Genomic DNA, 122236 nt, shown 5'->3' with positions numbered 1-122236 from the left:
TTCCAAGTCAAAACATTACCTACCCTTGCCATTAATAAAAAAAAAATCTCCTCCTCCTCTGAAGACTGCTGCTTTCATCACCATTCCCCTTCATTAAAAAATAAAAGTTATTAGAGCTTTTTGTCTGGGCAATGTGGGCTTGAATCCATTTTTATAAAATGAGGAAAGAGAAAGAATGACTTGGTATTTGAGTTTCATTCTCTTGAATTTAGATCCAAAGCAGTGGTAGCTTACTGCTAGTGGGTCACACAAAGCTGTCATGCTCCATTTAATTCAGATTACTAAAGGTCTAATCTTCACTCTCTGCCTTAAAAATACCCATAAAATAATGAGGGTAGAAACAGCACAAAAGACATTCAGAATGAACTATTTCCACCACCAATGATCGCTCTCCTTTGAAACAGTTTCTGTGAAGATTTGTAAGCAGGTATATATGGATGATAGAGGTCAGTTTCTTTTACAGGAGCAACTGAATTACATGGTGTTCAAGTCCTTGCACACAGAATAAAAATACATCACTAACACAGCTATTAATTGTAATTGGCAGACCCATGAGATTCTAATAATACCTGATAGTGTTTGAAATGAGAAATGTGCATGGTATGAGGACATTGCAGCCCTTTCAGGGAGTCCAACAATATTTTCTTCTGAGGCTATTTTGATATTTTCCTAATGATACAATTTGGTGCATTTCAAAAGAGGAAACTAGACAAAACATCACTCTTCAGATGTATCTTTATGAGCCAGATATAGAAGTCTTCACAGACAAGGACATGATATTGTCAACTCCAAGCATTCTTTCTTTAAAAAGGACACAGGGAATTATAGACCATTCAGCCTAAATTGGATACCTGGAAAAATACTGGAACAAATTATTAAACAATCAATTTGTATGCACCTAGAGGATAAGGATTAGCCAGCATGGATCTGTCAAGAACAAATCATGCCAACCAACCCAATTTCCTTCTTTGAGTGTTATTGGCCTAGTGAATGGGGCCATCAAAGACATTTTAAAATGAACACATCTATGAAATCAACATGTTAAATAGTAGGCAGTAATGTCAGTCTCTTTCTCAGTCTAATTTTTCTATGCTCAAGTTGCATTGTATTTAGCACAGGCAAACCCAACGTGCGTAGTGCATCCCAGCTAGCTAGCTGGAATGTGATTAGCACTGGGTTTATAGGCAAGTTACCAGCTGGGTGGCGGGACTGACAATGGAGAATAAATAGGGGACCATACAGAGCCTAGCAGGAACAAACTCTCCCCCATTAAAAAGACATTCTGGTTCATTTTCCCCATGGTGGGCAACAAGAATCCCAAATAGTAAAGGAGAATCTGAAAAATGCTTCTTTGATGGACACACATCATCAATAAGAAAGCATTGAAGGGGGAAGAGCCTAATTTTTCTAGCACATCTTACAGAACACATCTGCTGTGCCAGTGGTTCTCAACCAGGGGTACGTGTAACCCTGGGGATGCGCAGAGGTCTTCCGGTACATCAACTCATCTAGCTATTTGCTTAGTTTTACAAGAGGTTACATAAAAAGCACCAGAGAAGCCAGTACAAACTAAAATTTTATACAAGGATTTGCTTATACTGCTCTATACACTGAAATATAAGTACAGTGTTTATATTCCAATTTATTTATTTTATAATTCTATGGTAAAAATGAGAAAGTAAGCAATTGTTCAGTAATAATGTGGTGTGACACTTTTGTCTTTTTATGTCTGATTTTGTAAACAAGTAGTTTTTAAATGAGATGAAATTTGGGGGTACGCAAGAGAAATCAGACTCCTGAAAGGGGTACAGTTGTCTGGAAAGGTTGAGAGCCAGTGTCCTCTTATTGAATGTAAATGATATATCCAGCAGAAATGAGTCTAGACGATTAAAGGGCTGATAATGGGAAACAGACTCTCTCTCTTACAGCTGATGTTTTGGCAAATTAGAAACTAAAGTTAGCACCAGCTCAGGGGCTGGTCAGTGGCTGACATGGTAGATGTTGGTGGGTCTGAATCTAGTTTCTAATGGATACACATCCACATCACAAAATCCCCATTCACAACTGACACTCTTGCTGGCAGTCCCAATGGAGGAGAAAGAATTGAATGACCAAGGCTGTCAAGTTTCCCAGTCAGCCTATAGGTCAGTGGTTCTCAACTCACAGCATGAAGGCCGCTTGCAGTCCAATCAGCACACAGCTGCAGCCCAAGTGATATTCTCAGGGCCATAGAAGTAATGTATGTACTCTGTGGGTCTGGCCCACACAACAGAGAGCTGCATATGCTGCCCACAATGGTAAATAGGTTGAGAACCACTGCTATAGGGGAGTCCCTCCAGGTCAGGATAGCATCAGATTGGTGGGGCACTGCACGGGGGCAACTTGCACTGCCTTGAGGTGTCTGCGAACTCTCTAGCTTTGAGATCACAGCTTGACTGAAAGATGAACACACGCACATGCGCGCACACACACGCACGCACGCACACAGAAATAAAAGACACTGTAGTGAGATTAATAATATCAATTTTTTTGGTATGTTTTTTGTTTTTTTAAAGAAAAATATTCCTCTTTAAACACAGAGCATGAACTAAAAACTCCTGGGGACAGATTTCCCCGCAGCAGGAGCGCAATGTAACTCAACAGTTAGAGCCCAAAACAAGCATACAGATAACATAAAACATTTCTTTAGTAGGAGATGAGGTTTAGGACTCCTCTTTACCATTCTCTGTGGGGCCCCCCCCCATATACCCCAAGACCCTCCCCACCCATCCAAGGACACAGTGTGTTTTGATAGTGACTTCTGGAGGCAGTGTTTGGGGAAACAGCCTCCTTGCACCGCCCAAATAGGTGTTTTCTGACCTTCTTACAGACATCTGGGATAGAGGTTAAGACTGAGATTTCCAGGAATGGTGGCTGGGAAATATAGCAGCATCCAGAGATATCCAGAGGCAGCAAAGGCTCCCAGCTGCATCACTTTAGAGACCCCCAACTGGTTCAGCTACGTTTCACAATGTTGCCATCCCCCAGGAATTGGGAGTGGGATTTGGACAGTCTCAGGCCAAAATTTGCCACTGACTAAGCGGCATATGCCAGGAATGCTCATTTCTAGGATAGGATATGACAACTTGTCCTCCCAACTCTCTCCACTTGCTTAACAATATACATCACCCCTATTGATACTGCCACATTCGGGAAAAGTAGCATTTGGAATCCAAGATACTCTTAATTCAGAACCAACAATCATAGGAAGACTCTCCATGGTCTTGGGACATGCATAATAAACCTGGGCACAGAGAGAAAGGATGTATGCATCTTTAAGGGAGAGCTGGGATGAGAGAGAATGAGCATTCAGCAGCAGGGCTGAGGTTACTTTTGCTAAGAGTTCATTTATATCCCACCTCTAAACCAACCTTGACCTTATTTAAATAAAACTCAAATCTTGTTTAATGTACAGAACGTTTACATCCATTCCCATCTCCCCACCGCCAAAGAATTTTACAGCAAAAACATTTATAAAAATAAAATTCCATCCCTGAACAATATTGGATGAAGACCAATGCCACCAGCAATTCATGCACAAGTATTTTGATTGAGGAACCAGATCCCCCCCCCGATTCCTCCAAACCAGCATTATATAGAAACAGCAGCAGCAGCAAGATGGACACAGTGGCCGGTAGCTGGATTAAGGCTGACAATATAGTGACAAACAGGCTCAGATCTTTCAAAATGAAACTCTTCAAACATTTATATACACATGTACACACACACACGCACACTAACAACAGTGAAGGCTTTGCATCAACAATAGCACCACTCCTGAATTGTTCTAGCACCAGATTGAAAGGGCTTATTTTCCTCTTAAGTGAGAGCATCCAGAAAGTCTTAAAACAGATTCAGCTAAATGCTTGGCAAACTGGCAGCAGATTCAGAAATGGAATTAAGGAGTTCCCGAAACAAGAAATGTGCTAGAGGGAGAAAGAATGGAGTGGGAGGCTACAGAGCCATGGGTGCTGGGAACAAAGGAGAAATGCTGGAAAGGGGCAAATCCAGCATTGGAGTTTGGTGGGGACAAATAAAAGCCACGTTAAGTGGGGCCGTGTGCTAGATGTGGCAGTGGGTAAGTACGGCAGATTGTGAGTTGAGTAGTGAAATGCATTTCGTGGCATAAGCAAAGTCACAGTGCACATCTATCATAAGACACACAAGGCCACCGTCCTCTACAGCATGCAAGTCTCTGCTTAGGAGCATGTGGACATGGGGCCTTGACCAAGATACATGTTGTTGCAGGTCCAGAGTGAGTGACAGTGGCACAGCTGTGTGGAGAAGCTTGTAGAATGCCCTCCAGTTCAGGCACTACCAGTTTTTTTGCCTGTATAACACTAAATACAACCCAAAGAAATTTAAACGGGACACAAATTTCAACACAGTGAGATTTGGACTAGCCCAACATGTGAAACGGTTAATGCAAGTTATGGAGTTACTAATCAGCAGTGACATGGCCCACTATTTCTCATGCAGTGGCTAATCTGAATTTAGGCCTTGGTGAAGGAGTTGCCTGATATACCTAGGCCAGAACAAAGGAGAGTCAAGACAAAGCTGCAGAGTCAGACATCACACTTCCACAATCTCTTGGTAAGAGTATGTGGCAGTCAGTCAGTCTCCTGCCAGTGGTGTACGGAGGGTCTCCGGCTCAGGGGCCAAGCCTTAATTTGTGCCCCCTGCCTCACACCCACATACGGCAGGAAGGGTCCTGATGCCGCACCCCAGCTGCCGCAGGGAGGGAGGTCTGTACCTTGGGGGGAGGAGGAGGGGAGGCGAGGCGCAAGGGGGCTCAAATGCAGGCTTGGCTCTGTCGCGTGCCCCCCTCCCCGCAGGTGGCGCCTCTCCTGCTGCAGCCCCGCAGCCCAGTGCCAGTTTGGATGGGAGCGGCCTGACTCCCCACCCCGGCCTGGGGACGGGGGCTGGGCCAGCCCTTCACAACTGGCAGAGAATGAGTGGTGCAGGAGACTGAGGGGCGGCTGCTCCCACTCCTGTGTTTCCCCCCCAGCGTGTCATGAAGGGCCTGTCCGGCCCGCCCCCAGCCAGAGGGTGAGGCTGCCCCATCTGAGCTGGCGCAGGGCTGGAGTGATGGCTAAGTGCACTCTGGGCCAAACCTTCACGGAGCGTGCAGGAGGCTCTGCACTGCTCAGCACCTCCTGTGCTCCCTGCCCATCATGAAGGGCCAGCCTGGTGACCCCTGCAGGCCAGCGCCTGGGGGCCTGCCCCCCCCGTCTCCCGCTTGGTACGCCACTGTCTCCTGCACGTAACGAGAGAGAGGAGAAAGCAGCACAAGGGCTTTGCTGAGCAGCGAATGTCAGTATAATGACTGGAAGTGGGCTGCTAAGATAATGCAGGAATAGGTGCAAGAGACACAGGGAGAGTTGGTTTCCACACCCAAGTCACCAGCAATAAAGGCCACGCACCTGGATCTGCAGCACACAGTCTAGAGTATAAGATTATCATTTTGTTTGTCCTAGAAGAGGGTGTGATAGCTCAATAAGCAACATGAAGGAAAAACACATTCTTAAAGAACCTGATCTCCACTATGAGGTGAGAGTTTCAGATTACTGGGCAAATCACCCACAGCCTCCCATGTGTGTGTGTGTCTGTGTGTAGGAGGAAGAGGAATGCCCAAAGCAGACAGTAGCAGGGCATGCAGAGGGCAAGAGACATGGCAAGCACAATTCAGTAGTTCAAGAACAGAAGATGGGGAGAGGTAAGATAATTTATGACCAAAAGGAGAACAGGAAGGTTCTTGGCCGAGTCCTGTCATGCTTCAGAGGCCACATCCTTATCATTAGCCAGAACTCCCTTTGTGCCATGTGCTTGGGATGTAGGAATTTAGACACTAGGGTCACAATTTTTAGACATACTTAGTGATTTTGGGTGCCCAACTTCAAACCTTAAAGTGGCCCAACTTCCAGGAAGTGCTGAGCACTCACCCTCTGGAAAAAATTAACCTAGCTTCTCTTTAAGGCATCTCAAGTTGGGCACCCAAAAATGGAGACTCCCAAAATCAGAAACTATTTTTTGAAAGTCTTGGGTGAGCACCCCGGATTTTAAGGGACACCCTGGATGCTTAGCTAATCTGGTGCAGGTCTGGCATCTCTAGCTGAGAGAGACTTGCAGTTTAGCCAAGCAGGCAAGAGAGACCTCAGACAGCAGCCCAGGTGGAAGTGTACATATGTATGCACGCAGGTATACACACGAATCACAGAGCAGCTACGGTTCCCCCCAAAGGGCTCCGGCAATCTTAAGGAGGACATAAAACCATTCATACAGAACTAATAGGAGAAAGGGGGAGGGAGAGAGAATAGGAGTCAACAAGGAAATGAGGCTGTTTCAATTAACGAAGCCCAGGTCCTGCCTCGTCTCCAGCTTATTTGTTCTAATTCTTATTCCATCACCACCATCCGTCCGAGGTTGGTTAATATATCAGGTAGAGGGGATGAGACAAAGCCAACCAGGTCATTTACACCTTCTCTGGTTCATGCCACAGTCCAATTATTTAGAAAGAAAGAAGGTGCAAGGGACATTAGCTGACCTCTCACCGGCTATTGCTAGGAGTCCCGCTGGCCACCTCCAGCACCACCACAACTCTTCGATACGTTCTGCTCAGAGGTGGCAGCAGCAGCAGTTCTTTGTCTGGTTCTTTGTCACTGCAGCCTGGCAGGCAGTGGTTGATAAGCAGCATGCACCAGTGACACGGCCATAAGACCCCAAAGCTGTGGTTGAATTCTTCTCATCAGAGTCTCTTGGGAAGTGGGTGGGGCCACGAAGAGGGGCAGGGCGGGTCAGCGCAGGCTCTGATAGAGGTAGGCTGATGTGAAGATAGCATTGGCTGTCAGGCTCATGGCAAGAAGACCTCGGATAATAGAGTTACCGAAACGACCTTTGCAGAGGGGTGGGAGGTGGGGGGGAAAAAAAGATGTCAGAAAGAGCTGTTCTGGAACCTGATGTAATAATGATAAAACACAAGTCTTCCTTCTCATGCCCAACATTTTTATTCATATGAGAAGTTGGTGAACCATGTTTCCAGCCACAATCCAGGCAGGAAAGATTCTGATGTACTTCTCCATTCAATTCTTTCCCATTCCCTTCTAATCTCACCCACCATTTCCTTACCCAGTATAACACTGGAGAGCTCCGTGTTTCTCAGATGGTCTGAGGAATAACGAGAGCCTTGTAGTGAAGACACAGGACCAGGAGGCAAGAGATCTGCCTTCTACCCCTGGCTCTGCCACTGATTTTTGTTTGATTATGGCCAAGTCACTTGGACACAAAGAACAGTTCTCGATCTCTCTCTCTCTCTCTCACACGCACACGCACACGCACACAGAGCCTTGCACCCACCTCTCCAGCCTGCTGGGTCGTCTCCTTTGGTGGTTGTATCCACCACACAGGTGGATGAATGGGATGAATTATCCTCTTTTTTGATGGAATTATCGCTGCAGATACTCCCTTTTTCCATGACTGACCTCGTATCTATGAGAAGAGAGGAAGAGGCACCATCAGAAAACAGATGCAATGGAAATCATAAGCTTGTTGCCAGAAGTGGATGGTGAAACATTGCAGAGCAACATTGCACAAGAGATTAGGACTGGAAGCGAAGACAGCCAAATTCAGGAGCAATTTGGCATAAATCATCAGTGTGAAACAAATAATCATACCATAACTGGAATGGATGGATGAATTTAGAAAGTCAGAATTAATTATTTAAGCTAGAATGTGGCCAAGACAATTGGGCTAACACCCTTAATCATGTGAGAGCACCTATGATAATTAAAATATTAAAATAAATAATAATAATTATGGGATCTCAAATGACAAATGGAAAGGATCTTAGTTCCACCTTTAATCTGAAAGACAGGATCTCTAGCACAGGGATTCTCCACCAGGGGTACACGTGTACCCCTAGGGGTACTCACAGGTCTTCCAGGGGTATATCAACTCATTTAGATATTTTCCTAGTTTTACAACAGGCTACATAAAAAGCGCTAGCAAGGTCAGTACAAACTAAAATGTCATACAATGACTTGTTTGTACTGCTCTATAGATTATATTATACAGTAACAGAACGTGCATATATGCACTGTATTCGACCTGCGTTTTAGGTCATTTACTGATTCAAGCAAGCACATTAATGATGAGGTTGAAGTTGACATGGTGTGTATGCAGCGGTGATATAAAAATGGATAGGTTTTTAAAATGAGGAGCTGGAAGCACAGTAGTGGGGACAGTGAAAATTTTCAGTAATTGAAAATGACCCAAACCCCTTCCCCCAATCATTAGTTCTGCGAGGAATATATTGGTTTTGGATTCACCACTCCAAATAGCAATCCACCTCAAGCTTTGTGTTTCCTTTGCAGAGAAACTATCAAACAACAGCATGAAGCTGGTTCATTTGCAACGACATTTGAAGACAAAAAAATCACCCTGTGCATGCAGGGTAAGCCAGTAACACTTTTTCAAAGACAGCTTTGTGTTCCAGACTTGCCAGCTTAAAATGAAAAAAAAACTTTCGTAAGCACTATTCCAACTGCAAGTCATTTTTAAGTGAGGTGGAACTTGGGGTACAAACCAGACTCCTGAAAGGGATACACTAGTCTGGAAAGGTTGAGAACCACTGCTCTAGTCATACAGTGGCCCTCTAATATCAAAGGGCCATTGGATCCAATATGTACTCTCAGCTACTGAGCCAACAGCACCAGTTGGGTTTTCCTTGATGGTCTCCCCTCCATTTGCCAACCGCCTAGCTTGCAAGCTGACCTGCTGTGACCTAGCTAGACTCTGGGGGAAGAGATCAGGAACGTACCATGCATTCCCCGCTCGCTGAGGTTCTTCTTGGGGAACGGGGACAGCTCAGCAGCGAAGACATTGCTGTCGGAGTGGGTGAGCTCATCCAAGCTGGTTGGCGTGTGCAGGGTGTCGCTCTGGGATGGAAAAAGCAGCAGCTTCTGCCCTTTCAGGTTCAGGCGTGCAGGGCTGATGAGGGGCCGGCGGTAACGTAAGGAGCCTGTGCTGGAGGTGACAGATCCAGCCACCGAAGGTGCTGGGGATGGGATAGGGGATGGGGCACAGCTTCCAGACAGCAGGGAGTAGTTCTCTGAAATTGAGATGCGCCGGAGCAGAGACAGAGGATTAGGGCTGGGAAATATGGGGGTGTGTTCTCCCATCACTCTGCCAGAACAGAGTGTGTGCGTGTCCCTGTTCATTTTAAAAAGTCCTTGCCATGCTACGAGTGACAGGAGCACCTCCTATACCACAGTTCTTTACTCATTTATTTTGAGTGCAACACATTGGAAGGTGCGGGGTAGGAAGGGGGTGAAGGGTTCCAAAGTAATTCCTTTTTCCAGCATCTCTGCAATTCCCTAGGTCCAGAGCCCAAAACTTCTTATCTTTGCAAAGGAACCTGGGTAACAGGGCTCAGCATAGCAGTCCTCAGTTAACTCCATTAAGGCTCTGTCTACACACGAGAATTGCACCAGTTTAACTAAGTTGATTTATAAACTGATTAAATATAAAAGTTGCACAGATCTAACTAAATAAGGCCCAAGACTTTGCTCCATTTAAATGGAGATGGTTTAAATTTACCTTTGCCCAACAGAACAGGAGGTTAGAAGGTCAACTCTCCTTTCACTGAACTTTTCACCTCATGCAACCCAGGTTCAACTCACTCAAATACCCTCATTCTTAATAGCCCTGCAGCCTGCTTCAGGACCAAGCTTCAACCCCCTAGTTCAAACCAGACCCACAGCAGGGTGGGTTATCTGTTCCACTCCAGGGAACTTTCCAGGCTCTCCTCCCCCATTCCCAGCTGCTTTGGAGAATACATGCAAAAGTTCATGAGATTCTTCCAGCATACTGTCTGCCCCCGCCAACCAACCAGGCTAATCAGGGCAATTCAGCACAAACACTACTAGAATCTTACCCTTTCCATGCTTTAAGGTTCCCCAAGCCATAGATCAGCTACTTCTATTGCACCATCACACTAGCATCTACCATGGAACTCAATGGAAGAGACTCAGCTGGGATTTCTGGTACTGTAATTGTGATGTCCCATCATGGTTCATGCTGGTGCATCACAATGGGAGAACTTTGGAGGGGAGGAGAGAACAACACTTAGAACAGGGGAGAAAAGGTAAGTTTTTAATGGGCGGAGACACACTTTGGGTCTGGTCACTGGAATTTACATTTTACATACAGCTTACTTTAAAATGAGTGATTTTGGCAGGTACTTTAAGGTCGTTTGTTTGAAGAGCGCACCAGGAAAGTGGGGAGTGGGCAAGGAGTTAATAACTCAGACTGCAGCTGGCGTTTTTATTGTTACAACACAGGGCAAGGCAAGGGATCCAGACGGGGGCCAGAAGTTCCGTCTGGGGTCAGAAGTGCAACAGACAGGTCACCGGTATGACATGGCAGCAAACAGGCACAGCCGACAAAAAAGTTTAATAGTCAGTTCCTTGGACAGCAAAAAAACTGAAGGGGGAAAGAGCTGCATATGGTAAGCTTGAAATCACCGAAAAGTGATCTCAGCTTTTAAATGTTTTCCACTGTTTTTGCAGCTAAGGAAAGAAAGGGAAGCATGGGGATATCACACTGTAGCTTTTCCTCTTCAGTTCTTCCTCCTCTTCCCATGCCTGACCCATCATGGCAAGGTCAGGTCCAAATTCAAGGCAGGCTGGTCTTGTGTTTAAAGTACCAAGCTGGACACAAGAGATCTGGGTTCAGTTCTTGACTCTGCTGTAGCTCATTGCATAAGCCACATGACCGCTCCAGGCCCAATCTACACAACGGGGACAGTAATCCCTCCTATGTCTGTCTGGTCTACTTAATTGTAAATTCTTCCAGGTATGGACTGCCTTAGTGTGTGGAAGTACAGCACTAGCTAGTCTTAGTTCAGGCTACCAGGCACTACTGCAATCTTACTACCTATTACACTGACCTTTCACTGGAAAGTGGGCAAGAGGGAGGAGACGGGGAAGAAATAGGGTTGAACGTCTGTTATGTTTTAGCAAGCCATTTCAAAGCCTGGGAGAGTCAACACTACACTACATGTTCTTGCCCCTTACCTGATAAAGGTGAGTCCTTGGACTGGGATGTCTGGGATGCCGGGCGGCTTCCACTGAACAAATAGCCAGAATCTAAAAGGCAAATCAAAGAAACTTAGCACAGATGCTAGATATTGTTGCAAGCACAAAGAAAAGTACCTGCGTTGCCCTGCCTCGCTCACCCAGGCGACAAGCCGAGGCTGCAGTAGTGGGTTAAAGGCAACAGCTTCGGCAGTCAGCCTCCCAGGACTGCCGTGTGCGCTGCTAAAAGGGGCTCTTGATAACCCCAAGCTGTCACGCTGCAGCTAAGGGGCTTGAGTGTCCAGTAATCCAGACCACCCCTCTTTCTACAGAGCTGGCTTCCCCCGGGTCCGAGGGGGACCAGTGGGAATGCTGCTGAAGACAAACTCAACTTACTCACCTGGACCAGGCAGCAGGGTGGCATTCAGTCACAGCTGGCGCCTTCCCCTTGCTGAGGGCCCCCCAAAAAAGCTGCACGGACTAAGGCTAATCCACTTCTAGCTCTCGTCCCATAATCAGCGGGATCCTGTCCCCATTTGTTGCTTCTTCTCCGCGCCTCCTTTCTTCCCCTCCCTTAAATCCTCATTAAACCCCCTCATGACTGGCTCCCACAGCACCCACCAGATGTGGCGCAGACCAAAAGCCCTGCCCAGTTAAGACCCTGTGAAGTGTCACCCCAGCACCCTGCCAAAAGTGCCCTCCAGTTTCAATTTAAAGTTATCCCTTCTCATTCCCTGCCCTGCAGGGTAGTGTTGAACAACTGTCACCTTTCTCCCTAGAAGTGGCTGCATTTCATTGACTGGCCAAACTAGGGTTAAACTATTGGGGATGAGGAGAGAGAGAAACATATAGGGTGCTGAGCTCAGCACGCGCCTTTGTTCTATAGCTATGGACAAATCTGTGACCCTTGGTGCTTCCCCAAGAGGATCTTTATCCTTGTTTGAGTTGCTCTGTACATTAAATGAACTGTGAAGCTGCTGGCCTGACAAGGAGCTGGGGAGAGGGCATGAGAAGGCAGCAGGAAGAGGAAAAAGAATGAAGCAGGCAAGGGGACTTGTGGCTTACCTGACACCAGAAGAAGATTCTACCACTCTGTGCTGCACAGCACCATTTTTCAGTAACTTACAGGGCTTTATTTTGGTGCCCCTTCCTTTCAGGACCCCACCTCTGCTCAAGAGATCCTTCTGGTTCTCTAGGATTGCAAAGGATCGACCAAGCAAGGATCTTTAGGTTCTAATTCCTATGCTTGGAGAGTCCCCCGATTTGGCATTTTGATGGGTCTGGCCCCCATAGCACCTGAAATGCATGGCTGGCACAGTGCTATTTTAGAAAACATCAGGACCATCCCCCAGCAACCGCTTGCATGTAGTTCCCTCACCACCTTTCCAGAGAGCCAAGGGCCATTAGGCCCAGATTTCCTGCCGTGCCACTGCAGCACAGGGTGACTTGTCAAGATCTTAAAGGATGGAAGGTACAGACAAGATTGTACCCTCTCCCTTCAGATTCCCATTCTAGTGACAGAATCACATGAATTTCTGTCTCCGTCTCAGGCAGGAAACTATGAGAACGGGATAGCGAAGATCAGAGAAAGCTACTAGAGCCAGGAGAGCCAAGTGTTATAACCAAAACCTCAGTCCTTACATTGCCCTTTGTGACAAAGCTACTTAAAATAAATATCCTTCGAGGTGCCAAATGGCTTTGGAGACCAAAAACCTTCTTATGCGCAGAAGAGACGCAGCTCGGACAGGGCAGGCTTTTACACTCTGCCCGGCCCCTGTGCCTCAACCTGGAGCTGCAAAGCCACCCAGAAGCATGGACCACACAAGGATGGTGGAGCGGGCCGGGGGAAATCACAGCTGCATGGCAGATTTGCACCTGTTGTTCCCAGGTGGATCCTGATGGATCCAGGAGAGCTGCTGGTAGCATGAGCCAAAGAAACGCGGGACAAACTAAACAAAAGCGCTCGGCTGCTCTTACCGCTGTGGTGTAATTCTAGAACCCATCAGTGGTTTGGCCTCCGACGCTTTGGTAATCAGTCACTGGCAGGGCAGGGCAGAGCTTTCCTTGGCTGGAGAGTGGCATGTGCTTGCTGGTTTCAAGAACATTTTAGGGCGGGGGTTTAATGCACTGGTAAGAGAGAATCTTTCATTAGCCTTATAAATCTTCTCTGCATCACACAGCCCCTTGTCAGAGGCCCTCCCAGCCAAGCGGGACAATGCAGGGTGAGTGGGGGATTGTCGAGTTGCTGCTACAGCTGTGTTTATGCACATAAAACCAGACTTAGGAGACGGGCCAATCCTCTGCCCCATCAATCTGTAGTGAGAAAAAGCAGCCTACCTCAAGCAGTTGTACACCAGTGAGAAACTGATAAATCAGGGCTAGTTTAACACAACAAGTTACTGCTAGCAATGGCCGTAGATTACTGTAGATTCATGCCCGGCTTGCCATCCAGTAACAAGTTTCTCGGTCTCAGACTAGGAGAAACTAATGTAGTGATTTAGGCCCTTTTTGTTCAGTAACTTTAAAGACAAAGACAGCCCTATTCTTCCTTCCACAATCACTGTCATAATTAGTGCTGCCTGGCTCTTCTGCACATGACAGACACACACAGACAGACTCTCTCTCTGAAAACGCAGGTGTGTTGGAAGTGGTACATTTAAATCGAGACAGACCCGGATCTCAACAGTGAAATGGAGACCACAGGCTGGTGCACTTGTTAAAGTGTTTAAAAGCGCTCAGGGACTCTCAGAATACTACCAGAGTGCATCTGGCTCTGGAACACAAGACCCTGCTGATTGCTGTAAGTTTCCCAAGACTCCTCTGGCTCCAGTTACAGCACAATGGCCCAGATGACAGATTTGAGCACTGTGTTTTTCACTTCTGTTGCTGAGGAGGACAGGAATGCCCCAGTCTAAAGGGTTTGACTTTTAATAAGCTTCTTCCCTCCCCCTCTGCAAAAAAACCCAATACATCAACTACTTGGGGGGTGAAATATTTGTTTTCTCCCCTCAACCCCCAAACAAAGGCAATTTGATTTCCCACAACAGCTCCACTGGAACAGGGTTCCCAGTGAGGGCAAGGACCCACACTAAATTGATTGCCACTCGGCTCCTGAAGAAGTTCCCTCTCCTCACAGCATGGAGGCTAAGATTTTCCAAGCTATCCTAAGAGACATTAACTAGGAATTGGAGACCAGAGTGTCCTAGGAGGCTTTGAAAATCTAGGTCCTGACAGTGTTAATGGGAGCTATATGCCCCCATTGAGAAGGGACTCAGACCATCACCCCCTCGCGCGTGCAAATGTTGAGGAGGACAAGATTTAGCCCCACTCAGACATTCTGAGGCAGTGTTTCTCTCAGAGCACTATGCATTAGAGCGGGTTGGGGAGAGAGGTTAGCAAGCTGGTTATTTCCTGCTTTACAACAAACATTGTATTTCATGGAGATCCATCTTAAGGAGTTCTGCCAGGAGCTCTGAATGGACAGGTGAGCGCACGAGAGTCCAGGGTGATCTTCTAAATACCTGGAGTTCTGAAAGGGCAGGCAAGACTGAGCCCTGGTCTACTTTAGGAAATTGGGTTTACACTAGGAAATCCACACCCCTGAGCAACGCAGTTAAATTGACCTAACCCCTGGTGTAGACAGCGCTAGGTTGACGAGAGAATTCTCCTGTTGACTGAGCTATTGCCTCTTGGAGAAGTGGATTACCTATGCTGACGGGAGAACCCATAGTGCAAGCTGTGCCATGACAGCATTTTTAGTATAGACGCGCCCTGAGTCAGAGAAAACTGAAGCTTTAAAAACCAGGAGATTGTTAAGCAAGAACCACTTTTCAAAAACAGACTCAAGCTGACAGTTGATAAATGAACATTGCACTTCGCAGCCTGCCTCTAGTACCCTATGGAGGAATGGGCTTAATGGTCTAATTATTAGATCTGTGATAAACACAACTCCCTGGGTCCACAGGTTCAAATCCCCAAAAGGATGACTCTGCCACACTGCCTTTGCTCTTGGCATGTTGCTGAGACAGACACTGGCTATAAAGGGAGGTTATTTTGTGTGCACATGTCTTTCAAATTAAGACCTTCAATTCTAGTCTCTCTTTTTATAATAGAAATAAGGGGCTAAAATTTCCCTTTGTCATCCCTGTTGCATAGCATCCTGTGGACTTGTAGGCTGTTGCCTGCCATCCTGGAGATGGCTTGAGTGAGCATATAGACTTTTTAAAATACTTTGGGATACTGCAGGCTGGAAGTTGCCTTATGGTAAATGTCACACACCAAACGCATCCTCACACAAATCCACACACAGGAGCAGACTTCTCTGCCCACTCAGAGGATTGGCATTTTAAACTTTGTAAATGAAGATGGGTGGGAAAGTCAAGGAGTTACGAAATGTCGCCAGAACTACACCACCTTGTTAGTACCTGTCCTATTGCTTCATTAAGAGTTTCAACTCAATCCCTGCCCCGAGAGCAAAGAAGAATTGTTACTTCCTGCGATACAATAGAGGATGCTGACCTCTCACTGGGTAGAGTCATTGCTTGAATGTAAAGACACAGCATCGGCCTGTTAACTAGAAACATGTCTCATGTGACAGACAGCTAACAACAGGATAAGACATGCTGATCATGGAGAGCATGAGGAACAGAAAAGCTCGGAGACAGATCAGAACTTGCCTAATGTTCAAAGGTGGTTGGATTCAGTGTCCTAAGCCCAGCCCAGGCTCTTGGGAGTTTTCAAACAGGAAGTCAAAAGTTGATGAAAATGGATCCAATCGAAATCAAGGATAAAAGCTAATGCTCCCCAGGTCCAAACCAGAGAATTCTTCTCCATAGGAGAAAAGCAGAGAAAAGCCACATTTTCTGGCTCCCACTCAGAAAGGGCTGCTTTTCTTCTTCACTGCAGCCCATGGGGGAAGGAGATTCCCTTGAGTGGAAATGCCAGCAGCCATTCTGAAGACGTGTAATGCCAGATGTTGGATACACAGGAATTGCCAGGCTGAATCAGACCCATTGTCCATCTAATCCAGTATTGTCTCTCAGACAGTGGCCAGCACCAGTTTCAGAGAAAGGTGCAAGAAACCTTGCAGAAGGCAAATGTAGGGTCATCCGTCCCCGCCAAAAAAAGTTTCATCCTAACCTCCGATAGAGATTGACTTGAACTCTGAAACATGAAGTTTTATTTCCCTTCCAATACTCTGTTAGTTTTAACTATAACAACTTTGGATTTTCTTGTTATCCATATGAAATGTCCAACATCCCTCTCTGATCTTCCCAAGTTCTTGGCCCGGGTGACATGCTGTGGCAGTGAATTCCACCGTTTAAGGATGCGCATTATGTGAAAGAACATTTCCTTTTATCCATTTGTAATAGTTTTAATTCCCCAACTTAAGATGCTGTTGAGACATGCAGTATCTTTGGGGGCGGCTGTATTAAATTTATGAACGGTTTACGTATGATTGTGTTCTATTTCATGGGGAAAGGTTACCACAGCTCCTCCAGGAACTAAAAGGAATGGGGGGTGGAGGTGATGAAAGTGAGTCACAGACTAAACAACTCTAGAGATGTATCTCCCCTGGAAGAGGTTTGCAAACACTGGTTCAAACTGGGTTTTCCAGAGAGACGACAAAGGCTGAGTTTAAACACCACAGGGCCTTCTGTCCCAGGGAGGGTCCCAGCCCTTGCGGAAGAATTGGAAAGACACAAGACTGATGGGTGACTCCTGGTATGTTTAAATTTATTGTTTACATTGTGTTTTCTCTGTAATTCTTTTCCTTTAAGAACAAGTATGTTTGCTTAGAAGAGCAATTTAGATTACTGGTAAATCACACCTGTCATAGCCTTCGGAGAGAAAGCCAAGTATAGGTGCCGGCCGGTAGGCAGACTGGCTTGCTGGTGGTATATCAGTGTAAGGCACGGAGCAATGCAGCCTTAAAACCCCTACTCAGAAGGCAGTGAGAAAAGGGTTGCTACCCAGAGACAGGTGATGGCAGGAGTTCTGAGTCCCAACTGGGCGCTCCTGGAGTGGAGCAAAGGAGAGAGGAACCCAGGTGGAGTTACCCCTGATATTGTTACAGCCGTGACGTGTGGCTGAGGCATTCCAACAGCAGCCTTTCATTTCAGCAATGGGCAAAGTAACCCTGTGTGTGTAGCTCGTGAAGTGCTCTGCGTTGAAAGGCTCTCAAGGAAACACAGCGACACTTTTGAAAATACAAATCTGAGTGACTAATCCTCTCCTCACATTTTTGTGTTTACAGCTGCTGAGAACCAATTACTTTCAATCTAGTCCACTGCTGGGAGATGGAACTATATTGAAAACACAAAGAGAACCTCTAAACGGAAACACTGAGCAGGTTAATCAGTGGAGAAAGTGGTCTTTATTCCTACTTCCCAGCTCCATGGCCACCACTCACAGCTACTAATCTACCCAGTTAAGAGCTGCACAAGAAGTTTCCTCAGACCCTGTGCTCCCTCACGGACATCCTGGACAAAGAGTTCTCAATAGCGACTCACGTCTTTGGATGGCCAGCTTGAAACCACCTGAAGTGGCCTTTTTTCAATGGCTGGCTGTTCAGCACTTTCGGAGTCAAGCCCCTTTGAAGTGCATCAGGTTAGGCACCCTAAAATCACCAGTCACTTTTGACAAATCTTGCCCTGGGGCTTTGGTTTTTTTGGCACCACATCATGTTCACATTCTTCTACCTCACCTTTGAGGCTCCTCATGATTTTTTTCCCCCACCCACATATCTGATCCCATTTCCTCGTACGCGCCCACTGTCGATCCCTCCCACTGCCCTTGCCTCACTGTTCCTTTTATCTCTCTTCCCCACACATGGTTTTGCAGCTTATTTCATGATGCCTCCAATGCCTGAAACCTCCTCTTTTCACAAAGCCTTGAAAATTAGGGTCCACGAAACCTTCCCACTCCCATCTCCTTTGACACCTTCTGCCTGTGTCCGTTCCCTAAACACCATCATTGGCTGCAATACATTCAGAAAGTGCATGCAAAGCCCAGGCTTCTTTGCTCTACCAAGCTGGTGATGACACCAAAGTTAGTTGCCTAGTGTTAAAATCAATTGCTTGAGCATCAGCCATGACAGACCATTGGATGGTAGTCTTCTGCACCACAGGGACTGCAACCACACCAGGATCATTTAGAAGCATTTACACATAATCCTGATCAACAGCTGCCACATAGGCTCTAAGAATTAATTTATATCAGTGGCTTTTCACCTGTGGTCCGCAGGCTTTGTCTAAGATATGCAAAGGGGTTCGCACTCCCATTTGAAAGAGTTTTTAGGGTTCCTCAAATGAAAGAAACACTGTCTCATGTGCATGAGCACTAACTTACAGGCTCTCTGTTGCCTTTAAAGAATCGGTTACACCAAACTGGCAGGCTGAACACCTTCCAGGTGAGAACTATGCTATCAATGCTGTGCCTATAGAATTTATGAGATACCTCATGTAAGACCTGCCTGGAGAGACGGTGCATGCCCAATTCATTACTGCCCACCAGCATGCAGTTATTTTTTCCAGCTAGGTATTATTTATCACTCCCTTTGCTCTGGTACAAGCAACATCATAAGGTGCAGGACAAAAGCCTCTAGTTAGACCTACTAACCTATTAGGCAATAGGCCAGTCACGTTATCGTGGAGAAGGTTCCACGACCCACTCCCAGTTGAGTTTTAACACAGATACACTTTCGCTCCATCGGGTCTAGAAGCGCGGTGCCCGCCTTACCTGTCCTGGCAAGGGAAGGGATGGTGCCCAGCGAGAGGGCCCTGTTCAGACGTCCAGGGAGTGAGGAAGAGGAAGCCCTGCGGGGGGATCTGAAGAACTGCCGGTTCGTCAGCTGGAGGATGCGGGTGGGCGTCGGCATAAAACCAGACGGCGAAGCAGCGGCGTAAGGGAAGCTGATCCCGGAGCCATTGGGGAACAGAGCAACCGGATCCCCAGAAAGATACCTGTAAATGACATGCATGACAGATATTCAGCAAGGCATAAACTACAGCATCAACTCCTCACTGAGCTTGGACAGGTGCACCAGGAGCGCAAAGCGACATAAATCTCCATGCGCTCAGCTGTGCAGCGGAGTGTGGGTTAGCATGCCTGGCAGGGACGAGAGCGTTGTGCCAATGCCTAATCAGTCTACACAAGAGAGACAGCACCAAATTAATCAGAAGCTGGCACCCAGCAGCACCAATGTGAACAAGTGCATCCCACAGACATTCTAGTCCAGCAATGCAGAGAAAACCATCACGTCCACGTGCCTCCAGTCAGTGCAGGGGCTGGCTACAAACCATTTAAAGGAGTTCACACAAAGTAAGGTGCTAGGCCTGATCTCCATGAGTCAGTTGCACCGGTTTAACTAAAGGTGCGATTTTAAACTGGTTTACTTAAAACCAGTGCAAATGCCTGTGTGGACACTTTTAGCCTAAATTAATTAGGAACTGATTCAAGCGACACCAAAATAAGCCACGCTTAAGCTGAAAGACGTGTCCACCACAGAAGTCTGTACTGGTTTTAAGCAAGCTAGTTTAATTAACGGTGCAATTTTAAACAGGTTCAACTGACTGACATATGTACATAAGGTCTTACTCTATAGGAAAAGATCTCATGGTAAAGCAACACTGTTGCCCACTTCAACAGTGTCCCATCACCTTTGTCCTTCAACTCTCTCCCTTGACTCTCAGCACGGATCATAGCACTCGTAGTAGGTTAAGTTAGAGAGCCGCCAATTTGCTCCGCTTGTATTTAGAAGTATTGCTTTTTGCTGCTGTTAAACGCAGCAGTAGCCAATGTGATTAACTACTTTATTTAGGCCATTGCAATATACGCACAGGCCTAGGACTATAAGGTTAACTGTTGCTGATTAGCAAGGGAACTCAGACTTTTCTTGGTTCCAGGAAACCGACATGAGGGGTACACATTTTTAGTACATCTACTAACTGATCCATTATCACGTCTCTATCAATACTTGAGTATTCTCAGTGTCAAAATGGAAGATCTAAAAGACAAGTTGATGTTTAGACTCAGTGGAATATTCCCTCGGGGGATTCCATCAATTTACATTGTAGCATGGGGCTCAAAGGAGTTGGTAAGCCGGATTCTCAGCTGGTATAAATTGGTGCAACTCCGTTGGTTTAATGATCAGCTAAGAATCTGACCAGATGTTGACAGCTGGAATGACTTATGAAGTGCATAAAGATACAGTACCAACTGCGTATGCTTGGGGTTGCGAGGATGTTCATGGGAGCGAGGTGGTGAATACACTCTCTTCCATCTCTAGTGATCAAAGTTAAAACCTTACCTCCGGTCATACAAATATCCTGACCATTAATGCGGTGGGCTCTTGTTCACTAGTAGCTAGGGTCTCTAGCTAGCTCCAGCCAAGTTACTTTTATGGCCCCAACTACTGTAGTATCTGAACACCTTACAACCCTCAACATATTAGCCTCACAATACCCCTGTGAGGCAGAGAAGTGCAGGTGACCTCATTGTACAGATATGGCAGTGAGGCACAAACAGACTAAGGTACTCTATGGAGGAACAGGGACTTGAACCCAGATTTCCCAAGTCCTAGGCTAGTGCCTCAACCATCCTTCCTCCATTCCTTCTCTAGGTGTTGCAGTTCATGACTGATGTGCACTAGCAGAGCCATGCGGGGGGAATTGTGTTCCCTGGTTTTGCACGTTGTTTGATTGGCTCACATTGCTTTATTTTATACACACACACACACACACACACACACACACACACACACACACACACACACACACACACACACACACACACACACACACACACACACACACACCGAGGACAGGGCTCCAGGCCTACGAACACAAGAGGAGATGCAGATTTACAGTTACAAACAGGTATACCAAAAATACCGATGTCAGATATTGTAAACTAAAGCTCTTACAGCTATATGGAATAGGAACCTGTCATAGCTGGGACAGCCATGCCATAGGGTTGTGTTTCGTTTTTGTTAACAAATGTAAGACAAGACAACATTCCGAGCACTTTTACCCACAGGATTATGCTTTACAAATAAACTATGCAATTGGCAGAGCTGCCTCAGATGTCACAATTCTACCACCTACCTTTGCATTGATTCATAGCCCTCTAAATCAACTTAACAAACAACAACAAGGTTACTCCCGTTTCTGCCTTCTTCAATTTCTCCTGGCAATTTTGAAGTGCCCATGGTCATCAGAACCCCAGGATGTGTACACATAGCTCGGGTGATCTATGTAGCATCAGACACACAGGGTTGACTATGGAGCGCACACAGTTCTGTTCTAATAACACTACAAAAAAAAGTAATATACCAGAATCACAGGACATGCACAAACTTAGTTTCCTGGGACTTTTAAAAATTGTATTTTTGAAAGATGTCACAAGAAAAAAAAAAAAAAAAAAAAAACTTACTTTCTTGAACTCTGACACAAGATATCCCCAGGCTCTCCTGCAGGGTTGGTAAACAAAACTGTTAAAAACTACAGGAGAGAAGAATGAGGGGTGGCGAGAAGCTAATTGCCAATACCATTCGGAATAATGGGCTAGAGAGTGCCAGGATGTGACATCAGCGCAATCTATTTGCATACGGCAGTCCCATTGGCTAGAATGTCAGAAGTCTAGGGATTCTCCGATTTTAAAGAGAGCGAGTTCAGAGCAGGGTGATGTAGTCCTCTAGTTACATAGAAAGAGCATCAACTTGTTAGATAAATATTTTACTTTTTTATAGTGCCTGCTAGCAGAGGACCCCAAAACATCACAACAACTAATTTAGTCTCAACACCCCTGTTGGGGTACACTGGAACCCACAGAAATGAGAAGTATCTTGCCCAAGGTCATACAGGAAGCAGAACGGAGTAGATACCAGAATTCCCTGATTCTGTGCTCTGATGTATGGGGATTTATGCTATATACCTTTTAAATCCATTGAGAAACATACCATTCTCTCTCACGAATAATGGGGTGATACAGCGACACTATACAGCAACAAGACAAATTTGTCTAAAACAAACAGGTTAATTCTAAAAGATCATTGCATTTTAAAGGATAGAGTCATCAGCTGAAATTTTCCTCTCTTTTTAAAAGCCATCTGCAAGTATGGGACAAATGCTCAGCTATCCAACTAGTTTCACTTATCAGGCTAAACAAGATCTGCATCAGTCAACATGATAGTAAATGTTCTCAGGCTGGACATGTCTTAGGAGAGGCAAGCCAGCTTATCAGTGACCAGAAATCTTCCCTCTGCTTAGATTCCAGAGGGCTTAGAACAAGATGCTGTGCGTATCAAGTCTACCGTTACCCTTTAATGCTTGCACACTTACACCCAACCAAAGCATCCAGATCCAAGCTCCATCTGTGGAGCTGATGCAGACGTACCCAGCTGGACGGGGATAGAAATGAAACAAGACGACACGTCAGTGGAACTCACCCATCCCAGAGAAATACCCACCACACACAAAGCGTCCAGAGCAACAAAGAACAAAGCCAAGTCATCCACATGTGGTCGGTTGGATTGCTTTTTCCTACTGCCACATCTTGCTATGGTTTGGGGGCAAAGGGTTTGATTGTGGACAGCTCCTCTCTGTGCCTGAACGCTGTGTCCAGCTCATTGACTTTTGGAACTTTCTCACTGGAGAACTTGGAAGATTCTACAGTCGTTCATCACTTTCAGAGTCATCCAATCTCGAGCCCAGGACTGGGATTTAAGCTACCGTTTGGGTTAGCTCTCCCCCTCATTTTCTTCTTGTAGACCTTGCAGCGCTGGAGCCTCACTGCCCCCTACACCTCGCCCAGGCAGAGGGCCCCAATCTCCCAGACAGTGGAAGCAGTGAGAGAAATTATTTCCCTTCCCCCATATTGATATGAGAGATTTATTGTCAGTAAGGACAAGAGCGGCCACATAATGAGTCCAGCACATGAGCGCCTCAGGTCTCCGCACTGACCGAGGGGAGGAGAGTGCAGAAGAAGGGCTCTTGGTTTGACTGTGAATAAAGTCCAGTCTTCTGACTGTTTTAAGTCAGCTAGCATTGTTAGCGTATGCAAAATCCTGCCCCTTCTACGGCACTCATCTCCGTGGCCCGTCCAGTGGTGCAGTCTGCCCCTCAGCTATAGAGTCAGGAGTGAGTGGGAATTCATCTAAGCAGATGGGAAGGAAGAGGAGAAAGAACATCATTGTGCAGGAAGCAGCCACGTCAGCATCTAAACACAGCAAGGACAGGACAGAGCTGTGACCTCTTCTCTCCGCCTCCCCAGGGGGTTAAGAACAGGCTCTGAACCGTGCTGCTCCATGTGCATAGTGAGCATGGCTATAAATACTCAAGCAGCAGTGGCGAAGTGATAAAAAAAGGCTTTGGAGTCAAACTGGTGTTGGAAAGAGTCAGGGCCTTGAGGCCGTTTATTTTAAAACTTGGTGTCACGCACAATAATCTAGTATCTTGAGTAGTGTTTACAGTGATTCTAACATTACTAGACAACCCACCACAATTCCACGGTACAAATACTTTTTAAATATATCGGTTAAATAAAACATTGCTGGATGTGGGACAGTATGCAGGACTGGAAGAGCTGCCTCCCACCAGCAGGAGCTACTCTAGACCAAAGCCGTGCAGACCAAGCCCCACAAAGGGCTAATTTTTGACCCCATCTAAGGGAACTGCATAGGGACCACTGTCAGCCCCAGGATGGAGAGGGAGATAGGAGCAGTCAGTGCTGGATGCACTAATAGGGGCACATATGGAGCCATTCCAGTAACTGGACAAGCATGGAGCGTGGGGGAGGAAGGGGGGGAAAACAAGGCAACATGCAGTCAAGACCAGATAATCTGATTTTTCCCACATGTGCCTGCTCTGCCCCCTGGAAAAAGCTATACACAGCCAGTTTTCGGGCTCCATCCACCCCGGCGTAAGTGATCCCTACACATTTCACATTGCATCAAGATCCACCTATGAGGATGCCTGTCTCCCTGAAATCACCCTGCTTTAGGGGACGAGGGGGCAGCCTGAATAGGGGAGAACGAGCATGGCCAGAAAGCCTCCTGCCCCATGTTCATTCACTACCCCTCCTGAGCACGGAGAATTTAGCTTCCAACTGACCAGCGGCACTGGCTGTTTTAAAGGGCGTGCGTCAGACCTAGCGAGTGAGCATGTGTGTTCACCCCGCCCATATCCACAAAACCCAGACAAGCTGGAATGGCACCTTTGGGGAGGGTTGGTCCAGGTGACCTTGCCATCGGACACTCAATTGCTGCTCCGTATGGGGGCAGTTTAAAGCACACTTCAGAACTGAATACTGTCCTGTTAGAGAACATCCACTACTACCACAAAAGCCTCAGGCGTTAAGCTGCGGGTTTCAAACCAGCTGTGCGCGCGTTGGATGCTGGACAGTCACAAGCAGCGCTTATAATTAAAGCCACCCACCCCACCCCACCCCACCCCACCCTTTTACAGACAGAGTGAAACAAGCCGGAGCACTGGCACCAGCTATTATGTTACTATATTTTTATATTAAGAGCATAAATAATTCCTCTACATTACATCCACACATATATATATCTGCTGCTGTGTCTAACATGATTATTAGCGTCACACCATTTCAGCTTGCTTAAAAGTAAGAAGAGCACAAGTTAAAAGAAACACTGCAACAAAAAAAAGGTTATATGTCCCTCCTTTCCCCATTCAGCTGGCACACCCAGCTCATGCACAACACAGACTTGTACCAGGAAGGGAAAGGAAGAGTTAATAGCAAGGGAAAGATGTGATCTAAATATGTCGCAGTAAAAACCGCAAGGGGGTCAATTTTACATGCAGAGCCTCAAAGGTTTCCAGAAAGAGGTGGGCTTCCCTACTGCAAGTCCTTTGCTTTCCCGCGTCCCCTGCCAGGGTCTGCAAAGCACCTTGGAAATATAAAGCACCATCCAAATATCCTCTCATCCCCAGCCAGCCTCATTGGTAGGTAACAGAACAGAAGCACTAGCCCAGCTGAAGCATGAGCTCTCTGTCCTCCTGAACGCTAAAGTCCCAACTGAGGCAGAGCCATTTAGTGTTGTAGAAGTTAGTGTGTTCAGGGAAAGGCGTGTCTCTGCCCCTTATCAGTCCGCTTCTAACACCGAAGCGATTGTTTCTCCTGCACAGGCTGTGAAGCTGCCTCCCTCAGCCTTGGAATGGAGGAAACCAGCACTGTAAAAGGAGCAGAGTTCACAGACGAGGTTGGCAGAGGCAGGCCAGGCTTAGACTGATGCACAAAGCCGGCCACCATTTCTCACCCCCCCCACCACCACAGCAGGTTTGTAGCATCATGCGAATAAGGCAGCGTCCTTCCCGGCCCCGGTTTGCAGTCCTGTGGTTGGATCTGCTGACGTGCCTCAGCTCTGATCCAGATACTGAGACGAGGACAGTGGGAGCAAGGAGCACTTGCGGCAGGAGGTTTTTAATTTGGGAATCTCTACGCTGCCGGACACAGGCACACAGTCACAGTCGTGCGCACAGGACTGCAAAACTTTGGGAATCTTCAGGCAACAGCCCTGCTTCGGCGGCTGATAAAAAACAAAACAGACCACAAGCTTCCTTGCTGCCGGACAGCAAGGGAAAGACGGGATCTAAATATGTTGCAGTAAAAACTGCAAAGGGATCAGTTTACATGCCAAGACTCAAAGGTTTCAGAAGGAGAGGGGCAGCAGCCGGGTGCGTTTCCCTGCTGCAAATCCTTTGTTCTCCCTCTTCCCCTGCCAGGGTCTGGGCAAAGCACCTTGGAAATATAAAGCACCATCCAAGTACCCTCTCATCCCCAGCCAGAGACTCAGAGGAGACAGCAGGAAGGTTAGAGGAGTAAAGCACCGTAATTCCTGGTCTGACCCAGTGTTGTGAACCACCCAGGTGGTATTCTGACTTGGGTGTTTCAAGAACAACCCTAAGAAAAAGCAGTGGGGAGGTTGATTTATTAGCTCTGGTGACTGCAGTTCCAGACAGCCCAAACACCTGCAAGCAGCCCCACTGCAGCAAGAGATTGACAACGGCCAGAGAGCCCTCCCACCCAGATCAAACCGCAACCAACGCCCCAGTATCACTGAGACAGCAGCGATGCTAACAGTTTCTGGATCACCCGGCTCTGGAAACAAGCACCCTACATCTGAGAGCTGCAGTGAGTTAGGCAAGATTGGCACAAAGAGGACAGGACAGATTAATTATCAGTCTTCCAGTGAGTCCATCACTGCAAGTTTGATTTCACCGCATTGTGTGATCTGAGTTAGTGTTATTTCGACCGATTATCTCTAGCCCCGCACTGCTGAGGCACCCAGGAGCATGAAAATAATTGGATAGTGTGTTGAAACAGCCTCTGACGCTCATATAAAAAAAAACTGTTTCCAGTATTTTCAGAAGCTGGTCTTGCCTTTGGAAATTTTGATTTGAAACCTTTTAGGGATCCAAAAAATACCTCCTGACACACCAAGATGTGAAATTGCCACGGAATGTGTATTTCACACTTCCCCTGCCTTGTAGTCACTAACTCCAGCGTGAGCTCAGGCTTGCCAGCTAGCAGTAAGTCACATACTATCCAGATGAAGGGATTCTGGCCACTCACAGTTTAAAAGTAGATTATTCTCTCGGTTGCTCATTCCTGGTGTCTAACTTTCCCTGCGCCCCCCCCGTCTGCCACAGCAAAGTATCGGAGGAAAGAACGGAGCTAGAGATCAAGCACACTGGATCCCGGGTGACATGACACGGCCAGCAAGCTGGCATAAGTTCCTTTAGAAAAGGTGCCAGACCCAGTGGCTGGAGGCAGGTCACATCTAAAATAGAAACCAGGGAAGCGAGAGGGGGCAGTTCAAGGCAAGAAGCTTCCCACGTGACCGAGGACCAAGCAAAGCCTTGGCTGGACCCCACCGCCAAACCTCTGGGCACCAGGAAGGGAACGGGTCACAGCATTCTCAGAGAGATTTCTGCTTTCGCTGCCGTTGAGCATTTTCTTGCTAGCTGGGGTGTCAGCAAGGCTGGTCCTTCGAGTGAGACCTTCAGGGACGCGGCGCTGGTAAGAACAGCCTCAGCCACGGTCCCTGCTCCGACTGGCAGGGCTGGCAGGCTCCTGGACCAAGGAGGAGCCCAAAGTGTTTTAGAGCAGCAGCAGCACTGGAGAAGACAGCTCCTCTGCGGGTGGGGGGGACAGGCACGGACGGGTGAGCAGGAGAACTGCAAGCAGCAGTGTGAGATGGATCACGGCAGCACTGAAGAGGCCTTTGCCCTACAGTGCTGGGCTCAGCAGTAGGTTTGATTGGCATCGCAACCTTGGGACAGGCTCAACATGGGAAAGACTCATCCTGTCCAGCTCCTTACCAGCCCTTCTCTGGTGTATCATTAGCCACTGAGCCCTTCCGCTCACATGGGGCTAGTGTGAGCTCCCACAAAGACTTTCTTAGCTCTTCAACTGCGCACCTGGGGGAGAACTCACTGCCCTATTTCCTGGAATGGAATTGACCTGTGACCTTGGCATGAAGTTCCCCACATCACAGCCTTTCGCCCAGCATTCATGCTTCCTCCAGCCCTCTTTGGACAGCCAGACATCTGCAACGCACAGCGAGCCTCTGGGATTGTGCTGGGAGCTCGATGATGCTGGGGAGAGAGACAATCAAGTGGCTGTGCAGTCACAGCCAGTGTGTTTGGGAAAACCACAAAGGGGATCAGTTCCACACCAGGCCCCCATGGACACTAAGGCGAAGCCTAGCTGGGTGCAGCATGGTACCTCGAGGAGTCAGCAGAACCCCCCCCCCCCCCCAACACACACACACACGAGTGGAGCCCTGACCTGCCAACCCTCCGTAATCCCAGAAAGGGCCACCTACTCTCACCAGTGATGGGGCCCTGGTTCACTGTGGAGGATAAGGAGGAACAGGGAAAGGCTGGTCACAGCAAGTGAGCAGGTGGGATTAGCCCTTTACCCTGGCAGCTACACGCTTTCCTCGCTGATCACCTTGTTTGGCACCTCTCTCAAAGGTTCCGACCCCTTGCCCTGTTCCCCTCTGCTCACATCCATGTTGGCTACCCACTATGCGGGCCTCCCCTCAGCTACAGACTTTACCAGGATAAAGGGCAGGCCACACTCAGCTCTGCCCATTCAGCCAATCCCACCTCTACCATAAGCAACAGTATCTTAATGCCAATACCCTGTGCTCGTTTGGGCATGGAGCACCCCTTATTCACTAGCCCTGACCAAGGTGTTCAGATGCAGGTGTTCAGATGAGCTGGAGGCTGCAGACAGCTGGAGACAAGAGAGCCAGGGCCACCTCTGATGCCACTTTTGCAAAGAGCTCACAGATGGACACCTGGCAAATCTACCAAAACTCACTAGTGGCATCAGAAATCCAGATGTGGCCATGAGATCAGACATTAGCGATGAAGAGGGGAGATTATTCCCTTGGCAGCTTGTTCAAGAGGAAATGTTCCATCTGAGAACCGGAAGGTCCTCTGGCTGAGGGTGGCCTCACAAGAAGAGATGAGCAAGGCTAGAAGGAACCTTTCGGCAAAGCAAGGACAGAGGCCGTGGGCGTGGGTCTCTAGCCAGCTAAGATGACAACGCAGCAGAGTGAAAACTTGGGTCTCTTGGTGTACAGACTTTGTTGAAGACTGAAAAACTTCCCAGTAGGGAAAAGAAAAAGCAAAACACTAGATATCCTGTTTAACAGGACATGGATTTTTTACGCAGTTTATCTGTGGACTGAGTGAACCAGTCAGATTTGACTTGAGTGCCAGTTAATTGATTATGTGGTTTTGCCCAAGACTGTTCTACAGTGACCAATAAATTTGCAAGCATTTATTAGACAACCAGTTGACCAGACATTGGCACTGATTGACAAGGACCATTCCTTCGGTCTCCACATCAAAGGCTAGGTACCGCATGGCATTCATAAAGGACGTGTGAGCAGACGTGGGGCCAGTTCCGTTTCTTCGATCAAATTCCCTCCCACTGAGATTCCATTTTAGAAGGAGAAGAGAAATCATGATGCCTCTGGGAATCTCCACCCTGATGGGGTGATACAAGATGGTGTGCTGTGGGCAAGCTTCTTCATGCCTTTCTTCCCCTGGCAGGACCGGTGTGATTCTTGCAGCATTTGCTTTTAAGAAGAAGCCCTTTAATAACAAAGGGTTGTGTCTCCATCACAACTGAAACCCTGTCTGGCAATCTCAGAAGGCCCAAGAATCAAACAGGGAATGGAAAATGGGGCCCTCACCCTGGCAGGTGGCCCTCTAGGTCGGGGTTGATCAAAGCTGGCAGAGCAGCAGGGAGAAGCTGGACTTTGCAAATGCTGGAGCCACTCTGTGGATAAGTAGGTCTTCAGTCTCTAGGGCAGCACCTTTCACAAGCACCGAAGCTTTGTGTGTGTTGTGGAAAGAATTTGTTTAAGGGCAGAGAAGGGATTTGGATAGTAAAATTACCTGAAAGCACCAAAAATTCTGAACAAGAAACATCGTAGGGCAAAGCTACGTGGTCAGGCTTTGTGCGCCTGCTTCCTGTAACCGTTGCCGGATACGGTTACAGGAGCTGCTGAGACACAGCCGCACTGCTGTTCCTATAGGAAAGAGGATGGATGTACATCCCAGGCTGCAGCCAGCTGACTTGGTTTGTCCTGACTGGATCCCCCTGGACAGTTCATCGGACCAGCTCATCATACAACTCTGCTGTCTTGGTGAACAGTGGTTACAAGAGAAACTGCAGTGAACAGTTAAATAGACATGAAAAGTTGTTTTACAGAAAACCCCTAGCTTTCAGATAGAGAAAATGATGAAAGCAGGGACTGAGTAGCACCATGGACTGCCTCGGCAGGAGATGTAGATTCTTTCTAGCAGGAGCTCCGTTCTGATGTAGAGAATAGCAAACAAATGCACAGTAAAAGCAGACGACCTTCTAATCAAGATGGCAGCGCCCCGTGCCATTTCATAAATAAAATGCAAAAGAATAAAGAAGCAGAATCTTCGATAATGTTGCAGTTTCCCTTCTAGAGCCCACCTTCCGCTGCAAGGTCTGGGTCCAGGCTATCACATTACCAAATGCAGGGGAGCCCAGACCCGACCATCTAACCCAGTGTGTGCCCAAATGCTTCCTCATGCAAACTCAGCCAAGAGAAAGATCCTCCCCTTCCCAATGCTGCTCAGCATTTGGTTCCCAAGATTTCATTGCGATCCCCCTGGAAAAAATGCAGCATATCACAGTTTGTGGGCTCCTTTTTTTTTTGTTGACGTCATTACCCCCTCCTCCGCCCCCCAGCTGTCACAACTCCAAGAAACTTAAGCCCTTTCTTCTAGGTAAGGCCATCTAATCCAATTCTGTTCATGAAGTTCCTTCCAATTAGCAACCACCCACCCGGATTCCACCTGCCCTACTTCCTCCCGCCTGACTTTCTGAATTAGGATGTCCTGTATACAAAAAAAGACACTGAATGGGGTAAGGCTTATGGTTATGCATGCTGGAAGACTGACTGTTCAGCACAGCACCGCCTAGCTGTGATCTGTGGCCTAGCATGTCCTCTGCCACTGCTAAGGCTCCAGGAGCACAGAAGAATTGTTTTTAAAAATTTTTTTTAAAAATTGTGCTTCCATTTAGATTTTCCTTGAAAAAAAGAACCACAGGAATTTGAAGATAAATTTTAAAAACAGCTGAAGATTTTGCACCAGTCAAGATACCCTGAGCTTTAAAAACAAAAAACAAACAAAAAAACCTCCTTTAAAAGCACCTCTGTTTTTCAAGTTATTAATAGTTGCAGTAAAAGCACCCAAGGAGGAGTTCTTCCTATTCAGAGTAGAAGCCACAGCACGGCAAAAGGACATGCGGTTAAGTGAGGCTACACAATGGAGGGTGAGTGGAAGCAGGTTATTTAACAAGCGTGTCTCATCCCCCTTCCCCATTAAGGATCAGCCATGCAGCGTTACTACAGAGAGGTTAAAATGAATCCAGGAGTGCATTCCTGTCAGTGTAAACTAAAAAATGATCAGCACCATTAGGAGACAGGAGGCTCAGGGCAGAGTATCCCTCCGTGACTAACTAGGGAGGGACACGCAGTGAGCGGAGCCGGAAGGAGAGAAGCAGCCAGAATCTCTTTGGCTGGAGGAGTAGAATGGGGATGAGGCTGCATTTATGGAGCAGTCTGTGAAGCAGCTGGTGGAAGATTTGGCTCTGGGGTTGTGCAGGGGTTGGTGTTTGCACCACTGGCGGAGGTTTCAGGAAGAGGGAGAATGGAGGCGGCAGAAGCGGCTTCCTTGGCTAACAGAGGCGGGCGGCAGAAACGCTATGAGCGGCTGGCTTGGTGGGAAGCGAGAGTGGAAAAAGGAGGAAAAGTCTTCACTGTGTTTCTAGGGGGAAAAAAAGAAAGAAAAAGAGGGGGGAAAAATAAAGAGGAGAGAGAAGCACCAGTCGCACAGAGTTCGCACAGCTTTTTTCCTCCTTCCCCCAGTGTCACTGCTCTGGCTCTGACCTTCGGGGCCGGTATCTCCGTTGGCCCGTTGATTTCCGCGTGGCCACAGCCGCAGTGAAGCCCACCAGGCAGCACAGGGACGTGATGCCAAATTTGGCCATGTCCAGCCAGCTGGGCGTGTCCACCTTCAGGTACTTCTCAGCCAAGTGGAGGCCCATCACCAGGAGCCACAGGACCGAGGCGAAGGCATCGATTCGCCGCAGCCTGGAATGCCAAAAAACGAGGCAGCGCGTCAGAGCCAACACGCCTGCAAAACAGCCACCAAAAGGCAAGCCACGCGTGGTCTCGGAGGGAGGTGCTGAGTAGGGATGAAGAGACTGAAGCAGGCTATAGGCCACCTCCCAGTAAGGTCTGTCGTCTGCAGGGCCTCCCCACCTGCCCTGATAAATCACTGCTCCATTGATTAGACTACAGGGCAACCAAGAGATTTGCGCACCCTTGGTCATTCAGGCCACAGTTACAATGGGATTACCTCACAACTTCCCCTCTTGCCCACAACCTCCATCTTCCAGAGGGTCCTTTGCGACCTCGATAACACCCCCTAGAAACCTCTCCCACAAGCCGAGCACTGAATGGGAGACCGCCACCACTCAAACAGCAACACACATAGGGCTTTTAATCAGGCAGGTATCGCTGTAGGCACAGAGAGGCTCACTTGGTGCCCTAGACAGAGGCAGGAATAGCCAGGTCTCCCGATTCAGCTGGCTTGGGGGATGGCTCGCGAGCACTGCAAGGGGATAGTGCTGTCAACTGCCACATTCCCAGCCCTATGCTGAGCCAAGGATCAAGATGGCAGAACAAAACCAGGGCCCCCGGCCTGGAGAGTACAGAGAATCAGCCCCAGTTTGGATCTCCAGAAGCCCCCCAGATGGACACAGAAAGCAGATGGGAGACTCACCTGATCCGTCCGGCCAGGAGCATGGCTAACAGACATGTGAGCAGGCCGAGGACGACGACCGCAAGCTGGTGGTTCCTCCCGTAGGTCCAAGCGACGCTCAAATTCTTCACCATTTGCTCCGGCAGCAGGTGGAGAAGCTCCCACCAGCTGGTAACTCCCACTATCGTGCGGTTCTCCGCAGCCGCAGCTGGGCGCCCCCCAGTCCCATTCCCGATGGCCATCGGGCTGGATGTGAGAGGAGCAGGGGCCGTGGCTTTGAGGGAGAAGGGGTCACCTGACCCATATGAGCCCATCAGGACAAGGAACGCACAGCTGAGGAAGGTCAGGAACCGCAGAATTATCACCTGAGTCGGGGTGGTCATGGAGGAAGAGGAGCAGCAAAAGCTCTGCACAGAGGAAGGAGAAATATCTCTGGTCACAAGCAAAATGAGCTGAGGCACTGGGGGAAATGTCAGACGGGTGCTAACCAAACATTTCTACACTGTATTGACCTACTGGACAACTTGGCATAACTGCCTCAATCCCACACTTGCTTCCCTATACTTCACAGTTCCATGTGGCAGGGCGCATTTGTTCTTCCTACCTCTCCTCCACTTTCCTCTTCTCTTTCCTCCCTCAGGTCTTCAGACTTCCTCATCTGTATCCCTCTTGCTATTTTCCTACCCCTCTTGTGCCACCACTGCTTCCCCTCTCCTTCCAGTTAGAGGACGCCCTTCAGACGGGGTGCCAAACGAGTCCAGTAAGATGCAAGCCTCACACAGTGAGGGGTATTCCAATCCCCCAGCCTGGCACAAATGGGGTTATGCTTCCCCCAGCCTTTCACAAGCACCCAATGCCAAAAATTAGAGACCAGCTCATCAGGGCCCAAGAGGGAGAATTATACTGAGACAGATCTGGGCAGACATCTAGGGCATCATGGGTTGGACAGATAAGCTGGCAGAGGAGTCTCATCACGGAAGACAAAGCTGACTCTCAGTTATTCACCCCTCTTGCTTTATTTACGTCTGCAACATCAAATCTCACCCAAGATCAGATGTTAGACCCCTGCCCAACTTAAACCAGATGGGATATTTCAGCTCCAGGCCCGTCACCCCACTCAGTTAAAGGCACGAAAGCTGGTCCCCATCACAGACATCCAGGCAGACACAATTATTTCCAGCCCCACTCCTGGGGCTACCGCCAACGTACCTGGTTCACTGCACTTCCCCCCCACCCCGCACCTCATCGCCACTCACCCTGCCCCCCCACTGCCACGTACCTGCATATAGGTCTTGTCAGTCTCCCGGCGTTTGAAGTGGTGGGTGAGCAGCAGCGCCCGGAGCTGTCGGTTCTGGTGCTTGATGTAGTATTCCACGGCAGCCTGGCACGGGCGGCACAGCTTGTAGGTCTGCTCCAAGTGGTGCTTATACACCTCGATCTCCTCGTTGTATTTACCCTTGAGAGAGAACAGGGAAGTAGATCAGAACCCAGCCGTCAAGAGAAGGCACCTTCGCTCTTCTATCCATGCACAGATCCCAGTCTCCATGCTCTTGAGCACCCTGGTGCCAGGCCTGAGTTCTAGGTCAGCTGAGACCCAAGCCCCACACAATGCAGGTAGCACATGGGCAATGCCTTTCAGCCCCACGCAGCCTGGGAGCGACAGATGCTGCAGGTCGTGGAGGACCAAGCCACAGCAGCCTTTGGTGGTTGATGGGATGGAACACCATCAGCCACGACCTAGCCGATTTTATCAGCTGAGGGCCACACAACATCGCTCTGACACCTTGGGGGAGAGATGTCCCGTATCTACCTGCAGAGATTTCCACCCAGCCCAGGAAAGCTGGCCAGACAAGCTGCTTTCCCCCTCCATCCCGGCTGGTGCAAACACCCAGCTTAGATCTGCTCAATAAATCATCATCAACGGTTGTCAAAACGGCCTGCGTGAAGGGCGCATTTATCACTGTCACGGGAGCGGAGATGTCGCTCATCATGGCAGGTCCCAGGGGCTCTTTCAACACCATCTCCGCTCCCAGGCTGCTCTGGTCTCCTTGCCCCGACCGCAGCATTGGAACGGAAGGTCATTCTTCTCCCAAGCTTGGCTCCTGTTTCACCAGAGGGGAGGCAGGATGGGCCAGCCCCTCCCCTGCACACACGCCATAATGGGTCTTGCAGGCAGGGCTCCTATCTCAACCCGACAGCTCAGAAGCAGCTCAGCTGGCGGGGCAGCGCAGGGGAAGTCGTACCCTGACCCTGCTCTAAGAACAAACAGGAGCATCCATTCCCCAGGGCTGGCTGCCAGTCCTCTTCCCTTTGCCCCAGGTGGCTCAGAACTCCTGCTTCACTTCTGATGAAATGGGGGTGGCCCTGAACACCGCACGATCAGAGCCCCCCGACGCCACAGCCCAAGAGCCTCACAACTGCAGCTCCAGTGCACGTGGGGAGCAGCACATGGACGTCCTGCTGATTTTGGTCTCGGCAGCCAAAGGGACAGAACCTGAGCTTTTGACAGCACCCAGCCTAGGCACCATCGCCCACTGGACCCCTGGGGCAACAGCTCTTTGGAAAACAATACGGCCCAGGGCAACGTGCCCACCCCAGCCTGTCCCTTTCTCCCCTCAGCCCCCGATCTGTCCCCACTCCCAGCATGGATCTGCAGAGAGGTCTCAAGGATGGGTGTGTGTGTGCGCGACTTTGCATGGAGGCAGCTGAGCTCTTCATCTACTGTGGGGGGAGGGCAATCCAGGCACAAGGGTCACCTCTGCGTGCAGGTCTTATTTTGGAAGGGGTGGAGGAGGAGAGGAGGAGGCAGGAACAGGGTCAAAGGCAAAGTGACTTGCTCATGTCAAACAGCACGGCAGACCCAGCTTCTAGAGTGCCCCTGGATTTGTCCGGGGGAGATGGGGACCTTTCGTCCAAATGGTCGCCAGACACTGGGAAGGCAGCCGCAGGCTGTCTAGGAAAGTCAGTTTTGGGGCTGGCTACTCCTGACAGTGGCCCATGGCAACGGGGGCGGGGAGGGACGTGAAGGGCAGAACTGGAGGGGACGATGCTACTATTGCTTTGTAACCGGGTAGCACGTAAGCATAGAATGGCAGGACTGGAAGGGACCCCGCGAGGTCATCTAGTGCAGTCCCCTGGCGTCCTGGCAGGACCAAGCATTAGCTAGGGCATGTTCACAAGCGAGGTACAGTCCAGGCACAGAGCAGCTCCCAGCTCCAACGCTGCTCCCAAAAAGTTCTGCCTCACTAATGTCTTCAGCAAAGACAGGAAACCTTCCCGATGCCTCCCTACCCCGGTCTGACGGCACAGCTGCTCTAGCACTAGAAACCCAAGCACACCAAGTGCCCTGCAGACTTTGCTGGAAGCGGCCTATAGCCAGAATGAGGCAGTGTGGCGTGTCTAATGCTCCTTGTTCGCAGAGCAGGGAGGTTGCCGGCTGCTGCAGTTCACTGCACAGTCAAGTCAGAGCCCGGGTGTTTATTACTGCACTGGACACAAGCAGCTTTATCTTGGGGGTAAAGGTGCATCTCCCTGCAGTTATGTACCATGGGTCTCTGGTGCCTGGAGGCCAAGTCCCCCGCGCCTCACCCGCCCCCCATGCAGGGCAGGAGGAGTCCCAGCGCCACCTCCCAGCTGCCCCGGGGAGGGGGCAGGTCTGTACCTGCGCCGGGGGGGAAAGGGGGCACGAGCATAAATGCAGGCTTGGCTCCACTGCCCCCCACCCCCCTGCACTTACCCGCTGCGCAGCACCCGCCTCTTCCAGTCCAGCCCTGCAGCCAGGCGCCAGCTCAGATGGGGTGGCTGGGCCAGCCCTTCACAACACACAGTGGGGAGGGGACTGGGGGGCCTGAGCAGCCGCCCCTCAGCATCCTGTGGCGCCCCCTGCCCATCTTGAAGAGCCAACCTGGCGCCCTGCACTTAGCGCCGGGCTGCAGGGCTGGCGCGGCGGGTGGCTTGGACAGGGCACCCTCACCCCGGCCAGGGGTGGGGGTGCCCTTCAAGACGCATAGGGGGTGCTAGAGGGGCTGGCGCCTCCCGTCCTCAGCATGTTGTTAAGGGCCAGCCCGGCATCCCCCCCCACAAGCCAGTGCCCGGGGGCCTGGCCCCCTTCCTCCCACCCCCGGTACGCCACTGTCTCGCTGGGTGTCTACAGCACTCAATGGAGCGCTGCGTCAAGAGCTCCCTTGACTGGCGCACAGCTAGAATTCTATGAGATGAGTGTGCTTGGACAGAGGGGAACCCAAGGGACAAAGCCGGGAATTTGGCAGCCACCCTTGAACCCCTCCCTGCCTCTCTTCTCTAGGCTGGAGAGGAAAAGTGTTTTGGAAGAGAGGCAAAGCACAAGCGTGCAGGAACTGTAGGTGGTGCTGAGGATTTGGCCGTCAGGCTGTAGGACGTCAGAAAACTCTGCAGCTCACAATGTTACTACGTGGTTAGAACCCTTGGGAGACCCCAAGTCACCAGGCATCGCTCTAAGCAGAAGACAGCTCTGTCTCAAAGGACAGAGATTCATACAGGGAGCCAGGAAACCCAAGTTCTCTCCTTGCCTCTACCACTAACCCGCTACTTGGCCTCAGACAAGTCACTTCCCCTCTCTGTCTAAAAGACGGGCGGTAACGATAACTCCATGGCCTTCGTACAGCCATTTGCAGTTGCTGGATGAAAAAACGCTAGGGAACTGCCATGCATTACCACGAGGGGTCACAACCTTCTGCCCGGAGAGGCCAGGGGCTCCCACCAAGAGACATTCTGAGAAGCTGCCCAGCTGCAGCAGGTTCATTGCATTACTGTCCAGCCCCCCTCTGCTGGGAAGAGGCACGGCCTGCACCGGAATAAAGATTGAGCCAGCAGTTTATATGCCGAGCCCGCATGTCTGGCTGGCGTGGAAGCAGTGAACTGACAGGCAGAGGTGAATCAACCACAGAGGAAGCGAAAACTGCTGTTTCAGGAGCAAGTGGTCAGAATCAGCGTGAGACAGAGACACAAGAGAAACCCAAACGCCGTGAGACTGCCAGAAGACATCCTCATTAATCACCAGCCAGGGGTTTAAATCTGCTCCCCGGGAGAGATCCTGATTAACCAGGTTCCAATTACATGAAGTAGATTAGATAAAAAAAGCCTACAGAGTAAAAACTAACCCACTAGATTCTGGGGCCCAGAACTTCTGTGCTGTAAGAAGAAGGGGCTGATAGCGTGGAAGAGAATGAGACCCGCTGCCCTAGATACTTGGCAGGAACAGAGTTAAAATAAGAAGCTACGGGAGGGAAAAGCCCACAGCAATGTTGACCATCACCCTACCCCCCATGCACAGCGCTCCGCTGGAGTAGACAGCGCTGATGTCAATCAGCAGCAGAGCTTCCAAGAGCTACATGGGCTGCAGCCTCCTTTTCCTATGCAGGCACGAAGATGAACTTGTTTCTCCCCCGAGTACTATCAGCTGGACTGCACTGTTCTTTATAACCTCAGTAGCAGGATCAGAGCAGCTCAGCTGAGGCACGTTAGACAAGCACACTGGCCTTCAGAACTACCACTGTGTTGTTCTGCCCATCACATCCCACCGACTAAGCAGGGCCAGGTCCGGACAGTATCTGGATGGGAAACCTCCAAAGAAACCCAATCTATTTGCAAGAAGTTAGGTTGGCTGTTCAGTAGGTGGCGCTCTTGCCTCCGTGCTGTTTTGCGGGTTGGACTAAATACTGAACTCCTAATTACGCTCGCAAACCCACAGCGATCTTTGCAAGGTTAGGGGGAGTTGGCTCCAGTTTCCTGGCCGTATTCTAACGCTGCTAATTAAATTCTTCCTGTCTACAATCCCCCTCGCCAATTCCAATCAGGATGGAGGTTCTTCTTCACCCCCTTCCCCCCTCAAACCGCTTGCACGACATCACTGCGCAGCATTGGACAAATGCAGCTTTCCACTCTCCAGCTGAGCGAAGAATCCCCCTCCTCCCCCATACCAACTTCCCAAGGCACCGTGTCATTTGTAAAGCCTTACATGAAAGGCTACTAGGGCAAAAGGATTAAATGGAGGGAGTTCAAAGAGCTGCAGAAATAATTGGGAGGCTGGAGAGATTCACTCAAGGCTAGAATACACCATTTGGCTAAGTGGCAGCTTACGATGCGGGAAGAGACGTAACCAGCCTAGTCACATGTGCTGAGAAGGGAGAGGAACTGGGAGTAACGAACAGGGAGTATAAACTGGGGGTAACGGGCTAAAATTCAGAGAATCTGGCTGAAGATTGGGGGGAAAATAAAGAAGCCACACCCACCCATCTGTAAATAGTGAAATCTATTAGGCCTACAGGTTGCAAACAAACTGTCCTTCATATGGCTAATTGGGTTGGTGGGGTTCTGGTCCTGGAAAGGGTTAGAACCACTGTCCTGAGCAGCAGCAGATTTTCCATAGGGAAGCGATAGAAGTTTCATGCCTTGCCTCCTTTCAAACCAAAACAGGACAATACCCTACAAAACGGGCAATAGGGAACCACGCTGTATTTGCACCGAGCGTCTAGAGGGGACTTAATGGCTTTTCCACCTCGGGACTCTGAGTAACAAGGCAGGCGAAGGTATAAAGTGGGGCAGAATGTAACTGTAAGCTATAACCTCTGAGAAACTCCTCCCCAAGACACACCCTGAGGGCTGCATTACCCAGGGTTCATCCAGGATTCAGCCATCAGAAGGAGCAACTCCGTTTTCTCAAGATCCTGGACAAAAAGCTCTTTGTGTATGTGGGACAGAGTGTAATTCCCTGTCTGCATCATCACAGTTACCATGGCATCCCAAATAAGTGGAGCAGGCACTTCACACACAGACCCTGGGGGTTGCGCTCACGGTTAGAATGAGCAGAGGATGAGCAACTTGCAGGGCATGGACGGGACAAGAAACAGCCCTGCTGCCTGGAGGATGCAATCCAGGGAGGAGGAATCCAAGGCAGGGACAGCAGGAGGGCGACTTGGAGGCTGCTCCAGTAGAATTGCTGAATGCCCCACTGAGAGATCAAATCAACAGACACTAAGCCCTCCAGAAATGAGGCACACATCACTCCCTCGAGACACAGGAGGGGGCTGGGAGGGCAGACAGAGAGGGTCTGGGTAGTTCAATCATTTTAAAACTGCCCAGAGCTCATTAAAACAGTAGGTCAGAATTAAAAAGGCTGTTCTCCTTCCATTGAAGTAGCGTGGAGACATAAGATGCATTCGTGGACAGACCTGGGGACACCCGGATGTTATCTCGTCCCTACGGGGAAGGGAGGGAGGGTCCGCCCAAGCCGGCACCTACCTCCTCCCTGGGCGCGAAGGATGCCAGCTGCTTGATCTTCGTGGTCTGGTGGTTGTTGCACTTCTTGCACAGCAAGATCTGGCTGCTCACCCACTGCTGCGGCTTGGTGGGGTCGCAGAAGGTGGTGGTGCCTGAGACGACGTGGTTTAGGTGTTCCATGTACTGGGCAGGGATGGGCTTGTTGTAGTCCCCGTTCTGCCAAGCAGCAAAGAAAAGCATGAGCTCACGAGTCCAGCTGCAGGGCCCACCCTCTGCAGGAGTTCCACCTTCAGTGCCCTGCCCCACACAACCAAGAAGAAATAAAAGCAGAGTAAGATGCATTGCTCCTCCCCCCTCTTCTGTACGCGCCCCCACAGCTGGTCATACATGCTCTGTGCCATGGATTGTCTCGCGTTCACACCACCAAGGGGTTCCAAATCAACACCGCACCCCACATTTCACTCAACTGCCCAGCAGCTGCTGCAGAGGGCAGAAGGGCCCTTTAAAAAATATCCTTAAGCAGCTAAAGGTTACAGAGCCCCCACCAAAACCACCAAAAATATTGCTCTACAGGTGCCACTACATATCCTGTGACAAATGGATTAGCCCAGCACCTCTCTCCCTTCCCGTCTATCGCAGCCCATCATCCACCAACCCCCAGCTGCAAACGTCAGTGGCAAACAACAAGGTTCAATCCAGAAGACGAGTCTCCCAAAGCAGAGAACAGTGTCAGGTATAGCCCAGCAGGCAGATGTGCAGGCCACAGACTAACATCTGGGCAGGGTTTCTACCAAGATTTTAAGGCCATTCAACATATAGCCATGTGTGCACCCCAAAAGTGGGAAAGGTTTGGAAGGAGAATAGGATGCAGCAGAAATGGCTTCTATTGCCATTAGAGTGGAATGAGCGAATTGTGGGGAAAAGGCTGTCAGGGAAAGAACGCATGGAAGGGCAGGAAGGGAGTGAAACTGAATCAAGGTCAGACTTTGAGGAAATCCTTGCTGAGGACAAAGCGAGGGGCAGCATGGTCGCATGATTAGAAGCAAAGGACTGGAAACCAGGCACCTGGGGTTCTATTTGTGGCTTTGTCAAAGACACACCACATGACCTTGAGCAAACCTGCTGGACCTCAGTTTCCCCACCTGCAAACTGGGCATAACACTATCGACAGGGTTGCAGTGAGGTTTCCTCTCTCTCAGTAAAGCACTTTAAGAGTCTTGGCTAGAAGGCCCTATGTTACAGGGGGAGCAAGCAGCACCGCCTACCGTTAAGGCCATGATAAGGCCATTTTCTGCTGCTTATAACTCCAGGTATGACTACACAGCCGCGGGGAGGTGCAATTCCCAGTGCAGGTTGAGTTAGCGCCTAAAAACTGCAGCATGGCCATAGCAGCACAGGCAGTGGCTTGGGCAGCCGCCCACATTCAATCCTGCCCAACCCCGGGGGTACATACTTGAGCAACAGCTCCAGCCGCGGCAGCCACACTGCCATTTTTAGCATGCTAGAGCGGAGCTAGCACGTGTGTGTTTACCAGAACTGGGACTTACACCTCCCAGCTCCTGGGCAGACGCACCCTCTGGCAAATTAACTGTTCGGGCTGAGGTTTCCCACACTGGGTGCCTGGCCCCAGGCTGAATTTACTTATTTATCATGTTTCAGCTGGAATGGTTCATGTTAAAAATATTCTTACAGCCGTTTTGTTGAGAAAAATCTAGTGCCTCTGTGCTTTGGATCAAGGACTTGGAATTTGATGGGGTCTCCATTTTGCTGGGCCCACAAAATTCACTCAAACTTGACCAAATCATAAATTGTTGACGAATCTCAGTGTGTGTGTGCTAACTAACACTTGTTAGTATTTGGCAGCTAAATTCTCTCAAGATTTCGTCTGCACTGAGCATGCTGTGTCAAGTCCTAAGCAGGAATTTCCCTGTAATTGCTGCTCCCACAGAGCACCCCCATTTCCCCCAGAAGTCTTCTGTTCAGGCAGTCCCCACGGTACCTCTTGGAAGCCATTGTACTGTTCACAGTTGGGGCAGTCCCAGCAGTTGCGATTCCCATACGGCACTACCGTGTCCTGGTTACAGAACCAACAATTCACAGTCATATGTGTGGGCTTCTTCCTGTTAGAAATAGAAACAGAAGGGCATCAAACTGAGCTGAGCCAACAAGCTAGAAGGAAACAGCAGCCTATTCGCTCAAATGGAAAAGCATGCGTGTGTTTTATGTACAAGTGAGAATAGTAACCAAGATTTCCCATCCCATGGAGCCTCAAAGTAACACTAGCATTTGAATGATCCTTCTTAGGAGGGGGCAGAAGACTTGATAAATGAGTAAAGCCAGTTCCTGCACCGGCCTGGCTATCATTACGGGTGCTTGCACAAGGAAAGTGCCAACAACAATGGCTTTGCCTGGAATCTCGCTCTGCTCTTTCTGCACCACCAGAACTGCCTCTCCGGCTCCATCCCCAGTGCGGCTAGCATCAATGCAGTTGGAGGGTGGATGGCAGTACTTGCTTTGGGCTAGAGTGTTTGAGTTTGTGCTACAGCTTCCATGGGAAAAGGGAAGCCTGAGTGGGATTGGAAGCTGTGGTGATCATTCCATTCCATCGGGCCATGTGTGAAAACAGCGGAAATATGACTGGCTAATAATCGCTGTATGCCCAAACTGTTCAGTGCACCTCACATTAAAAGGACACAGGTAGGTCAGATTTAGTCCCAAGGTCAGCCATTGTAAACGGAAGCTTTTTACACACAGCACTGGCAAATGGATCGTCAAGGAGAAGGACTGAAGCATTAATGGGTCTCTTCTAACTCCCACGCAATGTTTCCATGAACTTAAAACAAAAGCCAGAGAAGGCAATTTTTGCTCAAACACAAATATTTTTCAGATCTCTGTATTTGCAATCCAAACCCACCGCACTGGGCCAGTGCAGGAGAATCCGAGAGACCAAACAGAATGAAACTGACCAGTCTCCTGTCACTGTGGAAGCCCAGAGCTGCAGCAAGGAATTCATCATCATAAACAACAAACAGCTAAGCAGACTGTCAGGCAAAGCGCTGGACGAACAGCCCCGGAGACTAAAATCATCCACCCACAAGACAGATACAAAGCACTGGGCGAGGGTCTTCTGCCAATAAAGCTGCAGTAGAGATTTTTTGAGACACGGATCCCTGCTCACTGGGAACAAGACTGAGATTCATGTCACATAAGCCACTTAGCGTCAGAAGGAAACAGCTTCCAATCCCCATCTTTCTGTGCCTGGGTTTGAACCATCAGCCTAGAGATGGCAGGTTCTGCATCCCCATCACCAATCCCTTGAGCCTTCCAGTCTCCCTATTTTAAAACAATCCTGATAAAACAGGAACCTCAACACCATCAGCCTCCTTCATGATACAGCCCGATTGGAGGAGACCATAACAAAAGTTTTGCTTAAAGACTCAGCATTTGGAGTTCTCTGGCAATATCTGCTGATCTGGTCTTCGACCAGGAACGGAGCCAAGAAGGAAGTTACACTGTAGTTCAAAGCACAGAGTTAATCTATTGGGGTTTATTAAAACCAGCCAACCCCATCTGGGAGAGGAGAGCCAGCTGTTCAAGCCAACAGCCAATCAATGACTCTGTGCAGCAGCAGTCTAGAGCGACAGGGCCAGCTGCTACCCAATCAAGAATATCAGTCTCGAGTTATGCCAGGCAATGTACTGTGTTGCCAATGGACAGTGCCTTGGCAAAAGCTCCCCATTCCGTGCTGCAATCAACACTTGTTGACAGGTGAGAGGTTGCCACGAGTTGACCCTGCGGGACAAATTAAGACTCCAAGCACAGGCGATCTGTATCCAGGGATGCGGAGGGGTGGAGCTCTCCTCTGACGTTTGTCCAACATGTCCGCAGCAGTGGGGCATGTAAGCACATCACGCATTTGGAACTCAGAAAAAACCCAGAAGCTCCCGCTGCTACAGGAAACTTCCCACCCCCCTGCTGCGTAGAGTCTGCTCTCTGCCTCCAGTCTCTGTCCTTTTCGGTATTTTATCAGTAGGATTGCAGTGCTTCCCAAGCCTACGTAAGAGTCCTGGTGTCCAGTGGGTACTCAAATCTGCTTCCTGAGTTACACAGACGCCTGGCCCTGCCTAGAAATATTATCCGGGTGCTTATATCTCACTCAGCATCACAGTATCTGTGCAGCTACAGCTAGACAAAGCCTGCAGGACAGGAGCTTGAATTATTAAACTCAAGAAACGTTCACTGGCCATTGGGACCATAAAGCAATGTGAAGTACCTACCTGGTCCTGCCCTTCAGTGGAAATGCTACTGGAAGTAAGTAGAGGGGAAAGGCTTCTCGCCGCTCTGTGCGTACCCAGCGCCACTCTCTGCATCACAACCTCATTGCAAGAGATACAGCTGCCTTAGGGCCCCCCAGGAAAAGACGCTTTAAAGATGAAGCTGAAAAATCTGTCCCGGTTCCCCGCACAGCCACCTTCCACAGTCTGTCAACTGACCACAAAGGCCCCTTTGAACTACAGCTGTTGTTAGCACATGAGCAAAAATGCCCAGCTGCAGAGCACAGCTGCTGGTATCTCATTCACACAAACCCTGGGGACGGAGGCAGAAGCCAGCCCACCCAGAGCAATGGCTCCCGTTGATCAGTGGATCGTGGCCAGCTCTGCTGGGACCCATGCGGCTGCTGCCTTTGAGTCCTGAATTATCCAGCAGCCCCTGACGAGGGATCATGCCAACAGCTGCAACGCAGAGAACCAGCACATAGCATGCTTATAAACCCTCCCAGTGCCCCAGTGTGGGGTCTGTGCCAGGAGATCAGAGCTGAGAAAGGTTCTCTGCGGATACCAAGTAGGTCCAGCTGGCAAGGCAGGGGGCTTTCCTCTCTCGTGTCCCTTTTCCAACCTCCTTCGGCCCCCAGTCCTGGGACTCCTGTCCAGCTTCTCCCCCCACTTCTCGCTCACTGCCTCCAAGAGTGCTTTCCCTACTCTGCCTAAGACACTTCATGGCCAGGGATCATTCACAGCAAAGAACTCTCTGCTGCCCACCCTGGCCTTGTGTCAGAGGAAGAGTTGCTGGCTACAGACCTCGTTCCATTGAAGATCTTCTGTACATTTTCTGTTGACAGGGAACTGTTCCCTCCAAAATTCACAAAGGACTCTGCTGCAGGGGAAGCTACTGACTGAGGGACTTGTGCAAATCTCAGCAAATCAGTGAGGAGGAAGCAGTTACCACTACCACCAGTGATGAGATTCAAAATGTCAGGATACAGGATTCTAGCTAGAAGGCAGGCGATACAGGGAGCTTGGTAGGGACATGGATACATCCACTAATGCAAGACATTATTTGAGGTTGGCAGGACCATGTATAAAAGGCTCAGCTTCAGCTTTTACTTGAGTTTTATTCTCCCATCCCCAACTTCTCTCTACCACTGAAGTTGAGGATGGTTTGGAAAGTCCTGCTGCTGTGGTAGAAATGCTGCCCGACACCAGAATACCCATCCCCATAGTGGGGTGTATGGCAGGCAACAGAGTGGGTGGGGGAGGAGAAGAAAGCGAGGAGAAAAACAGAAAGGGATATTGAAATCAACAGGCTATTGGTTAACAAGTGTGGATGAGGGAGCCCTAGAGATTTGGGGCCAGAAAAAGATTGTCATCTTCATCAGCGAGTAGCCCAGCATTCTGGCTCAGACTGTTAACCCCAAGTGTTACAGAAACCAGGGGTACTCTGTGTGTCTTCTCGTTTCTGAGCCTTTAGGCTGTACACTCAGGTCATATTTTCAAGCTTTTCTTTGCCATCACGAGGGCTAGAATGTTTAAGATGAAAACAGATTTTCATGTAATCACAAACTTCCAGGGACTGCAACATTAAGAAATGCACCAAATCTCATGAAATGCGTACTAAAATTGGAAGAGCTGGCAACCTGGGAGACCGTAAACAGACCAATATTTGCTGCAAAAGTTATAACTAAGTTGTCTCAGCCCAGCTCCCAGGTGCACACATCTCAAAACCACCAGCACAACAACCTCAACAAAGCACACAAGGAGTAAGTGGGCATGAGACTTCGATCCCTAACAGGTGGCCTCTTTACCACAACATTAAAACCTTCGTGAGGAAGCTTGCCCAGCTGCTGTTGCGCTTTAGCTGTTTTGTGGTTAAAATGTGGTCAAGATGTGGTCACTGGTCCCCAGGGCTGAGAACGGAGCACGAATATCACTCACACTCGGGGGATTCTTCACTACGAAAAAAAGGTGTGTTCCTAAATCCAGCGGCAATCCTAGTGAAGAAGAGGCAGTTTGTACTCTCCTTACCAATTAGCAGGTCCAGTTAAAGACTACGAGGGAGCCTCAGGTTTACACGGACCTGCTAACTTGTGTGAAAATTATGCACGGTCTTGTCTTCCTTAGGATTTTAGCTCATGTTGGTTAACGCTAGTTAAGAATGCACCTTCCCCCACCCCCCTGTGAAGACAAAACCACACAGAGAAAATCTTCAGAGGTTAGGAGACCCATAGGAAAGAGAGGCCCCTCCCTCCATCCCCCTTGAGAGAGTCCTAAGGCAATGAGATAAATATTTACAACAAAAATTAAATGCCCAACATGCTCAATAAAGAATGACATTTAAAGAACACTATTAAAATGGGGGAGGGGAAGGACACCCTTCATTTAGATTAGGTGGCCAATTCAAGTCAGTCACAGGCTACTGTCAATTCACCTTTCAGCAGCCAAGCCGACCACCACACAGGAGACTGAAGTATGCCATAAATGGACCTATGGCATTGGAGCTACACCTCAGCCTTTTAAGGGGGAGGATGCCACAAGCACAGGAGAGGGGTGGGGTCTAGTGGGCTTGCCTTTGGATGGGACAGGGAGCTTGTGATGACAGCACTTCTCATCTAGTTTTTCATCCAGAGGCTTGCGGGTATCAGAGTCTACACAGGAGAACTGTACTGACACGTACATGAACACTTCCTACTGTGGGAAGAGTCTGGAAGTTCCCATTCCCACAAACATGCTTGTGTTTCTGACCTCCAGATTCTGCATCTTTATCAAGGTGGAGGAACAGCAACAAAGATTAAAATATCAACCCTTCCTTCACACAAAGAGGCAGGATTTCTCCAGCTCCTCCTGCTTATTCAGGAAAAGAAGCAATAATCCCCCTTGCCTGATCCTGTAATCTGTTGCCATGGAAATGAATTTAAAAAAATCAGAAGATCCCAACCTCCTGTTTGGAAGAGGGGAAGATGGTTTGTGACAAGAGCATGTGGGTGGGCTATTACCCACCTCACTGCAGAGCAGGAGTGAGGGAGGAAAGCATGGGAGCAGAGAGAGATCTCCCTATGCTGGACTCCAAAGGAACTGTTCTAGAATGACACGCACAAAGTTGGATCAAATTTTAAAATGCATCATTGAACAAATTTACCCTTTTTTTGGTTAAATCTTCCCTAGAGGCAGCCACACCCCTGTAATCAGAGGGTCAATGCTACATCTTAAATCAGTGTTTCCCACCCCCCAGTAGAGCCTCTCTGAGTGCCTCTCCCAAGTGAGGTGAGGATTGAAATTGCCTGAAAAATTAACATTGCAAGTGTGGACATCGCCTAGCGACCCGAGTGTAACCTATGCAATAACACAGGTCTGCAGACATTATGTAATAGGTGCTAACTACCCCATTCATCTCAGTGGGGTGGGGGTCACTCAAACCCAGGATGCTATGGGGTGGCCCCATTAGCAGCAGGGGTTTCAGAGTTAACAACCCATTAATCTGTATGGGACAATTCACACTTTTTCCCAGATACTGCTCCAGGTCCCTGCAACAGTAGAGAATTCTTCAGGGAGGCACTGCTGCCACCTCATCGTGCTGAGCCTGTTAGCAAAGCCACCCATCCAACCTCTGCCAAAGCAGATTATTTCACATCTGCCTACTTCTTGCACCTCTGTCTGGCCAGCAGCAGATAATTCACCTTTGGCGACTGGCCTAGATGGACCAAGGAGTTGATCCAATCTAACAATTCCTAGGATTCCTCTGCTTGGGTGGGTGTCAGCTTATTCCATCTCCAAGACAGATCTCAGCTCAACTCCCAGAAGTGGGGATCAGAGAGGAAAGGGGGGAAAACATGAAGCCCAGCAGACCTTCTTCCACAGCTACTTCTGTCCCAAGCAGAGGCACAGTTGGGGAGACCACCAACATGGGGGTGGGGGCATGTCTAAGCCCCAGTATCTAAGCCAGTATCTCAAAGTCAGAAGGGATCCTTGTAACATCAATAGGGATGTAGAGAATCCCCAGGAACTGGAGACAGTGGCTACAGTGTAGGTACAATAAGGGAATGTGCCAAAAACATAATAGATTTAGGAGTCAAGCCAAGCTCAGTGACTCACAGACTTCCAATTAGAGCCAACCAAGTACAGCAACTTCTGTGGCAGCGATGTGACCTTAAAGACATATCCTCAACATATTGGGGGTTCCCATTCTGATCCCAAACCCAAGTATCACAAAAGTGTCTAAGAAATCATCTTGAGAATTCCCTTATATAAGGCCTGATTTAGACACAGATTTTTGTACTGATATAGCTGTCTGATCAGGTTTTTTTTTTAAACTGAAGTAGTTATACCACTACAACAGCGGGAATATGCCTACATTAGAAAGACCATGCTGTAGCACAGACACTTACACTGCAGTAACGGAAGTGGTAGATACTACAGAGATCTCTCCTGTCTACACCAGGGCTTAGGTTGGATTAATAACATCACACAGGGTATATAGACCAGGCCACAGTGTGGTTGCAATTATACTAGAGTAAAGGTGCCTTCCGTCTTGCCCACATATGGAGCTACTCCTGAATTGCACTTTAAATTCATACTCTGCCTTAATCTGAATTAATTGTCAAGTGTAGACAAACTCTTATTCTGGTATATTTTATTCTCCTTCCTATATGGGAATCAGTGTAAGGCAGCTGTATACCAACAAAACTGTGTCCGTACTGGTGGTGGGGGTGGGATGTACCATTTTAACTACAGCGGTATAGTTAAAGAAGTATGTTTGTGTTTAGACAAGCCCGAACACAGTTGTCCTCACTGGTACTTTTTACAAAAATTAATAAATAAAAGCAAAGTATATGAGACTGGGAGCAGTTTTTAACAGTACTTTGCCCTGACAGTGCTCAGCACAGCTATGTTAACCCCAAACAGTTATCAAGACCAGTTCCCGAAAACCTTTTCAAAACATGGGTAATTTCCCAGTACAGAAGACACTAAAAAAAAAATCTAAGATTTTCTGGATTCCAGACACATTCCACCTGAGGCACTTGGCAAAGCAAATTCAATCCAGGGCCTCAAAGGGCACTTTGGCTCAATCAGCACCAAGAATGGTCATGGAAGTACCGCCTGCTTCATGGAAGCTAGCAAGAGGCCATCAGTTTCTTAGCTACCCTGAATATAAAATGGAAATGTCAGATCCTGTACACCTGGAATAACATTCATTGTTGTCCTACTTGCTCATCTATATAAAGTCTAAGTGTTTTAGAATAAACCTGAACTATTCTGCTGTAGATGATTTATTTCTGTTTGAAACTGCAAACTTTAAATGAACCTTACACTGGTCCTAGGGACTGCCTCCTACTCCAGTGAATGTCTCTATGGAATGATAGGACTGCCAAAGCGTGTTCTGTTACACAGAGTGTGTCTTGTCAAAATGCATATATCAAAACATTGGTTTCAAGTGATGCTAGTTCTAAGCTTCTCAAATTCAACTCAGGTCCCTCTGTGCAATACAAATCCTGACTCCTCCCAGATACACAAGGTAATAAAAAACGTTTGCAAGGAATGAGCCTTTAAAAAGGGGAAAAGATAATAAATAGAAGCTTGTATAAGCTTTTAAAGTTTCTTTAAGCCAGTACAACTCCATTCAATTCACTAGAAATCACCAAAAATAACTAAAGCCTAAATAACATTAACCCCTATTTATCTTTTTATATTGCACCACTGCATCAGTGTGTAACCAGCGTATTGCTTTCCCTATTGGAATCCTCTTTCATTGCACTTGCGCAACTCTCCCCCCCCCAAAGTCAACCAAATAAAAGTTTGCAAATCAAGCAAACATCTCTCCTTCCCCATCATAATGTATGGTTCTTCATTTCCCTTTTTGTGTTTGTTTGTTTTTTAAAAAGCAAAATTAATGTTGGAGCAGGAAAGAAAATCTCAGAGCCTGAGGCCAAGTCTACACTACAAACAGACTTTGGTATAATTACATTGCTATGGGGATGTGAAAACCCCACACCCCTGAGCAATGTAGTTACACTGACCTCACCCCCAGTGCAGACAGCACTATCACGATGGGAGAACATCTCCCATTGATATAGCTACCACCTCTCCCAGAGGTGGATTAACTACGCCGGGAGCTCTCCCATGCATAGTAGCCTCTTCGCTATGGCCAGGTCTCCACTACCACTTAATTCAGAAGATGTTACGTTGCTCAGGAGTGTGAATAAGCCATACCCCATGAGCAACGCAAGTTACACCGACCTAAGTGCCATGTGGACAGTGCAATGCTGGTGGGAGAGCTTCTCTTGCACATAGCTACCACCTCTCATGGAGGTCGATTTATTATGCCTACGGGAGAGCTCTCTTCTGTCGACAGAGCAGTGGTCCCCAAACTTTTTACATCGTGCCCTCCCGTACTCCTGTCTGGGCCCCGCCCCCAGCTGGGGCTGGGAGCAGTTAGGGAGCTGAGGCTGACAGTGAGGGCCAAGGCGTGCTGCAGCTAGGGGCCAGATCAGGAGCTGAGCCGGGAGACCCGGTGCCACGATGGCCGGAACGGGGGGCCGGCGGCGGCGGCAGGTGCTGAGGCTGGCGCCACGGCCAGGGGTATAGGACCGGAGCAGAGCTCTGGGCAGAGCAGGACTGGGTGGCGCATCCTCTCTGCCCTGTATGGGGTCTTCACCAGACACGATACAGCGGCGCAGCTGCCACAGTGCAGATGTAGCGCTCCTAGTGTAGACTAGCCCAAAGCACTATGCAGGTGCGCTGCTGCAGCTTTAAGTGTAGCCCTGCCCTGAGACTTGGGTAAATAACTTATTGCAATAGAGTTAACAAAAAAGGCCAGCTACTAAAATATCTCCTGAAGGAAGGGAAGACACTTGACAATAGCCAAGTGCCTGGTGTTCAGTGATGGAACATAAAGAAAATAGTTTTGAGGATGGAGAAAAATTTATCTGGCTATCCCCCTACAAATAACTGCTCCCACACGGCTCAAATTTTGGCCCATTTTTGACTTTTGTTTCCTAGACACTACAGTTACAGAGAAAATCAACAGAGACAGAAATGCCATTGTCAGCTGCACTCTTATGACAGTTCTACCTATTTTATCATATGCAATTTTACCGTAACACCGAAAGTCCGGATAGCGACGGACGCACCATGGTGCTTGGCGCTGACCAATTGTATAAAGACACAGTGTTTGCCACAAAGAGCTTGTAACTAGGCTTGAAAGAATTTGATTTATTTATAGTAGAATTTTGACAGACACCCATTTAAGTATTTTTTTAAATTTCTTTTTATCAATTTAAATGTTCACAGTTGTGGGAAAGTAATGGGGGGGGGGGAAGGGGATGGTCAGACAATAAATTTACTCCATTTCAAAGAGTTATAAAGCTTTATAATTTAAAACCCAGATCATCAGCATCACCTGTCCAACACATACAAAGCAAGTTGCCTTAAATCAGACTAAGAAGTGCAGAAACAGCACTTTTCTTAGCTGTAAATGTTGATAATCAAGGGAAATCTCTCTCAACGTCTAGCCGTGGACGGTGAAACTGACTTTACAGACATTTGCTGATAAAAATCGGATTTCCAAGCCCACCTAGAACCTAAAAAAACCCACGGGATCACGCCGGGCCAGGGCACCCAACATAGGTTGATGGACTTCCTGCTCTGGATGGTCCACAGCCGGCGCCCTGTCTTCAGCTTGGCCAGCCCTCTCTGCCCTTCCTACTTCCACCCGTGTCTGTCCCAAAGGGACGCGATCTTTTCTGAATGGTGCTTTACTCCCCTCGGCTGCTTGTGCTTTTTGGACGCCCGTGACAAGCCACCTCTTGTTTCGCAGAGGGCGCCCTGGGCTTCCTATCCTTTTATTCTCTCGTTCTCCTGCAGGTACCCGAGCTCCACCCCACTATGGAGTCAGCACGCGGCAAGCACACTCCCCGGGCCGCCCGGCCTCCCCGTGTCCCCCTCCTGGCAGCGTCAATGGCCACAGCAAAACGCCCTTCCCAGGCCAGCGCCCCAGAGAGCACCGCGAGCGGCAGCAGCTGGGATCCGATCCGACCCAAGTCCCCCCCCCCCGTTTCCCTCGCCAAGGGATTCCCCTTCGACCGCAGCCGCCCTTCTACACCAGCGTGCGTCCCCGAAGCGAGTCGGACCCAGGCACCCATCGCCGTCTTCCGTACAAAGGGACGGGAGCCCCACGCGGGGAGGCGAGGAAGCAGAGAAAGTCCCGCTCCCAGGCTGAGCGCGCCTGGTGGAGGAGCCCGGCGGCAGCTGGCCGGCGCGGTTCCGGTTCCCGCTCCCCGAGCGCATGCGGCAGAGAGGAACTGAGGCCGCTCCTTACCTCCGCGCGATCTTGTAGAGGAGCAGCCCGGCGGCGGCGCAGACGGTCACCCCCAGTCCCCCAGCCAGGCCGGCGGCCGGGCAGCCGGCGAGCAGCGCGTTGACCGCCTCCATGCCGGAGCGGGGCTCGGCGGCTGCCCGTGGAACGCTCAGTAGCCGCCCGTGGAACGCTGGTCCGTCCGCGCCGAACGCGGAGTAGCCGCGCGTAGAACGTCCGGCTCGGCTCGGCCGGCCCCGGGCCCACAGCACGCGCTTCTTAGCAGCCCAGCCTCTCCCCCCACCCCGCCTGTGACCTTAGCCGCGCGCTTTGTAAGCGCCGCCGGGCCGCCCCTAGACACCGCCGCTCACTCGCCGTTCCGCCAATCAGCAGCGGGCCGAGGGGGCGGGTGGGGATCTCGGAGGCTTGGCGGAGGGGGGAGGCGTGTAAGTGACTCGTGCTTCGGGGGAGGAGGCCCCCGGCTTCTGCGTCTGCAGCAGCAGCGGCTGGCCGGGCTGGCGAAGCGCGGAGGTGGTGGGCGTAGGAGTGGAGCGTGAAAGGCCAATATCGTGCTGGGAAGGGGGGGGAGCGGGCGTGTGTGATTCAAGCGCGGAGCGGCTGGCGGGGCAGGGGGAAGAGGCTGCCCGCGGTCACGGAGCGGCACGGATTGGTCATTCCGCGCGGGGGGGGCTGGGTAAATTGAAAGAGGCTGGTTGTGAAATGTGAAGATCGTGCGGCTGCGAGCAAGGGAGGGGGCGGAGAACGTCGCTGACTGTTCGTGGGGGGGCGGGGGGGACACACGCACCAGTCCCCTCCCCCCCGCCCCATTGCAAATTCTAGGCGAGTCAACGCCAGCCCGTGTGTGCGGCTCGCCCCGGCTAAGGCTTGGAGCCGCGCGAGCCCTGGCTGCTCCCTCGCTCCGAGAAATGGGGCCGCTCGGCGGCCAGCCTGGAGCGTGTGGCCGTGGGGGGAGGGGCAGGTCAACTCGCTTTTCCGGCACCTTCCTAGCCTCGGGGAGGAAAAGGGGCGCGAACCGGCGGGAGCGTCGCTTGACAAAGGCCGGGGAGTTCTCGGCCTCCCCTGCCGCCGCCAGGCCGCGTGTGGAGCGTCGCTTGTTTGTCGGGAGGAGGGAACGGGGGGGGCTGGGCCGGGCCCTCTCCCGCCTCTGCTCAAGGCCGCCGGCAGCGCGGAGCCGCTTTCGGCGCTTTTCAGGTAAAACGCCTGGTGCAGCTGATTTAAAATATTCCTTCCACCCCCCCCGTACAGCGCCGCGCCCCCTGTCCTGGAGAGCCCGCAGCGCCAGTCCCCAGACAAGCCGAGCAGAGCGGCCTCTCTTTATACCTTCCGCTGCCTGCCTGGGCCTTTTGTCCCGGGAGCCGCTCAGTTCCCCTCGGCCCAGCGCTCAGTGACCGAGTCTGCTCTGCCGGACTGGATGAGCGCTGCGCCGAGCACCACGCTGTGCCCAGCCCTCGTTCACGCCCCTCCCCCCGCACCTGACAGACGAGTCTCCTTTCCCGCCCGCCCTTCGTGGAGGTGCCACCCTGGGGGAGCCTGTGTCTATCCCGCCAGTGCGGATCTGTGTCACCCCCCCTTGTGGGTCTGCTCATTCTCCCCCCACCGACATCACAGGGGGTGGGGGGAGATACAGCTCAGTCTCAGCCCACGAGTCTTCAGGCCCTGGGCACCCTGGGGAATTGCTTCCCTGATTCTCCCCATTTGCATCTGGCGGTGGACCCAGGTTACTCCCTTTATCTCCCTGATCACTCCGAGCCTCGGGTTTTCCCAGCCATACCTGGGTTGCTTCTCCTGGGGGTTGTGTGGTAGGGGACTCCGTGGTCTCTTGAGGTCTACTAAGAAGTTTGGGCTTTCTGTACCCCCATACGGCCTTTCTGAATTCCTATCCCCATACCTTTGATTTCCTGGGGCCATCTCCTTTCCTTCCAACTTCAGCTTTGTCCTCTAGAAGCTTCTACTGCTTCTCTTTCCAGCTCATTTTCTTCTTTCCCTGCTGGGTTCCTTTTCCCCCACTGGGGATTCATTATACCACCTGGTTTCCTTATTGGGAACAGGCTCCAGTCAGTGCCCCACCCAACTGGATGGAGTAGGCCCTCCATTATCCTGACCTGTTTCCAACAAAACCTCCCCCCAACTTCCAGGGGCACCTGGGCCATAGGGCAGCATCTCTTGTCCCCCTGATCACCCTGTGTTCAGAGTTTTGTTCCTAGAATTATTTAGTGAAGCTTCACCAGCTCCTTCCAGACCAGAGAGCAAGCTGAGTCCGTACCCAGAAGGCCCCTCCCGAGTTTCCTCATCCACCATGACTGAAATGATGGATGGTTTCTGATCATTTCTTCTCTCTAGTGCTGGCCTGGCCACAAAACTCCCCAAAAACCACATTCCACGTACAGGCACTGCCTGTGTGTCCCTGTCACCTGCACTGCTAACATGCTGGAACTCCTCAGGTTCTTCCTCTCTATTCCCCTTCCTGCTGTAGGTTCTCTGGTCTTCCTCTGAAACTCCAGACCCCTCTATGCTTGTCTCTCTCTCCCGGGAAAGTCTGCCTCTGTGTATTCCTCAGTCAGTTTCACGGTGGCAGCCACTGTATCTGGTAGATGCTGCCTGACACATATACTGAGGTTCTCGGGGAGGCCCTGAAGAAACCGTTCTACCACCACAACATCCATTATTTCCCCCACCATTTGGGTATCTGGTCTCAGGCAGTGGGTGGTCCATTGACTTTTGGGTGAATGCCTGGAGCCATAAACCCCAGCCCACCTGGCGGAGCAGAACTCGTGGACAGACCTACCTGCTGCAGGATGACTCAGTGGACAGACCCACCTGCTGCAGGATGGCTACCCTCGCTGCCTTGTAAATCATGGCCTGCTCCTCACTGAGAGCCAGATAGGGTAACCTGGGCCCTGAGGCTGGCTCCCTATCACAACCTGCACCCAGTTACCCTCTCAGAAGTGCCCTGGACTGCATCAGTCATCAGCAGGGCCCATCTTGCATAGACATAGGGCCTGTTTCTGGTTGCCATTCCCCATCACGTGACTCACCACTTTCTGTAGGAGCTGCTGCTGCACACCCCAAGCTGGCTGTGTGACTTGCAGCCAGTTCATGTCAGAACCGTGCCTAGACATCAGCTGTACACACTCGTACTCCACACATTCCATTTCCCCAACCTCGTGTCCTGCCCTGACACTAAGTGGCAGGACCTCCTTCCTCCTGTTGAGGGGGAGGAGCCCCAGTGGGGCAGCCTGTATTCCATCTTGGTCCCACGGCCTGCCAGGGAGATCAGATGGTGGCTTCTCCACAGAGCCATGAGCACAGGTGTGTACCTGGCATGGTTTACCCCTCTGACACCTACTCATTGTGGCAGAGACCTGGCACACTTCTACCTTGAGTGCACCAGGTTGCAGCTTCTTTTCCAGTTGCTCCAGAACCACTTTCTTAGATTCTGGCTGCACACCTCCTGATATACGCACACCCTGTCTGCAAGGCCTCCTCCTCAACCTCCTGCTGGCGCTGGCCATGGTTGCCATCTAGAATATCAGGAGGTGGATGCTGGACGGGGAGGTGCTCTGTGACTTGGGGAACTATTTCTGTTCCTCCCTTCTATCATGCATCCAGGCAGCATTCCTCTGGGCTGTATCCATTGGCTCCCTACACACCTTTGAGGAGCAGCAGGCGTTGTCTAGGGTTCTCTGCTTGGTGTCCCCTCTGGATCCCTGATTTTGAACCCGACCCTTGGACCCATTTCCATTTTATCATTTGTTATCTCCTGCTTTCATCTGAACTCTGGGTCTGGTAGCTCCTCACCTTAGGCTGGAGGAGGGCTTTCAAGCCCACCCATGCACCCCTGGGATTCAAGAGGTGCTGTTGCCCAGCACATGTCACAGTACCTAAGCCCACTTTACAGCTGTAAAAGGGAAGTGGCACGTAGGCTGCTGCTTCTGGCTGGCTGCATGTGAGGCAACTCTTTGGCTAAACAAACACTGCGTCTTTGACTATAAAGAGGGTTAGTTCAAGAGAGAGGTGCAGCCTGGGACAGACAAGAAGGGGTGCTTTTAAGAAACCAACATTAGGTTTGTGTACATCAACTTCTGGATACCCGTATTCGGCCTAATTTTTTGGAGGTGCTGAGTAAGTACCCACAGCTCCCACTGACATCAGATGAAATTCCCAGTGTAAGCAATTTTGAAAACCAAGACCAAGTTGTTTAAAAACTGGGCACCCCAAAACCAATGGATACTCAGAAAATTTGTCTGACACACCTGTATTCTAATCCCGGTTCTGACAGACGCTCTCTACTGGCATTGGTCAAGTCGCTTGTAATTTCTGCCTCCTTTTCCTCCACTTGTGCAATAGATACATAGCTGCTTTATAATTATGAATTAAGGTTGCTTCCATACAAGTACTTAACTACAAATGAAGCAGGACCACAGAGACAATGGAAGACAGTGGGGGAGGGGGCAGAACAGGGATAAAAGGGGAATAGAAAATTGAGTAAAAAATAAAACTTCAAAGTTGGAGGGAATAGGCCACTTTTCAGAGGAAGAAAAAATGACAAATGAAGACCCTATTATGTGGTTAGATAGAATGGACCAGACAGAGAAGGAGAGAAACAGGTGCTAAAACCAAAAGAGGACAGCCATAAGTAAGGGGTAAACCTCAATGAGTGGAATTTATTTGTGCCTCTTTATTTTAATGCATTTCCCTGGCAGAAATCCTCCCTAGTCTACATCTGCAAGGAAAGGGATGATTATGTCAAACATTTGTTACAATAGTATTGCTGACTAACCTTTGGTGAGTGGCTGTCAGATCAAACTTGTTTGGAAACTGCTGCTTGGGAAAATTAATGCTTGCAGCTCTCCAGACCCCAGCACCAGCTGATGGGCTTCAATGCTCATGCAGCATAGGAGGCTGGTGGTTGTATGAAGATGCTCTCCATGCCCCTGCTTTTATGTAAGGATAATGAGGGAGGGTGATAAACCTCCATCCTCCCCAAATCATCTGACAGACCCCTCCCAAAACCTTATAGCTGCTTCAAGGGTGAATCGTGTGATCATGATGGAGTTATTTAAAGTTTAGAGGGGCGCCACACCAATTATTTCATGCTCACACTTTAAAATGCTAAGACTGACTAATGTTTAAATCCAGCCAAAAGCAAACCTTTTCATGGACACAGACATTTACAAAAATGTTTCCAGTAATAGTAGGTTGTTATTTTTAAATCCTTCATTTTTGGGTCTGAACTTCCTATTTCCATTTCTGCAAACTGAAATTCCATCTGCACCGAGCCTTGCACAAGTGGACTTGAATCTTGGTTAGGGCCTGTAGGCACTCAGAAAGTCAAAGTTTGCCCTGAGCCCCAGACAACTTATCAGTCTGCTGCAATTTAAGGCCTGGGTGTCAGTTTCTGATATGCAAGGGAGTGATGTGGTTAACATCACTTCTACCCACACCTTTCACTTCCCTAACCCTATGGATGAGGTATCCATTTTGCAGCTGGCTGAACTACAGCAGCTTTTCAACAGAGATCTATTGAGACCTGAACCTACCACCTCTAAGATTGTAGGCAAGAACCTTACCACTTCCTCAAGGCATTATCATAACATAAGTATCACAATAACCACTCATGCCAAGAGCCTTGAGAGAGGCCAAAACAATAAATCAGATCTATCCTCAGACTCATAGACTCTAAGGTCCATTATGATCATCTAGTCTGGCCTCCTGCACAACGCAGGCCACAGAACCTCACCCACCCACTCCTGTAATAGACCCCTAACCTATGACTGAGTTATTGAAGTCCTCAAATGATTTAAAGACTTCAAGGTACAGAGAATTCACCAGCAAGTGACCCCGTGCCCCATGCTACAGAGGAAGGAGAAAAACTCCCAGGGCCTCTGCTCTCACCTATAGCTGGACCCTCCCCCAGATCCCAAGGGTTAGCATCCCTATCTGAAAGTTCCATCAGGGCTGCCCCAAAACGTAAGACTTAGAGAAACAGGTGTCCTGAACCCCTGCACAGCTTGTTTTAACCATTCTCCTACAACGGGTGAAATTGAAGTCAGTGGACGTTTTGCCAGGGACTTTAATAGGGCCAGGATTGTATCTAGTATTTGCAACATTTTGCTAGGAAGCAAGAACCTGGCAGTGAAACTGCGCAGGAGAGCTAAACACAAGTGACATTGACTAGTATATTTTCATTGCAGGAATAGAATGAAATTTAAAAAGACAAGACCTCACCGGTTGGAAAAAAACATGGTAAATATCTCAGCATAAAAAGGAAACCCCTGCCTTTTCGGGCTATTTTAACATGGATGTCCCTTGAACTATTTCCAGTCCTCCCCTCTGACAATGGAGTTAACACCCAGTTTTACTTACTGAAGCAGACTTCAGCGAGAAACTACTCACAAAGCATGAAGTTAAATGTGTGTAAGTCTTTTCAGGATTAGGACCTTAGAATTTTATTGAACCTTTTGGATTTTAGTGTAAGGGGAGGGAATTGATTAAACCTAAATTCATGTTAAGTATCTTCCACCAGTTGTCAATATAGAATCATAGAAGATTAGGGTTGGAAGGGACCTCAGGAGGTCATTTAGTCCATCCGCCTGCTCGAAGCAGGACTAACCCCAACTGAATCATCCCAGCCAGGGCTTTGTCAAGCCACACCTTAAAAACCTCTAAGGACGGGGAGTCCACCACCTGCCTAGGTAAGTATACAGTACATTCAGTCCCCCTCAAATTATTTGCCATGGTCATTAGTTAAAAAAACAAAATCCAAAACACCTTATTGAATAGTCTCAGATGTTTAAAAAAATTCCTTTTTGTAATCTCAAGTTTTGAGCCCTTCAGGCAAACCACTAATTTCCCTTTTTCTAAAAGGGAAGCACCAGCAACACAAACACTTGACCAATGCTGTAAATGGGAGACAATGTGCACAGAGGAACACAGTTTAAAAAAGCAGGTCTCAGATTCAAGTTTTCAAGTAAGAAGCAGCAAAAATCTTCCAATTTTCAAAACTAGAAACAGTGTTGCAGGGCAGTTTTGATTCCCACAAAGGAAAGAGACAAGCAGCACAATTTAAAGTCATTCCACAATTTCTAGTTTATTCAACTTTCAATTTTTTTTTATTTTAAATTCAAATCAACTGTTACATTGTCTCCTTTCCAATGAACCACTGCAGGAATTAGTAATTTATTTTCTAGGTACATTGTGCTTCATCTGTAGGTACGTATGCTTCATTTTCCTCCCACTCTCTGCAATTGTCCTCCATGGGGGCTTAACTGTTTGTTAGCTTCCAGACTAGCATTTTATTAGAGTGGGTCAGTAATCAAATTTCTAACCTTCATGGTTATTCTCCTTAGCTTTTTAGAAGCAGACTGGATTCTAGAGCCCTAGCTTCACCCATTGGCTTTTTCTTAACCATTTGCAACACCCTCCCAAGTCTGGGTTTGCTTCTTGGTGAAGTTAGAGATGTAAACACATATATGCCCAAGAATCCAATGCCTCCTGAAGTTATGAGCAGCTCAATTATTCAGTTCAGCTGCTGAAAAGACAGAAGATGATCTCTCTTGCACTGTAACATTTGTCTCAGCTGTCAAAGCAAATGACAGCAATGGGTACAGGAACACAGTGTGGCCAATCAGAAAGGTAAAACCAAATTTAATCCTTTAAGTCCCCCCAAAATTATCCGGAAACACCCAGCAGTTATCTCTGGACAGTGATATCTAGGCCACTGCGTGCTACTACAGTATAAAATGACTAATTATAAGCACATTTTAATAGCCCCATGAAAGGATCAATCAATATGAGTTATGCAGGACATGTGATTTAGAATTGAGAGGCAGGAGCTATGTCATGGACTAGTGAGGAAAGATGACCAAAGTGGCAGGGGAGGAACCATTCAATGTAATCTCTTTGGAGCACACAAGAGATTACTGAACCAACATGAAGTGGGTGAGAACAGTCCAATAGGTTGTACTGGAGTAGCAGATCTGTCTCTCTCCATTTTTAACTTTATAAATTATTTCCTTAAGTCTCATTACATAGTTTTTACTTATCCCAGTGAGGTAGCAAGGGTTATCAGGAGGCAAGATGTGCATGATTTCATTCTAACCACCAAGTTGCTAGGAGCAAGATTGATCATGATCAATACTTATTGTTAATCAAAACTGTTTAGCTCTTGGATATTGCACCAGAAAGTGGAGCTCTAAAATTGACTTCATATCCTAAAGAATTTTTGTGCTGGTTCCCCCATGCCACTCAGAAAAGAAGCAGCCACCATTGGAGATGAGGAAAGTAATAGATGTGAGAAGACTTAAATGATGCAAACATTAATTAGATGCCCTCCCAAGTATGGTTTTAGTTTATCTCAGGGAAGCAATTCTGCTTAACCTTTACAGGACTATTTTCCTATGCAGTGGCTCATCCAGGAGATTCAGGCATGAACAGCTATGTGTTACAAAGCTGCCTCACTGCTCAGTGTAGCATTTTGAAAGCTGACTTAGGTGATGAATATTATACCCCATGAATAATCCACAAAGCACACTGAAAGTTCTCAGAGGCACCAGGCCTCAATATTTCTGGTAAATGATATTTGTGACATCAGTAGTAGGAAGCCTCAGTTTCAGACTCCAAACCAGTTCTTCTGTCACTTTAATAGTTTTAATGACTATCATCTCAAGAGCAGATACATTCCTTGACCACATACACCTGTGCTTAAAGAAGAGGACGAACAAAGTACATGTAAATTAAATAGCATGATTTAATTTAGTAGCAGTTTAATTCTGAATCATATCTCCTTAAGTTAAAAAGTTATAATTAACTATTAACGTTAATGAGTTGAAACCTTCCAGAAAGCATGAATCCAAAAGGAAAAGTGTCCAACAGGTGATCAGAGACTCACAGCTATTCTCCATCTTCATCACCTGTATCAGTCTCTTAAATGGCTATTTGCTCAATGTCAGTTTTTATTTTCCAGAGGATGTTTCCCTGGCCCTGCTACTTAGTGCGGTCTTCTAACAGGTACACAATTAGCTCATAGGTGGACAACACAATGGCTGTGTTTGGTATCTGCCTGATGAGCTGGGCAAAGAGTCCTCTGTAGAAGGCGAGGTAGCCTTCCTCACGTGCTACCAGACGAGCCGTCTGAAAGAAAGTCTTGTATTTTGTGCCTTCCTCTCGCAGTCTTGTCCGTATGACCTCTGGGGGGAAGGAAACAAAAGAGAGCACTAGGTTAGAGTCTTCAGCCCAGAAACATGTACGTTAGGAAAGAGCCTGCATAACTCAGGGTAACCAGAACCTCACACTGGACAAGCGTGATGCCTGGTGGATAAACCGCTCTCCTACACTTACGAACGCTGGAGTCTGCCAAGGGAAGGCAGGACATTAACATTGGTTTTCCACTTCCATGTGAACACCAAGCTGCAGAATAAATGGAGGATTTGCTCACGAGGGCCGCTACTCAGCTGACTACCTGCTCTGTGTCTGCTCACATTCCCCACACTGTGCTTTGGAAAGAGGGTGCACAGTTAAGTAGGTCTATGCTCACCTCAAATTGGAGTATGGGGCGAGCTGTGGCTTGGTGGCATTTACCATGAAACAGAGGGAGGCCACTATTGACTTGGCACAGCTATTTTGTTGGTCCAGGCCAGAGCTGCGATCCAACTGATTTAGCAAGAGGCAGCCATTGCTTTCTGTGAGGGGCCCACAACTCTGAAACAAGCTTCTGCCTCTGCTCCAAAACAGCTGGAATCCATTCAACTTCAGAGCAGGCTGCAAGGTGCATCAATTTTTGTAGGCTGCCGTGGTGGGTGGTTCTGGAGAGGCATCAGAGTTGTACGGGGATCTGCAGGGTGTGTGGGCTGTTTAACATTATGTGCTTTGGAGCTCTATGGCAGGGGCACCTACCGCCTTAGACAGGAGTCATTTTTTTTGTATAAATCAAAACAAGCCTTCTTCAAGAGGCTCTTTGGGCACGTCACCCTAGAGGTTTTTCTTACCCTGACTCGTGCATATAAATTTATATATTGTTTATGTATAATGGAAGTTAAAAAAACAAGTCTCTGTACAGCTGCAATGAAAATCTGACCTCATCTAAACTGTCTGGAGGGCTCTGGTAGAGAATGGTATCTTATAGATTCAAAGCATTGATGGGAACATGGAATCTAGCTGTAGCTACATCCATTAAACAAGGTACTGAGGACATTTTAAAAAGCAAGAGGAAGGTCTGGAATAGTTTTAGTTGGAAACTAATTTATTCTAAGTCAATAGCTTTGATGAATTGGGTTTCTTGGTCTTTTCTCCCCCAACTCCCTCCCATTTGTGATATGATCCGGTGCCTAAAAGTTAGTGTGGAGAATAGGAGGTAAAAGGCCAGTGGGGCATTTTAGTGGTAAATTCAGGCCATGTTAACAGCTGGTATCTAGGGCTTTGATTTTAAAAAGGAAAGAAAGAAGTTGGCCCAGAGAGATGTGCAGGGAATCAGATTGTTTTTCCCATAAAGCACAGCATGCAGTGGAGTAAAAAAATACCGCAGGATTAGGAAGAGAGAATCAATGGCATGTTTAGAGCTAGCCTCAGTGCCCTGGTTCCATCTCTTATTTCAGCAGCTTTTTCCATGCTACCCCTTCTGTGTGGAACACTCAAATCTTCATTGGCCAACCCATCACCCTCGCCTCATGCAAATTCCTGCTAAACCTCTCTGCTGAGCTGCCTACAAGAAGTAGGATCATTCTGGGGGGATGGGATACCTATTTAACCACAATGACGCGCATAATCCAAAATGCAGCAACCTTGTCTTTCCTCAGCCCTTTCTCCCTCTCCTTGTTAGTCTCACTTGGTGCATCATGTCTGAAATCAGACTGTAGGCTCTTCAGGACAGAAACAATAGTCTATTTATTCTGTAAAGCACTTAGCTCACTTTTCGAGTGCTGCATAAATGGCTGGAGGTAATAAAACAAACACACTCATGCTCCTTTGAGGAACTGGATGAGGCTACTAGTGAGAAATGGGGAAGGGAAAGAGAAGAGTTAATTTCCTGTAGCAAATCTCCTTCAGGAAGTCCCAGCAATTAGCCATTTAGCTAGCCAAGGGTAATGGGAACAATGAGATGTTGGTACACACAGTCACTACAGTAACAGGGCATCTGTAGACATCCAGATTAATAAGAATGTTACAGCACTGTTGGCCATATATTGTTACAGACTAGGAGCAACAGCTGTTCTACTGCACTGGTAAATGGAGAGTTTAACATACCATGCGGATAAGCAATACAGGAGGCACAACCCTTAGAAACAGCAGCAGCAAACATCAGTCCAAAAAAGTTTGTGGAGTTCCTCTCGGTCCCATTAGTAGGGGAAGGGGACAGCTGGACATCCTTCAGGTGCTTCTTTAAACTTTCATAAATAGCAAAGCAGATAATGGTCTCCGAAATTCCAGCATAGGAGGCTGTCAAACCTCTGTAAAAACCACGGACACCTTCTGTCTGGTAAACGTATCTAGCACACTGCAAAGCATTCATCGGCTTTGAATCCTTGACTCTAAAAGGAGCAATTAAAACAGAGTTAGAACAAGGCAAAACTCAGAGCTTAAAAACCTGCATTGAGACATTACAAATGAAAAGTGACCCAGGAGAAACAAGAATGGCTCTTTGCTAAGTGTAACTGCAGGAATGTTCTGGGAATGCTGTGCAGAGACTTTTGAATGTTCCTTTCATTGCTGTTAGCATTGTAGTCACATTTCAAATGCCAGTAGCAGGACTGCAATGCTAAATGTGCACATTTGGCTTTTCCAGTCAGCTAATACATGCTTGTGCTAATTTTTCCAGGTCCAGTCCTGGTTACTCCGTCATAGTTTTTTAGTGATTTAATAAAAAAAGAGCAATCAAAGGAGCATTGCTTTCTATTGAACTAGCAATTTCCTTCCTGTCTGGTTTTGCCAGGGTCAGAGACAAAGGTCTATGTGGAATGATTCTTCAGGTAACAAGCAGCATTTAGTTTAAAGGTGCCATTTTAAAGAGTCACATTATTAACGTAATCTTGCAGAGTTTTAGCTTTGCTATAATCCCTGGTAGCTTTCACATCCACTAGCGACTGTGAATCATTCGGCTCAAAGCTATTACTATCAAATTTTACATAAGACTATCCTCTGTCTCTAGGATGCAATAGGGTACTAGCGGAAACCAAAGGCCCTGAAGGGAACCCTTCTATTGCCACTCTAGTGTTCTACGAAATGAAACATGCCTAAATTATAGGAGTTTAAAGCCCTTTCCTTTGTTCAGAACATAGCTAATGGGCAGTCACTGAGAGTCCTGCATTATTGAACTAGCCAGAGAATATAAAACCCACTTCTGTACCATTTAGAGCCAGTGTTAGTGCCTTGTATTGCCACATGGGGGTCACAGATTGGATCCTCACTCTTAGCCTTTTTCTCCTTGAGCCTAGCATCTCTCTTTTTTCGGTACTTATATGATCCCCATTACCAAGTATCTGAGTGCCTCGCGATCTTTAATGTATTTAGACTCAACACCACCACTGCTTGTGAGGTGGGGAAAACTGGGAACTGAGGCAGAAAGAAAAAACCAAGTGACTTGCCCAGAGTTACACAGGAAGTCAGAGATCAAGCTGGGAACTGAATGGGGGTCTCAAGTTCCAAGGTAGCACCAACTGGACCATCCTTCTGCTCCTCAGTGATGACCCTTCTTGTCAAATGAAGGTACAAGATTGACAGGTTGAAGCTGTACCCTGGTCATCTAGAAGGACAGTGATTTATAGGGCATGGGAGTTGAATTGGATAGGATGCCAGAGCCATAGATGAAGGGGCAGGAATAGATGTTTTGGAGTCCCTCTTAACTAAGATGCCACCAATTTCTCAGTCTCTTACTTCCGTTCCAGCTGCATTCTGGTTTTCACCATCCATATGGGGTTCATCAGGGAATTTGTGACAAAAGCTGAAAGACAGAAAAAACAAAACACTGTGTAGTTAAGAGTGACTGGTTGCTGCAATAATTATGACAAATGTTCATCTTTAATGCTGTGTAGTCCCAGAGGCGAGTTTCTATATAGAGATTACAGAACAGGAAGTGCAGGGGAGTAATTGGTTGGTTTGGAACCGACACATTGCTACAGAACCATAGCAGGTTTGCCTTGTGAGGTATTCATTCTCTACTATATAATTTGGTGTAGAACTCAGCACTGGTAACATTAGGTAGTAAATTGCCGGCTCTGCTAATGTAGATCCCATGCTTTTCCTTCTCATGAAGAGTCAGGGCGCTGGCCACCCAGTAGTGCCCAGTGGGGGAAGGAATAAGGGACCTGAGCCCACCCATTACTCCAGGTCCCAGCCCAGGGGCCCTACTAACAGCAGCTATGCACTACTGACAGTGCTTCTGGCTGCAGTTTTCCCCTGGGCTACTTTCCCCCTCTGCCCTTTCAGCATCTGGGGTTCCACACCCCATCTCTTCTTGGGCAGGGTCTCTTCTGATCTTCCTGCCTGGGAGAGCCTCTCAGTCCTCTTCCCCTTTTGGCAGGATCCTTTTCCCACAGCCTCTTTACCTTTGAGCCAGGGGTTTGGCAGGGAAGCCTCCCTCCCAGCGTTCTCCTTCACCTGGTTCTTTTGGGTTTTTCAGCAGTCACTGCACTCCTCCAACACTCCCACCAGCTCTCCTTCCTCTCTCACACTGCCTGGCTGGAGCAGGGGTTTTTAATCAGGTCCCTGGCAGGGCCTTAATTAGCTGCAGGTGCTCTAATTAACCTCCCCTCCATTCACATAGAACAAGGCCCTGATCATTCTAGGGATTATATATCTTTTGGCCAGGACTGCACCTGTTGCCACCTGCAGAGGGCGAGGAGCCCCAGTGAGCCACTCTTTACTCCACCTTGACCCCACAGCCCGCCAGGGATATCCGTTGGCGGCTCCTCCATGGAGCCGCAAGCACGGGCATGTACCAGGCACAGTTCATTCCTCGCCCCGACACCTGCCCCTTTTGCGGCGTGAGGGAGACCCTGGTGCACATTTATCTGGAGTGTGCCAGGCTGCAGCCCCTGTTCCGGCTCCTCCAGAACCTCCTGCTGAGGTTCTGGCTGCACTTTTCCCCACACTTGTTTTTATACGTGCACCCAGTCTGTGGCCCCACAAAGTCAACCTCCTCCTGGCCCTGGCCAAAGTGGCCATCTATAACACCAGGGAGAGGAGGTTGGCTGGGGGGGCGTCCTGCGACTGTGGGGCCTATCTCCGTTCCTCCGTCCGTTTACGCATCCAAGCGGAGTTCCTCTGGGCCGCGTCCGCTGACTCCCTTGACACCTTCCGGGAGCAGTGGGCGCTGTCCGGGGTTCTCTGCTCAGTGTCCCCTTCCGGTTCCCTCCATTTGACCCTTTGACCCTCACACCCCTTCCTGTTTTTTCCTTAGTTGTCCTATGAAATCAGTTGAGTCCTGGGTCCAGTGGCTCCTCCTCTTAGGTTGGGGGAGGGGCCTTTAGCAGTGGGCAGGCTTGCTCCTGCCCACCCCTGGAACTCAAATAGTACCATTCTCTGGCTGCCCCCTAACCTTGCTGTCCCATAGTAGCCTATGTTACTGTAAACAGCTTTCTACCAGATTTAATATTTACTGACGGGTTTTAGAATAATTTATTTACTTGCCCTTAGAGATACAGAGAAATCCATGAGCAAATACATCTATGCTGGATATTCCAAGACTCTAGGTGGTGCTGTGCAGCCATCTCCTTAATTGAACCCATCCACACTTAGGGAGTTAATTTGAGAATGGTTTTTAATGGACAGTTCAGTGACTTCGGTCTGAGTAAGCCGGTGGAGTCATCCTGCAGTAAGGTCTCCCAGACTAGCAGAGAACCTTCCCAACACTGACAAAGAGATTAAAAAGAATAGTCTGTCTAAAAAGCATTATGACTGGGGACTGGCTGATTTCCATTAAATTGCACATTTCCTTATTGTTCACAGGACGATCATCACATCCTGTCTGGTCTGAAAGTGGCAAATTTATTTTAAGAAGAAACTTGCATCATTTTTCACAAAAAATTTCCATAGTAAAAGGGCTCCTACATAAGCAAAATGAAATATTCTTCAGCACTAGCACATTCGATATTGTGCTGCCTATGAGACATTAGTAACTTTGCCTCCTCCCACCCCATAAATCTTTAAGTCTCAATTTCAAAAGCACTTACACAGTGCGTAATTAGTGCCAAGGCTTGGCAGTTCACAGCCTGGGCACCTCTGGGCATGCTGCATCAGTTATGAATGTAAAAAAACTGCTTGAGCCCCAGCACCTCTTTCATTACAAATTAATCACTAGACCTATAACATGCAAATAGTTTCTCTCCCTAGAAGAGGGAGTGATGACACATTGCTAGCCATTGCACAGTAACTGCAGTGCTTTGTCTGGAACACAGGGTAACATTTCTTTAAGGCTAGGCTTGCCAAGAGGCCCTGTCTATACACAAATTGTACTGCTTTAACCAATCCAGTATAGTCTAGCTCTACAATCTCACTAGCGGGATGCATTTATATCAGTATGAAAGTGTTTATACTGGTAAAGCTTATTCCAGTATGGGAAGGAGAATAAACTATTTCAGAATAAGACACCTTTATACTAGTATAATTGTGCCTATGCTAGGAACTATAGCAGTTTAAGTATTTCAGTAAAAAGTTACCCTTCTTCCCCCCGGACACTGTTTTACTGGTGTAACTACATGGATAAGGCAGGCCTAAGGGAGTTGTGTGCCCAACTCCCATGAAAAATTCTGTAGGATCATTTGAAAAACCCATCTTAAATTCCTTTTCCACTGGGTAACCCATCCAGTAAGATTCAGAACTGGTAATAACCCCCAGTCTACTTCAGGGTTATAGAACCCTCTGCGGCATGCCGGCAGTTAGGCATTTCTCCATGTGGGGTGACTACAGTATGTGCAAACCTTATGTGAGTATTTGCATGGCAGGCTCCTCTAGAGTTATTTCTCCCCTCCCAAATGCTTTATGACGACCTTTTGAAAGTGCTGTAGTTAAAGCTGCCCACAACTAAGTTACATAACTGGCAGACACAGCACTTGTTTAGAATTAATTGAAGTGATACTCAGTTGTGTAAGTGGAGAGCTGCAGACGGAAGGACTTGACTAAGCCTCGGCATGAACATTAACTTCTGGTTCTGCATAGAGAGGTTCCTTGAGAATCCGTAGGTAAGCTTGCCAACTTGCCTCCTGCCTTCCTGTTTTGAAGAGAACTGGAAGTGTCCAGTCCTGCATAGTTGATTTTCAACAAGCCCTGTACTTTGGTTCCTTAGAGGTGCCTTTCACAACATCGTTGTTTCATGAACTCAGCCACCTCTCCTGTCTCAATCTCTTATGGAGAGCATTGGCTGGATAAATGTTTCTTAGCAAGAACGCCCTTCTCCATGGTGAGACCCAGCAACACATTGTGTGCACAAACACAGACACCAAATGTACATTTTCAGAAAGCTCCAGGCATTTTTGCATCGTAATACACAGCTTCTGTCTTCATGAGTGTGATGGCAGTATACAGAGGTACCAATCAGATCAGGCCCCATTGTGCAGGGTACAATACAAACAGAGTTGCCTGTTTTATGATTCATTAACAACATTTTCTCTGCTTTAGGTGGGAAATATGATTGAGGCAGCCCTCGACGGCACATGCACCATACAGAGTAGTAGCATGTTAAAGAACTACGGCCCATCTGATAGATAAAACTTCCTCATTTCCCTCTCTAAAGAGGTTCTTGGGAGTGGAGTGGAAATGGTGTGAGACTGATTCTGGAGTACGATCGACACAGATATTCCACTTCCAGAAACGGGTTGACTGGGCATCTCTGTACTATGGCAAGACAGCATGGGAGACAAAGGGACACCCTTCATGCAATAACATACCTGCAGAGCCTGCTGAGCAAATGTGCACAATGTTGCTGTTGGGCACAAAAATGCCATTAAATCGCTCCTTGGCTTTGGAGTAGCACGCAAAGTAGACTGCCCTGTGCCAGGAAGAAGAGAAGAACTCAGTACAGAGGCTAATCTACAGCCATTCAATTCAAACCAGTCACTGCTTTCCTCCCATAGTCCAGACAAACGAGGTAGATCTCAGAAGGGCCTCATCATTCTTGTTTTCATCGGCAAAGACTCAGACTCAGCGTGCCAGCCTACACTGGGACGTCTGCCTTTACAGTCAGAGGGCAGAAATATTTGTCTTTTGAGCTAGGGGGTGTGGCGCATTTCATAGCTTCTGTGGGCCAACCTCACTGCGCACACCAGGGGCTCATGGCATTCCTCCATTCCACCCCCTCACGCCTGTGTGTGCCATCCGCCACCCCCTCTATTTCAGGGACGCCCTGCAACTTCCCCTTATGTGAAGTCTCACTCCCATGTCCCTCATTCTCCCTCTCCTCATCTCCCCCACCACCGGGGTTCTGAGTGTCCCCCCCATTCCTCCCATGGCAGGGGCTCTGTGTACACCAACATTTCCCACAAATAAGGTCCCCCAGTTTCCCCTCCACCAGGTGTTCTGTGCTCCCCATTTCCCCTATGCCAGGGCTCTGTGTATGCCCTCCTTCCAGCCCACCCCTTTTTTTGTTTTGATCTGTTTGTCTGGGAGATGAATTATTCAGGGTACCAATAGATGAAATAGGGGTATTGTTATGCTGGAAGGTGTTAATGGGTGCCATCAACCAACTTGATCTGGAGATAAATGCAGAGTTGCTTGAAGCTGTAGCTATTCTAAACAGGTGGTAGGGGCTCCCTATGTTTTCCCCCTTTTGGTTTTCCAATTTCCTCCCCCAGATAAAGTTGTGCCCATTCATGCTCAGAACATTCCCTGGAGTTTTGCAATTGATCAGATGCAACATTGAACAGTTATTGCATTACATACATAGACAAACAAAATGCCTTCGAGTGTACGACCTCAGAAGGTTGACCAAGTTAATATCCTAAATGGGAAGCAATGTAGTCTTGCACACAAAGAACGGGACTGAGCAGTCAGGGGGTACATCCACACTGCACCTGGGAGCGTGTCTCCCTGCCCAAGTAGACAGTTCTGCTTGAGCTAGTGCACTCAAAATAGCAGCATGGACATTGCGGAATGGGTGAGCCACCTGAGTTTGGACCCAAGGTCAGATAGGCTTGTCCTGGGCAACTAGCTTGTGGCGCAACATCCACGCTCTTTTAGTGCACTAGCTTGAGCAAAGCTAGCATGTGTCTGTCTACCTGGCTTGAGAGGCACGTGCCCAGCTGCAGCACAGACATACCTAGGATAGTGAGGTTCTAAGCCCTGCGCTGCCACTAGCACACTGAGTGACTGTGGGGAAGTTGCTTAACCAATCTACACCTGTTTCCCATGATGCCATCTTCCTGGGGGGTCTTGTGAAACTTATTCATTATTTAAGAAGTACCTTCAGATACTCCCACAGAAGTGCTAAATAATGTGTTAATATGACTCTTCATATGTTTTGCACCCCTATATTTCTATTGTCCCAGCCTATGCCCAAGGAGTCACTTATTCCCGATATTCGTTTAAACAAATAAATAAACAAACAACAAATAGACTGTCTTGTACTAAGGGAACCCATCTTGTTGTGTAGTAGTACCCTATCACACCCAAGCTCCACCTCTGCCTATCAGTTATGTGAAGACACTTGTATGAAATGAGTAATGGAAAGCAAAGATCATAAGGAGTAGCCTGGATACATAAACAGAGAAACAAACGTACAGAAACCAATAAAAATGCCAGAGAAAACCAGATTTTTAGATGCTGTAAACAGAAGCACTAGCTTTCAGTCTCCTCAGACACCTTTTCCCAGGGAGGAGGAGAAGGAAGCAGACAAGGAATTGAAAAGTGCTAGGCAAGTACTAAATAAGATTGATTGACGCTCAGCTTTGATTTGCACCTCTCAAAAATAATGGCTTGAATTTAATATATGTGCACAGCACATTTTTCATCCATTGGGCTGCAACTGCTTTACAAAGAGGAGTGAGCATCAGTAGCCCCATTTCAGAGATGGGGTAACTAAAGTACACAGAAGATAAGTGACTTGCTGCAAATCATTGAGAACATCTGTGACAGAGCAGGAATTAGAACTCAGATCTCCCGTCTGCTAGAACTGTGTGCACTTACCATTGGCCAGCAGTTAGCTCCTAAATGAACTATTTGGTTTTTTAAAAACTAGTTTAATAAGGACAGAGCATTTGTAATACACACAGTACAATCTTTGTGCACAGCCTTAAAATGTACCTTTTTTATAATATGTAACTGAACCTTTTAAGATCTTTACCTTGATGGTGCAACTCCAACCAAGTTTGGACCCAATCCTCGGAAGAGCGACCTTGGTCCTTCTTTTTCCAGTATTGACCTAAAAAAAATAGTGCGAGATGATTAGCCACCAGTCCTGGTAGACAGTTCTCCTGGTCTGATGGTTATTGTGTTAACAGTTAACGCAGCATTTAAAAAACAACCTATTAGCTGTCAGGCTGTGCTCTTTAGTGGAAAGCTGGCTGATTTAGCTATTAACATGAGAAAGCAAGCTAATGCAACAGAACTTAGGAGTACTACAGACAAATCTGCATTTGTGTCGTATGAGAGCAGCTTAATAGTTCAGTTGCTTGAAAGCTGTTGGGAACTGGGTTATTAAAAAGTCAATGGAGATCACAAGGTAAGTCAGTTCTGAAAGACAAAAAAAAGTGTTCAGCGTTCATTCTATCACAGCAATCCCTTCAGGGGTTTACCTTCGAGGTGAAGTGGAGATTTCATTGAGAACCAAATGTGTATGGGGTTAAGAGGCCTTACTATATGGTGCACCCCCTCAAATGGCTCACCGGGGGCTAACGAGCGGAGAAGTCTGTATTCCCTACCCCTTCTGATGTGGGTGGGAGATAGCTGTGGAACCTTTCATAGTCACTACACTGAGATTAGTCCAAATTCCTGACTTCTAGGGTGGTTTTTCCGCTCCCATGTTTTAAAATCAAATGGTCGAGATGAGTTGGCACCAATATAAAAAGGGGTAAATTGGTATGGACACTTTGGCTCAAAAGCATCCCTACTAGAGAGTCAGATTCCAAGGAAGACGCCTTAGTGTAGCATAGCAGAGAAGGGACGTTTACAAGTAAGGAAACAATGGTCGAGCACCATTAGTATCCATGGACCATATTTCACCTATCAGCAAAAGCTACCTACATTGCTATGGAACTGCTTTGGATTTTATAGGCACCTGCAAGGCAGCAGCCGCTCTCCTATTAAAAAAAACCCTTATGAAAAAAGCATGCAAGGAAATTCAAACAGCTCCTGCTTCCAAAGGTCCTTCACATGTGCCTGTTCTTTTGGCTTGAGTCTCATTTTGCAGAGTTTACTTTCCAGGTCATTAACGCTGCTGGCAACATTTGCTGCAGAGCCCAAAAACAAGCTCATTAGAAAGCTTTTGAAACACATCCCCAAAGCAGAGCTGAATATTCTGTGTAAACTCAAAGGCTAAGTGTCTCCTAGGAGACAGATCCAGTGACTGCCTGTTCTTTGTCACTTTAATAGTCACGACTGTGGCTTCCAGCTGAGGTGACTCACCAGAATCCGAACTGGATTACACACAAGCAGCTTGCTCTCCTGGGAGTATTTTCCATTCTGAAATTTGCCACAGGGAAGTTTAAACTGGTATTTCCTGGGCATTTATTTTCTCCCTAACCCCAACAGTCCAATACGAAACTCCCTGGGAGCAATTTTACTGAAAGGCCTCTGTGGCTTCTTCCCCTTCAATGGAACTCTTGATACCACTCAGAGCGCCTAGTTTCACCCATACAGTTCAGCAATGCTCGGCTGTTTCAGGAGAGACGGGCACAGGGAATTAATGCAGAAGACCTAACTTGCTCTTTATCCTGCTTTAAAATTTCAAAAGTTCACAGCAGCAGGAAGGATCATCACCAGCGTGTTGTGTTCTGGTGGCACACAGAAGCTCCAATCATGGACCAGGACCCAAACTACAACAAAAAAAAAAATAGCCAGCCTGTGCCCCAAATCCCTAGTATTTAACCTAGCCTGGAGCCTGTTGAAATATCAGTAAAAGGAGCCCATAAATGTCATTACCACTCATTACCTCCTCTAGAAGGCTTGCTTGAGTGGAAAGCTATTGATACAGTGTCTTCTCTGAAGAATCAATCATGAGGACTCAGGTTCTGAACAGTGTGACTCCAACGATATAACTAAGAAAAATGCTGAACAAGTCTATGCTCTCACTATACCCCTTCGTCCAATACTGCTATAGAGAAGGCAATTAGTTTGGGGAGGAAAGTGCACCTGTATCTATAAGAAAGGCTCTACAAATGTGGTCTCTGAAGACTTTCTTTGGTGGAGATGACAGCATGCAAGATGTTTACACTTTCCTTAGAAAATGTGTCCATGTACACAAAGTTGTGGTCCACTGCAGTGTCAAAGGGGTCTGATTTCATCAAACCGGGAAAGGGGAGCCAACAGCAAGTGTACATCATCGCTTTATGAAAGTACGCTGAGGTCCCTAAGCAAAATCAATCATTTCATTACAGGCAAAGAAAAATGTACTGTCTGTGAAAGACAAACAGTACGATCGAATTGCCTGGCACCTTGTCCAGATGTCAGTGAGACAATCTCGCAGGTGAGAGTTTGAGCAACTGCTGAAGTGAAATGAGATCAAGAGAATCAGGATCACAAACACTGCCTTTAATGAGTTGATAAGGATGGTAAAAGGCTGATACAGATTTATCCAACTTCCTATCTCCCCACAAAGGACAACCCTGAAAATGAGAGGGGGGGGCGAATACTATCATGAGTGCTGGATACCTTGAAATAGTTTTATTGGATTTCCTTTTCATCAGGATTGCTTTGTGTTGCAAAAGGAAGGGGAGCTACAGAGAAGGGAGGAGAAGATGGGGTTAGATGCATGATTTACTCTGGTCACCTTGGTTTTACATTGCATAGTACTCTAAACTCAGCTATCTGACAAAAAAGTTATACAGAGGAGAGGGGACAGGGTGAGGGGGAAGAATTACTTATCTAACACGAGCTTCAAGTTCGGCTGTGACAAAGTTATACAGTTCTGCAGAGGACTTGATTGCCCCTGTATTGTTCTATAATTCATGCACCTTCACTTGGTGATTTGCCAAATTTATCAGTATTACATAAATCAACCAACATGTTTTGCTGTTTGAAATTTTCTTTGGTGCACCAAAATGCCTGATGTAAGCAGGACATCGTGGCACCAAAATAAAGGGCAAAGATTTGGGATCCAAATAAACTTGGTGCAGATTAGATTTTTACTTTGCTTTCTTCAGAAATACAGCAGCAGAGACGTAGGCCTGGGCCTCAGGTTATTGGTCAGGATATACAAAACCTTTCGCTTGGGAGCACTGATTTGCCTTAGACCCAGTCTTCTTTTGTCGGATACGTGTCATGAAAAGATTAGGGTGAACAGAGGCCTTTGATGACCCTACCAATCTGCAGAGGCATCTTACAAGTGTCACAAACTTTCCAGCAGGGACAGCAGATTGGAGTTCAAGCTTCCAGCTGAGGATATGGGAATTTATGTGCGCACTGGCTGAACCCACACATTAGCAGCAGACAGAAGACTGCTCATTCAGTGAGAAATAGCACACGAGGAGGAAGAACTAGACCTTTCTGAGGCACTGTGCATGCTGTTTTCTAGCTGGACTGATTTCGTGAAAGACACTGTCTCCTCCCCCGAGTTCCCATGTGGATTATCACAATCAGCACCTTTCATAACAAGAGTGCAGAGAAGCCCTCATTTACATGCAGTCAGCAGCACCCTATCTGCACCAGAAAGAGCTCCAAACATGAAAGATCAGCTAAGACCTTCCAATACCCAGGTATTGAGCTAAGATTACATCACTTAGAGCCTGTTTGCATCAGTTCATTTTCTTGGACAGAAACCAAGTCTCACCTAATCTGCAGCATGTGACTGTGAATGCAAGAAGTGGGATGATCATGAAGGATGTGGCAAAAATGAGAGCTAGGAAGCATGCTCCAAATGTATCAAATGGATTGTTAGTTTTATCAGTCTATTGTTTCAAAGAGGCTGGGAACAGGATACCTGGCAGCCAGGGTGCCACTGGAAAAGCTCAGTCTTGAAGCTGCCAATTCTGCAGTTTTTGGCAGAATCTAAACCTTAAAGGAAAGGCCTTGCTAGATTGTTGTGAAAAGCAATTCCAAGTGTAGACCACCGTGCTACTGCCTTGCGCACTCAGAGCAGCAGCAGCAGCGGTGTCTTACACAGCTCTTCACATTCCAATCAAGAGGGGATGTCAGAGGTTAGTTTGGACCATTTCAATGTTATTAAACGACTGCAGCCTAATACTCTAAAACATAGTGCCAGTCGAGCAATGCAAGACACCACGTACTATGGCCTTTACACTCTTCCCTTCCTCACCCCTTGATGGGCTTTTAGCCTTTTTTTTTTTTTTTTTTTTTAAAGTGAGTTTTAGACCAAGGCACCAGTCTATTTGATGACTGGGGTTGGTGGATTCTGCCCATCAAAGCATCTGAACGCCCATCCATATGGGGAAAGAGGGGCACAAAACCCTAGAAGGGTGGATACAGCCCATCAAAACAAAAGGGACACGGCTCCCTGAAATGGGAGGGGACTGCAGAACCCAGTTAGAGTGAGACTTAGAGCCTAAAGTCCCCAAAACATGTACACAGCATGGACAGGGGCAATGAAAGGTTTTCTCCCATGCCGCTCTGACTCTGAGCTAGAAAGACTGGCTCCAGAGATGTGAGAGAGAAGTTCACTCTCCGTGGCTCATTCAGTCTTTCAGTCACACGCCAAGTCAGGGGCCCAGTCAGCACGACTTGCACACCACACTGCTCAGGTGTGAAAGACTGAGAAACATGAGAAATCCCAAGGCTGACAGGGGGTGAGAATCCACAAGTCCTTGGCTGTAGGAAGTGCCATGGAGGAAAAGCATATTTTTAAGACTGCTCCTGGAAGCTGACATACATATCACCTGGCAAGAGAATACTACCGACCTGATCCTTGAGGCTTAATGATTACCAGAAAGCTTAGATTCAATGTCTATTTAAAAATAAATACCTCCAGACACTTATCCAAACCAATACTCTTTGGAAAGCTTCTCAGTGCTGTTTTAAATAAGTTCCTTTGAAAGTTCAAAGGTGGTCCCACAAGATGAATTTTTAAAGGTTAATTCAACTTTTCAGTTGATGCTAAATACATATGACCCAATTTCCATCTCACAGCAATGTGAATCCAGAATGATACCGTTCAAGTGTAAAACCAGTGCCAATAAATTCAGAGTCAAGTCCATTGGTTGCAGATGATGCTATGATTGACAAGAGCTGTACTCACTTTAGAACCTGGAGAAGTCCGGGTGATACCGATGTTGGCCTGACCATTCCTTCCCCACTGATCGTCCCCAGCTGGACTTGAGGATAGTAGAGAGCCCGGAAAGCTAGCCTTGAAGACTGAAGCCTCGTCTTTATTACTTCCAAGGGACATGTAAAAATGGCACCAACTGTACCCCCACACCTGTAGAGCACAAGTCAAACAGAGTACAATGTCAGCAAAAGAATGTCACATCAAAACATCACCGTATGTAACAAAGGAAGTTCTTTCTCCTCCCTTCTCCCACTGCAAGAAAGACTTACAATTGTGTTTATGTCAATTTTGGGAAAGGAGAATTTTTTGCATGGGGCGAAAGAGAAGGATTCAGAAACAGATTCGGAAGCACAAACTCTTCCTTTTCTCAGAAAGATTCAATGAATTGTTTTCTATTCAACCCTTGCATGGGTGACCAGTGGCTCGAGGGTTCTGAAGGTTAGAGAAGTATCAAAATCAATAGCAACTCTTAGTCCCATGTTCTAGGTTCCTGTCTGCCCAAGTCACCTGATCTTACTGTGCAAGCAAATTTGGTTTTCTTGAATGGAGTGCAGTAATTCCAGTTTTTAGTGGGTCGGTTCTATTGCAAACAAGTCTCTAGATTTATGTCCTTGGGTGATTCTTCCTTCAAGAAAGCCTATCTAGAGATGGAAGAATATAGCTCTCAGTGGCTGAAAGTGATGTGACATAAATCCTTCTCTCCTTCAGTAAGGCCATTTTTAAAAAGCTGTTCACATGCTCTCTTCTCAAAAGTGGCAGGTGGAGAATCTCAGGCCTCCAAGGTCAACAGGAGGCCATCAGTTGCTCTGAAGAAATAGCAAGTATTTGAGAACAGCACAAGGGGCAGGAGAGAGGGGCAAAAGGACAAGCGATGTAGATCTGGGAAGCTCATATGTAATTTATATATTAACCAGCTAACACCATTACTAACAATTAAAAAAAAAAAAAAAAAAAAAAAAAAAAACCACCCGCATATTCCAAGCCTGTGCATTAGCCCCTATTCACAAAGGTCAAGAAGATCTTGTCCTTGACACAAACTGTTGCCACATGATAATAGAAAGAATCAAAACAAAGACGTAATAAAAGCATTTCGTTTTATTTCAGTTTGTCTATTGTTTTTCCAACTGTAATACCATGTGTCATGGTTGCTGCTCTTGTCATTCAACTCTATCATCGCCTTCCCACAGTTATCTACATGCTGATAAACCCAATTCCTGCTTTCGTGTTCTTTTTCCTTTTCTTTGACTCAGGGTTTCTTCCTGTCAACAAATGGTATAGAGAATCGTAGCTCCTAAGGCCTTGTTTACTGGGGACAAAGGAAAGTTCATTTGACTTAACTAAGGATGTGAATTTAAAGTGGATTAGTTAAACTGCATTAAATCCCTATGTGGACATGCTCATTCAGAATTAAAGTGACTGTATCTCAGTTTAGCATAATTCACCAGTGAACAAAACAGAATTAAGGCCACTTTAATTCTGAATGAGTGTCTCCACACAGGGATTAATGCAGTGTAACTAAGGCACTTTAAATTCATACCTTTAGTTAATTTGGAATTACTTTCCTGACTTTCCCCAAGTAGACAAGCCCTGAAGGGTGAGTCTACCCTATAGTGTAAGTCATAGGTGCTGGAACTAAAGGTGCATCAGGTGCTGCTGCACTGCCTGGCTTGAAGTGGTTTCCATTATACACAAGGTTGAAAGTTTGGTTCAATGGTGCTCAGCTATAAAAATTGTTCCAGTACCCTCTGGTGCAAGTCCAGTCAGTGGGATGCAGGTTTGTGGACCCAGTGTTTCAAAGCCTGCGCTTGAGCATCCTCATTGCATTGCATACCTGGTCTTACACTTGCTGGACCAGGGCATCACAGCCGTGTGAACATGTCCATACCGCACTCCACAGCTTGAGGTGCATCCACAACGCAAAAGGATAAGGGGGTGGTTCAGAGCCCGAAGCCCTAGCAGAGTTCTAGGACCCGGGTACTAAGCACTTGCTGACATGAGTCAGACTGATTTGTGTGTGGACAGGAGGAGGGCTTGAGCTCAAACGTGAATCAGAACCTGGGCTTAGTGTGCAATGTAGACACACCCCAAGTGACTCGCAACTAGTGCGTACATATGAGCAACAAACTACACTAACTCACACTACCGATTGCGAAACCCATTGAAAACTGATGCACTTTGAAACAAATAAACTATTAAAAAACACGGATAGTGGGTTGCAAAATGTAGCTTGTTCATTTATTTTGACAAATGCTGTTTAGAATGATTTATCCTAACCGTTCACTGCATGCTAGCAAATGTTTCTTCGCACATATTGTGTCAAGCTCCAGTAACATGCGTAACCTTCCACTAAGCTCACACCACCGCTCTGTTATTACATCTTTGCTGAGAAATGAGGCAAGGCTGCTGATTAAGACAACATGCAAGTTTGTGGCTCAGGGATGTTCTATTGCTATATAAGTGGCCTGGGGTAATGAGGCAAGGAGGGAGGGAGAGAAAGGAAGTTCTAAAGTCTTACAAACTAGTTCCACTGGCTGTATGAAGCAGCCCAGAGCTACCACTAGGGACTAGTGCGTTGCACTGCACCTTACATACATGCTGCTTCTTGCAATCATGCTGGTGCGCTTTGCTCTAGGATTGATCCTTGCCAGTAAAGGAGTGGTCAACAGAGACAGCATGGCCAAGTGGACAGCGCGCTGGACTAGGACTCAGAAGACCTGGGTTCCTGTCTGCCACTGAGGATGTTGGTCAAGACTCTGTGCCTCAGTTTCCCCATGAATAAATGGGGAATGATATGTAAAGCACTTTGAGATCTACTGATGAAGAGTGCTGTAAGACATTATTCTAGGCGCTAGCTGGGATGTAGAAGGGCCACATTGAAAATTTCACTTTTCTGCTATTTAAATAAGAGAGATCTTCCACAGCTCAGCTCAACAGAAGGAAGCATTTTCTTTATCTACACAAGTATCTTAATATGTTATCACTTCAAGAAATGCTATGGGATTCTCTTTGGAGAATACCACTTAATTCAGCGGATCTTACTGTGAAATTGCAATGTAGGTGTTTTCCATGAGACGGAAACAAAAAACTGCCCCTCACCTTACACACAGGCAAAGCGGTGCCTGCTAAAGAGTTACAAGAAACTTGCTGGCAAAACTCAAGAGTTGAGGTATGTACCTCTCATTAACATAAGCATCAGAGTAAACAGTCTAAGGCCAGGTCTAAACCAGGAAGTTTTACTGCTTGAGCCATGCTGTTTAGGGGTGATTTTCTGTGACATTTCTGTGCAGGCAAATGCCCTAGGGTAGATGCATAAATGTGCTTTTGCTGGTAGTGCTAATTTTGCTTTCTGAGTTGATGTAAACAATAAGGGCAAAAGCATTTATTTTTGCCAGCATAAGATGCAGCTACACCATAGGGGTTTTGCCAGCAAAACTTTTAAGGGTAGACTAGGCCTTCCTGTAAAGATGATCAGAACACCCAGGACTATTTGGGCAGGGAAGAGGGTACTTAAATTCCAGTTTCCCCATTAGTGTTGCATTTGCTGGATATGCTGCATGATTCTTCCATCCTTAATAATTCTCCCCTATCCAAACACCCCCCCAAAAAAAAAAAAAAAAAAAAAAAAAAAAAAAAAATTTGAGAACTTCAGAGCCTTTAACTATAAGCAATATCATAAATCAAGTGTATTCTCCTTTAACTTCTTGATTCTTGCCCCTTCAGACCACAAACAGAAAGAGTTTATCCTAAACCAGTGGCAATCCATGCATTTTACAGTAACAGGTATTCTGAGAAACAGCTTTGCCTCCAGCCATTTTAATCCACTTGATTTTGACCTTGGCTGTAGAATAAAGCACAGAAGCCGCTTAGAAAGCGAGGCACACAGCAGCTGAAATTCTGTTGCTTGGATGGAGGCTGTGCTACATTTACGGAACAGCAGACACAAAAAACTGACTTTGAACAAGCAGCCTGGCTGTTATCAGCGCTTTGCTCACTTTGTGTACAGAACCTGGGCCTGACATTAGCTATCTGCTCTGCAAATACAACTTTGGAGGGCAATGCTTTAGCACATCTTCCTCAATGCTGCACACACAGCACATGCTGTCCATGTGCTAGCTTGAACAAAGTGGTGGGGGAGGGACTGGGGCCTTGGGTAGGGAAAACCCTTTCACAACAAAACCTTTGCTTGTTCCCAGAGTACAGATTTTAAAATAGCTTCGGGTTGGAAATGCATTCTGGACAGAGATCTGACAGTTACCTCAAGTCGTTCCCCTCTGCTCCTGAATGCCTGGATCCAACACTGGCACAAAAACCTGATTCTACCTTCCCTTACAATGGTGTAAATCACGAGTGACTCCACTGAAATCAACAGTGTGAGTGAGTGGAGAACTTGACTCAGCACATCTACACCCCCACTTTGCAGGATTTATCGTCAGAGAGCAGGTGATTAATGAACTCCTTTGAAGAGAAAGGTTGTATAAAGCACAACTTGTAAAGTAGGTTTCTGCTTTCACCAAAGACAAAGTCATCGTTTCTTATTTACATAAATTAAAGCATCTGCCCTGTTTGTCATAAAACCTTCTTCGCTGGCTTTCTTTTTAGAGAGCTTTTAACTGCTAGGTGCTATTATAGGGGAAAAAAATTTGAGATACATGAAATCATATGTAAAGCTACTCAAAAAAAGGCAGAGCTTAGTAACCACTATCTTTGCAGTGTGTCGCCCACATCCACATTAGTCTCATCAGCATCTGGTTATATAAATATTTAAAAAACTAACCTAAAACCAGAGTTCACATGCCCTGAGGATTCTGGCAGGCTGCAAAAGGGAAGCAGAGAAAGCCCTCTCACTGCTCCTGACACAGAGCCAGCCATCAGAGAATTTCAGACCTTAATTGCCACAACAGGCTATGAGGCAAAAAGTAATCTTGGCTACCGGGGTCCCTTTTTATTCACAACCGTAGTCAACGCTCTGAATTGCATCTTGAAGCGAACAGATGGCAGTGCAAAGAACGTGATCACTTGCTGCCAAATCTGCGCCTTTCACGCTGTTAAAGTTGCATGTAAAAATGCAGTGCTATGCTTTTAAATTATTTATATTATAGTAGCACTTAGACTGAAATCAGGGCCCCACTGTACAGGCACTATAAGAAACCTCTCATGCCCAAGGGAGTTTACAAATCTAAATATACAAGACAAATAATAGATGAGAGAAAGGAAGCGTTATTTCTATTATACAGAGGCACAGAGTGATTAAGTGACTCGCCCAAAGTCATACAGGAAGTCTGCATCAGAACCAGGAATAGCCTACACTGCACCATGCCAAACAAACAGGCTGTTTTCTCTAGCTACATCTCGTTTATTTCACACACGATAAAATGAATGATTTCATAGGCAATAGATTACACAAGATTAAAAAGTTATCCAACTCCATGATTATTTTGTGCAGCTTCCTTCTAAAAATAAGGCCTAGGGTTTTATGAGTGTGCGTGTGTGTGTACTATCACAACCCACATGACTGTGACACGAGAACTTTATGATTGCTACACAGAGTGACATCTCTTGTTATGCAATTTCTCTAAGCTCCTCAGACACTTGGCCACTCTTCTCCTGCCGCTAGCTGCCTCCTCCTTGCCATCTTGGCTTGTTCCCACACATGAATTGCCTTTCCATCCTACTCTTAATGCAGTATCCTCAGCCATCTATGCAGCCTCTGCCATTTAAGTGTAGGTACTTTCTGGAATAAGTGTGTAACCTTTTGATACATGACACAATGAGTTAGTATCTGCATCATCAGCTTTAACAGCTCAGGGCTAATGTTACCAGCATGACTTTGAACACAACACGATCTAACAGAGTGAGTCTCTGGACTTCAATAGGTTGAGCAAATTCTATCCATAATATAGATACTCTGCAGGTCAGCTCAAGTAATTACTTCAGTGCATTAACATCTTGTTCTGATCAGCTGATTTTCCTCCACATGAGGTTTTCCTGTATCATCTCTCCCAGTTCTGTTCTGTGTACTGGGAAGACAGCTGAAAATAGCCTGCTGTGCATAAACAAAATACTTTCTAGTAGTCCCAGAGTGTCTCAGACTCCTGCATCTGGGAAGAGAAAAGGAAAAACAGCAACAACCTTAAACAGCTATGCAAACAAAGCTAAACCCTTGCAGTACCAGGTTATGAATATGCAGCCAGACCAGAGTTTCCAAAGTAAAAGTTACAGCTGCGATGAAGTCAACCCAGACTCTGTTCTGGTTAAAATTACTTTGATGTATCAGTTGCAAAGTTTTAGTTCTCAAGACAAGATATGCAACTTTTATTGCATCAGCCTGTTGTAAAATCAAAATAAAAGGGTTTCTCAATCAATGTGTTTTCATTCTGAAAGAAAAAACAGTTCAAAATTAAAAAAGACTAAGGTAGCTAAAAGTATCATCTACTCCCTCCACCCTCATCTACAAATCACAGGCAGCAGAAACAGGTGAGCACAACAGAAATGGATCTTTGTTGCCATGATGTACAAAAATTCCCATCAGTGCCAGAAGGCCCACAAAGCAGTTAATATAAGCAGTTGCTGACAAGAACTGATGGGATCCCTCTAAGTAATTACATAAGTTTATTCATTCATTTATTTATGTAGATACAAATGTTTTATTTAAAAATCATGTCCATGTTGCGAGGCTGAACATTTGATTGTGCTTCTCTCGTCTTACCTCCCACTTTCTATATTTGCGAAGTCCTTGACATTCATACTTAATGTCTGCCCCAGCACACAATGACTTTATTCTAAAGAAACAGTCAGCAGCCCCAACAATGTAGTTATGTGCATGACTCCAGAAACTTAAAAACAAAACTCAGTCAGAAAGGAAACTTGAACTCATCATTCCTAGAATGAACACAATTGTGGGGGAAAATTAAGAATGATAAATGGCACAATGCCAGAAAACACAGAATAGGACAAAAAATGCTATGAGCCCAGCCACGGCTATAATGAATGATAATTTGTGAGAGGACCAGATTGGAAGCCCCTTATTCACACTGTCAAGCTTTTGCCCAAGTAACAAATAAACACTTAGTTCTTATATAGCGCTTTTCATCGGTTGACCTCAAAGCGCATTCTGAAGGAGGTCATTATCATTTACCCCCATTTTAAAGATGGGGAAACTGAGGCACATAAAAAGGAAGTGACTTGCCCAGGGTCATCCAGCAGGCCAGTGGCAGAGACAAGAACAGAACCACTGTCTTTAGTGGGACCACTCAGGTGAGTAATTGCTCATTTACATGAGTAAGAGGCTCTCAGTCTAGCTCTTAAGGTTTCATTGTGCACCCATTTTCATCTTAGGAAAACGGAATGCACTGAGAAAAGTTTCCCCAACAACTGAATTTTGAGTCACAAAGCAAGAGGGAAGCACGCGGGAGGGGAGAAATAGCCATTCTAATATGGTAGCTATATATGTGTCTATTCCCTTACATTTGAAACCCACCCTCTGACCAAATAGTTCTGACTTTTTTGAATCTCTTCTACCAGCTTATGCTAATCCCAGCTCTGCCCCAGCTGTGATTTCAGCCATGTCTGTCTTGGCCTTTTCCTCCCTACTGTTTTGTCAGAATCAGTTTGAGGGACTAATTATATAATATTTTAAGCCTAGGAAAACATTGTTTTTCCTAATGTCTGATGAGACAGAAATTCTTTTCAGATTCAGCTAGAGCTAAACTGGCTCAGTGTAAACAATGTACTTAAAACTTCATATTTTGTATGAGTCAGCAATCTTGGCATTATTTGAATAGTTGGGTTTTTCGTCTAGCCTTATTGTACTGGTGTGGGGGGGAGGAAATAGGAGGAGTGAATGGGGCGGGATAGGGAGAGCCACCTCCAGGCTGACAAGGAGGGTCCTGGGGGTTCCTACCTTCTCCCAGGCCTATTCCAGCACCTCCATGTCCCATGCCCAAGCTCCCTACCCCTGCTGAATAATATGATCTCTGAATGGTTAGGGTTTTTGCTGGTTCACTGATGCACTTTGTTTTGGAGACATTGCCTTTTACTATTTTATATTTGAAGAAATTAATGAAAGATAACAGTCATTACAAAAGCCTCACTAAGGATTCAATAGGCCTGCAAGCTGCTCCTACCTCCCAGAAGGTGTTGCGAGGATCAGCGTTTGCATCACACTATACAAGTATTAACCTCTGCTGGGGCAATTTGTTAGGACATCTCCTCTGCCCCTATTCCTTATACACTTGAGAAGAACCCACAAATCTACTTGCTATGGCGACGTACTCTCCATGGAGCAACATCTTAAATCCTGAAGCTAGCGCAGGGTGTTGCAGCTTGTTTGTTAAATAGAGACTTTCAGCACAAGCACACAACATCCATGTTTAAGCGCATAACATCTACACTGGCTACCCAATGGCTCTCAGGTGAAGTTTAAAGGAGTTGGGTTTTGACCAGTAGAGCCTTAAATGGCCTGGGGCTAACCTGCTTGAAACACATCTTGTACACGCCGGGCTGCCACTGAAAGCGTTGGCAATGATCTAAGAGCCCCCTTTGTACACCACTGAGAGCAGCCAGGAAGGTTCTCCATGAAGACTCCTTATATCTTCCTCATTTTTGGAATTTGCCCCCACACCTTTGGTCTGAAATAGCATGAGCTGGTTGACCTCCAGGACACACTGCAAACCCAATCTTTTCCAACAGGCTTTTAAGAGGAGGATGGTGGCGTTTCCTTGTGGAATCTGCAAAGCAGGGGAGGTTTTGAATTGGGCCCCAATCCTGCAAACACTTAAGCGCACACATAATTTTCACACGACTGATCTCATTGGTTTGAATTGGGACTACTCACATGAGTAAAGCTCCACATGTGGGATGTGTTTGTGAGTTCAGAGTGTTAGTTTGTAATGCCTTTTTGCTGCATGGTGGTTGTACAGACACCCTGCCAGTTCTGGAGGGGGGAAAACAATGGGCATTACTGCCTGCATTTCAAAGGAATGATTCCAAGAAAACTCCATGAATACACACTACTCACTATGCTGTAGGGCCAGATCCTGTATTCACTGGAGTCAGGGCAATTCTTTCACTGACTTCAACAGGGAAGAAGCGGGGCCAGAAGGAATCCAGACTCTCAAATAGGTACAACTCTATTTGTCAATTTGTATATCATTCCTGTTTGCTGCTGATTAAATCCTCCTGGCCTCAGACTCATCTTTCCAATCCACAGCACAGGAGGATTTGCTTTGCTTTCATTAGTGTGATCCTTAAAAGGAACACTCCAGCTAATAAACATGAAGAAATCAGCAACAACCGTGACTTCCTATAAATATACTGAAGCTAACAGGAAGCTACCTCTCTCGACAATTTGACAATGCTTTCTAGTGTCAAAGTTCATCCTTTCGCTCCTAGCCTGCATTAAGCGCTGGATTGTTTCAAAGCTGTAAAGTTAGGTAAGTTTATATGCTGGCTGGGGCAGGGACCTTCTTAGTTGTGTATAAATATATGCCTACCACAATAGGGCCCTGCAGCCATTACTGTAATACAAATGATAAATCACCAACAATTGTTTTAAGTGATGGAGTAGCTCTTCTATCAACTGCAAAATTGTCATTAACAGGGGGTTAAGTTCAGAATGTATCTTGCAGAAATTTTAAATGTTCCCACTTTCTAATGCTTTCCATTGGCAAAGTGGATCCTTTTTATCCTAGGCCCTGATCCTGCAAGCAGCTCTGTGCAGACTCATGCATCCACAGAGCCCCATTGACTTCAGTGGGTTGCCATGCAAGGATCTGATTAGATGGAGGTGCTTGCAGGACTGGAGTCCTAGTTTGCACCATCAAAGGGAAAGACCCTGATGGGAATTATTATTTAAGCACAATGTGATAGCACCTAGGAGCCTCAGTCATGGACCAGGACCCAATTGTGCTAGGTACTGTACAAACAGAACAAAAAGACAGTTCCTACCCCACAGAGCTCACATGGAAGGAAAACAAGAAACTTTGTCCCTCACATGAATAGAAGGACTGAAGCAGTCGCAATGGTTTCCAAAAACTACTTTGATAACGTAATTTAGTTAGCAAAATAAAAATCTAATCACTGGAGTTTTCCTTTAATCAGATTTTTGACTATCAATGGAACATGCTATAAGTTTATCATGCTGTTAAAAAACAAAACCCCATAAACATGTCAGGGCTTATAATATTTAATCCAATGTGACCTTGGTTTCCATTGTTTATGTACCTTCTCACTGTTCCAGAACACACAAACCCACACACACACCCCACATTTCCTACTCTTATTTGCAGAGAGAAAGAACAATTTGGTGGTTAGGGTGCTAGTCCAGGACTTTGAAGACCTGATTTCAATTCCCTGCTTCGCCACAGACTTTACATTGGACAAATATGTCTCTTTGCTCAGTTCCCAATCTGTAAAATGGGGACAAATGCATACAAGTTAAGCACATGCTTGAGGCCTTGGATTAGGCGCTCTTCGAAACAGTTTGGACAATTCCTAGCAGATATTGTATTTAGAGGTCTTAGGTTTTCATATGGACTTCATCATGATAGTGACTGAGCTCCTAACAATCTTTAATTGTAAATATCCTCAAGCAACAAACAATAGGTGGGAGAAAGATACAGTACACAATTCAAACCTGTGTGTGTTTTTTAAGAAAATATCAGCTATCCCCAACAGGCTCCCTACTGAGTCATTACAGTTGGCTAATTTCTCAAATATCTTGGTTGAAGCAGGTCTAGAGGAGGAATTTAAGTTCAGTGCGTAGGAGTCCACATGCTAAAAAGCAAGAAGACAGAAGTGAATAGGGGCAGAGTGTCTCTGGCAGAGCAGCAAAGGAAGGGCTAGTCACATGGTAAGAGCTGTAAATGTTAAATAGCTTAACCTCTTTCTGACCACCTAGGAACTTTATGGTCACCACTGTGCTGCATAAAACTGCTTTTATGAATTGCATAGAGACAGCAGATACAGAACTTTCATGCTCTGGCCTGAAAAGCACAGGCTATGAGCTTAAATGGAAGTCTCCACTACTACTTTGTTATTTTCATTTTATAGACATTTCTGTGGTGCTCATCACAATCATATAACTGCAATATAGGGACTGTGCACACAGCTGAGCAATTCCAGCCTAATACAGTAGAGGATAGTGATGCGCATACACACTGGCTCAGTTTGTTATAGGATCATTACTGCTGTTGAGCGTGAACAGTTAGTCATTAAACATGGATGACTGACAGGAACAACAGACCTTCAGCACAGGGACTATCTTCTATGAATGCGTTTGTACAGTGCCTAGTCCACCTGAAATTCACCTCCCTGTGTCTTACTGCCAAACCTGTGGTCACAAGGGTGCTTGAGCCAGATCCCCTTCATTATAAAAGAGGGGACAGCTGGCAGGGTGTACTCTGTGAGGGCTCTGAGACTTCAGTCACCCCTTGGTCCAAAACAGCTCAAGTTTGGTGACTTTCTAGCCATGCTGCAAAAGGTATCTGTTCACCAGGATCTCTGGAGAAGGCCAAGGGTGAAGGGGTGAATGGCTGAGTTTCTGGGAAACTGATTTTAATGTTGTCAAGGATCAATTTAATTGTATTTGTTGTATGATTATGTTAGGGCTCCTGGAACCTGGGATAGGCGTCTTTATTATCTACATAAAGGAATAGATAAGGCCCCTAACTCAGTGGATGGGCTCAGATACTACTGTATTTAAGGCAACATGCACTACTGAGCCAGAAGAAGAAAGGTAGTGCCTTCAGAAAACATAGCTTTGTGGTTTTTAATTTACTGAATGAACCTAACATTCCAGAAAGATGCCAAAAGACACTGGAGATTGAAGTCCTCTATTTAGTAACAGATCCAGTTTCTGAAATGTAAGCAAGGGTACACTATTAACTAGATTAAGACCAGCAACCAATTTCATATAGCCCATTGAAGTACTGTCAGTTGGCAAGTATTTTGGAAGAAGGTTCTGCAATGCAGACAGCTAAGCTATGCAAAAAGACGGTCTTCTAACCAAAAAAAAAAAAAAAAAAAATCAAACCAAGCTTCATATAATTACTTAGTGCCAGCACTGCACGATTTTTCTCTTTCAGAATTTCAACCATAAAATGAGAAACAGTATTTTTTTAATATTACCACAGAAAGTTATCTAGGAGAACGGAGAGCTTTGGTAGCCCTTCCATCATTTAGTCACCTTCAGAACATTCAGGATCCTACATATAGGATATGGAACTTTCACACAAAAATAAGTTAAAAATAGGGAAGAAATTTACAACTCCTTCAAAGGTGGAGCCCAGAACTCTCTGGGAAGGTCATTTACTCAGAAATGCCAGGAACCATTGCAACTTTTTACCCTAGTTGTTTTTCAAGCTAGCAATCCTGATTACACATTTTCACAGCCTCTGTTTTTAATTGCAGCCTATGCAAGAAGTTCTAAATATGCTCTGTGAACCCCCCAATTGAGTTAAGTGATGGTCTGTCAAGTTGCCTAACAACCACAGGCTAAGATTTGTCTAAGATTCCCACAGCTCCCATTTACTTCAACAGGAGAGACACATAAATAAGGATGTGGCCTCAAGTAATTGGTTTAAAAATTTCAGCAAAACGTCATAGTTGTATATGGTTGGATGTCATAGCAAACCCAACTGACTTTTCTCAGTGCAGTCCTCAAGACCCACCAAGTTTGACTCCTACCTTTACTGCCTCAGAGCAGCCTTGTAAAACTGTCAACAATTTGCCAGCCCTGGCACGGTATCCATCAGCTTGCCTTTTATTACCAAGACATTGGGAACACACACTTTTATCATTCTGATCAATACACACAAAAAGGCTTTAGTGTTAATACCAGCAGGTCACAACCGGGTATATGCTGCTTTTTAAGTTTCATGCCTCGCTCAAGCAAAGCCTCTGCACTGTGCTCTTATGTAAACAAGCAGCAAAACATGGAGCTATAAAGCTATTGAAATTCTCTTCCAACAAGACTGAATTCCAGCACGTGGTCAACCTCAACTGCCATTACCCTTCACCTTCCCATTGCTAATCCCCACCTCTAACATCAAAAGAAACAAAATCACTTCTCCACCCCACCCTCACATCCCTGCACTTGTATCTGAAAGAAACCTCAGGATTCCAGTTGTTCAATCATTGTATTAAAAGAAAATATTCTTGCTCTGCCACTTTTGCACTACAGAAGAGACCATGTCCTGAAGATATGGACCTAGTGACCCTACCACAAACAGCTCTTTCCCTCTGCTTGCCTCAGGCTAGGCCTGCCTTATAGCATGACTGCACAATACATGCCCTATGTTCCTTTCCTCTACCTGGAATGGTCAATACGCACCACAAGCTGCAGGTCTAGAAGGAATAGATTATTACACTGACCCACCCCAGGAAAATAGTGACATTTACACAGCGTCCAAAGGCCACCCTTATGGGGATGTTCTCAAGGAACGTGCACACTGTATCACTGAGGAGTAGGAGGAGGAAAAGAGGCACTAAACCATTCAGCCTCCAGAGGAATGAACACTGATTACTACGTTGCTACCCCATGGCTTTTTCTGGATTTGCTATATTAATGGCAATTGCTGCTAAGGGTGTCCTGGACATGGCACTCCAGTGCAACCATGTCTCCAGCCAAGTGGCCAGGTATAAAATGCCCACAAGGGTCCATATCATAGGTTGACCGTGTCTCTAAGCACCTCCCTACTACCTTCTCAATTGCTGGAGGAATGACTCCCACCTGACGTCATCAATATTGCACCAAAAATACCCCATCTCCTTCTCAGTCATTAGGCTTTATGCTCACTTGCCTCCTAATGATGCAATATTTGGAAAAGATGTTTCATTTTGCTAGGATGCAATACAGTTCCACTGCAGGGAGGCAGCAGCAGCAGCAACAGCTTACACAGCCTTAATTCAATAAACAACAAGAACGCAGGGGAAGGAGATGATGAAACAAGGGAAGATTTAAAAGGTTGTAGAAAAAAAACCAGCAATCCAACAGCAGATTGCAGGTGACACGGAGACAGAGAAAGCAACAATGCTGCAGTATCAAGTGTTTGCACTATCAGAATATATGCATGAAAGGATACGAAACTGGAACCAAACAGGAAAGATTCCAGTGAGATTATGAGCAGCTGAAAACACAGGGTTTTATTGAAAATCTCTCTGCAAACCAGAACTGCAACAGTAGCATCAGGCATGCACTATGATCCAGAGCACCTCCAGATATCACCTCCACCCTGGCCTGTACTGGCAGCTGGTACACACGACCTGCCTGCACTAGAGCATGCACTCTTCGGGTCACGGATTGGGCCTTTCATGCCTGCACAGCACCGAGCACATTGCCAGGGCTTAAAAACCCAGGCAGGAGAATGAGCCAGCCGCCTGCCCTGCCCCCCAGCCTTGGCGGCTGCTGAAAACTCATGCTCTCCCGCTGTGTGCGCTGGGGGTGTTAGGAGCATCCGCCCCTTTTACACACACACACACACACACACACACACGTGAACCTCATCAAACCCCCCCTCTGCCCCTGCTACCCCCAGGCTCCTCTCCGGCCTGAGGCGCGGGGGTGGGACGGCAGCCGGCAGCCCCTCAGCCCACGTGGGACTGAGCCCATTCAACGCTCCCCCTCCCACAGCACCACCGCGCGTGCGAATGTGGAAGCCGGGGCCTGTTCAGAGACATCAGCACGAGGGGGGAGAGGAGACGGGGAAATGAAGGGGGGGAGGGGGACGGGGAGAGCTGAGCCAGGGCAGCCGAGAGGGGAAGGGAAAGGGGGGAGGGGAGAGCTGAGCCAGGGCACCTGAGGGGAAAGACTAGGAGGGAAGCGGACGAATGGGGCAAGGGGAGCCGAGCCCCGGGGATGGCCTGGCCGGGCCGGGCCGGGACGGGCACTCACCCCCCGGCGAAGAGGTGCAGCAGCGTGTTCTCGTGCGGGGTCCCCGTCATGGCTCCGCCGCCGCCGGCTCCGGCTGCCTGCGTCCGGCACGCCTGCCTGGCTGCCTACTCCAGTCCGCGCCGCACCGCGACTGCGCCTGCGCTGGCGGTCGGGGCCAGACGGAGGGAGGGGAAGTCTCGGGAGTCACGTGAAGCCGGCGGGATGTGAATCCACCAACCAGGGACCGAGCCGGGCGGGGCCTTCGGGGGCGGGGCGGGGGCGCTGGCACTGACGTCATAGGGGGGAAGAATGATCTGAGGCTACAATAGGCTAGAGGTGGGTGGGGCATTGTGGGTGCAAGGGGGGAGCGGGTGTAGCTCTGAGTGGGGCTTGTGCAACGAGGTTGCGGGGGTGCAATGGGAGGAAGATGCAGCCCTGGGGTTGGTGCAGGGAGACGGTGGACTACAGAGGGTGGTGGGGTGCAGCACGCATGCTGTCAGGGTGCACGGGATGGGGCGTGCAGCCCTAGGGCCGGTGCAATGATGTTGGAAAGGGTATCCAAGGGTATGGGGCTGGGAGGTGCAACGGGGGTGAGAATACAGGGGCAATCAGGTCGGGATGCAATGGGATTAGATATGCAGCAAGAAGACAGCTTGTGCAGTGGGAATGGGGTTTCAGCAAGCAGGTAGACAGTGCCCATAGGCTGTGGGTACACCTAGGAGGCAGCTTTTGCAGTGGGTCTGGATTATCCTGGATTACTCCTGAATCCAGTGGGTCTGGATCCTGACATGGCAGGATTGAAACCCTCTACTTGGTATTGGCAACCCTAATTTTGCCATTCAAAAATGATGAGTTTGGTTTAAAGATAATACATTGGATATTCTTTCTATTGTCATTCTGGTTTTTTTAATCTTTAAGGGGCCCAGCGGTCACATTTGCCAGCTTTTCTGCGTGAGGGCTAGAGACTTTTGACTTTAAAAAAAAGTACACGGAGATTCTCACAATCTTTTAACTCCTGGAACTAAGGCTTTAAGAAAAATAGCAAACAAAAACACAAGAGTTGGCAATACTTACTGCACCTCAAAAAACATGGCAGTTCAAATTATTGTAGTTCACAATGTGGGTATGGAAAATAAAACTTTAAAAACTTCTCCCTTTCTCCTATTAAGGTCCCCATAAACACATAGATACTTTGATCTGGATCAATAATATCTTTACTGACTATGCTACTGTATAAATCAGAATGTAAGCTATTCAGAGCTGGGCCCTTGCCTCATGTGAACCCTAAAGTGTGCCATGTGGAGCTATAGCCTTGATTCAGCAAAGTAACAGGACTATTCACATGGTTAAAGCTAGGCATGTGCTTAGGAACCTTGGGCGTATTTAACAGTAAATAATAATCAGCATCATCCTCTGTATCCTGCCAGATACAGTTGGGGAGTAGAGACTTGCCAAAAGCACAGGCATTTCTAGACAGGTGTCAAACACAGGGCACCTGGCTCAGATATCATCAGTTCACATCCACAGCTAACAACCCTGTGTGTGTTACACATTCACTAATTTAAAGAGCCAGCCTGCTTTCTAATATTGTCATTGAACACAGAACTATTTCACAAATATACCGGGAGACAGGATTATTATTATAATATGTATTTATAAAGTACTTATCAATGTAGCATTTTGACTGAAGACACTCTGGGTTACAAACCAGCAGATTAAATACTGCTGTGCTGTTAACCTCCTGCACCTACATCTTTCTTTAAGCATCTACATTGTGTGTCTTTTTAACCTGATTCTTAAAAGCTGCTACCAGAAACTTGTGTCTGAATCACTTTAGTGATCATTTATATTGCATTTTTCTTCCACAGACGTCAGAGCATTTTACCAAGATATTCTATTCTGTTCTATAATGGTTCTTAGAACATGCTTATCATCTTAGTGTCTGAGCTCCTACCTATAGTGCATTAAGCAATATGACTACACATCTGTCCTGGATTGTTTGTTCTCTCATCCTGTCCCCAAAGCGAGAAGCACATGCAGTGGAGTGTCTTGTTTGGGTAGATTTTATTAGTATTGTTATTTTTAAACATGCCTATTGCTGTGTGTTTATGTTAGCTAAGGCAGGTCCCAGAAACCAGCCTTGCACCTGGAGTGGAAGGAGATGAGGTTTATGAGGGTCCTTGGTTCTTGGGGGTACCTTGTTCCACATTCTTGGACTGGCGTCCGAGAAAGTTCTGTCTGATGCACAGACAAGCTTTACCCTTACTGTAGAAAGTTCCATTGTGCCAGAGGTGTAGAGTTGTGAACCATGGTCTTCATTCATCGCTTCTGTGGGTGGAGAGGCATAGGTGGCAATGCAGTGGGGGTAGATCTCCCCCAAAAAGTCTGACACAGCTGATATAGGAATGCCCTGACACAATCAAGAAAATCCTGAGCGAATGACAGCCCTACCTGGGAGATGTTTCCTAGTCTATTTGGCTTATAGAGTTTACTATCATGTGTCATTATAAGACAAAGACTCAATAGCAATAGGTATTAGCTTGTGATAGTGAATTGCCACCACTCAGTCAAATCTTACGGGAAAACTATGAAAATCACCAACAATTTTTTGGTTTTTTTTCCGCTGACAAAACTGTATCTGACACTTGTATTGGGGTGGAACACCACTAAGTGGGACCCTTACAAACCTTTCCAGGTCTCCAGAGGACTCCAGAGACATCAGGGTCTCATGTTTGAAAGATGACTTATTGCTTCTATGTAAATTTTAAGAACAAGGGAGCATCTCAGCTCTTTGAATAATCCAAGGAAGAGTCAACAGTTCTGTTTACCTATTCAAACCATGCAGCTTTATTTCTATCCTTTGATATGCCCGGGGAAGGCTCAGACAGCTGCACTCTGGGCACGTGATTTAGCTGGATGTTTCTGAGGGGAATATCAACAGTGATTAACAGTGTTTATATTTCAGGGGCACATAGTATCAAGCTCCAAAGTTTACATCTTACTGAAGTCAATGGAGGACCTTTGCCCTTACTTTCATGCAATGGTTTATACCCAGCTGTCTACAGACATGCACAAAATGCCATCAGTTTATATGCTGCAGATTAACTTCACAACCAGAAGGGCTAGGAATGTCTGGCTTTTTACATTCACATTTTGATCCTGGGGAAATATTAAAATCCACAGCAAGACCCTAGTTCTGCACATTTTCCATACACACAGGTTTTCTATTATTTCTGACAACGGCTCTGAACTAACGCTCGTGCAGCCTGAATCCAGAGTTGAACTTCATGTTTCCCTCCTGGTACAAACCAAACCTCTGGGTCTGAGCGCTCCAAACTTGGGTGTTTGAGATCTGGATCTGAACTTCCTAAATTTCAAGATTCAGCCCAGTGTAGAAAAAGTTTCAAGCAGAGAACTCAAAATGAAACCAATATCTGAATCCACAATGTGGATTATGTGCAGTATGATTGGGTCCCGAATTTGTAGCTCTGCCACGCCCCTCAAACTCCAAAGAGCAGTCATGTTAGACCATTTTGTATCTCTTTGCACTAACAGTGCTGATGATGCTCACAAAAGCCACAGGTTACTTTGGAAAAATGCTTTCTATTTTAACTACCTTGTTTGGTGACCTGTGTGAAATGAGTTTAATAGATTCATAGGCTCATGGATTTTAAGCCTAGAAGGGACCATTGTGATCATCTAGTCTGACCTCCATAACACAGGTCATAGGATTTCCAGGAATTAATTCCTGCTTCAAATCCAATGGTTGTGCTTGAACTACAGCAGCTCTTTTAGAAAAACATCCAGTCTTGATTTTACAATTTCTAGTGATGGAGAATCTATCACAACCCTTGGAAATTGGTCCAAGGATTAATTATCCTCATTAATAAAAAATGTGCACTTTATTTCTAATCTGAACTTGTCTAGCTTCAATTTCCTGCCATTGGCTCTTGTTACACCTTTGGCTGCTACACTGAAGAGCCCTCTATTATAAAATTTCTGCTCCCCAGGTAGGTATTTAGACTGTGATCAAGTCACCCTTTAACCTTCACTTTGGTAGGCTGAATGGGTTGAGTTCCTTAAGTCTTTCACTATATGGTGTATTTTCCAATCCTTCAGTCTTCTGGCTCTTCTCTGGACACTCTCCAATTTCTCAACATCCTCTTGAAGTGTGGATGTAAGAACTGTACAAAGTATTCCAGTAGTGATGGCACCAGTGCCAAACACAGAGGTAATATAACCTCTTTACCCTGTAAGAGTGTGTGGCAGTCCCTCCTGATCAGTCTCCAAAGGAGGTCACACCCCCTTGCTGTTGCAGCTCAAAATAGGGGAATTAGCTGTCTCTGAGGCCCTGGCAGGGCAGGGCTAAAAGCAGAGAAAGGTGGCTCAGGATCTCAGACAGGGCCGAGCTGGCAATAGTCTAGGGGCTCAGGCCCTCAGACAGGAGCGGAGTACCAAACAGTCTAGGGTTCTGACCCTCAGGCAGAGCCAGCAAGCAATCTAAAGGGGCTCTGGCCTTCTGGCAGGGTAGAGCCAGCAGCAGTCTAGCGCATTATGTCCTGGCTCAGCCGGACAGCAGACAAACAGAAGCCTCTTGGATTTGGGTGGGGAGACTTCCACCCCGAGTAGGATTGGTAGCAGGGTGCTAGGGGGACTCGGGCCCACCCTATTCCACTGGGTTCCAGCCCAGGGCCTCTCAGTGGCAGAGAGTTCCTTCCACGACTGGGTCAGAGGAATCCAGCCGCAACATGCTGACCTGCGTTCAGGCAGCAACACAACCAGACTATAGTCGGCTGTCCCTGGGCTGCTTCCTCCCCTCCCTTTGGAGTGTATCTGGATCTCGGGGTCATCATACAGCTCCCTGAGGTACACTGCTAGTGGTAGTTCCAGTAGTTCATTGGCATCTGGGTTGTCTGGGAGGTCGGGTAAGTCCTCAGTGCAGCAGAGGTGTTCGATGGGTTCCTAATCCAGCAGCAGGGGAGAGACATCCTCTTCCTCCAGCAGCTCTCTTTAAACTGAGCTAGAAGGCCTGCCCTTTATACTTCTGCTTCCTGTCCTGCCCCTCTGCTTCCGGCATGGCTTGCCCACCAGAGGGTCGGCAGTGGTCCTTCCTGATCAGTCTCTGAGGGAAGCCATGCCCCCATGCTACATACCCTACTCAAGATTTCCCCCTTTTAAAATATATTTAAGGATCACAGCACCCCTTTTAGCCACAGCATTGCATTGAGAGGTCATGTTCAGCTGATTATCCACCATGACCCCCAAATCTTTTTCAGTCACTGCTTCCTATGATACAATCCGCCATCCTGTAAAAATATGGCCTACGTTATTTCTTCCTAAATGTACGATTCTTTGGCCGTACTGAAAGGCATACTGTTTGCCTGCACCCAACTTCCCAAGCAATCCAGATTACTCTGTATCAGTGACCTGTTCTCTTCATTATTTACCACTGTCCCAATGCTTGTGTCAGATTTTATCATTAATGATTTTATGGTGTTTTTCCCCCAAGTCATTGATAAAAATGTTAAATAGTATAGGGCCAAGAACTGATCCCTACTGGACCCTACTAGAAACACAGGGGTTTGATAAAGATTGCCCATTTATAATTATGTTTTGAGACCTACCATTTCCCAGTTTTTAATCCATTTACTCTGTACCTTGTTGATTTTGTATCAATCTAGTTTATTAATCAAGATGTTTGGTTGGTCTCATTTTAGTTCCCAGTGGACAAGTGAGAGTCCATCCCTTGATTATGGCCTCTGCTGAGACCAAAGCTATGTCTACATGTAAAGCACTACAGTGGTGTAGCTATGGCGTGTCAGTGTAGACACTCACTACAGAGATGGCAGGATGGGTTCTCCCATTGCTGTAGTTGACGCGCCTCCCCAAGAGGTGGTAGCTCCATCGACCTAGCACTGTCTACACTGGTGGTTAGGTTGGCTTAACTACTTCTCGCAGGAGAATGGATTTTTCATGCCCCTGAGAGACTTAGCAACACTATTGTAACTTTTCAGTGTAGACCAGCCCTATGGGTTTGTTTTTACTACAATCAATGAGTGTGATTGCAGCTCAGGGCAACACACCCGACCTACCTTTAATCTAGCTAGCTTGGTCCCAGAGCAGAGAAGCTGAAGCAGCACAAGCTTCGGTGCAGTCTGCGCAAAGCTGCACAGTACCTTGGATAATTACTCCTGGGGCTAGCTTATGCTGTCATGGCTTCATGTGGCACTGAGTGAAGGTCTGTATTGTTTTGTACCTTCTCTGTGGTTACAGGACTCTGGAGTCCCTGGCTGTCACTTGGGTACACTCTCTGCTTGCGTAAATGTCCATTTGAGGTTGCAAATGAGAGAGAGCACAAGGAGAGGCAACTTCTGAAGATACAGCACTGACTGCCTGATCTCCATGCAACTCAGGATCCTGAGTATCCCATCTGCTCCATCCAGACTTCATGAAGTTCCTGCATCTTCTGTGTAGCGATCTTGGGTACATCCCATGTGTCCATGCAGCTCTGTAGATTGGCCAGTCCCAAATATATCTAGGGACCAGTGCTGGGAATGTTGCTGAACTATGTGAATTATATGAGCTAGCACAATGCAGTGCTTTTCCCTGTTAGTGACCTTGATGGGTCATGTGAATGTTTGGGGATAGGAAAGTCTGGGAAAGAGGCAACTTATTCAGCTTTGGAAATACCTGGTGACCTTTGCAAGTTTATCAGAATGTAGGTGACTAAGCAAGCCTGATTAATGTGTCTCTCCCTTTTGTTTGCTGACAGTATTGATCCAACCATCATGTGATCTTTGAAGACCTTCCTAGGGTCGACAGCCTCTGATCAACTAATAAGTCCTTCAACTTTGTCAGTGACAAGATTCTTGCTAACCTGGCAGTTAACTATCAACACAGTGAAAGCACATGTCTATGCCACGCTGCAACAGCCATCTAACCACCATGATAAGTGCTCTCCTCTGCTAAAGACTCCAGTCTACTCTTTGCAATTAATTCCATCCCTTGGCTCCTGGGAACCTGTGAGCCCAGGGAAAAGAGACTGACTTCAAAGGGGGTGGGTGGGGACTGTGAGTATGCAGCCAGAAGGGGCATGGGTGCCTGCTGCCCACAAAGAAGAAGCCAACTTCCAGGATAGGGATATGAGCAAGAGTATCCATTGCCCAATAAAGAAGGAGCCAGTTCCTGAGCGGGGAGACATAGGTGGTCATCTGGCTGCTGATTAAGTCAACAAGCAATTATATCGAGAGGAAAACACTGGAAAAAAAAGGCAGTGTGCATCGTACACAGCTTGTGTGAAGAGCACAATAAAGCTGCTTCCCCATGTGAGACCCTCTGCAATCCCCTGTAGAGCTCGGTGAAAGGGGGATTTTTTTGTTGTTCTGGCAAGGCCAAAAAAATCACAGGGGAAACCAGTTTCAGATCGAACTGAAAATGAGATTTTTTGGTGCATTGAAAAGTAAAAAAAAATAGTAGAAATATAAAAGTTTTGTTTTGATTTTGAGCTTTTTTTTTTCTTTTTCTTTGTACTTAAAATCAAATTAAAGGAAATTTTGAAACAAAAAGTCATTTTGAATTAAAAAAAAAAATTCAAAAGATATCATTTAGAAATTGTCAAAAAAGAAAACATTTTGATTTTTTTTTGGAATTTGTTTTCCAAAGTGAATCATTTGGTGAAATCAACATGAATTTGCAAAACATTTCAGCGCTGCCAAATCTGCATTTTTCACCAAAAAAAAAAAAAAAAAAAAGTGGCAAAAATCCAACCAGCTCTAAGAGCCAATAGGGACCAGTTTAATGGAATTCCAACCCCCTCATTCTGCTGTGGTGATGTTTGGCTCTGCACCAAGCCTAGAAAAATATCACCCCCATGACGAAACCAGCAACTTCCAGTACTAGATGGAATCTTTCACTTTGCTTTCCTGGCATTTAATTACAGCTCAGCTCAAGCTACTGCCACAAGGCAAAAGATACAGCATAGAAGCACTAAAGGCACCAAGTTCACTGATGTGCACAGCCCCCAAATGTGCACAAATACGTACAAACACACACTCATGCAAACAACTCTGGGATAAGCTCTCTCCTACTTAACTCCCCCCCACACACACACACACACATGCACAAAGCTGAGAGAGTTATTTTCCCATATATGCACAACCACAGATGTGTGCACACAAACATGCACAGAGCTCAGCTAGCCTTTTCCTACACGCACAACCATGTAAAACCCACACAGGCAGACTGCACACACACCAGTGCATGCGGAGAGCACTGCCAAGGGATTAGTTATAACCCAGAGGCTAGTACGGGAGAGCAGCTTCTGGATGGAACTGGTTTGCTCAGCCTGGGGAGGCACCAAGTAACCTTTTCACAAGCTGGAATTGGAAACAGGAAATTGGATATTGTAGCCTGAGCTGTGAGCCAGGGGAGAACCTGCTTCTGCCAGGTGACTGAAAGCGGAGGGAGAAGCCAGGATGCCCAGGTGCTGGAGGGTGTGGGGGAGAGAAGCCGCTCCAGGCAGGTGACTAGGGAAGTGGAGGGAGAAGCAGGGATGCCCAGGTGATGGGGTGGGGATGGGGGAGAGGAGCCAGCCTTGGCAGGTGAGGGATGGGGGAGAAATGCTGCTCCCCAGGTGGGGCCAAGGAGGAGAAGATGGAGAAACTTCTCCTTTAGGGAAAAGAGGGGGCTGTTCATGCCAGGTGGGGGAGGAGGAGTACAGGGTGCAGGGGGTGGGTGGGAGAACAGAAGCTGCAGTGGTGGGGGGGATGGGAGGAGCATGCCCAGTGTAGGGGTCTCAGCAGGGTATGCAGACGAGATGGGCTATGGCTCAGTCTGCGAGGTCCTTCCCCCCAGTTTAGTTTATTCTGTGGCCACCCCACTGCTGTATCTCTGTCCCAATGCCATACAGCCGAGGGGGAGTCACCCACTTCACTGGGCAGCCAGCTCTGCTGTTATGGCAAGTGGCCAAAGAGGAGCAAGACAGGAATGGGAACACCAGCTGCCCAGATCTTGGGCCACAGCCCATGCAGCAGGGCATGAGGGAGGCGTAGACTCAAGACAGCCACTCAGTGAGCAGCTCTAGGAAAAGCCCCCTGAGCAGGGTTCCTAGCAGGCCTCGAGAGGGAGGCCCTGTCTGCATGGAGAGCTGAACTGTTCTTGGACACAGCCATGTCACGCTTGGTTTGCCTGGCCAGCGTGGATGGACTAGAAATGCGTCAGGGAGCACAGATTACAACACTCTCAATAAAAGCTGTAGGCCTGATGCTCGGTTTCCCCATTCCTGCACTGGGCAGGGATGCAGTGGGGCAGATAAAGGTAAGTCACCTTTGTGCAGCTTGTATTCTGGAGCCATACAAGACCTACTCAGCTCCAAGCATTAGTTAGAACAGCCTCAGGGTTGCTCTAATTTATGCTTTGTATATAGCCCTGGGGAAGCCGAAATGAGCAATGGCAGAGAATAGCCAAAGTACAGTCCAGTTGTGCTCCCCATCGTACCCTGATGTGCCCCGCACATGGGGGGCTGGCTGAGAGGAAGGCAGGTGTGGAACCTTTCTGCCTGCTCTACACCGGTGAGGGAAGCTCCTTTGTGCAGGAGGGCATTTCCAGGAGGCTATTTCCACTAATTTTTTAGGCCTCTTAATGCAGCTGAGAATCAACCCTGTAGTGTAGACAGAACCTAACTGTGACCCAGAACCAGCTTTAAACCCTGGGGTAGCCAAGGTTTTTACTCATTACGAAGCTGTACTTAGTCCCAGCTCTGCTACAGTTTTAACTGTGTTGTTTCCAGGCTCCTGCCCCTGTTATACCTGCAGCGTAGGTAGGGCCTGAGGCACGGTCCTTTGCACTTTTGTTCATCTTTCCCCAGGCTCCTTCGGGGGAGGGGTTTCCCTTAGTGCCGCAGAATTCTCAGGGAGCCTTTCACCAGGTGGCCAGTTCAAGCCAGCCCAGGTTAGTACCCAAAAGTCATGATGCTTGAAAGCTGCTTGGTGGCCTACATGAAATGAGTTGGTAGGTCTCAGCCTGGCTGTCCTGAGAACATTGTCCACATCAGAAATCCCTCTCCCAATTGTTGGTAGACACATCTCTGTTAGGGTAGGAGGGCAGTTCAGTCCCATGGCCCATGCACTTTTTGGCCTTTCCACTGAGACTAGGAACCAGGGTGCTAATTGTGCTGGTGCTTTCTAGTTAAGCAGCTGGTGTGTGAAACCACTGCCTATCATGCTGACCAATATTGTCTCATTGTTTCCCTTGTCTGATTATCTATATCCACCTATCTCTTATTGTATACTTAGATTGTCAGCTGTTTGGGGCAGGGACCATTTTTTGTTCTGTGTTTGTACAGCACCTAGCACAATGGGATACTGGTCCATGACTGGGGATCCTAGGTGCTACCCCAATACAAATAATTAGTAATAGGTGATTTAAACACTCACTTTAGATCCCCATAGAACTGGATTGACATCTCCAACTCATTTCATATATGCTACAGCCACTTTCAGATACCACCAACCTGGCCTGGATTTGAACTCATAGCCTAAAATGGCCACATACTATTACTGATCTCTAAGCCCTCCAATCCCTCAAAAGTCACCCTTTCACTCTCCACATTAACAAAAAACAAAAACAAAAGTGAAACCTAAACCAAAACCAACCGAACCGAACAAAAAAACCCAGCCCAGTTGATTCTGGAGGATTTGTGCTTTTCACTCCATGGTTTGATGTCTTATTTCCTGACTTAAATCCCTGCTAGGGATTTTAGGCATCAAGTCATAAGCCACCAAGAAAACAGAGGCTATAGTGACAGTGGAGTAGCTACCCCCAAGGTTAGATACAGACTGTACATCTATCGGGGACACTAAATAGAGAGGAAGAATATATTGAGCAATTGAATATACTGGGATCTTGGCTGGAACAGATATTTCGATTAAGTCCAATTCCTTTCACTTTATTTACTCTTTGTCACCAGCACAGGGAAGCAGCAGGTAAGATGCATTGTCTGCTCGCTAAAGCTGTATCTTACACTGGATTTCAGATCTCATTAAGGAGCCTGTTTACATATGGTTGCTGCTAAGTGGTTTGTAACGTGGCTTGGCTGGTCCATGTGAATGTGGCCAAATCGCATTGGAAGCATGTTTTGCCTGGGACCACCACCATTCTGACTTAAAAGCTAGCAGAGACTGGCAATTCTATTCAGAACTACTCCAGATGTTGATGTATTCCATCCTCACCCTGGCTAGCGTGTGTTTCTCAAACACAGTTCAGCCCAGTCCACGCTGGCTGGCCAAACCAGACTGCAGGACCACTTAGATGGAGCAATATCTAAGCCAAATTTAAACACTTGTTCCTTAGTTTCCCCTCCCCGTGTGCATTCAGAAGGAAGAATGCCTGCCATCCTGCTGCCTGTTAGCTCACAGTCCCCACCAGAGAGCGCTCTAAGACCAAAGTCAGTAGCACAGACAAATCAGAGCAGTGTACACCTTAGAGCCTGAGGCAGTAGGGTCTTTACCAGATCTTGTAAATTAGCTCTGCCTGGGCCTCCATGGATCAGGTTTGTCTGCACGTTCTTAGGTGTCACCAGCCTCCATGGATTCAGAGCCCTCCTTCTTCACGCTCCCTAATATAGCCAGCCACAGATCCTGTCAAGATGCATGTCTGAGAAGTCAGCCTACAAATCCAGGTGATAACAGTAGTCGGTCTGCAACTCAGGAGTGTAGAGCCTCCATCATGCCTCAAGCTCCTCACTCAGCCTCAGAGGAGATCAGGATCCCATTACGGCCTTCCTCTGTGCCCCTTTCAGATCAATATCCAGGGCGCCCGCCTCCCCCCGCCCCCCCCCCGCCTCTTCCTAACCATGGTGAAAACAAGCTACTGTGCGAGCAGGGCCCAAGCATAATTTTTTCGGGCCCCCTCCCGTGTTACAAATCTCCAAGATTTGCAAATCTCACAATAGATACATAGATACAGGAAAATAAGTTTCTACAAATATCCTCAGGCATGATCTACAACTTAGCCTCAATTTTTCCCTCATAATAATGGGGGTTGCAGCCCGGGCCCTGGTAAAGTGTACCCTTTTCCCCCCTCATGTGGGGGCCCTGTGTGTGGGCCTGTATTTATTGGCTTTCTGTCGCTGTTCACGTCACACCCCATAGATGCAAATATGGCTTTGTCTACTGGCTCTGCTTTCTTTTTCCATCCTCCTCTTTCAGGATTGCCCTGGAATTGTAAAAACTCTTGGGTCTCTTTGCAACCCCACAGGCATGGCATGCCCCAGTCCCCTGCACTGCCCACGGTGTCCCAAGTCTTTCTGTTGGGCCAGCCAGACACTCTGAGTGGGCCTGGCCTTTTGTGGCATCCCATGCTCGGGAGCATCTGGTATCCTGACATGCAGAGTGCCGTGCCCAGGACTTGAAACATGGAACATTGTGGCCCATGGGCAACAGCTCCAGGAGTCGCGATCAAAAGCAGAGAGATGGGGAAATAAAAGAGCTGTTAGAGTAATCCTACGACAGTGTCAAAGCAGCAGCAGTGTGGGTCCGAACCAGCATCCATGGAAAAACACTGTATTCCAGCCACTGGTTTTTATGGTACGGTTCTAGTGAAGTTATTGCTCATGAAAGGTGCCCTGGAGAGACCCCAAGACTTGTTTATCTAAAGAGCAGAGACCACCTGGGCAGCATCAGTGCAATACCCCCACACACTCTCCTGCCAGTGTCCCTGAAACCTGAGCAGGAGAAAGCAGGGGGAGTTCAGTCTCCAAGCCTGTTCAGACTTCTGGTCTTGTGCTGGGCAAGGGCAGCAGTTTTGTAAAATGGATTGGTAGGAACTACACTGAGAACTCAGCGACTCATTTCACATCAGCTACCAGGTGGCAGCTTTTCAATCGCTACCAGCCTGGGTTAAAGTCAAACCAGCCACACACAGCTGAAAGGCAGAGTGACCCCATTACAACCCCACATACTCTTTTAGGTCTAGCATCAACTCCTATTTAAGACCACTGTCGTCTTTCCACTGACTTCAATGGGAGCTGGATCTGACCTTTCCACAGCAGTCCTGTCTCAAGACCTCAGTTAGCAGAAACACTGTTATTATTGTAACAAAACACTCCCCCAGCAGAACAGATAAACGGCTGCGGCTCAGCTATTTGCTGGCATTCAAAGAAAAACCAGCAATGCAGCCAGGCGAGAGCACAAGGAATTATGATGCTTCCCTGAAGACATCGAATGTCTGAGCTAAGAGTAGCCAAAGCACCTGGTGAAAGGAATCTGGACAATGATGTGTGTCATGGAGGCCGATGTGTAGCTGAAGCTCTGTTCCGTTTTCCAAACTGCATCCCTGCCAGACGCAGCAGCAGGGAAACATCCATGGTGTGAAGAAGGAATTGAGAAAGCACAATTGCCCCAGGAATGGCTGGCTCAGCTCATTCCTTGTCAGTTTCAGGGCATCTTCCACTTTTGGGGAGAGGTGAATGTCTGGAAGGATGTGTACGCACAGAATCTGAAAGGGTGGAAGTGGAGTGCATAGTGAGGAGCATTATGGGACGAGAAGGGTCGTGTGTCATCTAGAGATTCTCTCTGTATTTTTTTTAAGGCATGTTATATGGTTTAATAAAACTCACTAAGGATTTATTTAAAACAAACCTTTTTAACTCCTCTAGCTGCCTTTCTTCCTGGAATTTCAAAGCACTCTGCAAGCTTGAATAAATCAAACCGCAGAATCCTGCCAAGCAGTGAGTGATTATAGATTGTTCTCGTTTTATACATGGGAAAGTGGAGACAGAGAGACCCCAGGCAGAAAATGAGCTAGGACAGATGATATTGGGGCTGGAATAACTAGTCCAAAGCCATACAAGCCTTGCTTATTCTAGCATGTTCTGCACCCATTACCAGCTGCCCCTACCACTGATGACGGTTTAGATGCCAGTGGCTGTATCTATACTTGGATGCCGTGCACTCAGTTTCCCACTATTGCTAAGATGAGTTCAGTTCTACCAGTGGAGGAAGTTCTAGTACAGAGTAAGATAGTGGTCCAGGCAGCTGCAGGTGTTTTAAGCATTGTATCATCTAACCTGTCTCAGGGGAAGTTGATATGAGAATGGGAGCAGCAGGTTGTCAGCAATGGGGCGTACAAGGAAATTAAGGTGGGAAATTCAAAACCGATAGAAGGAAATGCCTTTTCCATGAAATGTGCAATTAAGCTGTGGAACTCACTGCTGCGGGAAGTTGTTAAGGCTAAGAATTTGTAAGATTCAAAAACAGATTAATGATTTATATGGATAACTAGAATTGTCTAGTAATTAGGGCACTAGCCTAAAATTTAGGCTATGTCTACCACTTTTTTGTCAATATAATTTATGTTGCTCAGGGGTGTGGAAAAAACACCCCCCGAGTGACATAAGTTACACCAACTGAAGTGCTGGTCTTGTCAGCGCTATGACGGCAGGAGAGCTTCTCGCGCCAGCATAACTATCACCACTCGTTGGGGGTGGTTTAATTATGTTGATGGAAGAGCTCGCTCTCGTCAGCATAGAGTGGCTACATGAGAGATCTTACAATAGCGCAGCTGCATCGGTACAGCTGTGCCACTGTAAGCTCTCTAGTGTAGACGTGGATTTAGAAATCTGAGTTCAAGACTGTGCTCTGCCACTGACTTCCAGCATGAACGTAGGCAAGTCAGTTAGTCTCTCAGTGCTGCAGTTCCATACCTCCTAGGAGTGCTGTGAGATTGAATACATTAAAGATTGTGAGGTCCTCAGATGCTATGGTAATAGGGACCAGATAGATACTTAAAATAGAATAACCAAAGTTATCATAATTAATAGTAACAAAAATTCTGGAAGGGCTATTCAACTGCAGGCTTTAAGCCAATCACTAATTATTAGAGTTCAAGATGACATGTAACGTGGATGCTGGTTATCTCACATCTGCCTACAGGGAGGTTCTTAGACCTTCCTCCGAAGCGTCTGGCGCTGGTCATTGTTGGAGACAGGATACTCGACTAGATGGACCATGGGTCTGATCTGGTCTGGTGATTCCAATGAATCCCTGATAATCTGTCTCAAAGAGCCTCAAGATGGGCACCCAAACATCTCAAATCAGAGACTATTGAAAATTTTAGCCCTAACCGCTCTGTGCCTCAATTTCCCCACTGTAAGATGGAGACAACACCACTTATCTACCTCTCAGGAGATGAGGCCCTTGCGAGGCCTAGCTTGTGAATGTCTGTAAATCGCTTTGAGCAACTTGTTAAAGTCAAAGCCAAGGATAGAGGCTAGAGGACCCCGGAGCCCAACTTCCATTAAATTATTGTGCTCTTAATTCCTTTGATTAGCCCTACCAAATTCTTGGTGGGTTTGGTTTGATTTGATTTAGGGGCCAGTTCCTATAGTGGGTATTGGGTATAGCTGGGTTCTGCTGCGTTAGTAACTGTATCTTGGCCTGGGGCTCAGAAGGGACAGAGAGAGCAATGCTTTCACGGCTTTGCTTTCAAGCAGTGCTTGCATTTTATCTTGGGAGGAACTGGAGACTCATTCTAATTGGAGGCAGTTCCGAGAAGGACAACCAAAGCGCTAGGGAGCCCAAGCGGCTTGGCTTACGAGGAAAATTTCAAAGGGCTAAATACATATAGCTCAGCTCAGAGATGACTGATTGGTCAGGGACATGGGGATGGAAGGGCAGTTGATCAACATGTTGCCAGGGAGTGTAATTTTGAGCAATGGGCTGAAACTGAGCCTAGGAAAAGGAAAAGGCAAGGTGACTAGGAGGGAAAGGGATTTGGCTGTGGAATAATTTCTCAAGGGAGTGCTGGAAACTCTATTGTTTGGGACTTTTAAAAGGAGGCTGGGCAAAGCCTTGGAGAATGTGCTGCAGGGAGCAATCCTACAGGGACTGGAGGCAGAGGGGAAACCAGAGGAAATGTCCTGCTTTCCTTAATAGGAATTTTCCATCACTAGCTTCCATGAACAAAAGGCACCACAGTATTCGGAGTCTGCTCCCTGCACCTGCTCTGGGCTTCATCAATCGTGTTGGCCTTGGGCGATAATGTTCTTTTACAGGTAAAGAAAACGCTCATGTGGGTCTGTGAGACGCACCAGGCACCTCGCTGCTATACAGAACCAAATCCCACTAAACCTTCATCCCCCAGAGCGGGGCAGACACGACGCCCCGTTTGATCTAGAATGAGGGGTCTGTCATTCACATACACCCCCGGGAGCAGATTTTCCAAACAAGACAGCGCACTGCAAGTACAGTTGCCGAAGGGCAGAGCAAATCCTGGGTGAGACTGAGAGGAGGTGGCAAAGCAGAAGGGGAGCAGCATCTCTCACAGCGTCCCCCCGCCCCGTAGCCAGCTTTGCTGCAGGCAAAGCTTGGACTAATAGAAAGCATATGGGAGGTGAGTCTGCGATCCAGAGCTTCAGGAGTTGCAGCTGAGGCAGTGAGGAACAGCCTGGCCCCCATTCAGGAATGTGTTCACTGATCAAATCTCTCATGAATGGGGAGTGGGCTGGTGGAGGGAGAGGGGGTTAAGAGGTACAGGGCTCCAGTTCCAAGGCTCCCCACCCTCCTGGTGAAATAATTAGTCATAATCCAGTCTGGAGAAAGAATTCCAAGTCCATCACAGTGAAAGAATGAGAGTTCACTAACAATGCCCTCCACCCGCCCCCAACGGCTCCAGCTCTCCCTCTCACTCAGAGAAAACTTGTTAGAGTCAGGTTCATGCCCATGTCAGGGCTCCGATTCCCTGATCCGCTCTTCCCATAGTCCTCAGGGTGCGTCACTGAAGCTAGATTTGCTAGGGACGGGCCAGCGCCAATGACAAATGCTGCTGTCGACCTAGCCATGTCTGCACGGGGGGTTGGTTGGCAAAGCTGCAGCGGGTGTGGATTTTTCACAGCCTCCCCACCCCCCCCAGCCTCTGAGCACTGTAGCTATGTTGTTTTACATGTAGAGCAGGCCAAAGAGCATGCACGCCAATACAGACCTCGCCCTCATCTTTCCACACCATCAAGTTCTTCCTCCTCTTTCCTTCTCCTTCCACTTTCTCCCCTTCTCCAGGCCATGGGGACCATATACACAACTATGCACAGTGCTATAAAGCTAAATAAAACCCAGTTGGGCATCGGATAGGACATGCAGATGACAACTCAAGATCTGCAACTATACAGAACCGGACAGTTGCGGTGGCATGCATCTTTGAGGGGCAGGAGAAGTGGCTTGAAGTCTGAGGGGCTGATCATCAATTGGTGTAAATCAGCAGTGAAGCTGCCCTGATTTATGCCAGCTGAGGAGCTGGCCCTGAATGTCTAAGTGTGAGCGGGGTGGGAGACAGAGAAAGGCCCAGAGGGAGAGGTTGTTTAGATCCCCATCCAAACGTCATAGCTCACACCTGTTTCTACAATAGGCCCAAGCCGGAATCCTGGAACCAAACACCTCTGAACTGAAATCCTAATGCCTGACCTTGTTGAGAAAAAGGGGCTTTATCCAGCACCCATTATACCTAAGTCCTGGCCACACTGACAACCCAGTACAAAAGGCACCTCTTTATCCAAGCTTCCCTCTCGCTGTGGGCTCTGGAATCCATGGCATTTAAGCTATTGCCTTTTCCATCTCAATCCGAGAGCTTTGGTGATGGATGCAAGGGATGTTGCAATACATATGCAGATAATGGACCTGACATTGCCCTTGAATGCTTGCTCACATGAGCACTTCCGCAATGCTACTCACAGACTAAGGGTTAGAAGAGGCAGTGTGGTCCAGTGGTTAATCCACCAGTTTGGCACTCTGCAGGCCTGTGTGCTAGTCCCGGTTGCCACTGACCTCTGCAGTGACCTGGACAAGAAACTTTGCCTCGATTTGCCCTCCCACACTTTTTCTATTGAGGTTGTAAACTCTTTGGAGCAGAAACTCTCTCTTATTATGGGTTTGTCCAGCACCTAGCACAAGGGTGCCCTAATCTTGGTAGGGGCTTTGAGATGCTAGCGTAATTAATCAGGCCTAATACTTGAATAATGTGGCTTGCTCCCAATCTAAACCATGTAAAGTTCAAGTAGATGCCATGGTGATTGACCTCCTACAAATTCTTGTCATCACGCTGTAATTATAAGAGCAACAAGTTGTGCCGGAGTTCCTTTTTTTGATGCAACAATGATATGAAGAAGGTTTTTTTTGCAATTATGTCACTGTGCAACTTAATTAAAAAAATAATTAAATACCTCCCAGGCCAAAATGTGCTTCATACTGACAGCGCCATTCAAGATAAATTTGCGCAGCACCACTTGATTGAAATGTTCCCTTTAAAAAAGAAGTTGTTTTTTTTTTTTTAAAGGGAGGAAAAAATTAATTTATAGACGGGTGTAATGTACTAAGGGGATGACCTCAGCTACCAAGCACTCTGCTGTTTTTATTAGCTAATATCGGCAGAAAATGCTTAGCAAAATAGCTGCCCATCCCATCAGATTTATTACGCTGCCCGTTTGCTTTTTTATTATGATTAGTTTAGCTTGAAAATACCCCTTCCTCCCTTTCCCATCCTCTTGATTCTTCCTGCCATGCTCCAGCATCCAAAATCAAAGACAGATCAGGACACATTCAGCTGCCTTATTATATAATCGTTAGTTTGATTTATTTAGGGGCTGGTTTAGTCATCCACTGCGGTGCCAGTCCCGCAATCTAATCCCTGTAGACACCCAATGAAAACAAATGAGGATTCAATTGGAGTATCAAACTCTGTGTTTGGCGTTGTGATTTAGCTACTAAACCTACCAGTCCAACATAGCTTAAAAAGCCATGCCCTAGTAGTTCAAGACTAGAATTAAATTTTTTGGAAATAAGAGCTACAATAGCTACTATTAACAAACATGTTTTCCTGGGCTTTGTTTTTCTTCAGTGAACGCAGAATTTTTAAAAATTCCCCTGCAGTCCTGCAACTTAAATACAGCAGCAATGAGCTAGCACAGCCGTTCTCAGGCATTATATCTCAAACGCCAAAGGATTTGGTGCATCACCTCTATCACGTCACTGGTAAAATTACAATGGGTTCTTATCCAGAGATTATATGGAAGCTAACTTCTTGTCCATCTGATTGTGGGCTACTTACCATCGGTAGCACATGCAAGTCCTACAGCAAAAGGGCTTGCTGGGAAGTGACGCTCTCTTGCTCCCTCTATAGGTGAAATGGGAAATGGAAGGGGTTCTGCTTGGGGTCAAGTTAATTTGGATATGCTTTATTTATTCGTTTGCACATGCTTCGATTTTCTTTCAGAAAGTCTAACAGATTTAAACATCCCACAAGGATGAGGTCCAGCAAGTCTGAATTTAGGAATGAAGAAGGGAAACATACCCAGCTAGTTTCACTGTTCAAGCCGAGTGTGATGCACAAAGGAAACAAGCAGCGCAAGCGGAGAAGTAAATTCTGTTTTTAAAATTCTTTACTTTTCAGTATTCCCAGTTTTAAGTAACACAGGTGGAGTTGTTGGAAAAGCACTACGTCGGATATCAAAGTGGGTTTCTGCCCACAAAAGCTTATGCCCAAATAAATTTGTTAGTCTTTAAGGTGCCACAGAACTCTCACTGTTTTGCTAAAGACAAGAGAGAACCCCACATGAAAACATTTTTTGATAACATCTCCCATAAAGCAATCCCTAAATCCCTGCCCTTGGGAGCAGCCCCTTGCACGTTGCCCATCTCACAGGTGGCTGAAGAGTAGAGAACCGTGCTGGGTGCACAGCACATATTCTAGTGGGAGAGGCTCCTCTGCCCACACACACATCTCCCCCTCGTCTCTCATGCCCAGAACAAGACATTCTCCTCTGGTGAGCAATCGAATGAAGGAGGAACACAGTGCAGCCCTTACATTTGCATTCCTCCTGCTCCTTACTCCTAGGCATCTCTATCGCTTTGTCAGATCCTCTCTGCTCACTCTCCCCATGAGAGCAGAGCAGAGAACATCAAGAGACGTTCAGTTGGGGAATCAGCAGGGATTCATCACAGGATCTCCAATGCACAGACCTCGTTCACTTGAGCTAAGGGGCAGTAGCAGATTACTATCTCCTGTGAATGAGCTACAGAGTGGGAAACTGACTCACTTGGCCAGTACCTTTCATCCAAGGATTTCAAAGCACTTTACAAACATTAATTAACCCTCACATTTCCTTGCCCCCACCAGCAAGGACCTATTACAGCTGCTTTGAAAACAGCTGTAGTGCGAACAAAATATTACAACAGAGAATTCAGTCTTTTGCTGTGGCACAGCAACTCTTTTAAGCAGCCATACTATTAATTGGTTAATTTGTTTTAATCAGTTAATGGCTGGACAGTGTTTTGGACATGCAAAGTGCTACATAAATGCTATTATTATAGCTGGATAAGCTAAAGCACTAACGTCTTGATCTCAGCATTTAAGTCTACACAAGTTTTGCTGTTGATTTCACTGGTGCACAATTGGGGCCTAAAAGGTTAAATCATTTGCCTTAGATGATATGGCAAGTCAGGGGCGAGGCTGAGCACGGAACCCAGGAATGCAGCTTCCTGCTCACCTGGTTTTCTCTCTCCCATCATGCCCCTAATGGGGAGCGGCAGACCTGGCCATGGCGCATCGTGGGAGACGTGGCATGGGTGGGGAGCCAAGCCCATAGAGGAGAATGGAGACATGAGGAAACCGAATAGCAACTTCCATGAGACGCTGCAGCAGGACAGCTGACTGGAAGACTTGGGTTTTCAGGTGTTTGATATTTTTCCACAGAGAGCAGGCACGTTCCAGTGGGAAATTTTCAACCAGCCCTAATTATGGCACAGCTCCTGCCTATTCTGGGGACAGAGGCCTTCAGTTTCCAGAGTTGTCAGTCCAGTGCCCTTCGCCAGCACACAGAATTTCACCATTAACAACAGAAAACACATTGGCCAGCTAAGCAGAAAGTGGTTAACTTCAGAGTTTAGCTTGGTTTTCTTCCTCTCCTCCCCAGTAATTTGGTATGAAGGACTCAGCAGCAGAGATTTCAACCAGGAGTAATTCTGGAAGCCACCCACCCCCAGGGAGGGAGCCTGCATGATTTACACAGAAGCAGAATTGTTGTTTCTTTAATGAGACCTGGTAGGACAAGCTCCAGGCAGCTGTCAAGAATGTCTTGTTCACAAGTAGAGATGCAAAGTGGGTTTCTTCACAGCATCCTCTGCCTTGCCGGGTGTGACCAGCTGGTACCCATTTTCTCAATCCAACTGGGGTGAGATGCTGTCAGACATCGACAAGTCCCAGCCCTCCAGGGAGGAGAGTTGGGTTTTGTTTCCATAGCAGTTTGTCTCAGTGCTATCCTGCTGGTGATTCTGTCTGTCTCTGTGTCACACAGTTCAAACTAGGGCCGAGGTGCAGGAGGAGGGGAATGTGTTTAACTCATGGCTCTGCAATCACTTTTGCATGTTCCTGTTCTTCTAGGCCAGCTGGTCTTCATTTCAGGCCCTGGCCCAAGCCTTTCAAACGTAATCAACCCTTCACTAGGTGATGCCAGTTACCACCCCAACTCACCTGAATTTGCTAGGGAAGCAGCCTCACTAGCCACCTCATGCTGCCCTCCCCACTACACCCCCCCCCCCCCCAAATTGCTCCGTAGAGTCTCTGAACTCTGTCCCCCGCTGTAAATGGATTCTGTACATGGCTTTCTGAAGTTTTTAGGCTTGTCCACATGAACACTGACAAGCTGGGGTGTAAAATCTACCCCACACCAGGTGCCTGGGTGGATACGGCTGCCACGCATTAGAAGTCCCCTAGTGTGCTTTAATCTACTCATGTTCCAAAGTGGGGAGGATCAAAGCACACTTAGTGTGCAGCAGCAGGGTCAACATGGAAACTTGGTGTGCCACAGGGCAGATTTACACCCCAGCTTTCTGTGAACGAAGGGTTCACGTAGACAAGCCCTCAGGGGAGTTCTAAAGCCCTCCTTCAAATTAACCAGCGCTTCCTCCAGACTTGGTCACTTAACGCATGCTCTCTCCTCACACTCGCTCACCAAGACGTTCAATAATTAGAGGCAAGGAAATACTGGAGGGGCTCCAAATTCCATAAGAATCCTGATCCATTGTTATTTGAATGCTAATAGTTCCTAGAGGTGGCAACTAAAAATTCAGCGCCCCACTGTTCTAGGCATTGTACAGACACCATGTAAGAAACAGCATATGCCCCAGAGAGTTGACATTCTAATTAAGCAAGACAGACGAAGGAAGGAGTAGCCTCATTTTACAGATGGGGAACAGAGGCACAGAGAGATGAAGTGATTTGCCCCACGGCTGCACAGGGAGCATGTGGCAGAGCCACATATTGAGCCCATATCTCCTAAAGCCAGTCCACTGCCTTCAACGCCAGACCGTCCCTTCTCTTTGATCTGGACCTCCAGGATGCGACAGGCTACGACCTGACCTGATTTCCATGGGACAGCTCTGGTATTGATGGAGATGCCCTGTGGCACGCAAGCTACAAGCAGTTTGCAGGATATTAGAGCACCTGCAGATCCAACACATCATTGCATTGTGATGTAGCAATACCACACCAACTTGTGCCCATGCAAACATCACAGTCTTAGAGGTGGCCTCTTTACCTGCAACCTGCCATGTGGCTCTGGAGCTGACACAGGTCAAAATCTTTGTCCACCTAGGATGGATTCTGGTTCCTTCTCTGCTTCTTCCATTACTTCTCCCTCCAATCAGTCATGCAGCACCACTTGTTGGTGTTGCCTTATCCAGGAGACCCTCTGGGGTATCAATTCTATTCCAAGGACCAATTTCTCTGCAGTGGTTTTGCCTTGGTGTAACTGGGTAGCATTTAGTGCCGGAGACTGGAAACAGTGATTCATACTGGAAACCAACAAAACTGGAGATGAAGGGAAGGGAGAGAAATGGCAGGCTGGATTTGCAAAGCTGCTTTCAGTTGGGATTTGGTTTCATTAAAATTGTGGGGAGATTCAGGCCCATTCTGTTTATTTGAACCCCAAAGTTTGGGGGTCTGTAGTTCCAGCTTTGGCCCAGCTCGGACTCACACAGAGAGGGAAGGGGGCTATCCGGGGGACAGGGAGTCAAACTGGAAGGGGCAGCAACGTGTGTGGATTTTTAAAGAAATGAATTGCTGCATTCAGAGCAAATGGAGGCTTTGCTGAGATAGCCCATTTGAGTGGGTGGAGAGAAGGTGGGTCACCTCCTGGTGCTTGTCAAATACAGCCCAGTCTGCCCCAGAGAGACAAAATGCTGCAGCTCCTTCTGCCTGAAGGCACGTCCCCTTCACACCACACCAGGGCCAGCTTTGCCACAGAGCAGATCAGGGCAGGCCATCTGTACTGGCTGTCTATTGGGACATTGACGCTGGTTAAGGCAGGACACCCTTTTTCCACTTAGCCTGGGGCAGCAAAAAGCCCCACAGTCCCCCCTTGCTGGTCCTGTGCTGCAGTGTTCACCTGTGGTGCCAACCTACATGGGGCTTAGTCAGCCACAAGTATGTCACCTGGTGATACTGGGCAGAGTCCTTTACTATCTGTATTATCACAGCAGGGCCCCAGAGCACTAAGTGCAGTACAAAGAAAGAACCACTAGACGATGCCTGTTCCAGTTCTGCAACATCCGCTGGCATACCGTGGGTCTTACATTTGCGTCCCCACCCTCTGTGGGTGGCAATGGCGGCAGCACCCCGCAGGGTGTGTGTGTGTGTGTGTCCGCAGGCCTGTTTCCCGCTCTCCCCCACACCCCACCCCGCTGTGGGGGTGGTGGGTGCGGTTGGGAGCTGGAGCGACAGGGGCAGATGTCCCTGGGCCGCCCGGCAGCAGGGGAGGAGGGCGTGATGGGCTCTGGTCCCCGTGGCGCCCTCGTTGCGCCCAGCGCAGGGGCAGAGAGGCTGGGAGGATGCTTGCTTCCCCACAGCGGGAGCCCTCAGTCACTGGCAGGCCTGAGCTGGGGCCGGCGTGGCCGCTGGGGATCTCAAAGCCCAGTGGCCCCTGGTCACCTGTCGACAGCAGTGGGGCAGCTCCAAAAAGGCATGGCCCCCCCTTGCCTCCCTCCGTCCGTACGCCACTGGCAACATCCAGGCTGGGTTCGGCATGAACAGGCTTGGTCCCCAGCCCACGATCACACACACGCAGGCGCAGCTGTCTGGGACAGATCAGAGCGACGCTCGGGCAGCCCCAGAGATACCTTCTCTGCTTTCTTTTGAGGAGGGAAGAAAAGAGTGAACAGCTGACAAAGTTCTTGGATCCAGGGCCGGTGCCCCAGGCTGCTTCAGGAGGTTAGAGCCAGGCCAGGGGGCGATAGGTGCCCAGAGATAGGCAGGAGCGTGCCCGGAGGCTGTACAGCACCCAGGATGGGGTGAAAATGGGTCTGGGTGCAAAGTGTTCCCCAGAGCCAGGGTGACAGGATGCCCCCTCCCCCCCCGAGTTAGGGCAGCATGGTGCCTTCGCCAGGGGCGCTGCATGGTGCTCTCAGAGACACGCTTCCCTCTCCACCTGTCTTTTCCCCTTCCAGGAGAAGGGCTAGAGGCAGAGGGCTCCAAGTCCGCTTGAGGCTCAGCCGACTTGGCTCGCACCAGTAGCTTTTCGCTGAGGATTTTACGGGGCTGCACACCTCCCCCGCCCCCCCACAGCCCCAGGACGAAGCCATTTTACAATGATTATTTGAAGCAAATGTTTAGCCGTCACCCAGGCAACAGCTCAAACAGGCCTCACCTCATGGCCTCCCTGCAGCTTCACATGGCAGCTGGGGAGCTGGGAAGCAGACGCAGTGCCAGGCGCTGAGGAAATGAGCCTGGGAGCCTCCCCTGGACATCCCAATATATCAGATTCCTGGGCAGGCAACTCACAACCCCCAGCACATTCACACACCTCCTCTAGCAGCAGGCATGGCCCCCTTAACACACACACACACACACACACACGCTTTCCAACATGAATGATTCCCCCAACACACACACACACACAATCCCCCCAACACAAACATACACACACACAACTCCCAACACACACACCGCTAACTGGCATGAACTCAACACGCAACCCCTCAGGCCATGGGGAAGAGTTACAGAGCCTGGGCAGGGGCTGTGACCAATCCCTGCGCAATCCTGCTCTCATAACGCAGGTCAGACTCTCACTGAAATCAACAGGAGCCCTGCCTGCATAAGGAGACTGGGATCAGGCCCAAGGCCTTCATATCAAACATGTTCCGCTTGCAAGTCAAAACAAAGATCTTCCAGCACCGCACGCTCTGCCTGCTATCAGGAAACAAGCTCATCACATCACCGCCAACAAAGGGGAGGCAATGCCGTCAGAGGATTAGAACAGGGCTTGCTCTTCTGTGCCCCCAGGGTATTGCCTGCGACACTAGCACCAGCCACGCATTGGCTTTCGCCAAAGTAGGGAAACTAGTCAAGTCGGAATATGGGCAGAACTGGGCAGGGAGGCTCCGGGATTGCTGCCACGCTTGGTGCTGCATGGCCTTGGTGCCAGAGAACAGAGCACACAAGGACACAAGAAGAGACACAACCATCTCCTGGCCTAGGTTCTCCTGCACCCACCCTCACGATTCCCAAGCAGTTACAGAGAGATAGCTTCTTATTATCCGTGTGCCAGGGGCTAGATTCTGGCGGGCATCTGCAAACAGACAGCTGTGGCACAGTTCTAGTCGAGTTAATTGCTGGCTGTGACCTATTTCTAGCCCACGCTGCTCCACCTCCTCCTGCCCCCCTTATCCCAGGTGCGTAAACAGAATGAGCATGGGAGTGGTGTTGTCAACAGAGGGCCCAGGCACGTGAACAAGTCACGTCCCAGCATGTCCGTCTGCCGCACCAGCCTGGCGAACACATGGCGTGACCTCCCTGTGAGGTGATAGAGGGGCCCAAGTAACATCAGCCACCTTCTGGACCACGATCATGCTGCTGGCTGTGGCTTGTCCAGCTATATGCTGCACCAGCCAAGATTCAGGCCTGCATCTTTAAGGTTAGACAATACATGTGAAATAGCAATGAGGCCTTGTTAGGGCCAGAGCCTGCATTTCTTGCACAGCCAAGACTGGCCCTGGTTTCAATAGTTTTAGGTGTGCAGGGAATGTAGGACAACACCTGTTGTATTGTATACACTGAAGTCCTTCCTCTACCTGCAAAAACCATGGCTGCTCGGAACTCAGTCCCGGCCTGTATGCTGACTCTCAGTCATTGGCAAAGCAGACTTTGGGAATTCTGCAATTGCTTTAACATGTGAGTGTGGTGGGGCTCCAAAGTATTTCTTATTTGAACTATTGTCCAATTCTTTTTACTGTCCCTCGGCCAGAAACCTTGCTCTGAAGCAGTGTGTAACATTGGCTGGGAGCAGCTTTCAGCAGTACCAAACGGGCTAGCTCCTTACCCAGGAAGTTTTCTCACTACAGCCACAACTGATCTCCGTGCAGATTTTGTTTTGCCTTTCAATGGCCATCTCCGACTGCCAGAGCAGGCAGCAGGTGCTCAGGCACTAGCAGCGTTTGGAGGCTGCAATGCATTGATATCAGCTGCAATTTTCCATGCAGTGAGAGATTCCCCTGAATGCAAGAGGAGCATCAATTCAAAGCCTCTGGAATCCTTGCATTTCAATAACAAACAAGAAGCCAGACTCAGCCCTGCCTAAAGGCTCAACAAACAGATCCAGAAAGTAACCGAAACCTGCAGAACCTTCCCCCAGGCGCCCCGACAGGGATGTTCTCTGCTTTCAGCTGCTTAAGACGGGGGCCAGTGCCGAAAGCAAGTCCAGAGTTACTCAGCATGAGACAGACAATGGCTCCGTCTCCTGGCCGCTGCTTTTGGTACCTCGTGGTGGGGTGGAGGTTTATACCTGAAGGACTGGCCTGTTTCCAACATTCCCCACTGGATATCGAGATTCTGACATGGAGGGTCTCCAACTACAGAGGGGCAGGAAGGAGACAGTCCCATCCCAACCCACCTAACTGCCAGATTTCCCTTCTTGGGGCCTGGCACCTGAGAGCAGGGGCAAGGAGGAACTGCTAATGAGGCAGCAACGGTACAGAGCTGGGAGAACAGAAACGCCTAGGAGAGCAGGGAGCAGCCCTGCATCTGCTGGGAGGAAAGGGCCTCTCCTTGTGGTGGAGAGTATTGATGTCTCATTCCCCAGAAGGGAGAGGGGGCGAGCAGGATTTGGGGAGGCATATGCATCTCCTGCTGGGTTGGCTGAGTGGAGAAGAGACTTCTGCTGGCTTTCAATGGGCATATACAGTAGGGAGAATGGTTTGCACTTCCACAGCACTCATCATCCAAGGATCTCCAAGCACCCGGCAAACATCAATCAGTGCTCACAACGCCCCTCTGAGGCAGGTATCATCACCCTTTTACAATAGGGAAACTGAGCCACAGTGAGGTCCACTGATGCACCTAAGGAAGGCTGTGGTAGTACTAGGAACAGTACCCAAAACGAGTCTTTCCCACTCCCATCCCTTAACCACAAGAACAGCCTCCCTCCACGTCATCTTGCATAGAACCTCCCAAGACAACACAGCACAGGATTTATGTGCTGCAGGATGCCTGCTAGCAAACAGGGAATGCCTATGAACTGGCTGTCCTGCACGGCAATCGCCAGGTAACTTCTAACTGCACGAAGATCAGCGCATCAGTGAAAGTGTGACTGCATAAAAATGTGCTGCTGCAACTCAGTTTAAAGCCTGCTTTGGGCAGGATGAGAGGAACATGCTGCCTTCTTAAATCCTGCAAGTGTTTCTGTGAGATGTGCCAAAACCAGAACCTCCAGCCCAAACGCCTCTGGAGTTTGTGTGAGCACAAAAGGTTTGCAGTCACATCTGCCCTGAATCTGTCAGGTCCCAAATTAGCAGTGTGTGTGTGTGGGACACACACACACACACACACACACACGTGTCTGTTTTCTAGTTCAGAACCTGCTGAAATCTCATAAGAACAGCTGATCTCAGACTTCCAGCCCTTGAAGTTGAGATTGCCTGAAAGTAGCTCAGACTCCATTGCTGTACCTTTAAAATGTACTCCAATTCCAAATCATATAACCTTGTATGGGCCTTGAACCCAATCCCAGGACTCAAATGATGCTGCCTTGGCCCAGGCCCAGTGATGGCATCATTTAACCACTGTTCAGATACGTATTTTAGGTCAAAGAGCTCATGTTCCTTTACCTGGATTGCTGCCTTTGCGGGGATGCAGGAACAGACAAAGGGGTACACCTCTATGGGTGAATGTACCCCAGCCATTGGTTGCAGATGGCATTCCTTACAGTATGTTGTCAAACTTGTAGCCACGCTGCATCCAATTCCTCATCACCCCCTGATATGAACATGCAGCTGTACCATGAACAGCTGCGAGGAGCTCAGGCATGGCAGCAACTGAGTATAACCATGGACTTCACATGGGCCATCTCAAAACAGCGAGAGTCTTCACGATTAGTGACAGGAACCCTGCATCTCACGAGGCGGCGGAGGCACGACAGGGAAGAATTCTATACCACCTGGGAAGGCTGTTCAGCTGCAGGGGATAGACATCAGGGAGGGCCAAGAGCTCTGGACACGCTGCTCAGGCACTGTGACACTTTGCTATATGCACTAGAGGGCACTACACACCTCCTTTAGCATTGCACATGTGCCAAGTCAGGGATGGCCAGAGAGACATCTGTAGGGAGCTCACATCCCCGAGAGACCAGCTGTGCTGCGAGCGTGTCGGCATAGCCTCTTGTGCACCTGCAGGCTCAGCCACAATTATCCACCGCAGGGTGGCTGAGTGAGTCACCAACCCTCAGCATGTGTGCGGGGAGGTGTCAGTGCTTCCAGCCTGAACGCCCATTTGCAAAGCTTCGTAACTAACTCAGCCTGAAACTCCGGCAGCATAGTCACGGCCTGAGAGCAGTGCAGAGAATCCCACACGCTGAATGCGGACGAGAGTCATTTTGACTCATTGACATGCTATTCCCCCTCCTCCAACGGAGGAGTCAGGGTGACTGTGACGGCTGGTGTGTGTGTGTGTGTTGCCTTCCTGGTTATTGCTTCCTGCACGTTATCTGGTTCCTGCTCCTGGAACTCAGTGTCCCAAGTCTTGTTCCTGGGTGAGTGCATGTCTAGTCTTGGGTGTGAGTGGTTATTCAGGGCCTCCTGCTTCCTACCTGCCAGCAGGGCTATGATGTTTTGTTCAGGCTGTTGCTACCTAACTGGTTCATGGTTATTACATATTGACATAAAACTTGTGTGTCTTGCTTCCATTTCCTTGTGTTTTGGGATTGCTGTTCTGGGACCGTGACAGTGACTCCGGTCCAAACCCCCTCAGCAATCTCATCTAGACCCAAAAGGTGCTGAGGGCCATTCTTGTCCCTTCTGCCCATGGAGAGTTTGCCCAGTGATTGGCACCCAGGTCGGCCTAGTCTGGGCGTAGGCAGCCACACTACGAAGTCAGAGCCCAGTTCCTGTGTTCTTACTGGTGCTGCTTTCTCCCGGGTGTGTCACAAGGGCTTCTGGGGGCATCTCTCCTGGTTCTTTATGCTGCAGTAAACTGAAATGCTCTATTTTTTTCCTAGTAAATGGAAGGAGAACTTATCTGGACACCCAGGGAATTGTGGGAACATGCTGGAGGACTATGAACACTCCGTGGTTTAGCCTGCAAAGGGAGCGTGTTACCAGTCCAGCTGAAACACTCAAGTGGGGTGTAAACCTATAGCCCTCCAGCAAGCCTGGGTTGAGAACACCCCTAAACTCAGGTGAGAGGGGGGGCTGGAACAACACTGGTCTCAGAGCCATGGCTGCCTCTGCAGAGAAGACTGGCCCTAGGTCACAAAGGGAGTCTGCAGCAGAACTAGGCCTTGCACCCAGGTCTCCAGCATCCCAGACCAGTGCCCTAACCCCAAGAACACACCTCCACCTCAGCTGGAACCCTTGCAGACGGGTATGTCCTTCCACCATGAGGAAGTGGTGATCAGGCCCTTCTGAATTCAGGGATATCATCCATGGTGCTGCCACCCTGAGTGTGGTCCAGCAGTGACCTTGTGCAGCTGGGGAATCTCTCTACAGTGGTCTCTGAGCCTTCTCTATTTGGGGGAGTTCATTTTTTAACCACTCAGACCTCCTCTTTTCTGTTTCTCTGGCTCTTTCCTCACCACCCCTACCTTTGTGGGTTTGTTTGATCCAAACAGTGTGGCCCCTTTTGGGACAGCTTCCTTTAAATGTTGTTTGTACAGCAGCCCAGCTGCATGCAATGGGACACTATAAACATTCATAGCAGAACCCTCCATGCCCTGTAAATTCTTGCCTTGCATTCGTCTAGCTCATAAAAGACTAATTATGCTCCAAACGCAGCAGGGCACATTGCACTTGGATCCACGCTGCAGAAATGCTGCTCCACCCTGCGCTTGTCTGGAAGCATCGATGGGTGGCTTTGCACATGGGGACTGCAGCATGAAGCAACAGGGACATTTGCCCAATGCTGTCAGCCTGCAGCGTGGTCCCTTCAGTTTACTCTGGGGGCAAGGGAGGACGCTTTGGTGGCGGCAGAGTGTCTTTTGTTCTCTGCAGTGAGTAGGAGCTCGCCACACTAATATCACCCCTGAAAACAACACTCAGCTTCATTTCCGGCTGTCCCGCGATGGATTCAGTCCGTTGAGCCGTACAGTGGTTCCCTGCCCCCTCGCCCCTATTCTAGTCCTTTGCTGATGCTATTTCACCAGTGTGCTGGTAGGAGTGAGGGGAAGAGCCAGTCT

At 47.7% G+C, this 122236-nt stretch overlaps 2 protein-coding genes across 5 annotated transcripts; both read right to left on the bottom strand.

The window, feature by feature from the left end:
* Positions 1 to 2506: 2506 nt before the first annotated feature.
* Positions 2507 to 54307, bottom strand: TMEM201 (transmembrane protein 201). Of its 3 annotated transcripts, none has more exons than XM_067567342.1 (11): positions 54195 to 54307; positions 41721 to 41841; positions 39743 to 40018; positions 33744 to 33920; positions 32486 to 32871; positions 31588 to 31791; positions 18852 to 19075; positions 11112 to 11183; positions 8855 to 9145; positions 7393 to 7524; positions 2507 to 6931 (listed from the first exon to the last, which is right to left on the bottom strand). In XM_067567342.1, the coding sequence occupies exons 1-11, from the start codon at positions 54212 to 54214 to the stop codon at positions 6834 to 6836; spliced, it is 2001 nt and encodes a 666-aa protein (XP_067423443.1). In that variant the 5' UTR covers positions 54215 to 54307; the 3' UTR covers positions 2507 to 6833. The 3 variants fall into 3 exon arrangements, with proteins under 3 accessions (XP_067423443.1, XP_067423441.1, XP_067423442.1); XM_067567340.1 differs by lacking the exon at positions 54195 to 54307 and adding an exon at positions 52310 to 52878; XM_067567341.1 differs by lacking the exon at positions 54195 to 54307 and adding an exon at positions 52310 to 52878 and having other exon boundaries at positions 39743 to 39937.
* Positions 54308 to 61037: 6730 nt separating this feature from the next.
* Positions 61038 to 91686, bottom strand: SLC25A33 (solute carrier family 25 member 33). Of its 2 annotated transcripts, none has more exons than XM_067567338.1 (7): positions 91558 to 91686; positions 76638 to 76817; positions 71574 to 71651; positions 69184 to 69284; positions 65174 to 65240; positions 63548 to 63831; positions 61038 to 61494 (listed from the first exon to the last, which is right to left on the bottom strand). In XM_067567338.1, exons 1-7 carry the CDS (start codon positions 91605 to 91607, stop codon positions 61292 to 61294), a joined length of 963 nt encoding a protein of 320 aa, XP_067423439.1. In that variant the 5' UTR covers positions 91608 to 91686; the 3' UTR covers positions 61038 to 61291. The 2 variants fall into 2 exon arrangements, with proteins under 2 accessions (XP_067423439.1, XP_067423440.1); XM_067567339.1 differs by lacking the exon at positions 91558 to 91686 and adding an exon at positions 82597 to 82721.
* Between the last annotated feature and the right edge of the window lie 30550 nt (positions 91687 to 122236).

The sequence above is a fragment of the Emydura macquarii genome, unplaced genomic scaffold (genome assembly GCF_026122565.2).
Source record: "Emydura macquarii macquarii isolate MOO-44397 ecotype Brisbane River unplaced genomic scaffold, CSIRO-AGI_Emac_v2 contig_2768, whole genome shotgun sequence".
Lineage (NCBI taxonomy): Eukaryota > Metazoa > Chordata > Testudines > Chelidae > Emydura > Emydura macquarii.
This window is presented reverse-complemented; position numbering and strand designations above follow the sequence as displayed.

What these genes read in the sequence shown, in the direction of transcription:
- SLC25A33 (XM_067567338.1), bottom strand. Translation starts at nt 91,607, where the DNA reads ATGACGGGGACCCCGCACGAGAACACGCTGCTGCACCTCTTCGCCGGG. An exon ending in AGAATGCAGCTGGAACGGAA is followed by an intron (nt 63,832 to 65,173) that starts GTAAGAGACTGA and finishes TGCTCCTTTTAG; the next exon opens with AGTCAAGGATTCAAAGCCGA. An exon ending in CTGTATTGCTTATCCGCATG is followed by an intron (nt 61,495 to 63,547) that starts GTATGTTAAACT and finishes CCTTCCCCCCAG; the next exon opens with AGGTCATACGGACAAGACTG.
- TMEM201 (XM_067567340.1), bottom strand. Translation starts at nt 52,422, where the DNA reads ATGGAGGCGGTCAACGCGCTGCTCGCCGGCTGCCCGGCCGCCGGCCTG. An exon ending in CTCTACAAGATCGCGCGGAG is followed by an intron (nt 41,842 to 52,309) that starts GTAAGGAGCGGC and finishes TATTTCTAACAG; the next exon opens with GAAGAAGCCCACACATATGA. An exon ending in CCCTTCCCTTGCCAGGACAG is followed by an intron (nt 11,184 to 18,851) that starts GTAAGGCGGGCA and finishes TTTGCCTTTTAG; the next exon opens with ATTCTGGCTATTTGTTCAGT.